Source organism: Bufo gargarizans, chromosome 1, assembly GCF_014858855.1.
Source record: "Bufo gargarizans isolate SCDJY-AF-19 chromosome 1, ASM1485885v1, whole genome shotgun sequence".
Classification (NCBI taxonomy): domain Eukaryota; kingdom Metazoa; phylum Chordata; class Amphibia; order Anura; family Bufonidae; genus Bufo; species Bufo gargarizans.
Genome location: NC_058080.1, coordinates 168,427,155 through 168,571,333, shown reverse-complemented (window position 1 = coordinate 168,571,333; position 144,179 = coordinate 168,427,155). Strand labels below are relative to the sequence as shown.

The following is a 144,179-nucleotide window of genomic DNA, read 5'->3' as shown; positions in this document are numbered from 1 at the left end:
ATGGGCTGACTGTGACCAAATATTTAAAGACACAGAAAGCTCCGAATATGTACAAACGTTATACAATTATTTCCTTAGGCAAAGGAAAACATATTAAATGGTTCATTTTAAGTTTAAAGAGGACCTGTCACCACCCCTGACATGTCTGTTTTGTAACTACTTGCATTCCCCATGTAGTAACAATTCTGGAGCATCTGTTCTTACTGCTCTAGGTTGTGTCATTCCTCCATTATTCCTGTAATAAGTTTACAGTCTGCAGTGAAGGTCCAACTGGAGGAAGCACCAAAGCTGTGTAGAGGAACAGGCCTTTACAAAAGTTTGGCGCTTCCCCTGGCAGACCGTGCAACATACTTAAATTTACACCACTTCCCTTGTTGGCGTAGATTTAAACAATTTTTGCTCCAAAAACTAGCGTAGATAATGGTAAATGAGCCGGGCCTGCTGGCACACCCTCGCTATGCCCCCTTTTCTCGCTACTTCGTTAAAGTGGCGTGAGCGGGGAAAAGTCACAAATTTTGCCACAAAATGAAGCACGACAAAATCTGCAACTTAATTAAACCGTTACTATGTTTATATCATATTTTATCAAGTGAATACAAAGAAATACAATACTTTCAATGGTAAAACATAATCAGCATCATAAACACAGGCACAAATACAAGTACATGTGCCTCTGAACATTATGAGGGACATGTATTAAAGAGGACCTTTCACCACTCCTGACAGGTCTGTTTTAATAGCTTCATGTATCCCAATGTAATAACAGTTCTGGAACATCTATTCTTATGGCTCTATGTTGTTCCATTCCTTTATTATTTCTACTAGAAGTTATGAATGCTAATTGCTATTAGCCTTCAGTAAGGGTACAGAGAGGAGGTAACCAGTTGTGGGGGGAGGGTGGGGGTACCTGCACAGTGTAAAAATGGCACACCTGATTGGATAGAGTCAGTCTGTGCAGGTACACCCCCCAAGTTGTTACCACCCCTCTGTACCTTTACTGAAGGCTAATAGCAATGTATTCATAACTTCTATTAGAAATAATAGAGGAATGGCACAACATAGAGCCATAGGGATAGATGTTCCAGAACGGTTATTACACGGGGATACATGAAGCAATTAAAACAGACCTGTCAGGAGTGGTGAAAGGTCCTCTTTAATACATGTCCCTCATAATGTTCAGAGGCACATGTACTTGTATTTGTGCCTGTGTTTATGACGCTGATTATGTTTTACCAATGAAAGTATTGTATTTCTTTGTATTCACTTGATAAAATATGATATAAACAAAAAATTGGCATACATTGACTAAGATTGGACATTCACCTTGGATTGTCACTGACAGGTAGTCTCCAATTCCTCTGAAGACAGTGTTGAGGAAAGAAGGATCAGATAAACTGAATTTCTATGCTGCAGTGTTCTGTTTGGCAGCAGCTTTCTACTCATGGTCTTCCAAACGGAGGTTCTGGAGATAATGGGAATCCCCTACTTATGACATATGTTGTGGATATGCAATAAATGTCAAAGGTAGGAATACTCATTTAAACCATGAATACACCAGACTGCCAAAGGTGCCTAAATGTAGAAACAGCAGCAGCCCAGGCCCTTTTCTAAAACCAGACCAATAGGAGGCCTGATACCAGCAGACTGAGCTTTGCTTTCTGCTTTGATGAGGCCATCATTATCAGCATGGTGACCTCCAGACTCCCTGTGAACTTAGCTTTGAGTTCCCATGCGTCCCTGTTTAGATTGAATCTGCTAAATCATCATATTAATTCAAGCACAAATCCATGACTTTCTCATGTCAACTGTACACAGGTCACATCGACAGTAAGGGCTCATAGATTATTTGTGAAATTACATTATGCAATGATTTATCCAAATCCCAAGTAATCTACAAATGGAGGTATTCTCTGCTGAACCTCATGTGCTCCGTCTTAGTAGACATCTTTTAATAAAGATGAATAAAATTCACCATAACACAGAACATTGAGACTACTGATCATATTGGACAGGTTTTTGAACATACACTCACCTAAAGAATTATTTGGAACACCATACTAATACGCTGTTGGACCCCCTTTTGCCTTCAGAACTGCCTTAATTCTATGTGGCATTGATTCAACAAGGTGCTGATAGCATTCTTTAGAAATGTTGGCCCATATTGATAGGATAGCATCTTGCAGTTGATGGAGATTTGAGGGATGCACATCCAGGGCACGGAGCTCCCGTTCCACCACATCCCAAAGATGCTCTATTGTGTTGAGAACTGGTGACTGTGGGGGCCATTTTAGTCCAGTGAACTCATTGTCATGTTCAAGAAACCAATTTGAAATGGTTTGAGCTTTGTGACATGGTGCATTATCCTGCTGGAAGTAGCCATCAGAGGATGGGTACATGGTGGTCATGAAGGGTTGGACATGGTCAGAAACAATGCTCAGGTAGCCCGTGGTATTTAAACGATGGCCAATTGGCACTAAGGGGCCTAAAGTGTGCCCAGAAAACATCCCCCACACCATTACATCACCACCACCAGCCTACACAGTGGTAACAAGGCATGATGGATACATGTTCTCATTCTGTTTACGCCAAATTCGGACTCTACCATTTGAATGTCTCAACAGAAATCGAGACTCATCAGACCAGGCAACATTTTTCCAGTCTTCAACAGTCCAATTTTGGTGAGTTTGTGCAAATTGTAGCCTCTTTTTCCTATTTGTAGTGGCGATGAGTGGTACCCGGTGGGGTCTTCTGCTGTTGTAGCCCATCCGCCTCAAGGTTGTGCGTGTTGTTGCTTCACAAATGCTTTGCTGCATACCTCGGTTGTAACGAGTGGTTATTTCAGTCAACGTTGCTCTTCTATCAGCTTGAATCAGTCGGCCCATTCTCCTCTGACCTCTAGCATCAACAAGGCATTTTCGCCCACAGGACTGCCGCATACTGGATGTTTTTCCCTTTTCACACCATTCTTTGTAAACCCTAGAAATGGTTGTGCATGGAAATCCCAGTAACTGAGCAGATTGTGAAATACTCAGACCGGCCCGTCTGGCACCAACAACCATGCCACGCTCAAAATTGCTTAACTCACCTTTCTTTCCCATTCTGACATTCATTTTGGAGTTCAGGAGATTGTCTTGACCAGGACCACAACCATACATGCATTGAAGCAACTGCCATGTGATTAGTTGACTAGATAATCGCATTAATAAGAAATAGAACAGGTGTTCCTAATAATTCTTTAGGTGAGTGTATATTGTTATTATGTCAGGAAATTCTGTAAAACCACAGTTCGGGGAAGCTACAGATGTATAGCATCAGCATATTAGCATTGAAAGCCACCCTTCTTTATGCCTCATGCACACAACCATATGTATTTTGCGGTCCGCAAAACATGGATCTGCAAAATACAGATGATGTCCGTGTGAAATCCATGTTGTATCAATTTTTTGAGGACCCAGTGACTTGTTCTATCTTTTTGCGGAACGGACATACAGATGCAGAAAGCACATGGATCATCTGCATGCTCTCCACATCAATATGTCCGTGTTTTGCAGACCTCAAAATACATACGGATTTAGCTGAAACTGGTTTAGAGGAAAATGTGATTGCTTACACGTATAGGGACTCTTGTCTACTATGTCTTTGGTGCTTGTTGTTATGGCTTCCCAGTCTAAGATTAGCTTCCCAGTAATAGATATAAACAACAGCACTCCGATTGTATGCAGAATTCAAGCTCTATTCATTCAGCTATTACCGCTATGTATTTATACATTTTCTGACACTTCTAGTTAATACGTTTTAAGGCATGAGTACAATGTCTATAAATTATTGTTCAGACCTGATAACCCCTATGATGCTTATTTTCTTTAAACATGTTCACACTTGATGTCATTCTAATATGACTGCCTTATATTGTTTGTATTATCTCACAGTGTTTGAAAAAGGTCATTTTTGACCGAAACGTCACTTGAATGTGAAGTTGCCTTACGAATAAAGATTGAATTCTGCATAGAATTGGAGTGCTGTTGTTTATATCTACTACTATTGCTTACACGTAGTAATGGTACATCTTCCAATTTGCACTCTTGCGGATTAACTTTCCATGTTTCTTATATGATGTACAGGACAGGGGCATATATAGAAATCACAGAGCCCCATAATAAAAGTAAGACCTCTGCCCAAAAAAAGTCAAGGTTTTCTTTAATTTTGGTTGCTCACATTTATCATGAAGACAAAGTTAGTACAAGGCACTTACTAATGTATTCTGATTGTCCATATTGCTTTCTTTGCTGGCTTGATTAATTTTTCCATCACATTATACACTGCTCGTTTTTACAGGTTATGACCACCCTGCAATCCATCAGTGGTGGCTGTGCTTGCAAACTATAAAAAAATAATGCACCAGCCTATTCACATTCCCGTGGTCCCAGCCACCAGAGAGGCCAGTATTTATTCTTATAGTGCGCAAGCACGGCCACCACTGCTGGACTGCAGGCTGGTCGTAACCCCTGGATATGAGCAGTGTATAATGAGATGAAAAAAAGTATCAATTTCTGTAAAGGAGGCAATCACAATATATTAGTAAGTGCCTTGTATTACATTTCTCTACATGATAAATGCCATTTGCTGAAGTGAGACAATCCCTTTAAGCTCCATTTGACTCACTTGCTGCTATAATGCCTACTGTGTAACCCAAGTTATGCTCTAATCCTGTGTTTGCTGTCTTACCACTACTGTCCCCAATTACTGTATCTGCTGTCCTGCCACTATTGTCCCCAAATATTGTATCGGCAGTCCTGCCACTACTGCCCCCAAATACTGTATCGGCTGTCCTGCCACTACTGCCCCCACATACTGCATCTGCTTTCCTGCCACTACTGCCCCCCAAATACTGTATCTGCTGTCCTGCCACTACTGCCCCCAAATACTGTATCGGCTATCCTGCCACTACTGCCCCCACATACTGTATCTGCTTTCCTGCCACTACTGCCCCCAAATACTGTATATGTTGTCCTGCCACTACTGCCGCCAAATACTATATCGGCTGTCCTGCCACTACTGCCCCCAAATACTGTATCTGCTGTCCTGACACTACTGCCCCCACATACTGTATCTGCTGTCCTGCCACTACTGCCCCCACATACTGTCACAACCAGACAGCTGAGAAGCTCTGACAGAGGCCTTTCAGAACCTCCTCCTTGAGTTTTCTTTGCTGTGGTATTCAGTTCCTCATCTCGTTAGCCTCTCTCAGCTGTCATGTAGTTGGACTGATTGCTTCCCATTAAATTCCTCCCCATAATGCTTTACTGGGCGGCTTATACTTCTTCCTGGAGTGTGTGTGCATGCTGATCCTGTTTCCCAGTCTGCTACAAAGTTAAGTGCTGTACATTTGTCTGTTATTTTCTGTTTGCTGGATCCCAGGTGACCCTGACTCCCTCCGTGTCTGGTGTAGGGAGCCGGTGGTCGTGTCCCCTCACTATTGTAGGGTGTTCAGGGGTTATATAGTCGAGGTACGTGGATATGCAAACATCCACCTTTGGGATCTTTGCATAGGCTGAGCAGCCAGGTAAAGTGCTAGGTCTTGTGCAGGGGTCTCCCTTTTGGTTCCTTAGCTTTGGATCCAGTGAGTCATATATGCATGTTGCTTTGTCTTGTTTCCTGTACACCGTCCATGACATTATAAGTCGCCAAAACCGTCTCAAGCATGGATCCGGTTTCACTTTTGGCTGAACGCCTTCAGGGTCTTTCATTGGAGGTAGCTGATCTCCGCAGGACTTTTTCTCAGCTTCAAGTGACTGGTTCAGCTGGCGTTCATGGAGTTTGTTCTGAGCCTAAGATCTCGCTCCTGGATACTTTTTCCGGGGGTAGTGAGAATTTTGTGCGTTTTAGAGAGGCTTGCAAATTCCATTTTCGCCTTCTTCCCCAATCCTCTGGTGATGAGGAACAGAGGGTGGGGATCATTATATCGCTGCTCAGGGGTAACGCTCAGTCCTAGGCCTTTTCGCTGCCAGAGGGGGCACGGCCCCTCCGTTCAGTGGATGAATTCTTTTTAGCCCTGGGTCAGATATATGATGATCCGGATCATATTGCTCTGGCTGAGTCTAGACTACGTCTATTATGCCAGAGATATACTACTCAGAATTTCGGAGATGGGCAGCTGATACTGGTTGGAATGATGCTGCACTCCGAAGTCAATTTTGCCATGGTCTTTCAGAGGGATTGAAAGATGCATTTGCCTTTCATGAAAGGCCTATTTCCTTGGACTCTGCTATGTCTCAGACCGTTCGTATTGACAGGCGTCTTAGAGAGAGAGGAGAGATCTCTCCTTTCTGTCATACTCAGTCCCAGGACAGTGCAGTGGTCCCATTCTGTGCGCAGGGGTCTCAGTCGCTGTTAGCCCCTTCTGAGCAGGAGCCCATGCAGCTGGGGTTGATTGCTTCTGACAATAGAAGAGGGTTTGTTTTTGTTGTGGAGGTATAAATCATTTGGCAAATGTTTGTCCCTCTAGGAGATTCAGGCAGTTCTCTGGGAGTAATAAAGAAACAAAGAGGAAAAAATATTTTAAAAATGTTCCGTCTGTTACTATTGGCAGGGTTGAGGCGGAAATTGAAGGTTTTCTGTTTGCTTGTAGTTCCCGCTTTGTCCTGCCTGCTAGGGTGGCGTTAGAGAGCAAGAGCATTTTTTGTAAAATTTTTGTGGATAGTGGAGCAGCGGTCAATCTCATTAATAGTCAATTTGTAATAACTGATGGTTTCCAGGTGTGCACTTTGGGAAAGGATATTCCTGTTTTTGCTATTGATTTCTCTCCACTTTCTCAGAAATCACTAAAGGGCATAGTTCACAATATCCATTTAATTGTGAGTGATGCTCATGTTGAGGATGTGTCATGTTTCGTCCTTAGCGGTTTGCCTACTCCTCTAGTGTTGGGGCTACCCTGGCTCACTAAACATAATCCCACCATTGTTTGGCAAGCAAGGCCAATAAATGGTTGGAGTGACTTTTGCAGAGAGAATTGCCTCACGACATCTGTTTCTGAGGTTGCTACTAAGACTGTACCATCTTTTCTCTCTGAATTTTCGGATGTCTTCTCTGAGAGTGGAGTTCAGGATTTGCCCCCGCACAGGGGGTACGATTGCCCTATTAATCTCATCCCAGGCGCCAAGCTGCCTAAATCTCGTTTATACAATCTTTCCCAAACTTAAAGGATCGCTATGCACGCTTATATCTCTGAGAGTCTGAGAAAAGGACACATACGACCCTCGAAGTCACCTGTTGCCGCTGGTTTTTTCTTTGTTAAGAAAAAAGATGGTTCTTTAAGACCTTGTCTGGATTTCAGGGAGCTGAACAGTATCACTATTCGTGACCCTTATCCGCTTCCTCTAATCCCGGACCTGTTTAAATAGGTTGTTGGGGCTAAAGTCTTTTCCAAATTAGATCTAAGAGGGGCATACAACCTGGTCAGGGTCAGAGAAGGAGACGAATGGAAGACGGCCTTCAATACCCCTGAGGGCCATTTTGAAAATTTGGTTATGCCTTTTGGTTTGACGAATGCCCCAGCCGTTTTTCAGCATTTCGTGAACAGCATTTTTTATCATTTGATGGGAAAATTTGTATTAGTGTATTTGGATGACATTTTGATTTTTTCTCCTGATTTCAAAACTCATAAGGAACATTTACGTCAGGTCTTGCTCATTCTGCGGGAGAATAAATTATATGTGAAACTGGAAAAATGTGTGTTTGCGGTTCCAGAAATTAAATTTCTGGGGTTTCTTCGCTCCGCTTCTGGTTTTCGCATGGACCCCGAATAGGTCCGCGCTGTGCTTGAGTGGGAGCTTCCTGAGAATCAGAAGGCGCTGATGCGTTTTTTGGGCTTTGCCAATTATTACAGGAAGTTTATTTTGAATTATTCCTCTATTGTTAAACCACTCACTGATATGACCAGAAAGGGGGTAGATTTTTCTTCTTGGTCGGTAGAGGCGCGTAAAGCTTTTTCTAATATCAAGGAGAGTTTTGCTTCCGCTCCCATCTTGGTGCAACCTGATATTTCTTTACCCTTCATAGTTGAGGTTGATGCTTCTGAGGTGGGTGTGGGTGCGGTCTTGTCTCAGGGTTCCTCTCCTGCCAAATGGCGACCGTGTGCCTTTTTCTCGAAAAAACTCTCCTCCGCAGAGAGAAATTACGATGTGGGAGATAGGGAATTGTTGGCCATCAAGTTGGCTTTTGAGGAATGGCGCCATTGGCTGGAGGGAGCCAGACACCCTATTACCATGTTTACTGACCATAAAAATCTAGCCTACTTGGAGTCAGCCAAGCGTCTGAACCCGAGAAAGGCCAGATGGTCTTTGTTCTTTTCAAGATTTAATTTTGTTGTCACGTTCCGCCCTGGAGTTAAGAATGTGAAGGCGGATGCCCTGTCACGTTGTTTTCCGGGAGGCGGGAATTTTGAAGACCCGGGTCCCATTTTGGCTGAAGGTGTGGTGGTCTCTGCTCTTTTTTCTGAATTGGAGGCAGAGGTGCAGGCAGCCCAGTCAGAGGCTCCTGATCTTTGTCCTCCTCGGAGGTTGTTTGTGCCTCTCGCTTTAAGACACAAGATTTTTAAGGAACACCACGATACGGTCCTTGCTAGGCACCGGGGGCAAGAGCCACACTGGATCTCATCACTCAGAGATTCTGGTGGCCTGCGCTTCGTAAGTAGGTTGAGGGTTTTGTGGCAGCCTGCGAGATGTGCGCTCGTGCCAAAGTCCCTCATTCACGGCCATCAGGTCCTCTCCTTCCCTTACCCTTTCCTTCCCGTCCTTGGACACATCTGTCCATGGACTTCATAACGGACCTGCCTCGTTTCTCGGGGAAGACTGTGATTCTGGTGGTGGTGGACCGTTTTAGCAAAATGGTGCATTTCATCCCTTTTCCTGGTTTGCCCAATGCTAAGACGCTGGCGCAGGCATTTATTGATCACATTGTCAAATTGCACGGTATTCCTTCAGACATAGTCTCTGATAGGGGCACGCAGTTTGTTTCCAGATTCTGGAAGGCTTTCTGTTCTCGCTTGGGGGTTCGGTTGTCATTCTCTTCTGCTTTCCACCCGCAGTCGAATGGCCAGACAGAGCGCGTCAATCAGAATCTGGAGACATATCTGCGCTGTTTTGTGGCGGAGAATCAAGAGGATTGGTGTTCTTTTTTGTCCCTTGCTGAGTTTGCTTGAAATAACCGACGTCAGGAGTCCTCTGATAAGTCACCATTTTTTGGTGCATATGGGTTTTATCCGCAGTTTGGGACTTTCTCGGGAGAGGGGTCTTCTGGTTTACCTGATGAGGACAGATTCTCCTCGTCTTTGTCATCTATTTGGCAAAAGATTCAGGATAATCTAAAGAGCATGAGTGAGAGATATAAGCGTGTGGCAGATAAGAGACGTGTGCTTGGTCCGGACCTGAATGTTGGTGATCTGGTGTGGTTGTCTACCAAGAATATCAAATTGAAGGTTCCATCCTGGAAGTTGGGTCCTAGGTTTATTGGGCCTTACAAAATCCTGTCTGTCATCAATCCTGTTGCGTACCGTCATGATCTTCCTCAGACTTGGAAGATCCATAATGTTTTTCATAAGTCCTTATTGAAACCTTATGTTCAACCCATTGTACCCTCGCCTTTGCCTCCTCCTCCGATTATGGTTGATGGGAATCTTGAATTTCAGGTCTCTAGGATTGTGGATTCTCGTCTTGTCCGCGGTTCTCTTCAGTACCTTGTTCATTGGGAGAGTTATGGTCCTGAGGAGAGGATGTGGGTCCCAGTGACGGACATTAAGGCCTCTCGTCTCATCAGGGCTTTCCATAGGTCCCATCCTGGGAAGGTGGGTTCTGAATGTCCGGAGTCCACTCGTAGAGGGAGGGGTACTGTCACAACCAGACAGCTGAGAAGCTCTGACAGAGGCCTTTCAGAACCTCCTCCTTGAGTTTTCTTTGTTGTGGTATTCAGTTCATCATCTCGTTGGTCTCTCTCAGCTGTCATGTAGTTGGACTGATTGCTTCCCTTTAAATTCCTCCCCATAATGCTTTACTGGGCGGCTTATACTTCTTCCTGGAGTGTGTGTGCATGCTGATCCTGTTTCCCAGTCTGCTACAAAGTTAAGTGCTGTACATTTATCTGTTATTTTCTGTTTGCTGGATCCCAGGTGACCCTGACTCCCTCCGTGTCTGGTGTAGGGAGCCAGTGGTCGTGTCCCCTCACTATTGTAGGGTGTTCAGGGGTTATATACAAACATCCACCTTTGGGATCTTTGCATAGGCTGAGCAGCCAGGGAAAGTGCTAGGTCTTGTGCAGGGGTCTCCCTTTTGGTTCCTTAGCTTTGGATCCAGTGAGTCATATATGCATGTTGCTTTGTCTTGTTTCCTGTACACCGTCTGTGACACATACTGTATCTGCTTTCCTGCCACTACTGCCCCCAAATACTGTATATGTTGTCCTGCCACTACTGCCTCTACATACTGTATCTGCTGTCCTGCCACTACTGCCCCCACATACTGTATCTGCTGTCCTGCCACTACTGCCGCCAAATACTGTATCGGCTGTCCTGCCACTACTGCCCCTACATACTGTATCTGCTGTCCTGCCACTACTGCCCCCACATACTGTATCTGCTGTCCTGCTACTACTGGCCCAAAATATTGTGCAAGCCCAGGTGTCCACAAGTGTTGTGCTTGATCCATCCCCTTATTATGTGCCTGTTGTGCCCTTGGCATTTTTCCCGTATCATTCTGTGCCCTTAAATATTGAGCCTAATGCCCCTTCCCATCTTTTGTTACTATTGCTCTCTTGAACTCTTCCTGCAGCACTCTTACACAGTGCCTGTTGTGCACCCATATATTGTTCCTGTTGTCTCCCGCTTTCTGTTCCAGCTTATTGTTATGTCTGCGATGCCCCAATATATTATGCCCTCTGTTCCCTTGTGCTATGCCTCCCATGGTACATCACTGCTAATGGATAGTGAAAAAATGTTAATAACTCATCATGTCTGCTATTCAAGGGCTTTCTTACGCAGCAGCCAGCTGAACAAAAAACCTGGCCCTGGAATATAGGAAGCTTTGCTTTGGTGGAGTGACTCATTAATGACAGCGAGCTTGAAATAAAAAGTTAATAGGTTTTGTATGCTGTGGTTCTACAAAGGAAATCATGGCTGTATGCCAGTTATGAGTGGATAGTCGGATTACACTGGGGGACTTTTATTCTTCATAGTAAGCAGATATCCTCTCACCACAGTAGAACAATATGTCAGCCTTAGTGGAAGAAAATTAACCCTTTCTCTATGAAGAAAGATTTGCAATAAAAGATTTTAGAGGTTAGAGATGGACAAAATGCAAATGATTAGCAATACTGAAGATAAAAATGGCCATGTAGTGGGTAAGGTCTGAAGAGAGTTAAAGGGAACCAGGCACCGAGCTTATTTCACTGGTGTGTCATTCATGAACTAAAAGTAAGTCGTTGCTGAGGGCCAGCATCATAATCATTGCAGTCTGGACCTGCAAAAGAGTCACAGCTGCCTGAGAAGAGTCATAGTTATTCATGAGTTCCTTTTCTGCCCGCTCATTCACTGATCATTTGCAATCTACTCCCTCCATCACAAGTAGGTAGATGGAGCAGGAGTTTATGAATAACAATGACTCTTCTCGGGCAGCCATGACTCTTTTCCAGGCCCAGGCTGCAATGATTATAAAGCTGGTCCTAAGCAACCTCCTAAGTTTAGCTCATGAATGACACACCGCCAAGATCTGCTTGTCTGTCACTACTTTATGCTGCCCACAGTGAGGATGGCATAGCCTTGATGATAGGTTCACTTTGAAACGTTTATAGCTTTCCAGGAATTGTGAAGTTTTTTTATACGGGTGGGCTCATGGTACCTTCCCTTCTCCTGGCAATTCATTTGCAAACATTGTCACAAAAAGTCTGAAAGGGAGTTTATCAGAGAAAATATTTTTCAATCCTTTACAGTCCAATCCCTATACGTTTTTTCTTGGAGAGAAGTGGTTAATTTACTACCTTCTTTGGGCTCATGCACACAAATGTTTCTTGCGTTCAGTATACTGGCCATTTTTTTTAGTTCAGTATGCGTTACTTATACTGAACCATTCATTTCAATGGTTCAGCAAAAAAAAACTGAAGTGTCTCATTCAGTTTCCGTATTTCCGTTTTTCCGTTCCGTTCAAAGATAGAACATGTCCTATTATTGCCTGCAAATCACGTTCCGTGGCTCTATTCAAGTCAATAGGTCTTTTGTAAATAGAATAGGAGTGGTGATTTGTAGTTAAAACTTAACTTTTAATAATTATATATAGAATAAGGTCCTTATGTATTTAGTTTAGATACAAAATAAGTGCTGATAACACAAGGGATACAAAAATAATAGATTGGTGCAAGGCCGCACCTTACATACAGAAAGGTTAGTGCACGGCGGCACCTTGAATAACCAGTGGTCCTACCGTTTTAGGCCAGGGTCCTCTGGTCACTGTCGATGTTCGGATAGCATTCGATTTGCTATGGAAAAGAGCAATTAGGGCTGAGCGGGGGTATTGGTGGGTTGAAGGTACCTAATCAGCCCTAGTATATGGGTACTATCTCAGCCCTGGCATCCTATTCACGGAGCACCCGTTCTAATAAGAACGACCCCGTCCGGAACCTTACCCTTTTGCTACTTGGCCCTATTGTGCCCTAGTGTAGCTAATCCCTACACGCATGTTTCGTATAACAAACTCATCAGGGGCATATAGGCACACATAAAGGGGCAATGCAATGTAATAACATATAGTGTTGGTCTTGGTTTAGTGGTCAACACACATAGTTATATGCAGTAATAATTAACAATAGTTGACACAGTTCATACCTGGAAGCGGTAGCCTTTAGTCCAGGCTCCGCTTATGTATCAGGGCGCCGTTCTTGCCTCATGATATGAAGGCAGCGTTGAGAGGGTAGCCTGGTTGTGGTCAAATCCTTCTCATGAAGCGCAGCGGTGTGTCCGGAGGCCGTGATGTATAGGTCTGCAAAAAAAAGTAACACATACGGAATGTACTCCGTATGTCTTAAAGGGGTTGTCCGGGTTCAGAGCTGAACCCGGACATACCCTTATTTTCACCCCGGCAGCCCCCCTGAGCCTAGCATCGGAGCATCTCATGCGATGCGCTCCTGTGCCCTGCGCTAGATTGCGCAGGGCACGGGCTCTTTTGTTTTTAATAACACACTGCCGGGCGGTAAATTCCGCCCAGCAGTGTGTTCGGTGACGTCACCGGCTCTGAGGGGCGGGCTTTAGCTCTGCCCTAGCCGTTTTACTGGCTAGGGCAGAGCCAAATCCCGCCCATCAGTGCCGGTGACGTCACCGGGGTTCCTGTCAGCCCCATGGAGAGCCCGGTACGTCACCGGAACTCTGAAAAATGCCTTTGCCCTGCGCGATTTAGCGCAGGGCAAAGGAGAGCATCGGAGCATGAACTGCTCCGATGCTCATGTCAGGGGGGCTGCTGGGGTGAAAATGGAGGGCTGTCCAGGTTCAGCTCTGAACCTGGACAACCCCTTTAACTCCGTATGTCTTACGTATCGGTTCTGTTTTTGCGGAACTATCTATTGGAAATTTTATGCCAGCCCAAATTTTTTTTATGTAATTACTGAATACTGTATATGCCATACCTAAAAACAGAACCGAAAAATAGAACAGAACCAGAAACACTACTGAAATAAGAAACAGAAAAACGGATCCGTTAAAAATAGCCTGCAAAACACTGAAAAAGCCACACGGTTGTGTGCATGAGCCCTTTAGCAGATGGTCCTGGTACTTTCTGTACTTTCTTGGGCACCCTGAAACCCATCTTCACAGCAAATTGAACCTCTCTCCTTGATGTTCTTGAAGATCCAATAAATAGTTGACTTAGGTGCTATCTTTCAAGACGCCATGAGCTTGCCTGTGATGCCCTATTAATGCAAAGCAATGTTGTCTGCATGTTTCCTTGGAGGTAACCATAGTTAACATAAAAGGACAATGACCCCTTTTAAAGCAGTCTTCTCTTCATCGCGGGTGACTCTAGGGAGGGTCATTCCCATCACGCCTATCATTGGCTGCCCCTGTTTTCATCTGCGCATGGGGAGAAGCAGCGCTGGCCATGCAGGGACCAGGAGCGGTGCAGTGTGTGGGGGAGCCAGGTAAGTAGAATCAGTGTGTGGGGCCCGGGCATATGAGGGGGCATTTCCAGCCTTGGATAATCCCTTTACGTTCATTTTCATGGCAAAGAATGATTTTGCAATTAATTGCAATTCATCTGATCACTCTCTGTAACAATCTAGAGCTAATGTAAATTGCGATCATAAAAACTGAACCCAAAAACTTTGTGAAAACCAACATTTTTGTCAGTGTCACAAATGTTGGCCATGCCTGTCGATTATATCTGATATCACATATTTCCAAACAGACTTGCACAATATGACCTGCGGCCTTATTATTATAGATGAGTAACATTTCCTTTAGAGTCATGAGTAAGCTGTATGAAGAACAATGTGTTCTTTAAGCATGCTATCTGTCTCTAATTACAGAGAAGGCCTTTTTCTCATGTGTATGCTCCTGAACTACTACTGGCATAAGCAAAAAATTATGTTAACTATTTTAGTTTGAAGAAGTTAATTTATTTAACTGAGATAACACTTAGAGATCATTAACAGGTCTTAATCTGGTAATGCTCTCAGTCCACAGCTTCCTCCCATCTCCCATAGTCTTACAATGTGTCCATGGGAATCTAAAGACCTGGGAAGCAATGGATTTCCTGTTTAGAGCAGCAATTCCCTCTGAAATTGCATTCTTCACATATATATTTGTTTCACATCGTTTCTTTCAGCTTTGGTTTATATTTCTCATTTCTGACTTGCCTTTGAGCCTTTGTGCTCGCTAGTGACTTAATTGCAATTTATGGGGGAATTTGGAACTCGGCACTGTTTTCCGCTATCAGAAAGGATTGTGGGATTCCAAAAGCAGACAGGCAATTTTAGTAGTGAAAGTTGCTCTTCAAAATATTCAGTGTTGATGAGGTTTTAGAATGATCTAAATGCTTTCATCACGTGTAAAAAATAGGAAAGAAATAATCCAGAACAGGAATCCAAAGTTCATTAAAATCACATCAGCTTTATTGCAACTTCACGATAGACGCAACGCTGGAAAAAAAGATTCCCACTGCTAATATTTTTCAGCCTTAAGAGGGGTTTTCTGGTTTGCATTGACATGCTTTAAAATATTTTTATTAGCACAGCCGTAATTTTGTAATGTGTTTCTTTTACCTTTATTGCTCCTATCTTCCGTTCTATGGTCACATGACCATGTCAATGCCGCTCTTTCTTATTTCCTGTGATGTCCATTGGCGTGTCAATGCAGCAACAGGGAAAAGGGATAGGGAAATGTCTATGTAACTACCTGGGTGGGAGGAGCTATAAACTAGCTGGGTGTTGTTAGGGGCAGTGATAGGGGAGTCTCCATGTAACTACCTGGGTGGGAGGGGCTATAAACTAGCTGGGTGTTGTTAGGGGCAGTGATAGGGGAGTCTCCATGTAACTAGCTGGGTGGGAAGAGCTATAAAGTACCTGGGTGTTGTTAGGGAGTGGAGCTGGAGCTGTGGTAGAGATAGGAGAAGTGCATCATGGGTTTGGTTTGATGCAGCAACAGGAAGTGCTACATACAGGATGTAGCAAACCAAGGACATTTGTTTGTATGGTGAAGATGGATCAGAAGAGTCCCAATTAAAAGAGAAAAAAGCATGGGGAAGATGTACATAAGGTTAGCAACTACAAGAGCGGGTTAAGGGATTGAAGTTGCAATACAGCTTTTGTGATTTAATTGAATTTGGGATTCAGATGCTTGAACTCTTCTAGAACTGATCTAATCCTCACTTCCAGTAATCTGTTCCATGATGTACTAGACACCTGTATTCCCCCAATAGTTACATCGGATCATGGTCCAGTCACCCTCCAGCTGGGTGGTTGCTCTGTACATGCTCACACAAAAATATGGACATTCCCTTCCTGTCTTTTTGACTTGCATGATTTTTGGTCCTATAAAAAAAGAAATTTGGTAAATTACATTGATGATAACATACCCCGCTGGGACGATATTGGTCTATTATGGGCCACTTCCAAGGTCGTGATGAGAGGCCATGTTATTAGTTACTTAGCATACAAAAGTAAAAAACACTGACAACAATTTCAGACACTACTGTACATAGGGAAGTCTTAAAAATACAAGCCGCCCATACCCAATTTCCCTCTCCCTCTACCAAAACGTAAAATTAAGAGGCCTAATCATTATTAAACATCTTTCTCTAGGGTATTGCCAGAGAACAAGTGAAAAACACACAAAACCGTTATTTCAGGTGGGGCAATTGGGTGGGTCCACTCCTGGCTAAGTTGACTCATCCTAAACATATAGATTCAAACACAGACACCTTAAGCGCTGCAGACCCCACAAACCGCCAAAGCTTGGTTGAGGTCTCACCGTCTTCTACCCACCCTGGACCTACGACAAGGCTCCAGGCTCCAGTGGGTGAACTTCTCCTAAATCCAGAGAGCAGGAAGAGCTCTTACAAGAGCTAATATTATAGCCAGGGGAGTATAGCAAATCTTCAGCATATAGCAATCCCCAGTGTCGATCAGTTACCCAAACACCAGCCTCAACATGATGAAGGGTAAAAAAGGAACTCTTTATTGAACACACAAGCATTGACTTATACACATTTTCCAACAAGGTTACCACCCACAGGGTTTTGTAAAAACAACCAATAAACACGTACAATACACTCAGACACTCCCATGCAAAATCCTCCCCTCTGCCTGTGATACAATTACCCCACACAATGGGTTGATGCAATTGTATCACAGGCAGGAGAATACACAATGACTTCTGTCCTGGAGACAACCAAGGCGTAATTCAATTATCTCTGAGGACAAAGGGAAATCGCAAATACACACGTGGAGACAATAGGACAGACATCACCACTCAAATATACAATGTCCCACCTTTTACAGTACACATAGACATTTAACATATCCCAAAATGGCACGAATTAGACCAGGGGTTCAAATGTTAGTAAAAGTCCTTTGTGAACAAAGGAAGCATGGCTGATGAGAGAGCCCATAATCCTGGGGCAAGAGGCTGGCAACCCAGTTTCACCACACCGACAAAATAGATCAAATACTTATGGACTTTTATGAAGATTTGTATAGGGTGGACCCAACTGATATACTCACCATCGATAGGTTTCTGAACTCACTAACTCTCCCTGGTGTTCCTGATGACCTTAATATCTTTCATACTTGGATATCACAGAGGAGAAAGTACAAGGCATTATTGCCTCACTGATTGCACAACGACAAAACCCTGGGCTCAGACGGATTCCCAGCTGTATATTATAAGCTACTGCTACCCGACATAGTTCCTCACCCGACACAACTATTTAATGCCGTATACAAGGAACATATTCCAGTTAATACCTTCATGGACTCCAGAATAGGGATGAGCGAACTCGAACTGTATAGTTCGGGTTCGTACCGAATTTTGGGGTGTCCGTGACACGGACCCGAACCCGGACATTTTCGTAAAAGTCCGGGTTCGGGTTCGGTGTTCGTCGCTTTCTTGGCGCTTTTGTGACGCTTTCTTGGCGCTTTTTGAAAGGCTGCAAAGCAGCCAATCAACAAGCGTCATACTACTTGCCCCAAGAGGCCGTCACAGCCATGCCTACTATTGGCATGGCTGTGATTGGCCAGAGCACCATGTGACCCAGCCTCTATTTAAGCTGGAGTCACATAGCGCCGCCCGTCACTCTGCTCTGATTAGCGTAGGGAGAGGTTGCGGATGCGACAGTAGGGCGAGATTAGGCAGATTAACTCCTCCAAAGGACTTCACTTGATTAATCGATCGATCTGCAGCTGTGCATCATTGAGCTGCTGAAATTCAAATGCTCACTCACTGTTTTTAGGCTGCCCAGACCGTTTGTCAGTCACTTTTTTCTGGGGTGATCGGCGGCCATTTTGTGTCTTGTGCGGTGCTGCGACCAAGTGCATCCAAGCTGCGACAAAGTGCATTTAACCCTCAATGGTGTGGTTGTTTTTTGGCTAAAGCCTACATCAGGGTGAAGCTGTCACACCAAGTGCATTTAACCAGCAATAGTCTGTTCATTTTTTTGGCCATATACTAAATCAGGGGCAAGCTGCGCCTGTCACCAAGTGCATTTAACTCTCAATGGTGTGGTTGTTTTTTGGCTAAAGCCTACATCAGGGTGAAGCTGTCACACCAAGTGCATTTAACCAGCAATAGTCTGTTCATTTTTTGGCCATATACTACATCAGGGGCAAGCTGCGCCCGTCACCAAGTGCATTTAACCCTCAGTAGTGTGGTGCGTCAAGCTGTGACACCAAGTGCATTTAACCAGCAATAGTCTGTTCATTTTTTGGCCATATACTAAATCAGGGGCAAGCTGCGCCCGTCACCAAGTGCATTTAACCAGCAATAGTGTGGTTATTTTTTGGCCATATCCCAGTCTAATTCTGTCACTAAATCCATACCGGTCACCCAGCGCCTAAATAGTAGGCCTCAAATTTATATCCCGCTAAATCTCTCGTTACCGCTGTCCTGTTGTGGCTGGGAAAGTTATTTAGTGTCCGTCAAAGCACATTTTTTGTTCTGGGTTGAAGTACAATTCCCAATTTAGCAATTTCATAATTTAGTGGTTCCTGCTATATCAGAGCTATTTGAAATCTATCCCTAAAAGGGTATATAATATTCAAGGTGCACATTGGGTCATTCAGAATAACTTCACACACACCCGCTACTGTGTATTTCCAAGTCTAATTCTGTCACTAAACCCATACCTGTCACCCAGCGCCTAAATACTAGGCCTCAAATTTATATCCTGCTAAATCTCTCGTTACCGCTGTCCTGTTGTGGCTGGGAAAGTTATTTAGTGTCCGTCAAAGCACATTTTTTGTTCTGGTTTGAAATACAATTCCCAATTTAGCAATTTCATAATTTAGTGGTTTCTGCTATATCAGAGCTATTTGAAATCTATCCCTAAAAGGGTATATAATATTCAAGGTGCACATTGGGTCATTCAGAATAACTTCACACACACCCGCTACTGTGTATTTCTAAGTCTAATTCTGTCACTAAACCCATACCTGTCACCCAGCGCCTAAATACTAGGCCTCAAATTTATATCCTGCTAAATCTCTCGTTAACGCTGTCCTGTTGTGGCTGGGAAAGTTATTTAGTGTCCGTCAAAGCACATTTTTTGTTCTGGGTTTAAATACAATTCCCAATTTAGCAATTTCATAATTTAGTGGTTTCTGCTATATCAGAGCTATTTGAAATCTATCCCTAAAAGGGTATATAATATTCAAGGTGCACATTGGGTCATTCAGAATAACTTCACACACACCCGCTACTGTGTATTTCCAAGTCTAATTCTGTCACTAAACCCATACCTGTCACCCAGCGCCTAAATACTAGGCCTCAAATTTATATCCTGCTAAATCTCTCGTTACCGCTGTCCTGTTGTGGCTGGGAAAGTTATTTAGTGTCCGTCAAAGCACATTTTTTGTTCTGGGTTGAAATACAATTCCCAATTTAGCAATTTCATAATTTAGTGGTTTCTGCTATATCAGAGCTATTTGAAATTTATCCCTAAAAGGGTATATAATATTCAAGGTGCACATTGGGTCATTCAGAATAACTTCACACACACCCGCTACTGTGTATTTCTAAGTCTAATTCTGTCACTAAACCCATACCTGTCACCCAGCGCCTAAATACTAGGCCTCAAATTTATATCCTGCTAAATCTCTCGTTAACGCTGTCCTGTTGTGGCTGGGAAAGTTATTTAGTGTCCGTCAAAGCACATTTTTTGTTCTGGGTTTAAATACAATTCCCAATTTAGCAATTTCATAATTTAGTGGTTTCTGCTATATCAGAGCTATTTGAAATCTATCCCTAAAAGGGTATATAATATTCAAGGTGCACATTGGGTCATTCAGAATAACTTCACACACACCCGCTACTGTGTATTTCCAAGTCTAATTCTGTCACTAAACCCATACCTGTCACCCAGCGCCTAAATACTAGGCCTCAAATTTATATCCTGCTAAATCTCTCGTTAACGCTGTCCTGTTGTGGCTGGGAAAGTTATTTAGTGTCCGTCAAAGCACATTTTTTGTTCTGGGTTTAAATACAATTCCCAATTTAGCAATTTCATAATTTAGTGGTTTCTGCTATATCAGAGCTATTTGAAATCTATCCCTAAAAGGGTATATAATATTCAAGGTGCACATTGGGTCATTCAGAATAACTTCACACACACCCGCTACTGTGTATTTCCAAGTCTAATTCTGTCACTAAACCCATACCTGTCACCCAGCGCCTAAATACTAGGCCTCAAATTTATATCCTGCTAAATCTCTCGTTAACGCTGTCCTGTTGTGGCTGGGAAAGTTATTTAGTGTCCGTCAAAGCACATTTTTTGTTCTGGGTTTAAATACAATTCCCAATTTAACAATTTCATAATTTAGTGGTTTCTCCTATATCAGAGCTATTTGAAATCTATCCCTAAAAGGGTATATAATATTCAAGGTGCACATTGGGTCATTCAGAATAACTTCACACACACCCGCTACTGTGTATTTCCAAGTCTAATTCTGTCACTAAACCCATACCTGTCACCCAGCGCCTAAATACTAGGCCTCAAATTTATATCCTGCTAAATCTCTCGTTAACGCTGTCCTGTTGTGGCTGGGAAAGTTATTTAGTGTCCGTCAAAGCACATTTTTTGTTCTGGGTTTAAATACAATTCCCAATTTAGCAATTTCATAATTTAGTGGTTTCTGCTATATCAGAGCTATTTGAAATCTATCCCTAAAAGGGTATATAATATTCAAGGTGCACATTGGGTCATTCAGAATAACTTCACACACACACGCTTCTGTGCATTTCCAAGTCTAATTCTGTCACTAAATCCATACCGGTCACCCAGCGCCTAAATACTAGGCCTCAAATTTATATCCCGCTGAATTTGAATACAATACATTGGGCCAAATAATATATTTGTTGTTGTGGTGAACCATAACAATGAGAAAAACATCTAGTAAGGGACGCGGACGTGGACATGGTCGTGGTGGTGTTAGTGGACCCTCTGGTGCTGGGAGAGGACGTGGCCGTTCTGCCACATCCACACGTCCTAGTGTACCAACTACCTCAGGTCCCAGTAGCCGCCAGAATTTACAGCGATATATGGTGGGGCCCAATGCCGTTCTAAGGATGGTAAGGCCTGAGCAGGTACAGGCATTAGTCAATTGGGTGGCCGACAGTGGATCCAGCACGTTCACATTATCTCCCACCCAGTCTTCTGCAGAAAGCGCACAGATGGCGCCTGAAAACCAACCCCATCAGTCTGTCACATCACCCCCATGCATACCAGGGAAACTGTCTCAGCCTCAAGTTATGCAGCAGTCTCTTATGCTGTTTGAAGACTCCGCTGGCAGGGTTTCCCAAGGGCATCCACCTAGCCCTTCCCCAGCGGTGAAAGACATAGAATGCACTGACGCACAACCACTTATGTTTCCTGATGATGAGGACATGGGAATACCACCTCAGCATGTCTCTGATGATGACGAAACACAGGTGCCAACTGCTGCGTCTTTCTGCAGTGTGCAGACTGAACAGGAGGTCAGGGATCAAGACTGGGTGGAAGACGATGCAGGGGACGATGAGGTCCTAGACCCCACATGGAATGAAGGTCGTGCCACTGACTTTCACAGTTCGGAGGAAGAGGCAGTGGTGAGACCGAGCCAACAGCGTAGCAAAAGAGGGAGCAGTGGGCAAAAGCAGAACACCCGCCGCCAAGAGACTCCGCCTGCTACTGACCGCCGCCATCTGGGACCGAGCACCCCAAAGGCAGCTTCAAGGAGTTCCCTGGCATGGCACTTCTTCAAACAATGTGCTGACGACAAGACCCGAGTGGTTTGCACGCTGTGCCATCAGAGCCTGAAGCGAGGCATTAACGTTCTGAACCTGAGCACAACCTGCATGACCAGGCACCTGCATGCAAAGCATGAACTGCAGTGGAGTAAACACCTTAAAACCAAGGAAGTCACTCAGGCTCCCCCTGCTACCTCTTCTGCTGCTGCCGCCTCGGCCTCTTCTGCTGCTGCCGCCTCGGCCTCTTCCTCCGCCTCTGGAGGAACGTTGGCACCTGCCGCCCAGCAAACAGGGGATGTACCACCAACACCACCACCACCACCTCCGTCACCAAGCGTCTCAACCATGTCACACGCCAGCGTTCAGCTCTCCATCTCACAAACATTTGATAGAAAGCGTAAATTCCCACCTAGCCACCCTCGATCCCTGGCCCTGAATGCCAGCATTTCTAAACTACTGGCCTATGAAATGCTGTCATTTAGGCTGGTGGACACAGACAGCTTCAAACAGCTCATGTCGCTTGCTGTCCCACAGTATGTTGTTCCCAGCCGGCACTACTTCTCCAAGAGAGCCGTCCCTTCCCTGCACAACCAAGTATCCGATAAAATCAAGTGTGCACTGCGCAACGCCATCTGTAGCAAGGTCCACCTAACCACAAATACGTGGACCAGTAAGCACGGCCAGGGACGCTATATCTCCCTAACTGCACACTGGGTAAATGTAGTGGCAGCTGGGCCCCAGGCGGAGAGCTGTTTGGCGCACGTCCTTCCGCCGCCAAGGATCGCAGGGCAACATTCTTTGCCTCCTGTTGCCACCTCCTCCTTCTCGGCTTCCTCCTCCTCTTCTTCCACCTGCTCATCCAGTCAGCCACACACCTTCACCACCAACTTCAGCACAGCCCGGGGTAAACGTCAGCAGGCCATTCTGAAACTCATATGTTTGGGGGACAGGCCCCACACCGCACAGGAGTTGTGGCGGGGTATTGAACAACAGACCGACGAGTGGTTGCTGCCGGTGAGCCTCAAGCCCGGCCTGGTGGTGTGTGATAATGGGCGAAATCTCGTTGCAGCTCTGGGACTAGCCAATTTGACGCACATCCCTTGCTTGGCGCATGTGCTGAATTTGGTGGTGCAGAAGTTCATTCACAACTACCCCGACATGTCAGAGCTGCTGCATAAAGTGCTGGCCGTCTGTTCGCGCTTCCGGCGTTCACATCCTGCTGCTGCTCGCCTGTCTGCGCTACAGCGTAACTTCGGCCTTCCCGCTCACCGCCTCATATGCGACTTGCCCACCAGGTGGAACTCCACCTTGCACATGCTGGACAGACTGTGCGAGCAGCAGCAGGCCATAGTGGAGTTTCAGCTGCAGCACGCACGGGTCAGTCGCACTACAGAACAGCACCACTTCACCACCAATGACTGGGCCTCCATGCGAGACCTGTGTGCCCTGTTGCGCTGTTTCGAGTACTCCACCAACATGGCCAGTGGCGATGACACCGTTATCAGCGTTACAATACCACTTCTATGTCTCCTTGAGAAAACACTTAGGGCGATGATGGAAGAGGAGGTGGCCCAGGAGGAGGAGGAGGAGGAGGAGGAAGAGGGGTCATTTTTAGCACTTTCAGGCCAGTCTCTTCGAAGTGACTCAGAGGGAGGTTTTTGGCAACAGCAGAGGCCAGGTACAAATGTGGCCAGCCAGGGCCCACTACTGGAGGACGAGGAGGACGAGGATGAGGAGGAGGTGGAGGAGGATGAGGATGAAGCATGGTCACAGCGGGGTGGCACCCAACGCAGCTCGGGTCCATCACTGGTGCGTGGCTGGGGGGAAAGGCAGGACGATGACGATACGCCTCCCACAGAGGACAGCTTGTCCTTACCCCTGGGCAGCCTGGCACACATGAGCGACTACATGCTGCAGTGCCTGCGCAACGACAGCAGAGTTGCCCACATTTTAACCTGTGCGGACTACTGGGTTGCCACCCTGCTGGATCCACGCTACAAAGACAATGTGCCCACCTTACTTCCTGCACTGGAGCGTGATAGGAAGATGCGCGAGTACAAGCGCACGTTGGTAGACGCGCTACTGAGAGCATTCCCAAATGTCACAGGGGAACAAGTGGAAGCCCAAGGCCAAGGCAGAGGAGGAGCAAGAGGTCGCCAAGGCAGCTGTGTCACGGCCAGCTCCTCTGAGGGCAGGGTTAGCATGGCAGAGATGTGGAAAACTTTTGTCAACACGCCACAGCTAACTGCACCACCACCTGATACGCAACGTGTTAGCAGGAGGCAACATTTCACTAACATGGTGGAACAGTACATGTGCACACCCCTCCACGTACTGACTGATGGTTCGGCCCCATTCAACTTCTGGGTCTCTAAATTGTCCACGTGGCCAGAGCTAGCCTTTTATGCCTTGGAGGTGCTGGCCTGCCCGGCAGCCAGCGTTTTGTCTGAACGTGTATTCAGCACGGCAGGGGGCGTCATTACAGACAAACGCAGCCCCCTGTCTACAGCCAATGTGGACAAGCTGACGTTCATAAAAATGAACCAGGCATGGATCCCACAGGACCTGTCCGTCCCTTGTCCAGATTAGACATTAACTACCTCCCCATAACCATATATTATTGGACTCCAGGGCACTTCCTCATTCAATCCTATTTTTATTTTCATTTTACCATTATATTGCGAGGCTACCCAAAGTTGAATGAACCTCTCCTCTGCCTGTGTGCTAGGCCTAAATATATGCCAATGGACTGTTGCAGTGGTGGCTGACATGAAGCCTGATTCTCTGCTATGACATGCAGACTAATTCTCTGCTGACATGAAGCCAGATTGTCTGTTACGGGACCTCTCTCCTCTGCCTGGGTGCCGGGGCCTAAATATCTGAGAATGGACTGTTCCAGTGGTGGGTGACGGGAAGCCAGATTCTCTGCTATGGAACCTCTCTCCAATTGATTTTGGTTAATTTTTATTTATTTAATTTTTATTTTAATTAATTTCCCTATCCACATTTGTTTGCAGGGGATTTACCTACATGTTGCTGCCTTTTGCAGCCCTCTAGCCCTTTCCTGGGCTGTTTTACAGCCGTTTTAGTGCCGAAAAGTTCGGGTCCCAATTGACTTCAATGGGGTTCGGGTTCGGGACGAAGTTCGGATCGGGTTCGGATCCCGAACCCGAACATTTCCGGGATGTTCGGCCGAACTTCTCGAACCCGAACATCCAGGTGTTCGCTCAACTCTACTCCAGAACCATTCTCCTCCCGAAACCCCAAAAAAACATGCACTTCCTCAATCGTATCAACCAATATCCCTCCTTAACGAGGATTTTAAACTGATTTTAGCCAAAAGATTGCAGTTAATACTTCAATACTTCATCCAGCAAAACATGGCTTTACTCTCAACAGATATTCCATCAAAAACATTAGAGAAGTTATTTTAGCCACAATAGCAGCAAGAGACACAAGTCACCAACCTTCCCTGCTGCTTGGCCTAGATGCAGAAAACACATTTGATAAGGTCTTGTGACCCTTTCTGATGAAGGCCCTATGCAAAAGGAGCTTTGGCTCCATTTTCTGCCTATACATCACCCATACCCAGACCTTATCTAACACTTCCCTCTTTATAATGGGTAAAAAATCAACACCTATAGCCCAATTGCGTTGTACCAGACAGGGTTGCCCACTATAGCCCTTACTTTTTAACCTCTTCCTTGCCCCACTTCTATTCCATCTACACACCTCTAATACCTTTCAGGAATACAGATAGGAAACAAAGAGATCCATGCGGTTGCCTTTGTAGACAACATCCTTCTGATGGTCTCTGACACAAAACAGCACTTGGCCCCTGTGATAGAGGGACTATTTACTTTAAGTACCTTGTCAGGATACACATTAAATCTAGATAAATGTGAAGCCATCCTATTAAAAGGCCTTAATCAACCCCTATGGACTGGAAGGTTTCCCCTATCAATGGCATTCAAAGGCCCTTACTTACCTTGGAGTAGAAATTACATGCTCCTCTTCCAGCCTTTATTGAATTAACCTTAATAAAATATATCTGGAAAAACATCAATCTATCATACATGGGTAGAGCTAACATCCTCAAAATGATCGAATTCCAGAGATTACTTTATTTACTACAATCTCCGTCCTCGTGACGAGAAATGAATCAATTATTTATACTGCTCGTACATTTGGAAGGGGGGGGGGAAGAGTGAGAATCCCATACCATATACTTCAACAACCAAAACTAAACGGAGGCCTTAATTTTCCTTACATGCGTTTATATAAGTTAGCAGCACTGGCTAGATACTTGGTGGACTGCATACAAAGATCCTCCCTTGAAACTGACACTGAATTGTATCAGAGTTTTATCCCTCAGACAACCTTGATGTAATTAATGCATTCACAATTTCATTCCATCCCAGAGCATGCACGAGGCAACACGCTTCTGATCGCCTGGCACAAAATGAGGCTTTTGAATGGACTCCATCCAAATTACTCCCCCCTCCTCTCTCTGATGAATAACCCACACTTCCAACAAGGGCAATCCTACAGAATTTACTATCAATGGCAGCAACAGGATATCTTAGGCATTAGCCACTTAACAAACTTTTCGCAAAAACAAATGTTTACCCTCTCCAAAATACAAAATAAATTCCCAAATACAATCTTTCCCTTTTTTCCCTTTTTACAAACGCAGAGCTATGTGAGAGAAGTGTCTCCGCAAGACTGGACATCGTTTAATACTCACTTCACTAGCACTGCCTCCCATAGGGCCCTCATCACTAGCAATGGACGAACATTGGCCGAGACGTTTCGCGAACGCGCATTTGTGATCAAATGTTCGCGAACCGCGCATTTGCGGCAGGCCCCATTCACTTTAATGGCTGGTGAACCTGAAAAACCTTCAGGTCATATTTGAAGCCAGCAAACACTTACTAGAAGTACACAAACAGTCCCACAACATGGACAGTGAGTTAATAAAAAAAATGCATACGTTAATGAATTTTTTTTTTCTACCATGGAACTGTATGGTGAACGGATGCCACTGTACGGCATCAGTCTGAGGCATCTGTTAACACATACATTTTTAGTATGCATTAAAAGGATGGCAAAAATAGGATGTGAACCCAGCCGTAGTGTCAGAATAAGCACCAGTACACAGCGGAGCAGCGTGGCGGAGAGGGGAGGCCGCCATGTACTGACAGAGCGCTACCTGGTCCTGGTGGTCAGGGATGAGGACTGTGTTTCCCAAGGATTATTTTCTACTGGGAAATACAGGGCACAGTATAATACACTAGAATCTATATAATATAAAAATATTAGCCCTACCCCCAAATAATAATACAATTAGGTGGTCATTTATTATATAGAAATAAGTCTATGTTAGGCGTATTTCTGACACAGATTGTGGCGCAAAGGTCCTTAGCACTGCAATCTGCATATTTTTGCCGCTCATGCCAGGTCTAAAAAAGTATGGCGTAGGCAGGGAAAGGGATACAGTTATGGCCATCCAGTTATTGGATACCACCGCCATACATTGACCGGATAACACCTCTATACAGTGACCGGATAACACCGCCATACCGTGACCGGATAAAAGGGCATAGGAAGGCACAGTACAGGAAATGACTAGGGGCACTGCACAGGGTGTGGTAAGAGGGCACAATGCAGGATATAAGGGGGCACAGTATGGGTGAGGGGCACCATACGGGGTGGGGGGCACAGTCACATGACCCTGTAACATTAGAAGGTCCTTATGGTGAATGCGGTTCATACACCACCATAATGATAGGCAGAGGAGTGAGACAGGGGTGTGATTATGTGGCTAGAGATAAAAAAAAATGTAACTGTCGGCCAGTACAGGCCCCAAAAATCAGGCAAGAGGAATTCACCTGACACCAAAGAACTTTGGATTCTGTGGCTTGAGGTATATTAGGCAGTCACAGAATAAATATGTAACTGTCGGCCAGTATAGGCCCCAAAAATTAGGCAAAAGGCATTCACCTGACAGCAAAGAACTTTGGATTCTGTGGCTTGAGGTATATTAGGCAGTCACAGAATAAATATGTAACTGTCGGCCAGTACAGACCCCAAAAATTAGCCAATAGGCATTCACCTGACAGCACGAAACTTTGGATTCTGTGGCTGGAGGTACATTAGGTGGTCACAGGATAAATATGTAACTGTCGGCCAGTACAGGCCCCAAAAATTAGGCATTTACCTGACATAAAAGGCATTTCATGCCGCTGTATATACATAAGGCAAGGACCATTCTTTGTTCTGGGTGGTGACGGATATGTGTGGGCTGGCATGAGGAAATTCAATTACACATGGTCATCACAGGTGTTGAATTCCTCTGAGATCCATGCCTCATTCATTTTTAAAAATGTGAGGTAGTCCACACTGTCGTGAGCTAGGCAAGAGCGCTGAACGTCCTTTCGGACAGGACACTCGACAAGGAGCAAGCCAAGAGTTCCATGGCAAATTGTGCCAGCTCTGGCCACAGGTCAAGCCTGCACACCCAGTAGTCAAGGGGTTCTTCGCTTCTCACAGCGTCCACATCGGCCGTTAACCTGATGTAGTCGGACACCTGTCGGTCTAGACGTTCCTTGAGGCTGGATCCGGAGGGCGGCTGTTGGTGTGTTGGATGCAAGAATGATCTCATATCCAAAGTGACCAACACATCTTTAAACCGCCCTCTTTGTGCAGGCGCAGTAGGATTGTGTCACCCCCAGGTCTGTGAGAAGGTCTGTTAGACGTTCTTCTCTACCTCTTGCATGACGTTCTTTGTTTTGGTTTCACTTGGTCATCTCCATTCCTTCTCCCAGCTGTCACCTATTTACACAAATTGACTCCTTTTATATTCCCTCCCATACTGCCTCACTTTGTGGTTTATACTTCTTCCTGGATGAGTTGTTCACTGCTGGAGCCTGCTTCTGCTGATTCCTCATGGCAGTCAGGGAGAGCTCTAGGGGTTTTATAGGGCTAACCCATATGCTCCTTAGTTATGGATCAAGCCAGTCGGATGTTTATTTATAAGTTCAAGCTTTCTGCAACACCATCCGTGACATTATAAACCACCATAACCGTCTTAAGCATGGATCCAGTTTCAGCCTTGATTGACCGCATGCAAGGTCTTTCGCTGGAGGTAGCAGATCTCCGTAAAACTGTGTCTCAGTTTCAGGTGACCGATTCTGCTCGCGTTCATGGAGTTTGTTCCGAGCCTAAGATCTCGCTTCCGGATACGTTCTCCGGGGGTAGTGAGAATTTTGTTTGCTTTAGAGAGGCTTGCAAACTCCATTTTCGCCTACTTCCCCATTCATCTGGTGATGAAGAGCAGAGGGTGGGGATCATCATCTCGCTGATCAGGGATAACGCTCAGTCTTGGGTCTTTTCGCTGCTGGTGAGGGCACGGCCCCTCCGATCAGTGGATGAATTTTTTGTAGCCCTGGGGCAGATATGTGATGACCCGGATCATATTGCTCTGGCTGAATCTAAACTGCGTTTTTTATATATTGTTCAGAATTTCGGAGATGGGCAGCTGATACTGGTTGGAATGATGCTGCACTCCAAAGTCAATTTTGCCATGGTCTTTTAGAAAGATTGAAAGATGCATTTGCTTTTTATGAGAGACCAGCGTCGTTAGAGTTTGCCATGTCTCTAGCTGGTCTTATTGACAGGTGTTTTAGAGAGAGAGAGGAGACAACTTCCTGTCATATTCAGTCCAAGGACAGTGTGGCTGTCTCATTCAGTGCGCAGGGGTCTCAGTCTCTCTCAATTCCATCTGAGGAGGAGGCCATGCAGCTGGGTTTGATTGCCTCTGATAGTAGAGGATTCAGCTCTCAGAGGAGGGTTTGTTTCTGTTGTGGGCGTATAAATCATTTGGCTAATGTTTGCCCCTCTAGGAGAGTCATGGAGATTTCTGAGGGTAATGAAAGAAAAACAAAAAGAAAAAACCCTTTAAAAACTTTCCATTTGCTACTATTGGCAAGGTTGATGCGGAAATTGAAGGTTTGCCATTTACTTGTAGTTCCCGTTTTCTCCTACCTGCCAGGGTGGCGCTAGACAGCAAGAACATTGTTTGAGATTTTTGTAGATAGTGGAGCAGCTGTCAATCTCATTGATAATCAATTTGTAATAACGCATGGTTTCCAGGTATAGACTTTGGAAAAGGATATACCTGTTTTTGCTATTGATTCCACTCCACTTTCTCAAAGATCGTTAAAAGGGCATAGTTCACAATATCCGTTTGACTGTGGGTGACACTCATGTTGAGGATATGTCATGTTTCGTCTTAAGCGGATTACCTACTCCTCTAGTGTTGGGGCTACCCTGGCTCACTAAAAATAACCCCACCATTGATTGGCAAGCAAGGCAAATAAATGGTTGGAGTGAGTTTTGCAGAGAGAATTGCCTCACGGCGTCTCTTTCAGAGGTTTCTACCAAGACTGTACCATCTTTTCTCTCTGAATTTTCGGATGTGTTTTCCGAGAGTGGTGTCCAGGAGCTGCCCCCTCACCGGGAGTATGACTGCCCTATTAATCTCATCCCAGGCGCCAAACTGCCAAAATCACATTTATACAATCTCTCCCAACCTGAAAGAGTCGCTATGCGTACCTATATCTCTGAGAGCCTGAGAAAGGGACACATCCGACCCTCGAAATCACCTGTTGCCTCTGTTTTTTTTTGTTAAGAAAAAAGATGGTTCTTTAAGACCTTGTCTGGATTTCAGGGAGCTGAACCGTATCACGATTCGTGACGCATATCCGCTTCCTCTGAACCCGGACCTGTTTAACCAGATTGTTGGTGCTAAGGTTTTTTCTAAGTTGGATTTAAGAGGGGCATACAACCTAGTCAGGGTCAGGGAAGGGGACGAATGGAAGACGGCCTGCAATACCCCTGAGGGTCATTTCGAGAATTTGGTTATGCCCTTTGGTTTGATGAATGCTCCGGCCGTCTTCCAACATTTTGTGAACAGCATTTTTCACCATTTAATGGGGAAATTTGTACTGGTGTATCTGGATGACATTTCGATTTTTTCTCCTGATTTCAAGACTCATCGAGACCACCTATGTCAGGTCTTGCTGATTCTGCGGGATAATAAATTGTACGCTAAACTGGAAAAATGTGTGTTTGCGGTTCCGGAGATTCAATTTCTTGGTTTTCTTCTCTCCGCTTCTGGTTTTCGGATGGACCCTGAGAAGGTCAGCGCTGTGCTTGATTGGGAGATTCCTGAGAATCAGAAGGCGCTGATGCGGTTTTTGGGTTTTGCCAATTATTACAGAAAGTTCATTTTGACTTATTCCTCTGTTAAGCCACTCACTGATATGACTAAAAAGGGGGTAGGTTTTTCTTCGTGGTCGGTAGATGCGCTTAAAGCCTTTTCTAGTATCAAAGAGAGTTTTGCTTCCGCTCCCATTTTGATACAACCTGATGTCTCTCTACCTTTTATTGTTAAGGTGGACGCTTCTGAGGTGGGTGTGGGTGCGGTCTTATCTCAGGGTCCTGCCAAATGGCGACCGTGTGCCTTTTTCTCAAGGAAACTCTCCTCTGCAGAGAGAAATTACGATGTGGGAGATAGGGAGTTGTTGGCCATCAAATTAGTTTTTGAGGAATGGCGCCATTGGTTAGAGGGAGCCAGACACCCTATTACCGTGTTTACAGACCATAGGAATCTGGCCTACTTGTAATCGGCCAAGCGTCTGAACCGGAGACAGGCCTTTGTTCTTTTCTAGGTTAAATTTTATTGTTACGTTCCGCCCAGGGGTTAAAAATGTGAAGACGGATGCCCTGTCACGTTGTTTTCCGGGAGGGGGGAACTTTGAAGACCCGGGTCCCTTTTTGGCTGAAGGGGTGGTGGTCTCTGCTCTTTATCCTGATTTGGAGGCAGAGGTTCAGGCAGCTCAGGCAGAGGCTCCTGATCTTTGTCCCCCTGGGAGGTTGTTTGTGCCTCTCGCTTTTATGACACAAGGTTTTTTTAAGGAGCACCACGATACTGTCCTTGCTGGGCACCCGGGGAGCAGAACCAAAGTGGATCTCATTGCTCAGAGATTCTGGTGGCCGGCTCTAAGTAAGACGGTTGAGGGTTTTGTGTCAGCCTGCAAGACCTGCGCTCGTGCCAAGGTCCCTCATTCACGGCCATCGGGTTCTCTCCTCCCGTTACCCATTCCTTCCCATCCTTGGACGCATCTGTCCGTGGACTTCATTACGGACCTGCCTCGTTCCTCGGGGAAGACTGTGATTCTGGTAGTAGTGAACCATTTTAGCAAAATGGCGCATTTCATTCCCTTTCCTGGGTTACCCAATGCTAAGACGCTTGCGCAAGCGTTTGATCACATTGTTTAATTGCATGGCTTTCCTTGAGACATCGTTTCTGATAGGGGCACGCAATTTGTTTCCAGATTCTGGAAGGCCTTCTATTCTCGCTTGGGGGTTTGGTTGTCGTTCTCTTCTGCTTTTCACCCGCAGTCGAATGGTCAGACCGAACGCGTCAATCAGAATCTGGAGACATATCTGGGCTGTTTTGTGGCAGAGAATCAGGAGGATTGGTGTTCTTTTTTGTCCCTTGCTGAGTTTGCTTTAAATAACCGTCGCCAGGAGTCCTCTGATAAGTCACCATTTTTTGGTGCATATGGGTTTCATCCGCAGTTTGGGACATTATCTGGAGAGGGGTCTTCTGGTTTACCTGATGAGGAGAGATTTTCCTCCTCTTTGTCATTTATTTGGAAAAAGATTCAGGGTAATCTGAAGAGGATGAGTGAGAGATATAAGCATGTGGCGGAAAAGAGACGTGTGCCTGGTCCGGACCTGAATGTGGGTGATATGGTGTGGTTGTCTACAAAGAATATCAAACTGAAGGTTACCTCCTGGAAGTTGGGTCCTAAGTTTATTGGGCCTTACAAGATCCTGTCCGTCATCAATCCCGTTGCCTTCCGTCTTGATCTTCCTCAGACTTGGAAGATCCATAATGTTTTTCACAGGTCCCTATTAAAACCTTATGTCCAACCCACTGTACCCTCCTCTTTGCCTCCTCCTCCGATTGTTGTTGATGGTAATCTTGAATTTCAGGTCTCTACGATTGTGGATTCTCGCTTTATCTCTCCAGTACCTCGTTATTGGGAGGGTTATGGTCCTGAGTAGAGGATGTGGGTCCCAGTGGCGGACATTAAGGCCACTCGTCTCATCAGGGCTTTTCATAGGTCTCATCCTGAGAAGGTGGGCTCTGAGTTTCCGGAGTCCACCCGTAGAGGGAGGGGTACTGTCACCGCTAGGTCTGTGAGAAGGTCTGTTAGACGTTCTTCTCTACCTCTTGTTCTTTGTTTTGGTTTCACTTTGTTATCTCCTTTCCTTCTCCCAGCTGTCACCTATTTACACTAATTGTCTCCCTTTATATTTCCTCCCATACTGCCTCACTTTGTGGTTTATACTTCTTCCTGGATGAGTTGTTCACTGCTGGAGCCTACTTCTGCTGATTCCTCAGATAAGTCTGTTTCCTTTATTTGTGTTTCCTTGCTGGCTTGATTCTAGGTGACCCTAACTCTGTCCGTATTAAGTGTCCCCTCACTATTATAGGGTTTTCAGGTGTCACATAGTATTAGGTACTTGGACATGCAATTGTCTACCATAAAGACCTTTGCATGGGCATAGCAGTCAGGGAGAGCTCTAGGTGTTTTATAGGGCTAACCCATATGCTCCTTAGTTTGGGATCAAGCCAGTCGGATGTTTATTTATAAGTTCCAGCTTTCTGCAACACCAACCGTGACAGATTGGTACCCGCACCTGTTTCGCTGTGGGTGGAAATTCCCCTGCCAGTGCCCGCATCAGCAGAATGCAACATCTCTCGCAGCAAGACAAGGAAATAATGCATTCCGACAGCCCTCTGTGATGCTGGTAACATGTCCGGCATTTTGTGTTTGTACCGGGGGTCTAAGTACGTTGCCACCCAGTACGAGTCCTTGACCTTTATGCTTTTTATACAGGGGTTCCTGTTCAAACACTGGATCACGAAGGCCCCCATTTGCACTAAATTGGAAGTGGTGGAGTGCCCTGGCTCCTGCTCATCGCCCAGGAGAATGTCGTCCTCGGTCTCCTCCCCCAGCCACAGACAACACCAGGGATCCCAGAAAAGTTTAAAACCTGCTCTTCTTGCTCCTCCTCCTCCCCCCAGCCACCATCCTCCTCTAACTCCTCTTCAGACTCCTGCTGACTAGCCCCCCTAGGAATTAATTCAGCATTGCGACTTCCTCATCTTCCTGATCCTGCTCCTCGACGGCTTGATCAATGACACGACGCAATACACGCTCCAGAAAGAAGGCGTAAGGTACGATGTCACTGATGGCGCCCTGGCTGCGACTGACCAGTTTGATGATCTCATCAAATGGCCACAGAAGTCTGCATGTGTCGCGCATGAGCAGCCACTGGCACGGTGAAAAAAAAACAAGCTCCCCAGAACCTGTCCTGCCGCAGAGTTCGTATAGGTCGTCGTTAACGGTATATCAAGCATATACAAGGTGGAGTTCCAGTGCGTCGGGCAGTCACAAATCAGACGTCTGACGGGCAAGTGGTGTCGCCGCTAAATGTCCATTCACGGCCATCGGGTTCTCTCCTCCCGTTACCCATTCCTTCCCATCCTTGGACGCATCTGTCCGTGGACTCCATTACGGACCTGCCTCGTTCCTCGGGGAAGACTGTGATTCTGGTAGTAGTGAACCATTTTAGCAAAATGGCGCATTTCATTCCCTTTCCTGGGTTACCCAATGCTAAGACGCTTGCGCAAGCGTTTGATCACATTGTTTAATTGCATGGCTTTCCTTGAGACATCGTTTCTGATAGGGGCACGCAATTTGTTTCCAGATTCTGGAAGGCCTTCTATTCTCGCTTGGGGGTTTGGTTGTCGTTCTCTTCTGCTTTTCACCCGCAGTCGAATGGTCAGACCGAACGCGTCAATCAGAATCTGGAGACATATCTGGGCTGTTTTGTGGCAGAGAATCAGGAGGATTGGTGTTCTTTTTTGTCCCTTGCTGAGTTTGCTTTAAATAACCGTCGCCAGGAGTCCTCTGATAAGTCACCATTTTTTGGTGCATATGGGTTTCATCCGCAGTTTGGGACATTATCTGGAGAGGGGTCTTCTGGTTTACCTGATGAGGAGAGATTTTCCTCCTCTTTGTCATTTATAGAGCGCCCTGGCTGCGACTGACCAGTTTGATGATCTCATCAAATGGCCACAGAAGTCTGCATGTGTCGCGCATGAGCAGCCACTGGCACGGTGAAAAAAAAACAAGCTCCCCAGAACCTGTCCTGCCGCAGAGTTCGTATAGGTCGTCGTTAATGGTATATCAAGCATATACAAGGTGGAGTTCCAGTGCGTCGGGCAGTCACAAATCAGACGTCTGACGGGCAAGTGGTGTCGCCGCTAAATGTCAGCAAGGCAAACCATGGCTATGTAAGATCTTCTAAAATGGCCTGAGATTTTCCTAGCCTGCCGCAAGACGTCCTGGACCCCGGGATATTTGGCAATGACTTGCTGGTGCTGCACGACTAAGTTCAGGACGTGTGCCATGCATGGCACGTGTGTCATTTTGCCCTGTTTCAGTGTTCTCAGCAGATTGGCACCGTTGTCGCACACCACTTTACTGTCAAATTAAGCAGGGTTAGCCACTGATCGACCTGTGAATGCAGAGCTGAAATGAGTGCAGGACCGGTGTGGCTCTTGGCTTCCAGGCACAACAGCCGCAGCACAGCTCGGCAATGTCTCACCTGGCACATCGAATAGGTTCTGGGGAGCTTCGGGGGTGCAGTGGAAGAGACGGTAGCAGTAGAAAAGGAGGAGTCAGCCGAGGAGATGATGGAGGATGGAGTAGGAGGAGGAGATGAAGAGGCAGGCCTTCATGCAATCCATGGCAGTAACACCAAATCCGCACGGATGCCACGGGTTACATGCTTGACGGCCGTCAGAAGGTTTAATCAGTGGGCAGTAAAAGTTATGTATCTTCCCTGCCCGTGTTTGCTAGACGACGTGTCTGTAGTCAGATGTATCTTGGCACCGACACTGTGTGCCAGAGATATATTAACTTGCTGCTGAACTTGGCCATATAGTTCAGGGATGCCCTTCTGGGAGAAATATTTCCTTCCGGGGACCTTCCATTGCGGTGTGCCAATGGCCACACATTTTCTAAAGGCCTCCGAGTCCACCAATTTATATGGATGTAGTTGGCAGGCTAGCAGTTCCGACAAGCCAGCGGTCAGCCATTGGACAAGAGGATTATCCAGCATCATCATTTTTTTACGCTTGAACCTTTGGGCCACGGAAGCCTGCCTTGTGCCAGATGAACGCAATGACGGCACGGTGAAAGGTGGAGTGGAGGACAAATGGGAGGAGAGAGGAGAAGGAGAAAAGGCAGGACGTGGAGCGCCAGGAGTGTGGCTTTGTGGGTTCTGAAAGCATTGCTCCCACTGGGCTCGGTAATGGGAAGCCAGGTGCCTTCTTAAGGCATTTGTCGCTAGGTGAGTGTTGGGCTTACCACGACTTATGACCGCGACTTATGCGTTGACAGCACAGGCTGCAGATGGCAACACTATTGTCAGCAGCTGACACGTTAAAAAAAGCTCACACTGTGGAACCATGTGCTGGCCTCCTGGGAGCGCAAGATGTGCCTGTGCATGGTGGATGGCTCGCTCCAGATACATTTGCAGTCTGCTTATTGCCTCCTGTGCACTGCGAGTTCTGCCTGATTCTCTTCCCTATCTGCTGCTCCGTCTCTCCCTCTGAACTCCCCTCCTCTTCCTCTCTTGTGGGCACCCATGTGACATCCATCGACACGTCATCATCGTCACCTTCACCACCACTGACATTAGAGATCTCGGAGTAGGCAGCAACAACGGGGACCACCCTCCTTGGGCTGATCTGGGTACTGTTGTCAGACCGCTGGGTGGTGGCCGTTGCTACCTCCTCTTCCGATGCCAAGAATGGCTGTGCATCGGTAAGGTCTGGGAATGGATGGGAAAATAATTCCTCTGACTTGAGTGAAGGGGCTATGGTGGTCGTGGTGGTGTCTTTAGGGGTGCACACAACAGAGAGTGAGGAGGGTGCAGATATAGAGGATTAGGAAGGTGCAGAAGCGGAAGGCTGAGTAAGCCACTCAACCAACTCTGGTGCGCCCTTTGAAGTTATCGCACATGCCTGCCCGACCCCTACCATCCCTGCGGAACAGTCTGCCTATTCCTCTGCCTGTCATTTTTTAAATGACCCTCTGCCTAAGTCTGTAGAGAAGAGCAGTATTTGTGGAAGAAGGTATATCGCAGCCCTCAATCAGTATTTGGTGGAAAAAGGTATATGGCAACCCTCAATCAGTATTTAGCGGAAACAGATATATAGCACCCCTCAATCAGTATTCGGCAGAAACAGGCGTATGGCACCCATCAATCAGTATATTTGTGGAAGCAGGTGTATCGCATCCCTCGATCAGTATTTGGTGGAAGAAGGTATATAGCAATAGCACCCCTCAATCAGTATTTAGTGGAAGAAGGTATATGACACCCCTAAATCAGTATTTGTCGAAAACAGGCATATAGCACTCCTCAATCAGTATTTGGCGGAAACAGGTATATAGCACCCCTCAATCAGTATTTAGTGTAAACAGGTATATGGCACCCCTCAATGAGTATTTTGTGGAAGCAAGTGTATTGCAGCCCTCAATCAGTATTTGGTGGAAGAAGGTATATAGCAATAGCACCCCTCAATCAGTATTTTGTGGAAGAAGATATATAGCACCCCTCAATCAGTATTTGGCAGAAACAGGTATATAGCACCCCTCAATCAGTATTTGGCGGAAACTGGTACATAGCACCCCCAATCAGTATTTGGCGGAAACAGGTATATATCACCACTCAATCAGGATTTTGTGGAAGAAGGTATATCGCAGCCGTCAAGCAGTTTTTTGGGGGGCAACAGGTATATCAGACCCGTTGCAATTAGTTGTTCCAAAAGCGTTTGTCCCTCTATCTAGCTGCGGTATCGCAGCAGAACCGCACACAACTGCTGCTCGATACAAATACACTATAATATAATTTCTATGTTAGAAAGTATATAAGTATATCACACCCCTCTATATCACACCTATCGATAGCACACCTATACTAGTCCTTAAAAGGACTTTTGTGGCCCAATTAGCTAGCGTTTGGTGTCCCTAACTGTCCCTGCTCCAAAATGCAACCTCTCCCTACACTGGCAAAACACATAATGTAAAATGGATGCCAGATCTGGTTCTGTTATAGGGTTGTAGGTGTGTCCATGTGCTGAAACGTCCTAATTGGCTGTCCTGTCCTACCTGATGGATGTGTCATGGGTCAAAGTTTGGGGTTATGCAAACAAATATGGCTCGTGCGAATATCGCCATAGGTTCGCATGTTAAGCGAATCGCGAACGAGCAAAGTTCGCTGCAAAACGACCGCCAGGCGAACCGCAAGGCCATCTCTACTGATCACACGACTCTACAACTACCTTCATACGCTCATAGACTACTCTACCTCTAACCTTGCCTTAGGCAAATGGCACCAGGACCAAGCTCTCACTCCCTCCATGATTTTACTGGCCATTGACCAGACACAGCGATTTCTTCCATCTTTCCGACATACTGAAATGTTGATAAAAACTATCCACAGAGCATACCTAACACCTCTAAGGGGATACAGGATGGGGTTATATAACACATCTCACTTCTTTAAATGTGGCACAGTGGAGGCATCTCTGTCTGGAAATGCTCCTAGATACAAGCAATTTGGACAAAAATACACGTCTTTACCAGGAAATACCTTGTACCGCAGGCCCGATTAGATTCCACTTGGGCCATCTTTAGTTTGGTAGATAAGCATAAACACAATACTCCAAGGGAATATTATAGAATCCTACACATGGTGGCAACGGCTGCCCGCAAAGCCATACTGCAAGTGTGGAGACAACCATTACCCCCTTCATCAATGTTATTAGTGGACAAACTCTCCTATATTATAAAGATAAACTGGATGGAAGCGGCACATCATAAGGAACGTAATGTTAAATATTTCTTTGAGGTGTGGGGGAAGTTCCTAATCCTTCTGCCCCTTGCCACTAGGTCAAAATTACACACCTGCCTCTCCATCACTAACTGGTACCAGGACAGAATTCTACATCCTATTTCCTCACTTGATGGGTGACCTGTTGGGAGACTATTTCTATAGAAATGAAAAGGGGCAATGGGAGACTGAGCACAGGCATTTACTAACACAGGGATGGACTGCTGCAGACTCGGACCTCAACACACAGGCGGAACGACTTAATGACTTGGGTGCTCTGGCAACTTCAAATGTAATTTTTTGTATATTGATAAACTGTACGGTGACAAAAATAAAAACTAATAAAAAGAATAAATAATCACCCTCTTTCCCAGTATTTCACATAAGGATAAATGAACAGTAACAAACTATTTATTATGAGTCAAAAAAATTAAAATAATGTGGTCTTTTTTACATTTTCTTAGCGCACAGCGGATGTAAATACAAAACTCAAAAAACCATAGAAGAACTGAATTGGTAAAATAAATAAACTGTGTTTCCCTTGTACAGGATAATGCCCCATAGCAACCCATCAGAGCTCAGCTTTCATTTTACCAGAGCAGTTTAGGAAATGAATGAGGCCCAAGAGTGGTACTCTTTGTAGGGGGCAGAAGTGTTGTGTGTGTGTGTGTGTGTGTTCAACATGGCTTATTTGATGCAGTTGTTATAGTAGAGGCCTATGTACGTACAGGCTGATTCAAAGAAACACAAGACTGCTTTGCTGGTAAGTTTCCAGACCTACCCATTTCAGCAAAAATCAGTATAAATGGTTTAGTGCTCAAGTGGTGTAATAGAGGATATGTGGTTGATAGGAAAAAAAATAGATAACCATGTGTTCGGCGACCCATTGCTGTTGTAGACATCCAGGAGAAGATTTTCAGAAGCCTGAGTAAATTAGCGCACATCAGCAGAACACCATAACATGCACTGAAATTGCTTCATTCTAGGCCATACAAAGTGGCAGTTGTGCAAGAATATAAGGGGTATTCCGGTAACTACAAGTTATCTTCTATGCACTTGATAGGGGATAACTATGGTAAATGTTTATTGGGTTTCTGTCTCGTGACAGCTATATATGTATACACACTTACATAGAGAATGTTATCAATCACTGATAACACCTTCCCCATGTACAGCTATCAGTGACTGACGGATATCTATGTATACACACTTACACAGAGAATTCTATCAATCACTGATAACAGTACCTCTGTATATAACTATCAGTGACTGACAGCTATATATGTATACACACTTACACCGAGCATGCTATCAATCACTGATTACACTTCCCCCATGTACAACTACCAGTGACTGACAGCTATCTGTATACACACTTAAACAAAGAATGCTATCAATCATTGATAACACCTCCCCCGTGTACAGTTGACAGTGACTGACAGCCATCTATGTATACACACTTACACCGAGCATGCTATCAATCACTAATTACACTTCCCCCATGTACAACTACCAGTGACTGACAGCTATCTGTATACACACTTAAACAAAGAATGCTATCAATCACTGATAACACCTCCCCCGTGTACAGCTGACAGTGACTGACAGCCATCTATGTATACACACTTACACAGAGAATGCTATCAATCACTGATAACACCTTCCCTGTGTACAGCTATCAGTGACTGACAGCTATCTCTATATACACACTTACACAGAGAATGGTATCAATCATTGATAACACCTCCCCCATGTACAGCTGACAGTGACTGACAGCCATCTATGTATACACACTTACACAGAGAATGCTATCAATCACTGATAATACCTCCTCCGTGTACAGCTATCAGTGACTGACAGCAATCTATGTATACACACTTACACAGAGAATGCTATCAATCACTGATAACACCTCCCCCATGTACAGCTATCAGTGACTGACAGCTATCTGTATACACACTTACACAGAGAATGCTATCAATCATTGATAACACCTCCCCCATGTACAGCTGACAGTGACTGACAGCCATCTATGTATACACACTTACACAGAGAATGCTATCAATCACTGATAACACCTCCCCCGTGTACAGCTATCAGTGACTGACAGCTATCTGTATACACACTTACACAGAGAATGCTATCAATCACTGATAACACCTCCCCCGTGTACAGCTATCAGTGACTGACAGCTATCTGTATACACACTTACACAGAGAATGCTATCAATCACTGATAACACCTCCCCCGTGTACAGCTATTGGTGAAATGTTTCAATTACAGGTTTTACTGAATCTTTTCTTACAAAACTATATATCAATCTGCTCAGCTCCTCCTGCTCTATAACATGCTGCCTGCAGATTGCACTGCATTTTATGGTTTCAGACCTTCTTTAAGGAGGACCTATCTCTTTTACTGACATTTCTGTTTGTCTAACCACTTGCATTCTCCATATGAAAACAGATATGGAGCATCTATTCATATGACTCCATTTTGTGCCATTCCTGTGTTATTTCTATAGTAGTTATGAATGAATTGTCAGCAATTTGCAGTAAAGGTACAGATGGGTGTTACCAGTCGGGGGATGGGGGGGGGGGGTCCCTGCACAGTCTGACACCAGCAGCACTGTCAGGCACACCATCTATTAGTAATGCCCAGAAGACTGCTGGCATTTGATTTGTAATAGTCTAGCAGGAATAATATAGGAATGGCATAGTCATAGATGCACTGGAATTGTTACCGCAAGGGGGAATGCAAGTAGTTACTAAGACAAACATATCAGGAGAGGTGACAGGTCCTTTTACATAAGCCAATTATCTGGAAAGAACATTCATAGGAGCATTCATTCAGTCAATCATCGACCCAGCTGAATACTCCTCCTATCAGACAACAAAGGAACAAATGATCTGTCAGCTGAACCGATCTTTTATTACAGCATAAAAATGTTCACTGGTCGGCTGACATGTCCCAGTGTGTCACCAAGTAAGTTGTACGGCTGCTGTCTAGACAAGCACTGATTGACTTGTTATATGGCTGATCAGCATTTATTATGTCCCCACATGGGGCCATGTAAAAGGACCTGTAGGCCAGCTGTACACATTGGATAGCTGTCAGGTGAATGATCATTCTGCCAACAGCTATCACTCCTGATCCCCTTATACACATGCCTAATCGGCTTGGCCAAGCAAACATGTTTGTTTTTTTAAGGAAAAGTGGGAGGACGCCTCTGCCTGACTTCTCTGGCAGTGGTTTATGTCCTGAAAAACAAAAGGCAGTGGGAATCCAACCGCCTGATCCTTATCTTCCCAACATCTGGAACTGCAGCCATTAGATAGTCGACCAATCCAGCAGAAACCTGCATGCTCGACCGACATATACCTACATCATCAGAGTCCAGATTGTTTAGATGAATTGCTTAGGCAAAAGTTTCTAGAATTGACACAAATGTATTTATTGCTACCCTAAAAGACGGGGCGGCACGGTGGCTCAGTGGTTAGCACTAGTTTGAATCCAACCAAGGACGACATCTGCATGGAATTTATATGTTCTCCCCATGTTTGTATGGGTTTCTTCCCACACTCCAAAAACAAGGACGACATCTGCATGGAATCTATATGTTCTCCCCGTGTTTGTATGGGTTTCTTCCCACACTCCAAAAACATACTGATAGGGAGCTTAGATAATGAGCCCCGTTGGGACAGCTTGTTGCAATATGCCTTTAAAGTGCTGCGGAATATAGGAACGCTATATAAGTGAGCATAATAATGGTCAATCACAAAAAATTAAAGGTGCATGCATGCGGATAAAGAGGCATAAACGCACATTTTCAGGATTCTTTAATGATAGTGTAAATTATATATACACTATATTGTAAGCATACAGGGAGACAGTTATAGTATATACAGGGAGTGCAGAATTATTAGGCAAGTTGTATTTTTGAGGATTAATTTTATTATTGAACAACAACCATGTTCTCAATGAACCCAAAAAACTCATTAATATCAAAGCTGAATATTTTTGGAAGTAGTTTTTAGTTTGTTTTTAGTTTTAGCTATTTTAGGGGGATATCTGTGTGTGCAGGTGACTATTACTGTACATAATTATTAGGCAACTTAACAAAAAACAAATATATACCCATTTCAATTATTTATTTTTACCAGTGAAACCAATATAACATCTCAACATTCACAAATATACATTTCTGACATTCAAAAACAAAACAAAAACAAATCAGTGACCAATATAGCCACCTTTCTTTGCAAGGACACTCAAAAGCCTGCCATCCATGGATTCTGTCAGTGTTTTGATCTGTTCACCATCAACATTGCGTGCAGCAGCAACCACAGCCTCCCAGACACTGTTCAGAGAGGTGTACTGTTTTCCCTCCTTGTAAATCTCACATTTGATGATGGACCACAGGTTCTCAATGGGGTTCAGATCAGGTGAAAAAGGAGGCCATGTCATTAGATTTTCTTCTTTTATACCCTTTCTTGCCAGCCACGTTGTGGAGTACTTGGACGCGTGTGATGGAGCATTGTCCTGCATGAAAATCATGTTTTTCTTACCTTGCAGACTTCTTCCTGTACCACTGCTTGAAGAAGGTGTCTTCCAGAAACTGGCAGTAGGACTGGGAGTTGAGCTTGACTCCATCCTCAACCCGAAAAGGCCCCACAAGCTCATCTTTGATGATACCAGCCCAAACCAGTACTCCACCTCCACCTTGCTGGCGTCTGAGTCGGACTGGAGCTCTCTGCCCTTTACCAATCCAGCCATCTGGCCCATCAAGACTCACTCTCATTTCATCAGTCCATAAAACCTTAGAAAAATCAGTCTTGAGATATTTCTTGGCCCAGTCTTGACGTTTCAGCTTGTGTGTCTTGTTCAGTGGTGGTCGTCTTTCAGCCTTTCTTACCTTGGCCATGTCTCTGAGTATTGCACACCTTGTGCTTTTGGGCACTCCAGTGATGTTGCAGCTCTGAAATATGGCCAAACTGGTGGCAAGTGGCATCTTGGCAGCTGCACGCTTGACTTTTCTCAGTTCATGGGCAGTTATTTTGCGCCTTGGTTTTTCCACACGCTTCTTGCGACCCTGTTGACTATTTTGAATGAAACGCTTGATTGTTCGATGATCACGCTTCAGAAGCTTTGCAATTTTAAGAGTGCTGCATCCCTCTGCAAGATATCTCACTATTTTTGACTTTTCTGAGCCTGTCAAGTCCTTCTTTTGACCCATTTTGCCAAAGGAAAGGAAGTTGCCTAATAATTATGCACACCTGATATAGGGTGTTGATGTCATTAGACCACACCCCTTCTCATTACAGAGATGCACATCACCTAATATGCTTAATTGGTAGTAGGCTTTCGAGCCTATACAGCTTGGAGTAAGACAACATGCATAAAGAGGATGATGTGGTCAAAATACTCATTTGCCTAATAATTCTGCACGTAGTGTAATAGTATATGGTTATAGTATATACAGTAACTGTCCCTATATATTGGTGAACAGCTTCCCGCATTGACAATGGCGAGCACTTACTGCTCGCTGTTATGTATCTCCAGGCGGCTGTAGGTTATTCAGTGTGCCAGGGATACAGCAGGATCGTTCACTGTCAGCCTGGCCACGCTGATCAATGTGAAATAGCAGGAATGTGAATACACATAGTAATATACTGTACAGTATATGAGGAAGCAATGAGGGCAGCAGCCATCCTCACAGTCAGTACTGCAGTGTACCAGGAATACAGATATGCCTTACAATGCTGATTTAGAGAGCACTGCTAAGGGACCTTACAGGGCAAGTTTTCTCATATAAATGTTCATCTTCACTAAATAAACTACAGTTGCAAGAAGAAGTATGTGAACCCTTTGGAATGATATGGATTTCTGCACAAATTGGTCATAAAATGTGATCTGATCTTCATCTAAGTCACAACAATAGACAATCACAGTCTGCTTAAACTAATAACACACAAAGAATTAAATGTTACCATGTTTTTATTGAACACACCATGTAAACATTCACAGTGCAGGTGAAAAAAGTATGTGAACCCTTGGATTTAATAACTGGTTGAACCTTCTTTGGCAGCAATAACTTCAACCAAACGTTTCCTGTAGTTGCAGATCAGACGTGCACAACGGTCAGGAGTAATTCTTGACCATTCCTCTTTACAGAACTGTTTCAGTTCAGCAATATTCTTGGGATGTCTGGTGTGAATTGCTTTCTTGAGGTCATGCCACAGCATTTCAATCGGGTTGAGGTCAGGACTCTGACTGGACCACTCCACGAGGCGTATTTTCTTCTGTTTAAGCCATTCTGTTGTTGATTTACTTTTATGCTTTGGGTCGTTGTCCTGTTGCAACACCCATCTTCTGTTGAGCTTCAGCTGGTGGACAGATGGCCTTAAGTTCTCCTGCAAAATGTCTTGATAAACTTGGGAATTCATTTTTCCTTCGATGATAGCAATCTGTCCAGGCCCTGACGCAGCAATGCAGCCCCAAACCATGATGCCCCCACCACCATACTTCACAGTTGGGATGAGGTTTTGATGTTGGTGTGCTGTGCCTCTTTTTCTCCATACATAGTGTTGTGTGTTTCTTCCAAACAACTCAACTTTGGTTTCATCTGTCCACAGAATATTTTGCCAGTACTGCTGTGGAACATCCAGGTGCTCTTGCGCAAGCTGTAAACGTGCACCAATGTTTTTTTTGGACAGCAGTGGCTTCCTTTGTGGTATCCTCCCATGAAATCCATTCTTGTTTAGTGTTTTACATATCGTAGATTTGCTAACAGGGATGTTAGCATATGCCAGAGACTTTTGTAAGTCTTTAGCTGACACTCTAGGATTCTTCTTCACCTCATTGAGCAGTCTGCGCTGTGCTCTTGCAGTCATCTTTACAGGACGGCCAATCCTAGGGAGAGCAGCAGCAGGGCTGAACTTTCTCCATTTATAGACAATTTGTCTTACCGTGGACTGATGAACAGCAAGGCTTTTGGAGATACTTTTATAACCCTTTCCAGCTTTATGCAAGTCAACTATTCTTAATCGTAGGTCTTCTGAGAGCTCTTTTGTGCGAGGCATCATTCACATCAGGCAATGCTTCTTGTGAAAAGCAAACCCAGAACTGGTGTGTGTTTTTTATAGGGCAGGACAGCTGTAACCAACACCTCCAATCTCATCTCATTGATTGGACTCCAGTTGGCTGACACCTCACTCCAATTAGCTCTTAGAGATGTCATTAGTCTAGGGGTTCACATACTTTTTCCACCTGCACTGTGAATGTTTACATGTTGTGTTCAATAAAAACATGGTAACATTTTATTCTTTGTGTGTCATTAGTTTAAGCAGACCGCGATTGTCTATTGTTGTGACTTAGATGAAGATCAGATCACATTTTATGACCAATTTGTGCAGAAATCCATATAATTCCAAAGGGTTCACATACTTTTTCTTGCAACTGTATATTATGTTTCCTACCACTGTCCCTACACATTAGGAGAAAAAAATAATAATTACAGTTACACTGTAAGTAGACCAAGATGACCAGCCATAGGCAGGTGAAGATTACTTTGTGTTGGCCCTTAAAAGGTCACAACCAGAATAAGTGGAAATAGGTGGAGATTTATCAAAATGAATGAAAAGGAAAAATGGCTCAGTTGCCCATAATAACCAATCAGATTACATCTTTCATTTTTCAAAGGATCTTTGAAAAATGAAAGGTGGAGTCTGGTTGCTATAGACAACTAAGCCAGATTTCCTTTACACCAGTTTTGATAAATCTCAGCTTAAATCTTTAGCTACAATACTTGGAAAGCAGCAAACATCCTTGTTCTGGGATTTTATATGTGATGGATAAGAGGGGGGGGGGGGGAGCATAAGGGACAGTAGGAAGTAAGAAAACATCTTGTTAATGTCATCTTTCCCCCTGTACGACCATACTGTGATTTCAGGGGTTTGATGTGAACTTTTTCCATGTCATCATCTCTCCAATATAAATCTATACTAGCTGGGCTTTGTGTACTTGACTGAAGAGATAACCTGTCTGTCTACATACATGACCACTGCAACCAATCACTGGCTTCAATGGTGTACAGATTTAAACCACTGAGGCCAGTGATTGGCTGCAGCAGTCAGTTTCATGTTTATCATATTAGTCTGTTTATTGTATTTGTATTTTTACATTATTTATGTGACCCCCCCCCCCCCCCCCCTTGATGCACAGCGCCATGGAATTAATGGCGCTTTCACATAAATAATAATGATAATGTTTGTAGTTGGGCACATTATCAAACAGTTTAACAGCGGTTCTGGAATGTGGGGGTGATTTAACAAGTGAGTATTGGGTTCTTTTATGCAATTTATAGAAATTGGCTACATTTTGTATCATCTCAGAAAAACCCTTTAAAGGGAACCTGTCACCGGGATTTTGTGTATAGAGCTGAGGACATGGGTTGCTATATGGCCGCTAGCACATCCGCAATCCCCAATCCCCATAGCTCTGTGTGCTTTTATTGTCTAAAAAAAACTATTTGATACATATGCAAATTAACCTGAGATGAGTCCTGTCCCTGAGTCCTGTCCTCTGCTCTATACACAAAATCCCGGTGACAGGTTCCCTTTAATTGCATAAAGGCACTTATAAGTGTTAAGTGGTATATGGCAGGGGACATTTTATGCTGCTTTAATGACTATTTTCTTAAAAGTATATGTATATGGTGGTATGATTTTTGCATTTTATAAGTCAGGCTTTGTGTGTACATGTTAAAAAGTGTTATAACGGCCCTAAATCCCTGACAGCGAAAGGGTAAAATCTGTTATAAATATGAGCAAATTTCTAGAAATTAATTTTGTGTGTGATTCGACAATTGTTTAAAAAAATTTGGTTTAGGTACCAATCAATTCTACCTGAATGAAAAGTAGTATTACAATTAGAGAGAGGGAGACAGAGACAGACCTGTGTAATACTCCAATGGAGAGACGTGTTATCCCTCCAAAAGTATAAGAGTACTAAATGTCCCCATATTACGCTTCTCTGAATGAGATGTGTAAGTCAAGTCTCTCTTTCTCATTCGCCTGAAATGACTGACAAGAAATTGGGGTTCGTTAGAATCAGAATTTTTGGGGTAATTCGGGACGAATTCCAAATCAGTAGAATCGATTTGCTCACCTCTATGGTGATATTAGAACTATACTGTAGTCAAATTTGATATAAAGTGTAACTGCATATTCTACAAGATTGTGGAATTTAACTCTATTAAATTGTAACCTTTTTGGTCCTTCATAGGGGCCTGTAAGTTAGATCATCTGACAAAAATGAGAAGGTAAAAACGTCCGTATTTCCATAATATCACTGCAGGATCTACAGCATGTGTGACCAAATTTATATAGACTCATTCACTAGATGTGCAAAAAATATGGTTAGAAAGAATGCAGATTTATTAATATTTAAACTAAAAAAAAAACCTGTAGGCTGATGCCTTTGATCTGTGAAATAATTCTTAGAATTACAATTTTTTGAACAATATGTTTATCTGATACAAAAATATGGTATAAAACCAATATATGCTGATCAAATCTTGGCTTCATGGATACTTTGACTTGGTCGCACCATCTATAGACATGACTATGTTGCCGAATGCACAATATGCTGTAAGATGAGGACACTCTTCTGGCATACTCTTAGGTGTATGGGGGCTGAAGGAGTCGATATGCCAACTGTGGGCAAAAAAATGTGAGGCAGATTTAGTGAACCTATAGATGGCGTCAACTTTGGCAGGCTGTCTAGACCTGCACCATATTTATCACAGTGTCTCAGGCTGGATGATATATTTGGTGGATGGCTGGAACTTTTGTCTAGCTTTATACTATTGATTGGCTTATAATTGACGCCAGAATTGTGGTGAAATTGTAAAATGTTGCACACTTGACCTAACGCAACTTTTCCAGGATGGCACACCTGTTTGGTGTTAAGCCATGTCAGTAACTTTAAACCTAATTATGCCACATTCTGGCACAATTTACCTAAGAATCTAGGTGCACTCACATTAGTAAACGTGGACCAGTGTGTATTTAAGAACTGCCCCATCTGCAGGTACTTCCTGAGTTTCCATTGGAAGACATCTGCCATCATGGTAGACAAGCCTTGGTCTGTTTGAAATTCACAACAGCATTAAATACTTTACTGAAAAGACAATCTTGTTTTATTTTTTATGTATTCACCTTATCAAATAAAACACTTACCAACATGGTAAAAAAGTGACTTTACAAGATTTCACATTGACATTAGTGTTTCATAATGAAATCTAGTATCATTCTTTTGCAGGTAAGGTTTATACACATCACCATTGCTGTTCACAAATCATACACTGCTAATTCCTTCAAATAAGACAAAATTCAAGTGCTGAAAAAATTTACTTTTGCATAAAAAATCCTATTCTTAAATATATTTTGTACAATGTCTTTTTCCTTGAATTATACTGTAAACATATCAAATGTTTAGTTTAAAACATAAATCATATATGATGACCTAAAGTGTATATGCAACACTGTGTTAGTAGAGCAAGTATAGAGTATGCTTCTGCAATATATGCTTTTATTACAGAAGAGGGAAATATAATTAGTCAGGGCCTAAGGAAGTAGAAGCGGATGTGGTGAATAAGGAAGGAGGGATACTGTCACACAAATTACACAGTGATACTCAATGTATTCTTACGTACTGAAATTACTATGCCACAGTATAGGGGAGAATATGGCACTTTACGGAGGCTCAACATGGCGGTACACAGACTGTCTACAGTTTTGGTATCCTCACCCATATCAGCACATAAGGTCTTCTTCACATGACCACATGTATTTTGTATGATTATGGATGATATCCGTGTGATTCATCCATTTATTTATTTTTTGCGGACCCATGACTTCAATGGGTTCATGTACCGGATTTTGTGGCCAAGAATAGGATATGTTCTATCTTTTGTGGAATGGACATATGGATGCAGAAAGCACACCTATCATTTGTGTGATTTCCATATCCATATGCCCGTTCCGCAAAGAGCTAGAACATGTCTTTTACTTGAAGTCATTGAGGTCAATGAGTCCACCAAAAAAAAAAATGGATGCAACACAGAGGTCACATGGATGTCATCCATATTTTGTGGATCCATGTTTTGCGGACCACAAAATACACACAGTCATGTGCACGAAGCCTAAGTGTAACGCTGTGTGCGTCTAGTTGCCATCTTACATTTGATGCTAAACCATCTGATGGAATCAATGTTTTTAGGGAAGATAACCACCATAATGTGATGCCCTATACAGCTCCACTTAAGGTTTTATTCTTACAAATACATAAGGAATGTGAGAAATAAATATGGCATATAACATTGCAACATTGCATTATGGAGGTACGGTCCTCTAAAATACAATAGTTCCTTTTAGGGAACATAAAGGGGGTCATTTATGAAGAGATATACGCCATTTTTGTGGCGTATATCTGACACCGATTCTGTCGCATGCCATGTTGCGGCAGAATCTGCAACTTTTCCCCCGCTCACCCAGATCTAAAAAAGGTGGTGTAGCATGGGCGGAGAAAAGGACGGCCCAGCAGGCCCCTCTTATTCATATTTTTCTACGACTGGTTTAGGCATAGAAAATGGGTACGTTGAAGTTATGTAGAGGCCGGCGCTTCTACATATCACCAGCTTAGGGGCTTATTAAGACCGGCTTCTAAAATGCAGGTCTTAATAAATGTGTCCCAAATTGTCTTAAGGACTTTAGATTGTGCAATACATTTTCATTCACTAACTCCATCTGCCTTCCAATTCCTGCTTTCTGATGGTGAAATATACATGAAGAAAGGAGAACCAATAGCAAAGAGTAGCATAGCAAGACTCTACACAAGTTCTTTGAGTAAACTGAAGCCTCTGGGTGTCCTACAATGCTACTGGGCGGTGGACCCAGAGCTGAGTCATTCCCCTCCCAACAGTTTCTGAGGGTTCAAATGTGTGACCTACATTATGACAAGAAATTGCTCAAAAAAACTTAAATGTAGCCAAAATATAATAATTACATTAGAATAAGGTTAGAAATAATAAAAGACTGAAGACATGTATACAATAATACACCAAAAAACAAGCTTTGGTCCTATTTAGAAAAAGAAGTTTCTCATGGCTCCCTTTGCACCATGTTTTGATATAATTGTAAACCGCTGTGAGAAACTATTACATAAAAAGTGTAACGTTCTACATCAACCACTCATGAAAATGAGTTCCTTGTGCCTTTTCATTGCATTAGGAATTAGGATTTATTCACATGCTGATGATTTGTTGCAGAAATGTACCAGAAAATGACTTGGTAAACACATGGATTTCTGCAAGCTCCGTTCAAATCAATGGGACAGTTAAAGGAAAAAGTAAGAGATCAGATCCTGTCCTAGAAAATTAGGAAAGCCTGATATATTGGCAATCGTCAAGTTCTCATGGAAAGCCTGCCATAAGCAGATGGCTTGTTTCAATGTTGCACATGTGGTCTGCTCAATAGGTAAAATAATCCTAGAATGGTTTAGCAATTTTGCCTTCCCTTCCCTTAACTGATCATTTCGTTTTATCATCTATGACCTGAAGTTTTCTTTGCAATATTTTTTAATAAAGTCAATCCATAATATTCCTAAATTCAGATACATTACCACTTAGCACTGGCTTTCCCAGACTACTTCTCATATTTCTGTTCCCGTTATTTTCACTTAAAGGGAATGTACACCAATTTGCAAGCATTTTTTATACTGCTCCAATGTATCAAAAATAAAAAACTTGGCTACAATAGCCTTGATTAAAACATACTCATTTTGTGTACAGACCATTTTGTGTACAGACCTTTGGGTCTACATTGTTACAGACTACAAATAGCTACAAATAATTACTGTAAAAGAGTAACATGCTTAAAGTCAGAATACATCCAGGGTTCGTTTATAGTTTTTAACCATTGAGACAGATGAGTCCAGAAAGGAGCTGTACACATAAACCTGTAAAATACCTTTATCAAATAATTTTAGTAATTTTTTTTATTTAAAATTTTAGATATAATCTATATATATAAAGGAGGACGTATATATATGTGTGTGTGTGTGTGTGTGTGTGTGTGTTCCACGATCACAAAAAAACACAACTATTGATTTCAAGGAAACTTGGTATACGCATCCCTTGCTACCTGGAAAGAAATCTTGTGGGGTCACAGTTCTCTAGCATGTACCATTCCTGAGATATGTTTTAAAAAAATGCAAAAATGGCACATCACATGACCTACATTAGCCAACAGAAGCCTGCAGGTCTTTCTCTTCATATCCCAACTGCCATACACATGGTCACATGTCGCTTATCATCCAATAGAAGCTCGCATTGCCTCACCACAATCAGGTTATGCCACGCCCCCAGGTTATGCCAGGTTATGCCACGCCCCCCCACGCCCCACTCCGCAGCCGACAGGGATTGAAAAAAATGAGGGTAAAAATCTACTTCTGTCTGAGAGTGAGCTGTTAAAAAGGACATCTCTGCGTGAGATATTCCCCAAAAATGTATGAGCCACTAGAAGCCTAGTCACATGACCCTTATCAGCTAATAGACTTTTAAAGGGGCGAGCTGCTATACAGGCTCGCAGGGCCATGCCATCAATCTGGTTAGGCCAAGCCCCCTCTCACTCCGCAGCCAACAGGGATTGAAAAGATTTGGGTAAAAATCAACTTCTGTCAGCTGCATGGGTGGGAGGAAGGGTGACATTCTCCCTGCAGCTCACGCTCAGACAGCACAGTGCTGCTGTCTAAGAGTGAGCTGTTCACTGCGTCACTGCGTGAGATATTCCCAAAAAATGTATTAGCCAATAGAAGCCTGATCACATGACCCATATCAGCCAATAGACTGTTAAAGGGGCAGGTTGCTGTGGAAGTCACTGATAAGGGGGCGGATGCTGTTTAGGCCACTGTTAAAGGGATGGGCACTAAGGGGACAGGGAACTGTGGAGGTCATAGTTAAGGGGAGGGTCTGCTATGGAGGTCAGTGTTAAGGGGCAGGGTGCTGTAGAGGTCACTGTTAAGGGGGCGGGGTGTTGTGGAGGTCACATTTTAAGGGAACAGAGCTCTGTAGAGGTCACTGTTAAGGGGGTGGGTTATTGTGGAAATCACTGTTAACAAGACAGAGTACTGTGGAGGTCACTAATAAAGGGGCAGCTGCTGTGGAGGTCACTGTTAAAGGGGAGGGGACTGTGGATGTTATTGTTAAGGGACAGAATGCTGTGGAGGTCACTGTTAAAGGGGCAGGGTACTGTAGAGGTCACTGTTATAATGGATACTGTAGATATCTTTTAATGACATACACAAACATTAAATGAAATAGATGAAATATACACATGCGAAGCCGGGTCCTTCTGCTAGTGGAGTAATAAAAAAACGTTATAAACAAGTGATTTCTTTGCATGACATAATTACTATAGTAATTCATTAAAAGGATTATCCAACCAACAAAATGCCCCTCATACTGGTTATACTTACCTGCTCCCCGACACCCGCATCGCTCCAAATCCCCGCATGGCCGCCGCTGCATCTCCCGGTTGCGCAGATAAAAACATCCAGAGACAGAGGGTGGAAGGGTCAGCCAATAGCAAGCCGTGACAGAAATGATCCTCCCTAGCATTGGGGTTGATGCTAGGGAGGCTCGTTCCCATCACGGCCTGCTATTGGCTACCCTTCCAAGTCACCGGATGTTTTGATCTGCGTGACTGGGAGATGCAGCAGCGGCAGTGTGGTCATCAGAAGCAACGTGGGTGCTAGGGAGTGGGGTAAGTATAATCTGAATAAGGTGCCCAGTCATTTTGGGGGGGGCATTTTATTGGTTCGATAACCCCTTTAAATTAATTTCTATCTTTGAATCTTATTCCCATTTAATACTTTCTCTTGGTAAAACTTTCATGGCAGAACATGGAACTTCACTATGTATAGCTTTTATCCCAGATTTATTGCACTTGTAGAGATAAGAGTGGTTGTCCAAGTGTTTCATAGGTCATCAGTATCTGACAGGAACGGGTGTGATGCCTGGCACCCCCTGCTGACCACCTGTTTGAAGAGACTGCAGCAGTCTAGTGAGCACTGCAGCCTTTTCCTAGGCCCGTGATATCACATTCATCGGACACGTGTTCTAGGGCTAGGCGCAGCTCAGTCCTATTCAAGTGAATTGAACTGAGCTGCAATACCATGCACAGCCGCTATCCAATGGACACTGCTCTGCTTGGTAAGCTACAAGGAGGTGAGCACCACAGTCTCTTCACACAGCTGATCAGCGGGAGTGCCAGGAGTCAGACCCCCACTGATCAGATATTGATGACCTATCCTGAGGATAGCTCATCAGTGTAAAACACTTAGAAACACGTTAAATACGTGTCAGATGCTTGCGTAGTCATTTGGTTAATTTAATCATTCATTGGTATGACTTTTATTCCATGGGCATTGATGTAAGTCAGCAGGATTTTGGACCTTCTCTCTATCACGTCAATGAGTTTTTCAATCCCTTGACGCCCTCTTTGACTTTCCCAAAATACTTTGTCCAGGAAGAATGACTGGAGGAGTTTTTCTCGGAGTCTGTGACTTTTTAGCACCGAAACAGCTGATTCAGGAAACCTGGAAAACAGAAATGACTAAGATCACGACTAGAAATATGTAAACGTCCTGCATGCTGGACAAACCTATTGGTATTTCATTAAAAGAGGAAACATGATGCTAAGTAAACATTTTTATATCTTAGTTTATCAATAATATTATGTCACACCTACAAAGCATAATATTATAGATTTAAAGGGGATTTTTAGGATTACAAAAAAGGCATACTTTGTTTCTAGAAACAGCACTGATCTTGTCCATGGGCTGTGTCTAGTATTGCTGCCAGTGTCGGACTGGGGTACCTAGGGCCCACCAGTAAAATTTATTTTGGGGGCCCACCGTACGGATACATTCAAATATAATAAATAATCTAACACGTTTTTTATATGAACATAGGCGGGTTGAGGTGCTGTACATTGAATAAATGTATGTAGTGTACAAAATCTAATGTGTTATGTGCCACTTGTGCAGGGGGTGGGAGACTAGGGGCCCACTTTGCCCAGGGGCCCACCGGGGAATTCCCCTGTACCCCTGTGGGCCAGTCCGAGCCTGATTGCTGCTAAGTCCCATTGACCCAAATGGGGACAAGTTGCAATGATAGCAGCCAACCCCAGGCATTCAATTGTAATTCTCTTTTAATGCATGTTTATCCTATGAGATAAAGCTGGGCTAAAGTACTAAATTCTGTTAAAGATTGTCCCTGTAAACAACAGAGCCCTTTTGTTAGACCATGCCAGAAGTGACTTTCCTTGCCAGGGAAACGAACAGAAACAAACATAAACAGCGTAACAGTGATGAGCGGCTCAGAACTGGGGTCCCCAGTAATATTATACTCACTCTTTGATTCCTTCTAACAATTTAAAATCCAAATTATCTTCACTCCTATCAAAATATCCTTTGTTATTAATAAAAACCAAGTGGCGAGGATCATGCTTCCTTTGTACAATGTGTGTCAGGTCAATGTTGCTGAGGTTGTCACATTTTAAATGTAGCCCTTGTTGTACACATTCATCTTCTTTCCGAGGTCTGAAGCCACAACAGTGTTTATCAAGACGATTGTAAACCTGCAGGAACATAGCAAGAATAAAAGTACAATATAAGTATCTTCTTTACAGAGTAAACTCACAATGTTCCTGTCATGGTGTCCTCATGCCTAGATAGACAACATGAGTCCATATGTGGAATGTACCAGAATCCAGAGCTGTTCTAGAGTATCAAAGGTGCGTCATTGTGAATTAATATATGTCCAAAATAGTCAAAGGCTAACGTTTGCATTTACTCTGGGCACTCAAGCCTAAGGCTACGTATAGTCAAAATCAATATGCTGTATATATTGTATATATGGGTATGTCTCTATCTATCGATCTAGCTATCCATCCAACATGTTTCTAGGTCTCTTAACTATCTTAGGCATGAATTAGGATCTAAATCCAGTACATTTTGTCAGAAACAATCAGAAGCGGAATAGTAGCAAAGAGTGACATACAAGTGCTAAGACAAAGTGGGGAAATCTGTATTTTGGATGTAATAACTTTCTAATTGCTCTCTAATACCCTCCAACATCCGGAAATAAAAATGGTATACCCATCATCTTTCATCTCAAGCAGGTAGACATGGAGACAGATCTTGCAGGGACAGCTGGTATGCCGAGACTGTTAGGGTATATGCACATGGCACAAGTTTGCTTCAAAGATATCTGGGATTTTCCCATTCATGTCAATTGAACTGGCAGAAACAGCCCCCATTCACACATATAAAACTGAATATACTGTTGCCACGGAATAGAAAGGCAGTGTTGATGACAGTCTGAAACGTCATTATGAACTTAGCATATGTCAAAATATACCACTGGGTCACTGGGGTTGACAGTGGTTTGACAAAAGGAGTCTCTTCTTTTGGCTTATATGTCTGTATAGATTACATATTCAAAGATACTATAATAATAATAATTTATATTTTATGCAAATACAGTGCACCGTGGGTGGGAAGACTCTGTTTGGTGCACCATCGCTCCGCTGTACTGCTGCCTAGTGCCTCTCCCTCTAGATTTCAGAGCTGGTAGAGACGATACAGGGGAGGCTACATGCCCCGAAAAGAGCAGTCCCACCCACATTGGGGCTGATATGTCAGCCTCAGTCACAACAGAAACTAGCAATAAAAAGAAACCTTATGTCATATCCATGCATAACTTAGCGTGCAGCTATGTCTCAGGCAGATATGTAAATGATTACAGGTGTGGTCTGTTTGGACACTGGGTCTTGCAACAAGAGGGTGTAAATGTGCTTCTCCTGATGCCCTATGAAATAGCTCTCAGAGGCTACTTCTGAGTAGTGTACTTTTTGGTGAGAGATTTTGACTGCTACAGTTATGCCTCTATGATGCACTCAAAGACAGTTATCTCAGTTGACAGACTTTGAGAGGGGGAGCATCATTAGACTGAGAGAAGCAGGATGGTCATTTTGATTAATTGCCCGCCCTCTAGGCCTTTATAACCTAGGTGTTGGAAGCAGTGGCTATATAGGGGCACACATGGTGGTGAATAGCCTCCAGACAGTCCACCAGTAGAGAGAGTCATTTGATCTGCCGACAAGCATGAGCAGCTTCCATGGTTTCGTTGGCCACTATCCAGACACAGGTGATACCTTCTTTACACACCCCTATCTCTGCCCGGACCATTTCCATCTGCTTAGCAGAAGGAAATTTAGTTTTATGGCACCCATTACATGTTCTGCCATTGACAGCCAGCCACCATCATCTTAGTTTGCAGTGGTGCTGCGAACAAGAAACCTGAACTACTATGGACTGGAACCGTATCGTCTTTTGCGACGAATCCAGGTTCTATTTGAGATCCCATAAAGCTCTGGTTCAAGTATGGAGGTCTCGTGGTGAGCGTTTCCGTCCTGTCTTTGCTGTGGAGTGACACACTGCCCCAACTGCTGGCGTGAAAATCTGGGGAGCCATGACATATGACAGTCGGTCACCCCTAGTAGTGATACGAGGAACACTAACAGCTCAGCTATATGTGCAGGACATTTTGCATCCATGTGTTGCCTCTCTTGATATTCACTCATATAAAGTTTCATTCCAACAACTCCTTCTTGGTGCATTATGTTTTTTTGTCAATGAGTGGATTTTTCTGACCTTACCAGAGGCACAAAGTGTGAAAAAAAAAAAAAGACTAAATAAAAACTAAAGGAATAAAAAATAATCACAAGCTGCACTGCATCTTCTAGCCCTGCCCCCAACAATCATAAACTATATATCCCCCTATATCAAAATAATGGAAAATGCACTATTTTCCTTTTTTTTTTACATTTTCCCTGGTATAAATATAAAAAATTTAATAAAATGGCAATTATTTACATAACCAAAAAAAAAAAAAAGGTATGGCTTTCAAAGACACATGTACTGTACTGAAGGAATGGAAAATGCACCTGGTCAGGAAGGGAGGTCTTCAACTGGTTAAACGACTTGTTCAGGTTATTTGTTATAGTGAAATAATGGAGGACTATAATCCTTCGTCTTATCTTAAAAATGAACAAATCAGATCCTATTTAGGACATTCCTCACCTACACACTATTGCAGGAAATTGTCTAAGTTTCCTGCTTATCCAGACACCACCCTGGCATAGCTATGTTTAGCTTGGAGAACATTGAAGTATGATGCCACTGCTAAATATAGGTTTTTAAGCCAGACAGAACAAGGTCTTTTCCGTGATGATGAGGCAGACTGCCACAACCACAAACATTCCCTCATCCACTGTCTGAAGTTAGTCTGCTTTATAAAAGCGACCAGGTTTATTCCAAAGTACTATTATACCCATACCAACACTTATATGATGTTACTATGTTCATTTCAAAGATGCCACACTTGGAATTAATGACCATGCATGGTAATAGGAAGAGAAGCAAGCCTTCCTGCTACCCATTCCAGAGGTACCACCCATGCTTTATTCTGCTACAGATATAGTCCATCGTTGGGTCAGCCTTTTAAACATCCTCTCACCAAGTAGTAGCCTATTTGGTCATGTGTAAAGTTGACATTAGAGTGTGTTCAGGGGTGGATTAAGGGTAACCTGGGCCCCGGGCTCTATGTGAGGTGTGGGCCCCCTTCATCTCAGTACAAACACCACAAACATGGATGCTCCCATAAACATGTTCATCACATACATGGATGCTCCTATATACACATTCACATGTAACACCACAGATAACACAGTGATAACTCTCTGAGTACAGATAATGTAACAAATGTTACCTGCAGTCCTATGTAACACAGCAGATAGCACAGTTATAACTCTCTGAGCGCAGATAATGTAGTAGATGTCACCTGCAGCCCTGTGTAACACCAAAGATAACACAGTGATTACTCTCTGAGTACAGATAATGTAGTAGATGTCACCTTCAGTCCTATCTAATGCCACATACAATGATAATTCTCTGACTACAGATAATGTAGTAGATGTCACCTGCAGTCCTATGTAACACCACAGATACCACAGTGATAACTCTCTGAGTACAGATAATGTAATAAATGTTACCTGCAGTCCTATGTAACACAGCAGATAGCACAGTTATAAATCTCTGAGTACAGATAAAGTAGTAGATGTTACCTGCAGTCCTATGTAACACCACAGATACCACAGTGATAACTCTGAGTACAGATAATGTAATAAATGTTACCTGCAGTCCTATGTAACACTGCAGATAACAGTGATAACTCTCTGAGTACAGATAATGTAGTAGATTCCACCTGCAGTCCTATGTAACGCTTATGATCCATACATCTATAACCATAAAATAACTCTTTAACTGAAATTTATAGTTTTTAATTATCAATTGTATTTATGGCAAAAAAGTTATATACAGTGGAATGCGAAAGTTTGGGCAACCTTGTTAATCGTCATGATTTTCCTGTATAAATCGTTGGTTGTTACGATAAAAAATGTCAGTTAAATATATCATGTAGGAGACACACACAGTGATATTTGAGAAGTGAAATGAAGTTTATTGGATTTACAGAAAGTGTGCTATAATTGTTTAAACAAAATTAGGCAGGTGCATAAATTTGGGCACTGTTGTAATTTTATTGATTCCAAAACCTTTAGAACTAATTATTGGAACTCAAATTGGCCTGGTAAGCTCAGTGACCCCTGACCTACATACACAGGTGAATCCAATTATGAGAAAGAGTATTTAAGGGGGTCAATTGAGAGTTTCCCTCCTCTTTAAATTTTCTCTGAAGAATAGCAACATGGGGGTATCAAAACAACTCTCAAATGACCTGAAGACAAAGATTGTTCACCATCATGGTTTAGGGGAAGGATACAGAAAGCTGTCTCAGAGATTTCGGCTGTCTGTTTCCACAGTTAGGAACATATTGAGGAAATGGAAGACCACAGGCTCAGTTCAAGTTAAGGCTCGAAGTGGCAGACCAAGAAAAATCTCAGATAGACAGAAGCGACGAATGGTGAGAACAGTCAGAGTCAACCCACAGACCAGCACCAAAGACCTACAACATCATCTTGCTGCAGATGGAGTCACTGTGCATTGTTCAACCATTCGGCGCACTTTACACAAGAAGATGCTGTATGCGAAAGTGATGCAGAGGAAGCCTTTTCTCCACCCACAGCACAAAAAGTGCCGCTTGAGGTGGGCTAAAGTACATTTGGACAAGCCAGCTTCATTTTGGAATAAGGTGCTGTGTACTGATGAAACTAAAATTGAGTTATTTGGCCATAACAAGGGGCGTTATGCATGGAGGAAAAAGAACACAGCATTCCAAGAAAAACACCTGCTACCTACAGTAAAATATGGTGGTGGTTCTATCATGCTGTGGGGCTGTGTGGCCAGTGCAGGGACTGAGAATCTTGTCAAAGTTGAGGGACGCATGGATTCCACTCAGTATCAGCAGATTCTGGAGACCAATGTCCAGGAATCAGTGACAAAGCTGAAGCTGCGCTGGGGCTGGATCTTTCAACAAGACAACGACCCTAAACACTGCTCAAAATCCACTAAGGCATTTATGCAGAGGAACAAGTACAACGTTCTGGAATGGCCATCTCAGTCCCCAGACCTGAATATAATTGAAAATCTGTGGTGTGACTTAAAGATAGCTGTTCCTGCTCAGAAGCCATCAAACCTGAATGAACTAAAGATGTTTTGTAAAGAGGAATGGTCCAAAATACCTTCAACCAGAATCCAGACTCTCATTGGAACCTACAGAAAGCGTTCAGAGTCTGTAATTTCTGTGAAAGGAGGATCTATTAAATATTGATTTCATTTCTTTTTTGTGGTGCCCAAATTTATACACCTGCCTAATTTTGTTTAAACAATTATATCACACTTTCTGTAAATCCAATAAACTTCATTTCACTTCTCAAATATAACTGTGTGTGTCTCCTATAAGATATATTTAACTGAAATTTTTATCGAAACAACCAACGATTTATACAGGAAAATCATGACGATTAACAAGGTTGCCCAAACTTTCGCATCCCACTGTATACGCAATTTTACTTAACCGCCTCCGGACCGCCTAACGCAGATGTGCGGTCCGGAGGCGGCAGCCCTGCGCAGAGTGACGCATATACGCGTCATCTCGCGAGAGCCGATATTTCCTGTGAACGCGTGCACACACACTGAAGGTAAGCGAGTGGATCTCCAGCCTGCCAGCGGCGATCGTTCGCTGGCATGCTGGAGATGTGATTTTTTTAACCCCTAACAGGTATATTAGAAGCTGTTTTGATAACAGCGTCTAATATACCTGCTACCTGGTCCTCTGGTGGTCCCTTTTGTTTGGATCGACCACCAGAGGACACAGGTAGCTGTGTAAAGTACCACAAAACACTACACTACACCCCCCCCTGTCACTTATTAACCCCTTATGAACCCCTGTTCACCCATGATCACCCCATATAGACTCCCTGATCACCCCCCTGTCATTGATCACCCCCCTGTCAGGCTCCGTTCAGACGTCCGTATGATTTTTACAGATCCACGGATATATGGATCGGATCCGCAAAACACATACGGACATCTGAATGGAGCCTTTCAGGGGGATGATCAATGACAGGCGGGTGATCACCCATATAGATTCCCTGATCACCCCCTGTCATTGATCACCCCCCTGTCATTGATCACCCCCCTGTAAGGCTCCATTCAGACGTCCGTATGATTTTTACGGATCCACAGATACATGGATCGGATCCGCAAAACACATACGGACGTCTGAATGGAGCCTTACAGGGGGTGATCAATGACAGGCGGGTGATCACCCATATAGATTCCCTGATCACCCCCTGTCATTGATCACCCTCCTGTAAGGCTCCATTCAGACGTCCGTATGCGTTTTGCGGATCCGATCCATGTATCCGTGGATCCGTAAAAATCATACGGACGTCTGAATGGAGCCTTACAGGGGGGTGATCAATGACAGGGGGGTGATCACCCCATATAGACTCCCTGATCACCCCCCTGTCATTGATCACCCCCTGTAAGGCTTCATTCAGACATTTTTTTTGGTCCAAGTTAGCGGAAATAGTTTTTTGGGGTTTTTGTTTTTTCTTACTAAGTCTCATATTCCACTAACTTGTGTCAAAAAATAAAATCTCACATGAACTCACCATACCCCTCACGGAATCCAAATGCGTAAAATTTTTTAGACCTTTATATTCCAGACTTCTTCTCACGCTTTAGGGCCCCTAAAATGCCAGGGCAGTATAAATACCCCACATGTGACCCCATTTCGGAAAGAAGACACCCCAAGGTATTCCATGAGGGGCATATTGAGTCCATGAAAGATTGAAATTTTTGTCCCAAGTTAGCGGAAAGGGAGACTTTGTGAGAAAATACAAAACAAAAATCAATTTCCGCTAACTTGAGCCAAAAAAAAAAATTCTATGAACTCGCCATGCCCCTCATTGAATACCTTGGGGTGTCTTCTTTCAAAATGGGGTCACATGTGGGGTATTTATACTGCCCTGGCTTTTTAGGGGCCCGAAAGCGTGAGAAGAAGTCTGGGATCCAAATGTCTAAAAATGCCCTCCTAAAAGGAATTTGGGCCGCTTTGCGCATCTAGGCTGCAAAAAAGTGTCACACATCTGGTATCGCCGTACTCAAATTTTACACATTTTGATTTCAAACTACTTAGCACACATTAGGGCCCCCCTGTCACAAGTTAGCGGAAAATGATGATTTTATTTTTCATTTTATTTTTCTTACAAAGTCTCATATTCCGCTAACTTGTGACAAAAAATAAAAAATTCTAGGAACTCGCCATGCTCCTCACGGAATACCTTGGGGTGTCTTCTTTCCAAAATGGGGTCACTTGTGGCGTAGTTATACTGCCCTGGCAATTTAGGGGCCCAAATGTGTGAGAAGTACTTTGCAATCAAAATGTGTAAAAAATGGCCTGCGAAATCCGAAAGGTGCTCTTTGGAATGTGTGCCCCTTTGCCCACCTTGGCTGCAAAAAAGTGTCACACATGTGGTATCGCCGTACTCAGGAGAAGTTGGGCAATGTGTTTTGGGGTGTCATTTTACATATACCCATGCTGGGTGAGATAAATATCTTGGTCAAATGCCAACTTTGTATAACAAAATTGGAAAAGTTGTCTTTTGCCAAGATATTTATCTCACCCAGCATGGGTATATGTAAAATGATACCCCAAAACACATTCCCCAACTTCTCCTGAGTACGGCGATACCAGATGTGTGACACTTTTTTGCAGCTTAGGTGGGCAAAGGGACCCACATTCCAAAGTGCACCTTTCGGATTTCACCGGTCATTTTTTACAGATTTTGATTGCAAACTACTTCTCACACATCTGGGCCCCTAAATTGCCAGGGCAGTATAACTACCCCACAAGTGACCCCATTTTGGAAAGAAGACACCTCAGGGTATTCCGTGAGGGGCATGGCGAGTTCCTAGAATTTTTTGTCGCAAGTTAGTGGAATATGAGACTTTGTAAGAAAAAAAAAAAAATCATCATTTTCCGCTAACTTGTGACAAAAAATAAAAAGTTCTATGAACTCACTATGCCCATCAGCGAATACCTTAGGGTGTCTACTTTCCGAAATGGGGTCATTTGTGGGGGTTTTCTACTGTCTGGGCATTGTAGAACCTCAGGAAACATGACAGGTGCTCAGAAAGTCAGAGCTGCTTCAAAAAGCGGAAATTCACATTTTTGTACCATAGTTTGTAAACGCTATAACTTTTACCCAACCCATTTTTTTTTTTTTGCCCAAACATTTTTTTTTATCAAAGACATGTAGAACAATAAATTTAGTGAAAAATGTATATATGGATGTCGTTTTTTTGCAAAATTTTACAGCTGAAAGTGAAAAATGTAATTTTTTTGCAAAAAAATCTTTAAATTTCGATTAATAACAAAAAAAGTAAAAATGTCAGCAGCAATGAAATACCACTAAATGAAAGCTCTATTAGTGAGAAGAAAAGGAGGTAAAATTAATTTGGGTGGTAAGTTGCATGACCGAGCAATAAACGGTGAAAGTAGTGTAGTGCAAAAGTGTAAAAAGTGGCCTGGTCATTAAGGGGGTTTCAGCTAGCGGGGTTGAAGTGGTTAAGGGCTATACACAGATCAGAAAGAAATCCATTGCCAAAGCTAAAAGGGAGTCCTCAATACATGCCACACATTACACCTCTCCATCTCAGGAAAGAAAGCCCCCACCATCAGCATCACCACTATATTACTTTATCCCGGCAGACAAGGCCGGCAGGAGGAGATCAAGGCTGGCCTGGCCCTGTCAATAAAGAGTAGAAGGGAGTGGAAAGAGGTGGGCGAACAGAGCCTCTATGAGCAGTTGTAACCCCCCCTCCTGCTCCTAGAGGCTAATTAGCATATTATAAAAGTTATAATTGCACAAAAACGGGGCACACTGAAAAAAATAGAATAGCAGAGGTAAATTCAGGTGACATTTGCACATGTATAATGTCAGCTTGTTTAATAGTGAAAAGTGTGGTGACAGAAACCCTTTAACCACCTCCCGACCGCCTAACGCACCGATGCGTCCGGGAGGTGGTTGATTTGTTCCTCCTGGACGCATCGGCGCGTCATCTCGCGAGACGCGAGATTACGTCACAGCCGGCCCGCGCATGCGCATCGCGGGCCGGCATTTCGCAGCAGAGTATTTCGTCAGCAACCTGCCGGCCACGATCATTGGCTGGCAGGTTGCTGATTTTTTAAAAATCCAATCAGCAGCCATTTAACCCATCATATTAGTAAATATGATGGGGTTATATGGCTGCTGTGCTCCTCTGCTCCTTCTTTTGGTCGGTTGGTTCCAGCAGAGGAGCAGAGGAGCACACATCACTGTGAGTACCCACTACACCACACTTAGCCCCCAGATCACCCCTATTAACCCTTTGATCACCCCTTCTTGCCCCTGTCAATCACTAGTGAAAGGAAAAAAGTGATCAGTGCAAACTGTCACTTTTTTTTTCCACTGGTATTGACCGTTAGGTTTTAGGTATAGTTTAGGCCCCTTGGTTAGGTAGTTTAGGGATCGGTTAGCGCCCAGCCCACCGCACCGCAGTCCGTTATTCGCTGATTAGCGTATCGCTAATCAACATTTGTACTTTTATAGTATCTGGAAGTGATCAAAACTGATCACGGTCAGATCTATAATTGTATTAGTGTCACTTTAGTTCTCCCACCACCCAAAACGCAGTGTTTGCCCGATCAGGCCTGATCGGTCACCCACACGTGCGTTCGCCCACGCCCGCCCCACCGCAGTGACAAAAAAAAATTTTTTTTTGATCGCTGCACATTCACTTTACACGCACTGCGGCGATAAAAAAATCAGTTTTGATATTTTTTATCAACCGCAGCAGACTCCGGTACTTCGCTAGCCTCCCATTTGTAAGACAGGCTTGCTTTTTTTTTCTTGGGTAGTCTCAGGGAATACCCCTAAATTTAGTTGCCCACATGTCAAACAGGGGGTATTCCTCTGAAGAGGCCTACAGGCTTCTGACCCAGTCGGATGAGGAGTGGGAACCCTCATCTGATGAATCCAGCGGGTCAGAATACGAACCTGTAGAAAGCAGTGGCTCTCTGAACCAAAGTTCGGACGAGGAGGCTGAGGTCCCTGATAGCAGCAGGCGTACCCGGCCCCGTGTCGCTAGACCGCAGGTTGCGCAGGATCCGCTTCAAGAGCAGCAGAGTGGGGCTGGTGCTGTCGGATTACGTGGTGAGGCATACACCAGCAGCCCAGCCCTTCCTGGACCTAGTACCAGCACTGCCGTAGAACATGGTGAAGTAGCGAGCACCAGAAGGGCAGTTGAAGCTGGTACGGTGGCACGTGCAGTAGTGACCCCGTCGCAGCCACCGCAAAGACGTGCCCGTAGAGCCCCTAGAATCCCAGAGGTGCTGGCAAACCCTGATTGGCAGTCCCCAACTTCAGCCGCACCTGTAGTTCCCCCTTTCACCGCCCAGTCTGGAGTTCGGGTTGAGACAGCTCAGATCGGTTCGGCCCTGGGATTTTTTGAGCTGTTCTTGACTGCGGAGCTCTTAGACTTAGTTGTGGCAGAGACAAACCGGTATGCCACACAATTTATAACCGCTAACCAGGGAAGCTTTTATGCCCAGCCTTTCCGGTGGAAACCAGTCCAAGTTTCCGAAATTAAAACTTTTTTGAGCCTCCTCCTCAACATGGGTCTAACTAAAAAGCATGAATTGCGGTCATATTGGTCCACGAACCCGATTCATCACATGCCCATGTTCTCTGCTGCTATGTCCAGGACACGATTTGAGACCATCCTGCGTTTTATGCACTTTAGTGATAACAGCACCTCCCGTCCCAGAGGCCACCCTGCTTTTGACCGGCTCCACAAAATTCGGCCCCTTATAGACCATTTCAACCTGAAATTTGCAGATATGTATACCCCAGAGCAAAACATCTGCGTAGACGAGTCCCTTATACATTTTACCGGGCGCCTTGGCTTCAAACAATACATCCCAAGCAAGCGCGCCCGGTATGGGGTCAAATTGTATAAGCTCTGTGAAAGGGCCACAGGCTATACACACAAATTTCGTGTCTATGAGGGAAAAGATCAGACCCTGGAGCCGGTCGGTTGCCCTGACTACCTGGGGAGCAGTGGGAAGACAGTCTGGGACTTGGTGTCACCCTTATTCGGCAAGGGGTACCATCTTTATGTGGACAATTTTTACACAAGTGTGGCCCTCTTTAGGCATTTGTTTCTAGAACGGATTGGCGCCTGTGGTACCGCGCGAACTAGTCGCGCGGGCTTCCCCCAACGGCTCGTTAGCACCCGTCTTGCAAGGGGGCAGAGGGCCGCACTGTGTAACGAAGAACTGCTCGCGGTGAAATGGAGAGACAAGCGTGACGTTTACATGCTCTCCTCCATTCACGCAGACACGACAATACAAATTGAGCGAGCAACCCGTGTCATTGAAAAGCCCCTCTCAGTCCACGACTATAACCTTCACATGGGAGGGGTGGACTTCAATGACCAGATGTTGTCTCCCTATTTAGTTTCCCGCAGAACCAGACGCTGGTATAAGAAGGTGTCTGTATATTTTATTCAATTGGCTCTGTACAATAGTTTTGTTCTCTACAGTAAGGCTGGGAGAACTGGATCCTTCCTCAAATTTCAGGAAGAGATCATCGAGAACCTCCTGTATCCAGGAGGTTCCGTGGCCCCATCCACCAGTGTAGTTAGCCGTCTACACGAGCGACATTTCCCCAATGTCGTTGCTGGTACCTCAACCCACCCGTCACCCCGAAAAAGATGTCGTGTCTGTAGCAGGAGTGGAATAAGGCGTGACACCCGCTATTTCTGTCCTGACTGTCCTGACCACCCTGCCCTATGCTTAGGGGAGTGTTTCTGGAAGTACCACACACAGGTACACCTAGCATAGAGATCATCTCACCAGGACAGGCACACAGGGCTATTAGGGCCCATTCACTCACAGCTGCTGCAAACGTCTCCTTTCACATGGGACAAAGTGCATAACGCACTTCGCCACATCTTTGGGCGATTTGCGCTTTGCACATTGACCCATGGGGAAGGAGAGGTTTGTTCTATAAAGGTAAAAAAAAACAAAAAAAAAAAAAACACCAGTAAGCAAACACGTTAATGTTTAGTTCAAAAAGTTAAAGTTTATATGTTCTGTTCCAAAGTTAATAAAATTATTGCGTTGTGGCCTGGTTTTTTCTTTTTCTTTTTTTACCTTCCAGGTGGACCAACCGATCTACTAGCTGCAGCACCGATGTGCATTCTGACAGAAGCATTGCGCTGCTGTCAGATTACACGCAAGTCGGTGTATGCGGCGCTGCAAGACGAGATTTTCTCCTCTGCAGTGACAGATACGTTTGCCAAGGCATACGAGCTGAGGAGGAGGCGGCGTTCCTATGCTTTGGCAAACACTTTGTATGTAAAAAAAAATAAAATAAAAAATCCTGGCAATGATTTATTCATCCACATCGATTGATGCGAATGGAGAAATTTGGTTTCCCAGGCCATACGAGCTAAGTGGGTATGGATGTTGGGCGGAGCTCCTATGTCCTGGCAGACGTCTTTCCCCTCCTTTTTTTTTTTTGGGCAGAGATTTTTTCATCCACATTGATCGATGTGAATGAAGAAATCTGTGCCGTTCATTTTTTTCTTTCAGCCCAGAGGCTGAACGGAAAAAAAAATCTCATTACCTGTATGCTCAATATAAGGAGAATAGCAGAAACTCCTAATGCTGGCCATACATGTAATGATTGCGGAGACCCTCAAATGCCAGGGCAGTACAAACACCCCACAACTGACCCCATTTTGGAAAGAAGACACCCCAAGGTATTTGCTGAGGGGCATATTGAGTCCATGAAAGATTTCAATTTTTGTCCTAAGTTAGCGGAAAGTGAGACTTTGTGAGAAAAAACAAAAAAGAAATCAATTTCCGCTAACTTATGCAAAAAAAAAAAAATTCTATGAACTTGCCAGGCCCCTCATTGGATACCTCGGGGTGTCTTCTTTCCAAAGTGGGGTCACATGTGGGGTATTTATACTGCCCTGGCTTTTTAGGGGCCCTAAAGCGTGAGAAGAAGTCTGGGATCCAAATGTCTAAAAATGCCCTCCTAAAATGAATTTGGGCACCTTTGCGCATCTAGGCTGCAAAAAAGTGTCACACATCTGGTATCGCCGTACTCAGGAGAAGTTGGGGAATGTGTTTTGGGGTGTCATTTTACATATACCCATGCTGGGTGAGAGAAATATCTTGGTCAAATGCCAACTTTGTATAAAAAAATGGGAAAAGTTGTCTTTTGCCAAGATATTTCTCTCACCCAGCATGGGTATATGTAAAATGACACCCCAAAACACATTCCCCAACTTCTCCTGAGTACGGCGATACCAGATGTGTGACACTTTTTTGATGCCAAGGTGGGCAAAGGGGCACATATTCCAAAGTGCACCTTTCGGATTTCACCGGTCATTTTTTACAGATTTTGATTGCAAAGTACTTCTCACACATATGGGCCCCTAAATTGCCAGGGCAGTATAACTACGCCACAAGTGACCCCATTTTGGAAAGAAGACACCCCAAGGTATTCCGTGAGGAGCATGGCGAGTTCCTAGAATTTTTTATTTTTTGTCGCAAGTTAGTGGAATATGAGACTTTGTAAGGAAAAAAGAGAAAAAAAAAATCATCATTTTCCGCTAACTTGTGACAAAAAAAAAAATTCTAGGAACTCGCAGTGCCCCTCACGGAATACCTTGGGGTGTCTTCTTTCCAAAATGGGGTCACTTGTGGCGTAGTTATACTGCCCTGGCAATTTAGGGGCCCAAATGTGTGAGAAGTAATTGCAATCAAAATGTGTAAAAAATGACCGGCGAAACCCGAAAGGTGCACTTTGGAATATGTGCCCTTTTGCCCACCTTGGCATCAAAAAAGTGTCACACATCTGGTATCGCCGTACTCAGGAGAAGTTGGGGAATGTGTTTTGCGGTGTCATTTTACATATACCCATGCTGGGTGAGAAAAATATCTTGGTCAAATGCCAACTTTGTATAAAAAAATTGGAAAAGTTGTCTTTTGCCAAGATATTTCTCTCACCCAGCATGGGTATATGTAAAATGACACCCCAAAACACATTCCCCAACTTCTCCTGAGTACGGCGATACCAGATGTGTGACACTTTTTTGATGCCAAGGTGGGCAAAGGGGCACATATTCCAAAGTGCACCTTTCGGATTTCACCGGTCATTTTTTACAGATTTTGATTGCAAAGTACTTCTCACACATTTGGGCCCCTAAATTGCCAGGGCAGTATAACTACCCCACAAGTGACCCCATTTTGGAAAGAAGACACCCCAAGGTATTCTGTGAGGGGCATGGTGAGTTCCTAGAATTTTTAATTTTTTGTCGCAAGTTAGTGGAATATGAGACTTTGTAAGAAAAAAAATAAAATAAAAAATCATCATCATTTTCCGCTAACTTGTGACAAAAAATAAAAAGTTCTATGAACTCACTATGCCCATCAGCGAATACCTTAGGGTGTCTACTTTCCGAAATGTGGTCATTTGTGGGGGTTTTCTACTGTTTGGGCATTGTAGAACCTCAGGAATCATGACAGGTGCTCAGAAAATCAGAGCTGTTTCAAAAAGCGGAAATTCACATTTTTGTACCATAGTTTGTAAACGCTATAACTTTTACCCAAACCATTTTTTTTTTGCCCAAACATTTTTTTTTATCAAAGACATGTAGAACAATAAATTTGGCGAAAAATGTATATATGGATGTCGTTTTTTTTGCAAAATTTTACAGCTGAAAGTGAAAAATGTCATTTTTTTGCAAAAAATCGTTACATTTTGATTAATAACAAAAAAAGTAAAAATGTCAGCAGCAATAAAATACCACCAAATGAAAGCTCTATTAGTGATAAGAAAAGGAGGTAAAATTCATTTGGGTGGTAAGTTGCATGACCGAGCGATAAACGGTGAAAGGAGTGTAGTGCCGAAGTGTAAAAAGTGCTCTGGTCAAGAAGGGGGTTTCAGCTAGCGGGGCTGAAGTGGTTAAAGGAGAGAAGATATGATATTAAATGCCACCCAAAGTACACTCATTAAGAAACATGAAAAGGGGCCGGACGGCAGCACACAGTAACACTAGTGTTGCGCGCGAATATTCGAATAGCGGATATTAATCGCGAATATCGCAACTTTGCTAATTCACGAATATTACAAATATAGTGTTATATATTCGTTATATCGAATATTCGTCATTTTTTTACATTTGAAAACGTGATTCCTTCTTGCTTCTTTCTTGTGGGTCAATGAGTCATTGGCCCACAAGCAACTTAAGCAGGAAGGAATCATGGGAAAAAAATGACGAATATTCTAAAAAACAAATATATAGCAATATAGGGAATATATTCGTTATTTAGAAAATTCGTCTTTTTTTTTCCAATCTGTACGGTCATTCGCATACTCCTCCCCGACAAGCGTCCCCGTCATATTCGTCATATTCTAAAACACGAAGTTATAGCAATATAGTGAATATTCGTGAAATACACATATTGACTGCTAATATAGTGCTATAGTATTTTTTTTTTATAGTGCACATTTTTTCCCAAATCTGAACCTCAGAAGAGACAAAAAACATTAGACTATAAAAATAAGATTATAGCACTATATTAGCTAAATTGCAGTCTATATGTGTATTTTACGAATATTCGCTATATTGCTATAACTTCGTTTTTTAGAATATTCGTGATATTCTAAAACAAGAATATATAGCAATATAGCGAATATTCGTAAAATACACATATTAGCCGTAGCCATAGCCACCAATAGTAAAGTTGCCTTATACAGTTAAAAGAAAATTGCAATACGTGAATAATTAAATCGCATATTATTCGCGATAAATAGAATAATAACGAATATTCGATTTAGACGAATATAAGACGAATATTCAATCGAATATTTGCGAAATATTGCAAAATCGAATATGGCACCTCCCGCTCATCACTAAGTAACACCCAGTATTCACAGATCCAGCAGGCTGTTCCCGGTCATCAGTGGGAGCAGTGCTGCCATCCCTAGGCGTGGCCACCCCACAGTGTGTAGTTCCGGTGCCAGGAGTTGAACTCCTGCCGATCTGATACTGATAACCTATCCTAAGGACAGGTCATTAATAAGTCCTGGAAAAGCCATTTAAGCTCAACCTCCACATGATCTGTTAAAGTGTAACCTCTAGTAGAGAACACTTCAACATACATTGCACATAGGAATTTAGCACCAAACGTTTTCAGTGTATTGACATTTCCCAGACTATTATTAGGTGGCAATAACTCATTAGTTAATAAATCACTTCTGTTTGGTTTCCATGTTTCTGTAACTTATTAACGGGGCAATAACATTGGCCTCTGACTCTGAACCATACAGAAAAGGGCCTAGATTGTAATGATTTCCTAGTTTGCTAACATGTACTCTGTAGACCTGGGGAATGTGACTGGAGGGTGAGGAATGCTGTGACTATTGACTAGTGTTACACATGACACACATTGAGGCCTCACAACTATAGAACTTCTTCCTTGAGTGCAAAGTGCACAATTTTTTAGAGCCGTAAAACTAACATATGAATAGTATAGAGATGTATGTCATCACAAGCATGCAGTGAGGTGTCAAGATTTGTTACATGTAAAAAATGTATGCTCATACAGTATGTTGAACTTTAAAAAAGTTTGAAATAATGAGTGCTGAGACCCCCACTGATCCGTAGAATAAAGTGAGAGAAGCGCTCATACATCATGCTCTCTCTCCTTGCTGCAGGAGATTGGTCAATAGAAGTCTATGGGCTCTTGTCAATTCCATCTCCTGCAGTGAGGAGAGAGTGCATGATATGCAGGTGTTTCTCTCATTTCATTCTACCTGCCAATCAAATTTCTGCTACGTCTGTACGGCATATCAAAAGTTTTTTAGAAACTCAGTGATGCTTTAAGAATTTTTGGCTGTGTTTGCAAGTGCTGTACCATTAAAACTTAAAGGGGAATTCCAGTTGTTTGAAGCTATCCCCTATCCACAGGATAGGGGATAAGTATTAGATCGGTGGGGGTCCTATGGCTGGGACACCCACTGATCACCATAACAGGGCCATGTACCCCCTGCAGCCTCCTTGAAATGAACGGAGCAGCTAGTCAGGCATGCGTGTGGCCGCTCCATTAATTTCTATGGGAATTCTGGAGATAGCCGAGCGCTGCTCCATTAATTTCTATAGGAATTCTGGAGAAAGCCGAGCTCTGTACTTGGCTACTATCTCCTGAACTCCCATAAAAATTAATGGAGTGGCCATGTGCATATGCGACCAGCCGCTTCATTCAATTTCAGGGGGGCTGCAGGGAGAAGGCTGTCCCCATTCTCGTGATCGGTGGAGGTCCCAGAGGTGGAACCCCCACCTAGTAGTTATCGTTAACGTCAAAGAACCAGAATAATAACACGGATATAAAACTGCTATGTAGATACATAATCCACTGTCAGTTTACTACTGCTGTGCAGAGAATATGGTATCTGCTAGTATAATAGTAGGTAGTAGAATTTGGATAACAGTATGCAAGTTCAATTATTCTCTTGATAGATCTAGGTAAAGAAACGGGACGTCGGCGGCGCTGAGGAGAGCGAGTGACAGCGGCCTTCTCAGTGAGCAGGTCAAAGAAATAAGAAATTAATTGGCACTGTATAGATATATTTAATTGAATAACTTGGTAGCTATACAAAATTTTTATTTAAATGCAATTACAAAAGTATTCAGATCCAGGTGCTGGTTTGAAAACTGTAGAATATTTTTCGTGGTACAACCACTTTAAATGTTGGACAATAACGCGAACAGCGCCTTATGATGGTTAATTTTGCTCCTGTAGCATTGCTAATAAATTGTAGTTCATGTTGAGAGCAGATAACTTGGCTGTCTACAGGATCCACACAATCAGCAATGTATCTACCCCATGCCTTTTTCATTATGGGTGCGGGGTGTCACACCAAGGTCGGGGATGGCAAAATGCTTTATTTGGATTAACACCACTTTCATTTAGCCCTTATTCGTAGAAAGGTTTGGACTTATGCCATAAATCTACAAAACGTAGGGAGTAACTGTACGGGTGAATGGACATTACAAACTCTTTAATTCTGTACATTCACAAAGCTCTTTGTTTTATATGTATATTTTCCTGGAAAAAGCTTCCTGACCTGGGATTACAAGAGTAACACCATCACATTTTCCCACCCATCTGACTAAGCTGTTGATAGGACCTATAAGATGAAAAGCAGACACCTATTAATAAGCTGCCATGTATTCTGAAGTGTGACACACTCCAAACTATTTCTAAAGGACTAGTACTATGTTTGGGGCCAATATAATCCTCACATGATTTTTATATTACATTCCAGGCATAGCATAGTCACAAAAGGGCAGTTATGTATGTAACGACACAAAGGAGACATTACTGTAGGGAGCCGTCCTATTTTTGTCTTCTAAATTCTTTCTGCACAAATGTATTATATATAATTAGGATATAGCGACACTGCTACACAGATCACTGGTACAGTAAAAATGTTTCCCAAGGATTGTTTAGGGGTTCACTTCATACAGAAGAGTAGGTAGGGAGATATATGTAACTCAATATCTGCCTGTTCTCTAGTACTGTGAAGAGCCAGATCTTCTCCAAGGGCAGCCCCACAGCTTCCATTCCGAAAATGGCTGCAGATGGAAGGGCACATGACTTGACTCCATCCATCAGCATCTGCTGTCGTAATGTACTATGCTTGTGCTAGTTTCCTGGTAAAAGTATTATAAAGAGCATAATAAAATATTACAAAGACCTGGATGACAAGCGAGTAGAGTTTCACAGAGCTAGAGAAGTATTTATAGGCAGTAATAAATAAGGTAGGGGCTTTCACACCTGTGGTCCGGCATACAGGTCCAGCAGACAATGCCAGGAATTGACAGGACAAGTACCGTTGCGTTCTTTGTCTGTCCGATTTTCTGCATATTCACCAGGTAGCAGCCGAATCTCTTCCAGACGCCATTATAGTAAATGTAGTCCAACGGAAAGGTGGTAATATTTGGATCCAGAGAAATCCGACAGGCTGTTCTCTACCGAAGCAGTCTGCCACAGATCTCTGCTCCAAATGTGAAACTAGCCTTACATATAGTATATTTTCCTTACATACTCTTTTGAACACATTATATATAAAGTGTTGCATTAAAAAAACTGATACACTAAAGTCTATGTGCACAAAACATCATCAAACAGTTCTGTATATTTTATATACAATTTCTACTTAAAAAGTTATAATCTGTTCCCTTACTTGAAGAAGAAAGTCAAAAAGTGCCATCTTGGACCACTCATGATGATGGACTTCTGGACAGCCCAAATCTGCTTTGGGGATTTTTCCATTCAACCAACACTTATGTGGAAGGATCTTTTGGTAACTTCCCCATTTGAGTTTTATGGAAGACTGTGTGACGTTGTCTGTTGGAGATAGAAAGGAGTCCCACAAAATAACAGGGCAGGGGAGGACATCTGCAAAGTAAAGAATATGTTGCATTTTAATTTATCGGTGCATGTTGGCATATGTCGATGTTCATACCTATACAAGGGCATTCTCTCATGCTTCCCTCACTTTTGACGGCAAAGATAGTACACCATGAAGACCCCATTATAAGTCAGTGGGATCTAATTGTTCAACATGACAGCATCTTGTCTTTCAATATAAACAGAAAAGCCATGACACCACTCAGAACAAAACTTATTTTTTTCCAGGAAAAATACAATTTCAGACTATATGCTATTTTTGCAGTTAAAAGGAAATGGAAATGTAATGGAATAGAAACTAATGACATGGGAACTATTTCACTCTTAGAGTTCTACATCTACTATATTACAAGTTTATTTTGGCTACTAAATCAACCGTTTCATTTTCAGCCACTTCAGGCATTTAATCTCTGCTTCAACATCTGTTAAATGTTGCTTTAAAATATGCCCTCATCACCCTTATACTGAACTTTAAATTCTTTCAGAAAATATGTAATCACATAACTTTGTTGAGTGACATGTGCAATACATCTCTTGTGCAGGCACATACCATGCTGGGTAACCTGGGCTTGACATTTCTATCCTAAAGTAACAGCGAGACATGAGTAGGCAAAATTTACGACATAAGTTGGATTTTGTGCAGTCATGAAAGATGCAATGTTCACTGACATATGAGCTGAACTGAATACTTTAAAAGGTACTATACATTAAAAACCCTTTAATCTAGCATCTGATAACATAACATATTTCCCAGCCCAAAATGCCATGTATTGTATAACTGAGTAAGGTTACTTTCACGCTTACGTTGTTTATTCCAGTTTTGACATCCGGCAGAGGATCTCAAAACTGGAATTAAACGTATTTGTTTTGATTTTGCACATCAGGATGCATCCGTTCAGTTAGGACGCAGTTCTGTGAAATCAAAGCAGAACAAACTGGATCCATCACTAAATACATTGAAAGTCAATCGTGACAGATCCGTTTTTTTGGGCTCCTAACAAACCAGATCCGTCACCACTGGCGAACATTGTTTTTAGTGACGGATCTGGTTTGTTCCGTTTCAATGACCGAACACCAAACCGCAGCTTGCAGCGGTTTTGAGTCCGGTCACAAAACAGAATGCTGATGGAACAGAAGACATCCTGATGCACCCTGAACGGATCTCTTTCCATTCAGAATGCATGAGGACTAAATGGATTTTTTTTTTTTACCAGTTTTGAGATCCTCTGGAAAACAACAGGAAAGAGGCCTAAAAACAAGCATACAGTATAGTAATATATTCATTAGCAAATGTATCTGATTAAAATGCAGTCATAGTAGCAGAATTTTTTAGACGCTCCTACTAAAGGTAATCTAATAGAAAATTTTGTCAAGATATAGTAAGGGCAGATACACCATATATAAACAAATTACAGCTTTAGCGTCCTTTAATTATGGTGAGTTGTTATATAGCTGTGGGATGAATTTGGTTTCCTGTCTTTACTCAAAAGAAACCCTAAATTTATACTTGTATTTTTATGGTCGTCTTGATTGTTCGTTATCTTAAAGAAGTTTTTCCAGAATAAGAAAAACATGGCAGCTTTCTTCCAGAACCAGCACACACCTGTCCACAGGATGTATTAGTCGTGCTGCTGTTTTTTTTTAAAGGAAAGCTGTTTTTAATCCTGTACTACCTCTGAAATTTTACTACTATGGACCCAAAGGGAGGCAAAGGCGTTAGGTAGGTGTATAACTTCGAAAACTATTTTTTTATACTAGTTAAACCCAACTCTTCAACACACCCAACCCAGATCACAGCGTAGGTAACATTTAATTGTGATGGTGAAATGCAATGATAACTTAGGGACACCACAAACCTTAGAAAACATGAAATATATAGAAGAGTATAGCATATTATTTTGCTATAAGGTACTAATTGGTTGTTTCTTTGCTTGTCATATCACAACTTCCAACAGCACAATTTAGAAGGGTCACAAAAACCACACGTAGCCAGTGGCTCTGCCAAATGTCATTGTCACTATTAGAGATGAGCGAATCGAAGTTGACAAAGTGGAATTCGATCCGAGTTTCAGGAAATTCCTATCACACTGAATCCGAATTTCCTCACGCTTCTTGGTAACGAATTGCATTTTTTCATAAAAAGACTGCTGCACGTGTGAGGACATAGAGCAAGGAACTCTGGGAACGAGGGATCACCCATAATGCCATGCATGCAGCCAATCAGCAGCCAGCCCTGTGATGTTAAAACCCTATAAATAGCCTCATCCATCTTGCATTCTGCCATTTTCCAGTGTAGTTAGTGCAGGGAGAGACGTCAGCAGGTGCTAGGGACAGTGCTAGGAAAGACTTCATTGTGCTAAAAAAAACGATTTACAAGTTCAGGGAAAGATTATTCAAGGTGTAGGGAAAGGATAGGGTGGAATCATTCCACAACATTTATGTTGAAAGGGGTTCAAAAAGGAAGGTTAAAGCCTGGGTAAAAGGAACAATCCTATTACACCTTGCTGCACTGACTGGGGATCCAAATTGCAATTATACAGCTCTGTAATTCCAGCAAACCGTTCTTGTTATTGGGGTGCAAGTGCTGTTTGATACAGTCATTAACAGGGTTTATTACAAGGAAATATTTATATTTCTGTCTTATTTGCCCTTGTGCGGTGCAGTTATATGTTCTAAAGCATTTTTTGGCTTGTATTAGTGGGAAAAAAAGGGCTTATTAGCTGTTATGTGGTGAAGTGCAAAAATTTGTGGCACAAACAAAATATATTTGCCATTTAGCAGTGCAATTATATGTTCTAAAGCCCTTTTTGTCATGTATTAGTGGCAAAAGAAAACTATATTTGCCGTTCAGTGGTGCAGTTATATGTTCTAAAGCCTTTTGTGTTGTGTATAAGTGGAAAAAGTAAGGGCCTATTTGCCGTTCAGCGGTGCAGATATACAGTACAGACCAAAAGTTTGGACACACCTTCTCATTCAAAGAGTTTTCTTTATTTTCATGACTATGAAAATTGTAGATTCACACTGAAGGCATCAAAACTATGAATTAACACATGTGGAATGATATACATAACAAAAAAGTGTGAAACAACTGAAAATATGTAATATTCTAGGTTCTTCAAAGTAGCCACCTTTTGCTTTGATTACTGCTTTGCACACTCTTGGCATTCCCTTCATGAGATTCAAGAGGTAGTCACCTGAAATGGTCTTCCAGCAGTCTTGAAGGAGTTCCCAGAGATGCTTAGCACTTGTTGGCCCTTTTGCCTTCACTCTGCGGTCCAGCTCACCCCAAACCATCTCGATTGGGTTCAGGTCTGGTGACTGTGGAGGCCAGGTCATCTGGCGCAGCACCCCATCACTCTCCTTCATGGTCAAATAGCCCTTACACAGCCTGGAGGTGTGTTTGGGGTCATTGTCCTGTTGAAAAATAAATGATGGTCCAACTAAACGCAAACTGGATGGAATAGCATGCCGCTGCAAGATGCTGTGGTAGCCATGCTAGGTTCAGTATGCCTTCAATTTTGAATAAATCCCCAACAGTGTCACCAGCAAAGCACCCCCACACCATCACACCTCCTCCTCCATGCTTCACGGTGGGAACCAGGCATGTAGAGTCCATCCGTTCACCTTTTCTGCATCGCACAAAGACATGGTGGTTGGAACCAAAGATCTCACATTTGGACTCATCAGACCAAAGCAAAGATTTCCACTGGTCTAATGTCCATTCCTTGTGTTCTTTAGCCCAAACAAGTCTCTTCTGCTTGTTGCCTGTCCTTAGCAGTGGTTTCCTAGCAGATATTCTACCATGAAGGCCTGATTCACACAGTCTACTCTTAACAGTTGTTCTAGAGATGTGTCTGCTGCTAGAACTCTGTGTGGCATTGACCTGGTCTCTAATCTGAGTTGCTGTTAACCTGCGATTTCTGAGGCTGGTGACTCGGATGAATTTATCCTCCACAGCAGAGGTGACTCTTGGTCTTCCTTTCCTGGGGCGGTCTGCATGTGAGCCAGTTTCTTTGTAGCGCTTGATGGTTTTTGTGACTGCACTTGGGGACATTTTCAAAGTTTTCAAAAATTTTCGGACCGACTGACCTTCATTTCTTAAAGTAATGATGGCCACTCGTTTTTCTTTACTTAGTTGTTTTTTTCTTGCCATAATACAAATTCTAACAGTCTATTCAGTAGGACTATCAGCTGTGTATCCACCTGACTTCTCCACAACGCAACTGATGGTCCCAACCCCATTTATAAGGGAAGAAATCCCACTTATTAAACCTGACAGGGCACACCTATGAAGTGAAAAACATTTCAGGTGACTACCTCTTGAAGCTCATCAAGAGAATGCCAAGAGTGTGCAAAGCAGTAATCAAAGCAAAAGGTGGCTACTTTGAAGAACCTAGAATATTACATATTTTCAGTTGTTTCACACTTTTTTGTTATGTATATAATTCCACATGTGTTAATTCATAGTTTTGATGCATTCAGTGTGAATCTACAATTTTCATATTCATGAAAATAAAGAAAACTCTTTGAATTAGAAGGTGTGTCCAAACTTTTGGACTGTACTGTATGTTCTAAAGCCCTTTTTGTCATGTATTAGTGCAAAAGAAAAATATATTTGCCGTTCAGCGGTGCAGTTATATGTTCCAAAGCCTTATGTGGAGTGTATAAGTGGAAAATATAAGGGCCTATTTGCCGTTCAGCGGTGCAGTTATATGTTCTAAAGCCTTTTTTGTCGTGTATTAGAGGCAAAATAAATATATATTTGCCGGTCAACGGTGCATTTATATGTTCTAAAGCCTTTTGTGTCGTATATAAGTGGAAAAAAATAAGAAGCAGGGCCTATGTGCCGTTCAGCGGTGAAGTTATATGTTCCAAAGCCTTTTGTGGAGTGTATAAGTGGAAAAAAGAAAAATATATTTGCCGTTCAGCGGTGCAGTTATATGTTGCAAAGCCTTTTGTGGAGTGTATAAGTGGAAAAAAATAAGGGCCTATTTGCCAGTCAACGGTGAAGTTATATGTTCTAAAGCCTTTTGTGTCGTATATAAGTGGAAAAAAATAAGGGGCAGGACCTATTTGCCGTTCAGCGGTGAAGTTATATGTTCCAAAGCCTTTTGTGGAGTGTATAAGTGGAAAAATATATTTGCCATTCAAAGGTTCAGTTATATGTTCTAAAGTCCTTTTTTGCTTGTATTAGTGGCACAAAAAAAGGATTTGCCGTTGTGTGGTGTAGTGAGAAAGTTACAGCCTTTTTTGGCGTCTATTAGTGGAAAATAAAAAAGGGCTTATTAGCCGTTGTGTGGTGAACATACAGTATATGTCCTGCCTGGCCAGTTATGTGGGATCAGAGTGGATGTTTAGTGCGGCGAGGGCCATAGTTACCTCAAGAAGAACTCGCCTGTCCACCCAAAATGTGTAGAGACTAGCCTTTTGTCAAAAGGAATCAGGCGTGGATCAGCCAGGATTTCCACCTACCAATGCCTGATGCATCAAACTAGATAATCCATGGTGCCACACCAACACTTTGACCAAATAGACCGGTTTCTTCTGGCTACCTGCCTCAGCTACTATTCTGATGCTGCCACCCGCATGATGCCACACATCTGATTCCAAGTGCTGCTTCTTTCACCCACCATCTTCAGCTGGTACTCATATTGCCACCCACCTCTCCACCGGGTCACTCTGTGGTCTCCTGATGCTGCTGCCACCTCTCCACTATGTCACCGGGTCACTCTGTGGTCTCCTGATGCTGCTGTTACCTCCACACTATTTCACCTTGCCACTCTGTAGTCTCCTGATGCTGCTGTCACCTCCACACTATGTCACCTTGCTACTCTGTGGTCTCCTGATGTTGCTGCCACCTCCCCACTCTTTCACCGGGTCGCTCTGTGGTCTCCTGATGCTGCTACTGCAACCTCCACACTATGTCACCTTGCCACTCTGTGGTCTCCTGATGCTGCTGTCACCTCCACACTATGTCACCTTGCCACTCTGTGGTCTCCTGATGCTGCTGCCACCTTGACACTGTCATTTTGCCACTCAGTGGCCTCCTCCTGATGGTGCTGCTGCCGCCACCACCACACTCTGTCATTGTGCCACTCTTTGGCCTCATGATGCTGCTGCAACCTCCACATTGTCATTGTGCCACTCTGTTGCCTCTTCCTGATGCTGCCGCCACCTCCAGACTCTGTCATTGGGTCACTCTGTGGTCTCCTCATGCTGCTTCCACCTCACCACTATGTTATAGGGTAACTCTGTGGACTTCTCATGCTGTTCTCACCATCCCCACCTCATAACGGGGCCACTATTTTGCCTTTAGGCCTGACTGACATCATCATTTATTTGACCCTTCTTCTGATCTGTCAGAAGGAAGGAAAAATGAGACGCACAACGGATCCTGTCTGTGTAGCAGCTGTAAGGCCTGTATGGTCCCATCAGAATTGGCTTGTGATTTGGTAGCCAAAAGCAGGAGTGGGTACAAAACACAAAAGACATGCAAATATTCCATTCACGTCTCATCTCTGTTTTGGATCCACTCCAGTTTTTTATAATGTATTACTGACCAAATGCTGACCGAATGAAGGCGGATGCTCAACAGACAGGATCCTTTTTTTTAGGGGTTATTGTTCTGATCAGTGGAAGGGCAAAATAATCAGTGATGTCAACACAAATTTACTGCTGACACCCTCTCCAGTCTGTCGGGGGGCTCTACTTGTATAAGCGTTTAATAGAACAGGTTCTGTAGACATCTATGTGGAATCAGCTGATGACGGTGTAAAAGGAGTGCGCTTCTTCTTGGTGCTAACATCAACCTGTAAGGTTTAGTTCATACTTGAGTAATTTGGTCAGTTTTGGACCCATGACTGCCCAAATAAGTGAAATGTGCAGTGATTCTAAGAGCGACGCCTGTCATCGGCATGTTATACTGACTCACAGTATTATTTTACTACCAAAGCAGACTCCCTGTGCGTGTTACTGCAAGGCACAGTGTTCCACACCACTATAAAGGCTTTCTGCAGCCAGGAAATACGTGATTCGCCACAAATAAATTCGGATCAAACCAAATTTGTTAGAAAAATTCGTCGAATCGGCCAAATAAATTTTTTTAAAACTTCACTCATCTCGAGTTACTGTACATTTCTGATTGTCATTGCACATCTCTATCTGCAGCAGATGAAATTGGATACAACAGATCAGAAAAGCAGTGGGACCCTTGCCAAAATGCTTATTACAGGGAATGGAGAGGGAGCTGCTCATTTTGTAGCCTGAAAAAGAAAACCCAAGTGATTTTTTTTTTTTTTTGCATAATGGACTGATTCTTTAATGTGCTTATCTGACTCATGACACAGTTTTGTACTTTTACACAACAGGACAGCAATTCATAATAGCACAATATAAAGCACAGATCCTTTGATAAGTCATCCAGTGGTACAATCTGGCCAATACCATTATTTGAGCAATTTCTTAAAGGGGTTCTCCGGGAATGAAGAAATGAAAATACTTATATACTACTTTATTATAAATATATTCCCAAATTCCTTTTATTAGTTATAATGGTTCATTTTGTCTGGGGAGCAATCGTTAGAAGAAAAAAAATGGCTGCCGTCCGATTAGTACACACATAACCTGTCCTAATCACACAGCAGGACAAGGTACTTCACAAAAATGAGCTAAAGAGCTGCCTCATTCTCCTCTCTGCAGATTCCACCTTTCATTTTTGACAGCTCCTTTGAAAAATAAAAAGTGGAATCTGATTGGTTGCTTTGGGCAACTAAGCCAGTTCTACTTTACATCAGTACTACCAGTTCTGTTAATGCTATAACATCCTCTATGCCGCTAGTGCGCTATAGTATCTACAGTTACCAGATCTAGGGAGTCCCTCTGGAGCCACTAATCACAATAGACTGTATTAAAGTACTATTCATATATAGTTTACCTTTTCAGCCCTGGGGTTTTTCATTTTTTCATTTTTGTTTTTCACTTTCTGCCTTTCCGGAGCCATATTTTTTTTATTTTCCCATTTACATAGCCTTATGAGGTCTTGTTTGTTGTGGGACAAGTTGCACTTTCTAATGCCACCATTTAATATTGCATACAATGTAGTTGGGAGGTGGGGGGAAAAAATCCAAATAAGATGAAATTTGGAAAAAAACTCATTTCTGCAACAGTTCGTTTTTATGGTGTTCCTATGCGGTCAAAAATGACTTGTCACTTTCATTCTCCAGGTCTAATTATGGTGATACCACATTTGTATAGTTTTTCTTGCATTTTAATGCTGGAAAAAAAACTTGAAAAAAATGTTTTCTTTCTTTTTGTTGACATATTGTGACCCTTATAACTTTTTTGTAGTTATGTGTATGGAGATGTGTGAGGGCTTATTTTTTCCAGGGTCAATCATTTTGGAGTGTGCATGACTTTTTAATCACTTTTTATTCAAATTATTGTGGGAGGTGAAGCGACCAAAAAAATAGCAAATTGGCCCTTTTGACTTTTTTCCGTTTTGCCAGATGGGAAATTTTAATAGTATGGGCGTTTCCGTATGCGGCGATGACCACGATTCTTATTTTTTTTATTGTTTATGTGTTTTTATTTTTATTTCTTTTTTATATTTTTAAAGAATATTTTACACTTTCTTATTCTTCCCATAGGGAACTATAACAAATAATTGTCAGATTGCTATTCTTACAGATTCCAATGCATTAGCATTTTACTATGCTCCTATGGAGCCCTGCCACACAAAGAGGGGCTCCATAGGAACTAATGTGTGGCAGCCTCGTATTACTCAGGAATACAGAGGCTGCCACATACACACACTCCAGCTCCGCCGATCCTCGCTAGGGGGAGCCAGTACAAACCTGGAAGCACGTGCTTCCGTTTTTTCGCGCTCCCATATGCCATGGTCATGTTTGACCATAGCATCTGAAGGGTTAAAAGTATGCAATCAACGTTATCACTTACCTTATACTGTATATTAGTATAGGTGTCTGCGCCATCTTTAAAGGGGTTAAGTTACATGCCTATTCTAACATAGTGAGTATAGACCCACTGTGCCACTGAATGGCTACTCCTAATTGCCCTCTTTTGTTTTGCACCTTTTCACACATATACAGAGATCTGATGTTCACTGCAGGGAAACCACCAGGTTGCTACCTCTTGGAATAATCTCCATTCAGTGACAGCTGACTCAGGTAGAGCAACAGTCATCAGTGCATGGCACCAGGGTATAAACAGAATCGTATTCAGAGGACAGGCCAAGTTCAAGGCAGGCTTCCCGGTGGGAAGGAGCAGGGAGATGATGTCCATCATGGACAGCTATAGCAACCAAGCCGCAGAACAAGTGAGCATTCCTGTGGCTGTGCTTGCCAAAAGTAGGGTAATACCGGCGGGCATGGACCTCCTGTGCTACACCTAGAAGTATGTAACATGTCTGGTGATAAAACCAGGTGTGTAGAAAGCTTGTATTCTCAGTCTTCCCAGTGAGCCAATGAGTGTTTTATATGAAAAAGTATGTCAATTTTTTGCATAATGACAATGAATTTAATTTGATCTGTCTTACCCCAAAACACAATTGTGGTATTTTTTTTCCCGGTTCTGTTTAATATTGATATGGTGTAATCAAAGGAGATTTGAGAGGAGCTCAGAAAAAGAGCTTTAGTGCTTATAGGCACTTTTATATAAATACACCTCAATTCTAGATGACTTTCATCGGTCTATATTTGGTCAATTTTTCCCATGTAGTATAAAATCTTTCATATACTCTATTAAGCTTCCAGCGGATAGGTCATCAAAAAATCTTGAAAAACCCCTTAAAAGCAGTGAAGTATTTTTTTAACCAAACAAAGGCATGATGCTTGTTATGAGTGAACATTTGAACAGTTGGAGCCGGTCAGCTTGTTTTGAGGCTGGAAGGTGCTGCATATAAAGAAGCAATTCCCTGACTAAGGCATACAGCCAATAATCTTATACTACTGTATGTATTTGCTAATATCCTGCATTTATGAGATCAAAGTATTAAAATAAAATTTTTGACTTTAGACTAAAATAATCTTTATTCTGCTGAGAGTCTTTCCAGGAAATCCCATGCTGACAATAATAGCAAATTTCATTTAATCTATCTGCACCAGCACTATATTAATGAAAGGATTTAAGGGTTTCTAAAACATAGAAAAGTAAGCTAGAAATAAGATTGTAGGTGTAAAAATGGGAATAAACACTGACAATAAATCATTTGAATTAGACATTGTTATACAAAAAGGAATATAGGGGATCATTTATTAAAGAGACATACGCCTATTTCTGAAGGAGATTATGGCACAAAGGTCCTTTGCACCACAATCTGTGACTTCTTCCCGCTCACGCCAGGTCTAAAAAGTGGGCGTGGTGTGGGCGGGGAAGGGGACAGGCCAGCAGACCCAATGAAACACCTTGACAGCTTCCTGGGACACGCATTAGTCAAAACAAGATTAAAGGGATTGTCCGGCCAGATACAAATTTGTGTCAACGTATTTGAAATTCATTAAACTTACAGCAGTACAATAGGTAATCTGATGTCCTGCTAACAGTGTTGGTCCCATTGCACTTCCAGGTTGGATCCAGCACAGAACTAGAGTTTCCCCCTCTCTGTGTTGGCCCATTGTGGCGCTTATTTACTAATAGAAATACATCTACATTCGGCATATTTCTGGCACAGATTACAGCTCAAAGGTTCTTTGCACCGCAATCTGTGACTTTTCCCCGCGCACGCTAGATCTAAAAAAGTGGGCGTGGCTCAGGCAGGGGAAAGGGGACGGGCTTGCAGGCCCATCATTCATCATTTTTGACACCTGTTTTAGGCATAGAAAATGGTCTAAATCTACGCTAGCAAGGAAGCTGCAGTAGACTTATAAGCTGCAGTGGATCGGCTGAAGTTATGTAGATGCCGGTGCCTATTTTGGCGGAACCATCGTCTGAAACGCTGGTCTTAATAAATAATCCCCTATGTATTTAAACAGGGCTGGCTGCAAAATAGCAATCCCACCCCATTCTGTCTCCCCATAAGCCGCAATTGTACTAAGCCACACAACCAACCCCCTTCAAGTATGTCAGTAGTCATATGCCTACACAGAGGGGGAAGCTCCCTTTCTGTGTCAGAACCATCCAGCAGCACGACTGGCACTATTAGCGGCTTCACCTCATGTTGTGACAACTATGTGGTCTATAAAAATGATCATGTTGGCTTTTATGCATACAGTAGGTGAGACTACTCGAAAAATCTACCTGCACCAAGCAGCTGGAATTTCTAGTTCTACAGAACTTTTAGGGTACGACCAGACAGTCGGATTTCTGCTTGCCGTTTTGGAAGCCAAAATCAGGAGTGGATCATAAAAAGAGAAAAAGGAAGGGTAGATACAACTTCTCTTTTTTTAATTCACTTCTGTATTTGGCTTCCGAAACTGCATGCAGAAACCTGACAGTGTGGCTATACCCTTATTCATATGTGACATTCTCCCAATCAAGTGCAATTCCTGATCTCAGACCACAATCCACAGTCTAGATCACTAAAATGTCTTTTACTCTTACTAATAGAGGTGGCATCACCAAAAACAATTTCAATGTAGTCTTATTTGTGGTAAGAATTAGGCTAATAGACTCCATGACACTCTGCCAGCTTCGTCACACTCTCTGCGACTCAGGGTGCATGATATTTTTATCCCATCAAATCTTATAGAATTTGCAATGGTGGCTCTAAATGGAGCCTCTGACACATATGAGAAAAAGCCTTATCAAGTATAGCACATATGATACATGCAATTGTTCATGCTTTCAATATAAAGAAAAAAGGTCTCTGATACGTTGCCTGGACTCTTCGCACTGCAGATCCTAGTGTAGTGATGTGGGTCAAGTTCACTTTAAATCAAAATCGTACGAAAATAGGATTGCATTGCAGATATTCCTGAGGTTCTCTTTCACACCATCAGATCCAAGACGGGACGAAATGTAAGTACTCATAAAATTCCTCCCCTCATCCAAACCTATAAAAACCAAAGTTACACTTGTAATCAGCATATCAGAATTTTATATCTCCACGCTACCCGACCCGGGTTTCACTGCTTTGACGCCCCTGACGAAGCTCAAGCAGCGAAGATGCCCCTGACGAAGCTCAAGCAGCAAAGACGCCCCTGACGAAGCTCAAGCAGTGAAACCCGGGTCGGGCAGAGTGGAGATTTTAAATTCTGATATGCTGATTACAAGGGTAACTTTGTGAGTACAATAAACCTTTTTACGGGACATATATGTGAATCTGCTTCACTATTCTGCGACCCCTTGGTTTTTTATAGGTTTGGATAGGGGGAGGAATTTTATGAGTACCTACATTTTGTCCCGTGCTTGGATCTGATGGTGTAAAACCGCATGGTGTGAAAGAGGACCTCAGGAATATCTGCAGTATGATCCTATTTTCATACAATATGCTTTCAATGTAGTATAGGAAAAAATCTGAAAGCCTTGTAAAACGTGAAGCTTTGTTCTATATGTGCGTGTACGTGTAACTATTACACCTGATGAAAGATATTATATCCGGAAGCTTGTCCTCGTATTCATGCCACAAATAGTGGTGTCATTGGAATTTGAATAAAGGATGGTTTCACACCGTTCCTGTGGATTTGATCACTGATTATATATTGGTGAGACTGAAACGCGCTGTAATGTATCTGGTATAGTGTTATGGGTGGTAAATTAAGCAGTTTATACAGTAGTGCTAATTACAAATAGATTTGTATAATATAGATTTGTTTTTAAATAATACCAAAGGATAATGTAAGTAATCCCAAAACATCTCCCATGCAAAGGAAAGGAAAAGGAAAGTGTTCTACTGCATACTCACATGACGAGTGCAATAAAATGTAATTACTATGTCTGAAAAGTCCCTTGTCCGTAAATTGGCACAAGTGTGCTCTAAATTTGCCATGTTTATGAAGATAATGACACATTTACATTATACATCATGTCACAGCTCCAAATACATAATGAAAGCGAGTAACAATACATCTGAGCAGTCTTCTCCTGCTAAAAAACACGATTACCTAAGAATGCATCTTGTGACATTCATGCGAAGAAGAATATAATAATCTGGTTGTTTCCATTGTATATTTTAAATTCACAGAGAAGACAAGGAATAGTGGGGTGTAGGTCTGGCTTTGAGGTGGCTAATGGCCTGAGTACCCTCTTGGTGCCCCCCATATGATATATTGTCAATACAGGGTACGAATTGCTATACCATTTGGTGTCAAATTTATCAGCATCATTTAGGATGTCAATTTAAAAATAATTCATATATTGGCTACTAAAAACATAGTATACTGTACAGTGCCTAAGCAGCAATGTAAATACCACCACATGGTGCTCAAATAATACCTACATACAGTGACCAAATAGTAGCTCCAAAACTAATGGCAGTGCTATATATGCATAACAGGATATAGTCAGCACAGTTAATGTTATTAATATAAAACTTTACTGTGTTCACGTCACATATTTCACGTTTGGCATATACTGTATTTTGTGACTATTTTACAATATGCCCTTAGATTTTAATAGCCAAATGTATGTATGTGTACACTCATTGACAATACAAAATGCACCAAAAATGAGTTGTTGGAATTGAATGAAACTTTCTATGTGTGAATGTAATGATGATATATGTAAGTGATTACAATATTAGAGAGAAAGGATAAGTTTATTGGGTAAAACTGTACAATTGAAAGGAGGCTCTAGTACCCTGTTGGGCTGCCTCTAGACTGAATACAAGATGGGATACGGTTAGACATGGAGGCATACAGGTTTGTATGGTATCCTGCAGCACATTTGCCCACAGATGTTGCAGCTGGGCCGGAAGATCCTGCACGCTCATACGTAGCCGAAGCTGGAGTCCCAGCTGGTCCCATAAATACTCAATTAGTGATAGATCTGGTGACCAGCCAGGCCATAGAGGTGTTGTAATCTGGTGGAAACATTCCTGAGAAACCCTTGCTGTGTGTGGGCGACCATTATCCTACTGAAAAATGCCAGTTGGAAGTCCTGTCATGAGAGGCAACATATGTTTGTCACAGGATCTCCTGCACATATCTCTGAGCTGTTAGTGTGCCTCCTATCACTGCAAGGTGTGACCGACTGTTGTATTTGATGGCTCCCCAGATAATCACACCAGCAGTTGGGGCAGTGTGTCGCTCCACCAAAGGTAGAATTGAAGAGCTCACCATGAGGCCACCATGCTCGAATCTGACCATCGCGAGATCTCAAACAGAACCAGGATTAATTGCTTAAAATGATGCAGTTCTAATCCATAGTGGTCCAGGTTTCTTATTTAGGACACCGCCACAAATAAAGGCAATGATGACTGGCAGTGAAATGCAGAACACGCAATAGGTGCCATGGTACCAAATTTACTTTTGCTAAATGACAGGGGTATGTAATAAAAGTGCAACCTCTGTCTGGATGGTGGACAACAAAACTGTGGGAGCTGCCTGTGCTTGTCAGCAGATCAAACAATCCTCTCTACTGGTGGCCTGGGCTGTTCAGAACCTGTTCACCATGTGCACGCCTTTTTGTAACCACTGCTTCCAACACCTCCTAACAGCTGTGTCAGCGCGGCCTATATGGTGGGCAATTCATTGAAATGCCCATCCTGCTTCTCTCAATGATGCACCCCTTCTGAAATGTCTTCTAGTGCATTGTAGAGGCATGTCTAGCAGTCAATGATCTTGCACCAAGAGGTAAATAGCCTCTGGGAGCTTTTTTCTTTTATATGGGAGCGGAGGAAGAACTTTTACACCCTCCTGTGGCAAGACCCAGTGTCTGTCAGACACCACCTGCAATCAGTTTTGCAGCAATCCAACATTTCTATCTGGGTGAGCTATATATATTTTTTGTTAGAGTGTATTCCTCTATATGTCAATTAAACTTTTTTTTTTTTTTTAACTGTATTTAAAATCATAGTGAATTATGCTTTTCAAGTAAGGGAACCCTCATAAAAAATACTCATTTTTACAGAGCGAGTGAACGGCAGATGCAAAAGTAGGGCAAAATGTAAATGTGCATAGCAAGTGTTGCATGACTACTGATGACGGCAGCTCTTGATTTTATCTACATATGCACAATCCACTAAGTGAAAATAATGCACACAAGAAAGCCTCCTTCTAATTATCCGCTGCCAGACATTTCACGCCAGATCCTCACAGTCTTCTGCGAGCCTCAGAGCAAATAGTTACACAAGTCACCCACATATAACCTCACATGTGCCTTTGCAGAGTTTATTTTTCTGGAACAAACTGCAATATGTTTATCTTATTACTGTACATATTTTTGCTGCCCAGAAAGTACCGGTAGTTTATTCATAGCTGCCAAGACCATAATGGAACAAATTACCTTTCTTGGGGGCAAATCTGTCAACTACATTAGCTCAATAAAACAATCGTATCAGCAGGTAACAGACACATTTCTAGCATGAGTCACCTTCCTGAGGAAACTGCTTAGAGATAAGAGAATGCAAGAGCTTTAGATACTTAACAGGCAATATCAACTCCATCACTTCTTGTCCTATGCTGGCCAGAGCCTCGCACATCATCTTTTTTTTTTTAGCTGAATTACAATAACCAAATAAGAATAAAACAAAAACATGATATATATACAAGGTCTGACAAAAAGTTTGCAAACTCATCACGGTAAAAGTACTACATACCTCATTGCTGAATTTCACTTTGGTTATCTTCAAAGTAGTCCCCTTGGGAAACTATGTGCAGCGAGCCCTGGAGAAGCCAGTGCAGAGGATGGGAGTAGCACTGGTCTGGGTGAAGTGCTGTATTACGGTGCACTCCCTCAGGCCGTTGCTCACTAGGGATCAGTGCAGCGAAATGCCGTATTGAAGAATGAGGCCAGAATTAAATGTATAAAAGTCTCTTTTTTTAAGTGTAATGTAGAACTTTAAATCCAGGTCCTTCTAAAAAAAATTAGCATATTGTGATAAAGTTCATTATTTTCTGTAATGTACTTATAAACATTAGACTTTCATATATTTTAGATTCATTACACACCAACTGAAGTAGTTCAAGTCTTTTATTGTTTTAATATTGATGATTTTGGCATACAGCTCATGAAAACCCAAAATTCCTATCTAAAAAAATTAGCATATCATGAAAAGGTTCTCTAAACGAGCTATTGACCTAATCATCTGAATCAACTAATTAACTCTAAACACCTGCAAAAGATTCCTGAGGCTTTTAAAAACTCCCAGCCTGGTTCATTACTCAAAACCGCAATCATGGGTAAGACTGCCGACCTGACTGCTGTCCAGAAGGCCATCATTGACACCCTCAAGCAAGAGGGTAAGACACAGAAAGAAATTTCTGAACGAATAGGCTGTTCCCAGATTGCTGTATCAAGGCACCTCAGTGGGAAGTCTGTGGGAAGGAAAAAGTGTGGCAGAAAACGCTACACATCGAGAAGAAGTGACCCTGAGGAAGATTGTGGAGAAGGACCAATTCCAGACCTTGGGGGACCTGCGGAAGCAGTGGACTGAGTCTGGAGTAGAAACATCCAGAGCCACCGTGTACAGGCGTGTGCAGGAAATGGGCTACAGGTGCCGCATTCCCCAGAAACAGCGGCAGAAGCGCCTGACCTGGGCTACAGAGAAGCAGCACTGGACTGTTGCATGTCATTCGGAAATTAAGGTGCCAGAGTCTGGAGGAAGACTGGGGAGAGGGAAATGCCAAAATGCCTGAAGTCCAGTGTCAAGTACCCACAGTCAGTGATGGTCTGGGGTGCCATGTCAGCTGCTAGTGTTGGTCCACTGTGTTTTATCAAGGGCAGGGTCAATGCAGCTAGCTATCAGGAGATTTTGGAGCACTTCATGCTTCCATCTGCTGAAAAGCTTTATGGAGATGAAGATTTCATTTTTCAGCACGACCTGGCACCTGCCCACAGTGCCAAAACCACTGGTAAATGGTTTACTGACCATGGTATTACTGTGCTCAATTGGCCTGCCAACTCTCCTGACCTGAACCCCATAGAGAATCTGTGGGATATTGGGAAGAGAAAGTTGAGAGATGCAAGACCCAACACTCTGGATGAGCTTAAGGCCGCTATCGAAGCATCCTGGGCCTCCATAACACCTCAGCAGTGCCACAGGCTGATTGCCTCCATGCCACGCCGCATTGAAGCAGTCATTTCTGCAAAAGGATTCCCGACCAAGTATGTGCATAACTGAACATAATTATTTGAAGGTTGACTTTTTTTGTATTAAAAACACTTTTCTTTTATTGGTCGGATGAAATATGCTAATTTTTTTAGATAGGAAATTTGGGTTTTCATGAGCTGTATGCCAAAATCATCAATATTAAAACAATAAAAGGCTTGAACTACTTCAGTTGGTGTGTAATGAATCTAAAATATATGAAAGTCTAATGTTTATCAGTACATTACAGAAAATAATGAACTTTATCACAATATGCTAATTTTTTTAGAAGGACCTGTATAGTCAATGGCAGCTGATTTTAAGTGCAATATTTTGGCACCTGTAAGGAATATGGAGGCATATTGGATGGCTGCAGTATAGCACTTGTATTCTACTGGCCCACTAGTAGTCTGGGTGATGGGTGTCTTACAATAGTGTATTTAATGCAGATTGTAGCTGCTCACTCTGCTGTCTGTCTTCTCAAGAATTTACTTGAGGCTGTATATTTTTGATACCTCTGGAGAACCTCTGTTAGGAGCAGGAGCTCTGCAGTGTCTTCACAGGAACTCCCTCTCCTGGTAGACAGTAGGACCAGGCCACCCCTAACAAGAGGGGAGGAACAGCCTAGTTAGTCCTGTTCCTTGCCAACCATTTGCCATCCATTTCCTACTGATAGTGATGGCCATATACCACATAAAATACATAACAGTACATAACAATATAAAACATAACTATATATATTTTTAATACCCCCAGGTGTGGGGTACTGCATATGCACTGGTGCCAGTTCCTTGTCCACGCGTCAAAGCACTGGTTTTGTGGAATGGTTGTTTTCTTTTTACTTTTTCATGGAACCTTTTTTAGCACTTTCAAATAGTAAATTTGGTTGACTGCTTGTCCAGCTGGTAAAAATTCATAGTGAATAATCCCTCTAAGAGTACTTTCACACTAGCGTTTTTCTTTTCCAGCACTGAGTTCCGTCACAGGGGCTCTATACCGGAAAATAACTGATCAGGTATATCCCCATACATTCTGAATGGAGAGTAATCTGTTCTGGATGCATCAGGAGGTCTTCAGTTCAGTCTTTTTCACTGTTCAGAACGAGATAATACCACAGCATGCTGCGGTTTTGTCTCCGGTCAAAAATCCGGAACACTTGCCGGAATGCAGGATCCGTCATTTTTTTCATAGGGATGTATTAGTGCCGGATGTCAAAAAGATAAATGACACCGGAAAGACGGATCTGTCATTTCAATGCAATTGTAAGACAGATCAGGATCCTGATCAGTCTTACAAATGCCATCAGTTGGCATACGTTTTGACATTTTGACGAAACTGCTTGGCGGATTCCTCTGCCGCAAGTGTGAAAGTACCATTATGTGAGAAAGTTACCAACATTTTTTTTATTTTAGATTTGAACTAGTGGAACTTTTGTGGTCAGGGAGAATTAGCAGTCTTCCATTGGGCACTTTGCCATGTTGTTTTAGGGTCGTATTGATAGATCCATGTTTCATCACCTGTGATGACACAGACCAAAACGTCATCTTGCCTCTTCAAAAAAGGTCTTGGGAAATTTCAACTCTTTGCTTGTGTTCATTGCTGAGCATCTTGAGAACTATTTTTGCAAGTTTTCCTCATGCCAAGATTTTCAGTTAAGATTTTCCTTACTGTTTCTCTCCTGATGCTCACTTTGGTCTAACAGTCAGCCAAAGATTTTCACGCACAATTTGACTAGCTTTTGCTATATTTTCATCAGTTCTTGTAAGAGAGGATTAGAGCATTTACAGCCCTCTTACAGATAAATTATGAAATTATGGTTTCCACAAAAACACTTTCTTCATCCTTTTGCCGCACCTCCTATAGTGAAAACGCCTACCAGTAGAATATGTTGGAGTCAGCCACCAAGATCAGAGCTCAGGCATCAAAGATGTGTATATTACAAACATACTATGAGAACTTTACTTTTACAATCCTGATCATTGCAGCACACAAAGGCATGACAGTCCAGAGCCCAATGCAAAATTTGTAACAGGGCTACCTAAGTACCATGTGCTATTTGTAACACAGTGTTTATTTTTATGTGGCAAGGGGGGGGGGGGGCAGTTGATCCCCCTCAAGCACCAAGGCCAAGACTACCACCTATCCAATCTCCTATGGTTAAAACCCCGGCAACATTTTAATCCCTAATTTCTGCAGCAAAGTTTTTGACTTTAGCTAATTTAGCTGATCAGAGTATATGGTGTAGAAATTCTGGTTAGGAAAAAAACTTGTATTTCCAAGAAATTCTGCATTCCTCTGTAATCCCTGAGAACACAATGCATACATAGAGTATGTTCACAGTCCAGGGTGGAGACATGTGAAGTTGTCTTTACTTTTATTTTATGGATTCTTCCAGGTGTATTTATTCAGTATATCTATAAGTGCTGTCATAAAAACTCTGATCTACGTATATTACGGAAATTCCATTTTTTTTAACAAACACTGATCTAAAGTGTGTATATATATACAGTACAGACCAAAAGTTTGGACACACCTTCTCATTCAAAGAGTTTTCTTTATTTTCATGACTATGAAAATTGTAGATTCACACTAAAGGCATCAAAACTATGAATTAACACATGTGGAATTATATACATAACAAAAAAGTGTGAAACAACTGAAAATATGTCATATTCTAGGTTCTTCAAAGTTGCCACCTTTTGCTTTGATTACTGCTTTGCACACTCTTGGCATTCTCTTGATGAGCTTCAAGAGGTAGTCACCTGAAATAGTCTTCCAACAGTCTTGAAGGAGTTCCCAGAGATGCTTAGCACTTGTTGGCCCTTTTGCCTTCACTCTGCGGTCCAGGTCATCTGGCGCAGCACCCCATCACTCTCTGTTACAAAACTGTTAGTTACACTGTTACTGTTAGTTACACTGTGTGCAATTAAGAGCTATTTTGCCTCCCAGCTCTGTCTTCAGCCATTCGCACAGTCCGGCACGAGTCCTTTGTGTTGGGCATGGGTAGCCGCCATTTCGGGACCTTGCACGTGGTCGCGGCCGTCTTACGCCCGAACAGCGGTGGTTGCCAGCAGTCGCCTGGATCTAAGGGCGGATGCGCAGACAGACGAGCACCGCTGAGTCCTCCAGGACAGCGTAGATTCGTGCTGGGGCTGCCGACCGACCAGCCATTCGGTGGACGGACTAAGCCTTGCAGCCCCCCCAGTGTTCCAGAGGACACTGAGGTGGCTGTGGGGGGGGCAGGGGTTTCGTGGGGTTTTGGCGCACGAGCGGAGACCGGCCGCAGGACCAAAGCTTGGGGAACCATTTTCGGCTGAAAAGTCTGTGCGGTCGGTCAGGACTTCAGGGACCCGTAACTCCCGAACCCTTGGACCGACGGAGCCGGATTTTGGATATGTTGTTCCCCTACACCAGGACTGTCTGAGGATACCGAATGTAAAGATGTACCCCCTGGTTTTGGGGTACATCCAGAACTTGGGTAACATTGTGTGTGGGTTAATTATGTTAAAAGCTTATCTGAGGGGAGGAGACGTGGGGGTTGTACCAGACATGTGATTGTGTATTGTCGTAATCATGTAAATGTAGCCCTTTCCAGGGCAGGATTGCATAAAAGGAGACCCCGGTCAATAAATATCTGTCTTGCTTAACCTTCAAATCGCAGCCTCGACTTGTTTGTGGAGGGGGGAAGGATAATCCTAGCTGTAAGATCGTTACCGGGATTGTTCTACATTTACAGGATCCTTCTGGATATCGCGACGAAGCGGCTCTTCTCTCTCTCCCTAAACCGAGATCCAGACTATCTAAGCGGTCCAGCTTCCAGCTAGCCGGGGAGTAACCATAACATTTGGATGGCAGCGGTGGGATTGTCCTGGATTTCCTAGGAGAGGTACTGAACGGATGGAGAGAGCTTACGAAAAATTGAAACGTGCAACCCTGAAGGATTTACTCGAAAGCAGAGGGGGGAACGCCAGCAACCGTCCGCGAAGGGAACTGATCGCAGAACTAACCGAACTGGATCAGGGCAGAAACCCCGACCATGAGTAGTGACGAAAAGACCAGGATTGTTCGGGAGAGGCTCTCGCTATACGGGCCGAACCCACCTATGGAACTGGTACAGCAGTTGATGGCAGAAGCGGACGAGGATATACGGAAGGCTCGAGCCCACGAACTCAGCCTAGTGACCGCACACCGCAATGCCGAAGCACCGCAGGTAATCGTTCCTGTCGGAAACGCCGGGAGGCCAAAGATACCCTATGCGGCTTTTAGACCCTTCCTAGAGAGCGAGACAGGAATCAATGAATATTTAGCGGACTTCGAGAGGCAATGCGCCCTGCACCAGATTCCCAACAGAGAGTGGCCCACGATATTGTCTGGGAAACTATCCGGGTGAGCTCTGGAAGCATTTCGGACTCTGGGCGCTGAGGAAGTGACACAGTATGCGCTGGTCAAAGAGACACTGTTGCGGCGGTACGCAGTAACTCCTGACACGTATCGCCGACAATTTCGTAGCACGAGAAAGAAGTCTAACGACACACATATGGAATGGGCGCACCGAATGCGGAGAGCGGCATATCACTGGATGAGCGGAAGTAAAGCTGTGACTGGTGAGGAAATTTTACAATTATTTCTCTTAAAACATTTTTATAACGGCATGGAGCAGCAGGGGAAGGAATGGCTGCGAGACAGACCACCCTCTACCTTAGAAGAAGCAGCCAAATTGGCCGATGAACATTACGACTCCCGTCTACATGAACCCACAAACTACCGAGCCCCAGCACAGGTCGAACACAAAGATGTTTACCGCACGCCACCACGTACCGAATTCCGAGCCCCGGTGCCCGCGGGGCCCGTACGGTACTCAGGACCACCGAGTAACAACTCTGATCGTCCCAGACCGACCTGCTACCGATGCAAGCAACCAGGGCACCTCATGGCTAGCTGCCCCCTTAATGCACACCAGACCCCCCGGAATTATAATGACCCCCCTGGGTCATCTCGTCCTGCCCGGGCGCTCTGTGTTAACCAAGAAGCCCCTATGGAGGAATATTTGGGACCACTTCACGAAGCAGATCCGGTATTTGCTGCTTCGGATAACCGCCAGCACCATCGGCAGAAGGTATGGCTCGAGGGGCGATCTACTGAGGGGTTAAGAGACACGGGGGCTACCATTACACTGGTCCAGAGCTATTTGGTGCCGGAGCACAAGCGATCAGGGCAGACTGTGGCCGTTAGAGTGGCGGGAGGGGATGTGTACAAAATTCCGACCGCTAAAGTACATCTTGATTGGGGAGCGGGAAAGGTGGCCGTGAACGTGGGCATAATGAATAATTTACCTGCCAAAGTACTACTGGGCAACGATTTGGGCCCCATGACTTCTGCCTATGCTCCAGTGGACAACAACGAGGCGAACCCAGTGACTACCCGAGCCCAAGCCCGAACGGAGCAAGAACTCTCACCGGTGCCGGAGACACAGGTAAGACCTACCCCGACCTCGACTTACCCGTTAGGTCCCATACCCTGGGACATCCCAGATGCTTTCGAGGCAGAGTCTAAGACTGACCCGACATTACAAAAGTATCGGGAACGAGCAGAGACCGGAGGGAGCGGGTCAGATAACAAAACTTTTTTATGGGAAAAGGGAAAGCTATATCGCTTGACGGGGAAAAGGGGGCAGCAGAGGCGACAGCTGGTAGCGCCCCACAAATACCGTCGAGAAATACTCAAGATAGGACACGACATTCCCTTGGCAGGCCACCTAGCTATAACCCGCACACTACACCGCATTACTCACACATTCTTTTGGCCAGGGGTACACGCTGATGTTAGGACTTATTGTAAGACCTGCGATGTGTGCCAACGAGTAGGGAGGAGAGGTGATCACCCTAAAGCTCATTTAGTAAATATGCCCATTGTGGAGGAACCCTTCAGCAGGGTTGCTATTGACCTAGTGGGACCGCTGGCTACCCCTAGTCCCTCCGGTAAGCACTACATTCTTACCATAGTGGACTACGCTACCAGGTACCCGAAAGCTGTCGCCCTATCCAACATTTCCGAAAGAAATCCTGTCCGACCGAGGCACCCAATTTATGGCCGAATTGACTCAGCAACTCTGGCAGGTTTGCAAAATTAAGTCCCTCCTGAGCTCTCCATACCACCCCCAGACAAGTACGGGGACCCCTAAACCTGATCCGAGAGCACTGTGAGGGAGAGATGGAGACTGACGGTGTCCCCATTGTGCCGTACGTGCTGGAACTCAGGGACCGAATGGAGCAATTAGCCAAATCAGTGCAGGCTAACCTCCAATCGGCCCAGAGAAGACAGAAGGTGTGGTACTATCGGGGGGCCCGAAAGAGAATCTTTACCCTAGGGCAAAAGGTGTTAGTGCTTAAGCCAGTTAAGACAGACAAATTACAGGCGTCCTGGCAGGGCCCCTATCAGATAGTGGAGAAAAGGGGAGACACCACCTACGTAATAGCTAGCTGCCATGACAGCAATCTTAGAAAGACATTCCATGTGAACATGCTCAAGGAATATCTTGAGCGGCCGGAGAACGTGACGGCCGTATGATGTCCCCCTCAGGAAGACCCCGACAGTCTACCCATTCCAGATCTGTTAGAAAAAAGTCCCCACGCAGATATAGTAGCTCAGGTCAAGATAGGGGACCGACTTAGCCCCACTGAAAGGGAGAAGCTTAACCAACTCCTGCAGTCCAAAAGCCCCACTTTCTCCCAGAAGCCAGGGTACACTACCTTAACCACCCACCAGGTAGATACCCCGGGACAAGCTCCTTTATTTCAGGCTTTTTACCGAATCCCAGAGGCAGTTAGGGCAGAGATGAAGAAGGAGATCGGTGAGATGCTCAAACTCAAGGTAATTGAGCCCTCCGATAGTCCCTGGTGCCCAAGAAAGATGGTACAACCCGGTTTTGCGTAGACTATCGGAGGCTCAATGAAAAGACAGTGACGGACACTTACCCTATGCCCAGGGTAGACGAGCTGCTCGATCGTATAGCCAGGGGAAATTATCTGACCACCATCGACCTCTGCAAGGGTTACTGGCAGATTCCCCTGGCCCAGGAGGCTGTCCCCAAGTCGGCATTCGTCACCCCGTTCGGCTTATATCATTTTAAGGTAATGCCGTTTGGGATGAAGAATGCCCCAGCTACATTCCAGCGCTTGGTCGATAGGCTCCTGGATGGCTTCCAGAGTTTTGCTTGCGCATACCTGGACGACATAGCGATCCACAGTGACTCCTGGGGGGACCACTTAGCTCATGTAGGAATGGTTCTGGATCAGATCCAGGCTGCGGGCCTGACTCTGAAGCCAGAAAAATGCCACTTTGGGATGGCCGAGGTACAGTACCTGGGTCACCGGGTGGGGTGTGGGAAACAGCGACCAGAGCCGGCCAAGATAGAAGCTGTTGTCAATTGGCCCACCCCCACCACTAAAACTCAGTCCCTAGCATTCCTGGGCACAGCAGGGTACTACAGACGGTTTGTACCAGACTACAGCACACTTGCCAAACCCCTGACTGACCTGACCAAGAAAAACTTACCTCGACAGGTCCTGTGGTCTCCCCACTGTGAAACGGCTTTCCAAGCTCTCAAACTTGCTCTTGTCAACGCTCCCATCTTGGCGGCTCCAGCCCTTAACAAACGTTTTATCGTCCATACAGACGCTTCCATGTTTGGGCTGGGAGCTGTCCTCAGCCAAGTAGGCGAAGACGGAGGGGAGCACCCAGTTGTCTACATCAGCCGTAAGCTCCTGCCACGCGAAGTCAGCTATGCAGCGGTAGAAAAAGAGTGTTTGGCTTTGGTGTGTGCACTAAAGAAATTTACTCCCTATTTGTATGGACAAGAGTTCACTCTGGTTACCGACCATAACCCGTTGGTGTGGCTAAACCGGGTCTCGGGGGATAACGGCAGACTTTTACGTTGGAGTCTATCCTTACAACCCTTCAACTTCACCATTACCTACCGACCTGGGAAACAGATTGGCAACGCCGACGGGTTGTCCAGACAAACAGACCTCAGCCCAGCATAACCAGTGGTCTGGACAGCCTTAGTCTGCCCCGAAAAGGGGTCAGACAGTGTCTGCCAGAGTGTTCCACAAAAAGGGAGCACTGTTACAAAACTGTTAGTTACACTGTTACTGTTAGTTACACTGTGTGCAATTAAGTGCTATTTTGCCTCCCAGCTCTGTCTTTCACACGTGCCGGCACGAGTCCTTTGTGTTGGGCATGGGTAGCCGCCATTTCGGGACCTTGCACGTGGTCGCGGCCGTCTTATGCCCGAACAGCGGTGGTTGCCAGCAGTCGCCTGGATCTAAGGGCGGATGCGCAGACAGGCGAGCACCGCTGAGTCCTCCAGGACAGCATAGATTCGTGCTGGGGCTGCCGACCGACCGGCCATTCGGTGGAAGGACTAAACCTTGCAGGTAAACATCTGTCTTGCTTAACCTTCAAATCGCAGCCTCGACTCGTTTGTGGAGGGGGGAAGGATTATCCTAGCTGTAAGATCGTTACCGGGATTGTTCTACATTTACAGGATCCTTCTGGATATCGCGACGAAGCGGCTCCTCTCTCTCTCCCTAAACCGAGATCCAGACTATCTAAGCGGTCCAGCTTCCAGCTAGCCGGGGAGTAACCGTAACACTCTCCTTCATGGTCAAATAGCCCTTACACAACCAGGAGGTGTGTTTGGGGTCATTGTCCTGTTGAAAAATAAATGATGGTCCAACTAAACGCAAACCGGATGGCATTGACCTGGTCTATAATCTGATCTGCTGTTAACCTGCGATTTCTGAGGCTGGTGACTCGGATGAACTTATCCTCCGCAGCAGAGGTGACTCTTGGTCTTCCTTTCCTGGGGCGGTCCGCATGTGAGCCAGTTTCTTTGTAGCGCTTGATGGTTTTTGTGACTGCACTTGGGGACACTTTCAAAGTTTTCCCAATTTTTGGGACTGACTGACCTTAATTTCTTAAAGTAATGATGGCCACTCATTTTTCTTTACTTTGCTTTTTTCTTGCCATAATACAAATTCTAACAGTCTATTCAGTAGGACTATCAGCTGTATATCCACATGACTTCTCCACAACGCAACTGATGGTCCCAACCCCATTTATAAGGCGAGAAATCCCACTTATTAAACCTGACAGGGCACACCTGTGAAGTGAAAACCATTTCAGGTGACTACCTCTTGAAGCTCATCAAGAGAATGCCAAGAGTGTGCAAAGCAGTAATCAAAGCAAAAGGTGGCTCCTTTGAAGAACCTAGAATATGACATATTTTCAGCTTTTTCACACTTTTTTGTTATGTATATAATTCCACATGTGTTAATTCATAGTTTTGATATCTTCAGTGTGAATCTACAATTTTCATAGTCAAACTCTTTGAATGAGAAGGTGTGTCCAAACTTTTGGTCTGTACTGTATATATATATATATATATATATATATATACATATAGTCACAAGTTAAAGGGCTTATCCGAGAGTATAAAAATGTCCCCCAATATGCCAGGCCCCCCACATTGAATATACTTCCTGGCTCACTGCACCGCCCCTGGTCCTCACTCCTGCTTCTCCCCGTGCGCGGATGAAAACATCTGGTATCGGGGGGGGGGGGGGGGGCAGCAAGTGGCAGGCAGGGACTGGAAGGAGCTTCCCTAGCATTGCAGGTGACACTAGGGAGGCTTGTCCCTGTCCCTGCCTGCCATTGGCTGCTCCCTCCGACACCGGATGTTTTCATCCTTGCACGGGGAGAAGCGGCAGTGCGGGGACCAGGAGCGGCACAGGAAGCGGGGAGCAAGTAAAGTTTAAATACAGTGGGTTCATAGGAGATCTCTAACATTGTTCTGAATCTGTTGCTAATTCTCTACTTGTGTTCATCCAAGGCTGGTTTCAAACTGCTGGCAACCTGCTCCGGCATAGAACGCTAGGAATCGACCAGACAAAAATAGTTGCATGCAGCAGTATTTGTCCGTCCCATTCTCTGCAAATTTGCGTAATCGCGTCCGGACCACCTTCGGACCCCATTATAGTTAACTAGACATTAAGCCTGTTACAATAATGGGCACTAGAACAGTAGTGCATAAACATTAGTAGGAACAGTCTATATTAAATGGCAAGGGAACTTGACCACATTGTATGGCTGAGACTGCTGGCACTTTGACTGGCTGCACTGACTGGTGGCTGAAACGGCTGGCACTGACTGCTGGCTGAGACTGCTGGCACTGAATGGTGGCTGTGGCTGAGACTGCTGACACTGACTGGTGCCTGTGGCTGAGACTGCTGGCTGTGGCTTGGGGCTGAGACTGCTGGAACTGAGTGCTGGCTGTGGCTGAGACTGCTGACTGCAGCTGAGACTGCTGACACTGACTGGTGGCTAAAACTGTTGGCACTGAGTGATGGCTGAGACAGCTGGCACTGACTGGTGGCTGAGACTGCTGGCACTGTGATTGGAGGCTGTGGCTGTTGGCACAGACCTGCGACGTGTGGAGTGTTGATTGTTCGACGCGCCGTGCATGCCCAGTTCAATTACCGGCATACATGCATGGACACGCAGCCCTGAGCACGCACACAGGGCTTTTATTATTATGGATGGGGCCAGACAGCATTCTGGTAGCGTCCAGCAATGCCGGAACAGCCTGCCGGATTGGCAAACGCAAATGTGAAACAAGCCTTAGAAGCAGGACTGCACATGACAGAAGTATTGGTCAACAGTTTAGCAGTGAAGGTACTGTAAACCTAGGTGAAGTCTTGGGCATGCTCTGGAGACTACTGAACGACAATTTGTATGTATAATTTCAGTACTGGCAGCTCTCCTGAAGTGTCTGAACTCTGCCATTGTGCTGTCCTTCTGTTATTCCTCCTGTAAATGTATAAACAAACTAGCATGGGCATTACCTCTCTCCTTGTCAATAGACTGTGTCAGTACTGACTGAACAGTGTTAAAATGTATAGACACCCAATCAACAAGGATAATGGTTACACATATTCATACATTTCCAGGAGGGAGAAAAAAGAAATGGTACAACGCAGCATTCAAAAAAAAAAACATACTACAGAATTGTTATTTTAATATATATTTTTTTTAAAGAATGCAAAAATTGTACTACAGTAAATACGGTAGATATGTCAGGAGAACTGACAGGTCCACTTGACCTATGGCGAGGCTGGTCATAAGATTCCAGGCCATGTCCACTCGTGGCAGATAATGACCGCACTGTTTGGTGATAGCCTCTGGCAGGTCATCACTATCACATCAGGGTTGGGAACCAACTCCTGGCACCTTCACTGATCATCTGCTGCATCCCACTAAGTATAGGGCACCAATATTACAGTCTCAGACAATTCCTTTAAGTTTTAAAATATGTTTTAATTGAGGCTCCAGCTTTTAAAATAACAAACTAGGAAAACCCTAGTATATGATGACATGTACATAAGAAATGTGATTTGTTGGTTTAAAAAGTATAGAGGCCATTAAAGCATTCCTACTACTATCATTCCTCAATCATTGCCGTCACTAAAATCATATTTTACAACAAAGATCAACAAGGATGATGCTGAGAGTTATGCTTCTTTTCAGCGCTGGTCTCCTGGGACAAAGAAGCCATGGATATGAAAACATTCAGCTGTTACCATAGAGAGAAATCCTACATACAATGGTACAGAATAAACGTATGGTACAAAGTCATTGTGCCCTGCGTCCTGTAATGGCATCAAGGACTGGAGGGTCTGTACACGTATAGCAATGACCAGTGCGGCTATGATGTTATGTGGTGGCAAAGAAAACATTAAACTGCACGCTGCTTTACACTTTGTAATGCCATCAGCCGTCTAGTATAGCATTTTTCCTTTTTATTATATTATCAATACTAAAATGCAGCAGTCAGATTCATGATTTGAATTGTTAGATCTCCTAAGAAAAAAATGAAGGAGGATATTCTCAACATAGCAGCGGTCAGGGGTGCTGCTGTTTAAAAAAAAAAAAAAAAAAGCTTGCCCCTTTACTGAAGTCATCAATGGAGATCTCCATTAATTGTCAGTTCCAATGTAGTTTAAAGCAGAACTCATTTTCAATACTATGTGTACCAACAACTGGCTTTAACAATCCTCAATCACCACTAATATGTAATAATACCACCTTCCTTATCTGCAACTTACACAGGTAGCTGACAATAAAGCTCTGACAATCCTAGAGGCCTCTGTTAGTCCTCTGACTACCTTGTACACTCTTGGTACCTAGCCACCCAGACCTCTCTAACCATTTAGATGCTGTGGTCAACATTGCCTACAGCATCTAAGGGGTTAAACTACAGAGATTGGAGTTATCTCCTATCCTGGTCATTACAGTGGAGTGTCAGCTGTATAACACAGACAGTAATTACAAGGGATGGAAAAGGGTAAAATAATATCCATGTGTTAGGATTGTTAACATGAAAGTCAACATTTGGACAACATTTAAAGTAATGACTTTACTCTACTTCATGTGCTGCATGTCAATCTACTCTCTATTTTTCAACAGGGAAACTGTCAGCAATGCTGACAGTTTCCTGTTGGTCGGCACAGAGAAATGGCTGGTTTAGTTAGTAAAATAAGCCAGTCAGACAGACCCCTTCAGACACAGCCCAGGTCGCATGCCAGGACTGGAACAGCCATCATCAGATATGGGCACCTTGAATAACAGAAGTATATTAGTAAGTGATGTAATTTTCTAATGTAGAGCACTAATATTTTTTTAATGTGCAGTTGAATGGACAATTGACTCTAAGAGATAGAAAACATAAAATATATTTAAAAGGAATGTTACGTCAGAATCAGAAAATTACCTATTATTAAAATTAAGTTTTTATTTTCTGGATATGTTTTAAAAACAATTGTGGTTTTTCTTCTAATTTTCCATGTCACTATTTATATTATAAAAATTGTGAAGGCTTACAGTTTTCACTCTGGCTGCTGAGACTTATAACCTAATGCTTAATGCTGAGTTCAGATCTCTGTCACCGCCAGCTCTGTGAGAAGGTCTGTTAGACGTTCTACGCTACCTCTTGCATGACGTTCTTTGTTTTGGTTTTACTTTGTCATCTCCTTTCCTTCTCCCAGCTGTCACCTATTTGCACTGATTGTCTCCCTTTATATTCCCTCCCATGCTGCCTCACTTTGCGGTTTATACTTCTTCCTGGATGAGTTGTTCACTGCTGGATACTGCTTCTCCTGATTCCTCAGATAAGTCTGTTTCCTTTATTTGTGTTTCCTTGCTGGCTTGATTGTAGGTGACCCTGACTCTGTCCGTATTAAGTGCAGGGAGCCGGTGGTCGTGTTCCCTCACTATTATAGGGTTTTCAGGTGTCACTTAGTATAAGGTACGTGGGCATGCAATAGTCTACCATAAATACCTTTGCATGGGCATAGCAGTCAGGGAGAGCTCTAGGGGTTTTATAGGGCTCACCCATATGCTCCTTAGTTTGGGATCTAGCCAGTCGGATGTTTATAAGTTCCAGCTTTCTGCAACACCATCCGTGACAATCTCAGGAGTCATCTCATTATCATCACAGGCAAGATTACAATTATGAGTTACATCTACATCTTATAGAATCAAACCATTGACAATAGGTGATTGTGACAACTCACCTCTGCTAAGCTGATGGTACTGGGAAAAAGTTGGGGAGAGCAGTAAAAACATTCCTTTTTTGGAGATTGTCTCATCAGGAGAAGGGTGAATATGAAACCGCTAGGGCAGAGTTTCAATGTGAAGTGCTCTCTACATTTCATATTTACACTACTCCTGATAATAAAAGTTATCAGAAAAGGCATGTTTATATGTTTGTCCTGCTCTCCCAGCCTCTACCTTGTGCTATCAACAATTTAGCATGGTCAAAACTGCTCACTGACTCCCTTTAACAAAGCTAAGTAGCAGCTCAGGCAAGATGGCTGCCCCCACAACCATGTACAAATGTAACACAAAATACAATTAGAAACTGAAAATTATTAGAATTCAAGAATATGTTTCAGTATCTGGTTTTAATTAGTAGAAAAACAATGTTTACTTTGATTTTCATTATCAGCATTCTTAATAAAGTATATACAGTAGAATGTGAAATACTGATGTTGTTACTGTTGATACTGTTGATCCATTTGTTCAAAGATGAATAAAACAGATGAAATTTTGTAATATATCTTTATCAGAGAAAGATATTTAGTATTCTTCTCATGCTTCCTCTTCCGCCTCACTATCTCTCAAGTCCTGTGTTACAGACAATGGTTGTGGAACCACTGTGCCAACCAACAGATTTGGCTATGGGCTACATCTATCCTGGTAGCTTCCTGGTATTCACCCTTTAAACCCTATATAATTTGGTTTTGGCGGCAGGGAACACACCAGGCCGCTACACTCTTGGAGTAGTCTCCGTGTGGTTGGCTGATGACTCACAGGGCCAGAAACAGTGTTGCTTGGCACCGAGGGAACAGTCAAACTCATAGTCAAAAACAGGCCACGGTCAGGGTGGCCACAGTCTGCGTGAATCCATGAAGCAGTCCAAAGGTCAGGACAAGCAGCAAAGGGTCAGAATCCAGGAATTATAGCACCTTTGCAGGATCTAGCAAGCTAGAAATTCCTAGTGCTCAGGCACCTTTTCCATAAATACCTAATGCTCAGGCACTTTTTTTCTGAAATATCCATAGAAGTCCAGCCATAGGCTGGTGCAGATTGTATACAGTTGTGCTGGCCTTTTAAGAGCTGGGAAGCATGTGCGCACCATATGGAACACAGGAAGAGGCCTAGCAGCTAGGCTGTGCCATGCAGTGTGGGACACAGGAGTCCAGTGTCTGGCCCTGCTGCTGGAGGGCAAAGGAATACCAGCTGGACCCGGCCACTGGACAGAAGCTAGAATGCCCACCCCAGATATCGGTATGGCAGTGGGCATGGAGTGCCGCCATTACATCTTGTCTTAAATGAAGATGGCTGCCTGCTCACTGAAAATGATCAGATGACATCGATGTCTAGGGGAGGAGAAGAGAGTCGCTGATGGAGACAGGCAGAGGCAGAGAGACTGACTCAGAGAGACTTTTGCTGATTTGTAAGTGATTTACTGTCTAACTTAATTGCTGGATTTACATCTAAATGCTCAGCACTGTTGTATAATGTCCCCCATTACTGCTGCTGCTTCTGAGGAGATACTACAAAGAGTTAAGAAGCAGATAATGCTGCTCATCCATGTTCTATGTATGGGCAGACATGATACCAACTACTCTCCACCCACTAGCTCTGAAAAACCTGAGAATTATAGACTGCTAAAAATACAGGATACAATCTCATAATGGTCACAAATAGTGTTACTTTTCATGTGCACCCACAAGGCAGCTTTTTCTAAAAAAAAAAAAAGACCTGAAACGACAGTTGCATTTTAAGCAGATCATATGAAGAGTGAGTGGATGTTCTAAAAAATGTATATTTATACTAGATTAGTTGGGTATATTTGGCAGCTTCTAGTAAGATGTCTCTCACAATAGAAGTAGGAGGAGGACTGGATTAAAATCATCAGCCTTTAATGTTGCATTCCAATGCCTTGATACAACCGCTACGCCAGCTCACTGGGATAAAGGCATTGATGTGGATTGACAGATACATCTTACACAGCTATGTATTTCTAAAATATACAAGTGTTATATATTTTACTTTACTTGCAGCCTTTATGCATCTAGTACTGTTGCACTCCTATTATCCATTTGACCTAAAAGGCCATATGGCAGGTAATTGTCCTGCTGGAACAACTGACCTTTAGGGCACATTCACACGACCATAGCAATTGGAGACAAGAAAAGAACATGCTCTATCTTTTTTGCGGGGCTGCGGAACGGAACTATGGATGCAGACAGCACACAAAGATGCAGTCTTTTGCGGCCCCATTGAAATGAATGGGTCCACACCCGTTCCGACAAATGTATCTACAAAAATTTTGCTCCACTCCTGGCATAAATATCCTAAATCTTTATTTATGCATTTAGTGCTGATATGTTGGTCTTAGGTTGAAAACTGTGAAATAACGTTTTGTGAATTTTTTGCGGATAAGATCTTTTAATCATGACAGACTTTATTTAAAGGGGTTGTCTAAGATAATTAAAGTCTTGAATAAGGCTTAAAAGGGCTTTAAAATAAAAAACATGCTATGGTCAACCCTTTCTATACCGTCACTCTCTGCAACCAGATCAGACACTTAAATAAGCTATTAAAGGTGTTGTCGAGGATTATAAAAAATCTCAGACAAGCCCTAAAAGGGTTTAAAATAAAATGAACATACATATTTCTCTAGCTCTTTTCCTTGTGTCACTGGTGCAGTGACCTAGTCAATCACTGCTAAAAGGGTTAACATTGTGGATCACTGCTTAAAGGGTTAAAGGGGTTGTCAGTTTTTTTTATATTGATGACCTATCCTCAGGAAAGGTCATCAATATCAGAACAGCAAGGGGCCAACTCCTGGCACCCCTGTCGATCACCTATTTGAAGAGAAAGCAGCGCTGCCTTCTCTTCATTGTTTACCTGCTCGCCATGGCAACTGCAGCAGTTAGCAGGTGTAATTACAACTAAACTGTCCTATTCATTTCAATGGGACGGCTACTTCATATTCAAGTCATAAGAGCGATGCTTTATCTTCAAACAGCTGGCCATCTGATCTGCAGTATGAAACCTAAAAGGTAATGTATGGGTGGGAATATGTTAATATAGCAGTCTTTAGTTCCCAGGAGACAAGCTGGCTTTTCATAAACACCCCTCCCCTGCTTGTGACAGGGCTCCATAGGAATGTATGGAATCTCCCATAAACTGCATTGATAATTCATTGCAGTCCATGGGAGAAGAGATCTAAATATTGCATGAAGGGGGACTTAAAAAAAGTTAAAAAAAAGTTTTTTCAAAGATAAAAAAATATAAAGATTGAAATCAACCCCCTTTCTCCGCAATAAAAATAATTCAAAACACCTGAACTATTAAAATATAAACGTATTTAAAGGGGTTTTCTGGGAATTAAGAAAATGAAAATACTTAATTATTACTTCATTAAAACTATATTTCCAAATACCTTACATTAGTTATAATGGCTCGTTTTATCTGGGGAGCAATCATTATGAGAAACAAAATGGCCGCTGTCCTATTAGTGCGCACAAAACCTGTTCTAATCACACAACAAGATAAGTTACTTCACAACACTAAGATAAAGAGCTGCCTCATCCTCCTCTCTGCTCTACCTGTTGGGGATTATGATCCTGAATACAGATGATAAGATCTTTAGCTGAATCTCTGTTGGAATTGAGTTCATAAGCAGATGTGGCTAATCAGCAGCAGCACTTGTATGCAGTCTACATTACCACAGCCCCACATTACCCCAGTTATTACCACAGTCTGTCCTGTCCATCTTTTCTGTACTTCATTTCTCCTCATGAACTCTATTCCCACAAAGATTCAGCTAAATATCATATTAAACTGTATTCAGGATCATAATCCCTGACAAGTAGAGCAGAGAGGAGGATGAGGCAGCTCTTTACCTCAGTGTTGTAAAGTAACCTGTCTTGCTGTGTGATTAGGACAGGTTTTATTTGTACTAATAGGACAGCGGCCATTTTATTTCTCCTAATGATTGCTCCATTAGCAGGGTTTTCCAGCTTTATTTCACTTTTTATTTACCCCCCTCTCAAAATAAAAAAATATATAATCCTTTAGAAACATCTATTTGACTTTCTTTTTTGTTTGTTAATGGATTCAAAGGATTTCAGTGGAGCTGACAAATTGATAATGTCTAATTTTTTCGATGCTTTTCAACTAAAATATCCTGATGGATCAACTTTCTTGTACAATGAATGTATATGGCAACAGGATGCTACAGAATACACATCCTGTTGCATCATCCTGTTTGACAGGAAAAAAAGGACATTTTAACAGGAGGAAATTGTCTTAAAAAACCTAGCCTAAATCCAGGTGTGGATATTGACTGTAGCATTTAGGAGGTTAATATGGCGGGAGCAAAATGTTCTTTTTATTCTCGGCCACTATAGCGGGAACCAGGCTGTCATTCACTCTCGGGCTTCTGATATTGATCACACAGGAACAGCATACCAACATACCAGTGACATACATGTACGTCATGATGTGTTCAAGGACATCAACTAATAGATCCATGTTAAAGCCTTGTTAGAAAAGTGAAAAAAATCTGTGTCATTCATTGTAGTTTAAAGTTACAAATCACTTAAGAAGAGCTTTGATTTCTGCATAACAGCCTTTTCTTTTATATTTGTGAAGCATATAGAAGACTCTTTAATATTAACATTAGTGGCATTGCGATTATACTGGTTCAAAGTCCAGAAGAATAGTGCCAACATTATTGTGAAATGCCCTTAAAGGGAACCTGTCATGTTGAAAGTGTAGCTCAAACTGTGGGCAGAATGTTATAGAGCAGGAGAAGCTGAGCAGATTGATATACCGTTTTGAGGGAAAAGATTCAGTACAACTTGTAATTTATTAATTTGAATTCCTGCTTATTCTGAGCCTAGGAGTCCAGTGGGCGGGCCCAAACAATGATTATTGTATATGTGTGTACAGAGATAGCTAGCACCACCAATGACATTTTAAGAGTGTTTATAAATGGCAGCTCCAGTTTACTTGACATAAGATGATTTTCAGAATACAATGTAATATGATATTTAGGGTTCCATCACTTAAAGGGGTTATCCCATGATTAATGTAAAAATTTAAAATCATACATAGTCTAGTACATGACGATCTCTTTCTAATAAAGCTAGAACCGGCCCTGTACCTCACATGGATCCACAGATCTCCCTATTCATTGCTTCTATTGTTCTGCTAGATTTATTTTAAGCTGACAGCTCATGGAGCGTGTACTTTCTCAGGGGGCAGTTGAAGGATAGAATTGAGCATGTGCTTCCATCTCAGTGAGAAGGACAGAGAATTTAGAAAAACAACAAACCGTAGGTGGCGCTATACAGATAGATTTCATTGAATAATTGAGTAGCTACAATATATTTTCAGTTACATGCAAATACAAAAGTATTCAGATCCAGGTGCTGGTTTGAAAACTGTAGAATTTTATTTGCAGGACAACCCCTTTAATGTTATTTTACTTGGTCATCTGTAGTAGATTTTCAGTAAAGGTCAGTTGCTGTACTTGTGGTAAAGGCCACCACCGACATTTTTGAACAATATAACCTCACATACTACTACATTCAAATGTACAGTGCCTTGCAAAAGTATTCACTCCCCTTGACTTTTTTCGTATTTTGGTGCCTCACAACCTGGAATTAACATGGATTGTTTGAGGATTTGCATAATTTAATTTACAGAACATGCCCACAACTTTGAAGATGTTAGTTTTTTTGTTGTGAAGCAAACAACAAATAGGACAAAATAACAGAAAAAGTCAATGTGCATAACTATTCACCCCCCCCTCCTAATGTCAATACTTTGTAGAGCCACCTTTTGCGGCAATCAAAGCTCCAAGTCGCTTTGGATAAGTCTCTATGAGCTTGCCACATCTTACCACTGGGATTTTTGCCCATTCATCCTTGCAAAACTTCTCCAGCTCATTCAAGTTGGATGGTTTGCACTTGTGAACAGCAATCTTTAAGTCTGACCACAGATTTTCTATTGGATTGAGATCTGGACTTTGACTAGGCCATTCCAACACATTTACATGTTTCCCCTTTAAACCACTCAAGTGTTGCTTTAGCAGAGTGTTTGGGGTCATTGTCCTGCTGGAAGATGAACCTCCATCCTAGCCTCAAATCATGCACAGAGTGGTACAGGTTTTGCTCAAGAATATCCCTGTATTTAGCACCATCCATCTTTCCCTAAACTCTGACCAGTTTTCCAGTCCCGGCTGCTGAAAAACATCCCCACAGCATGATGCTGCCACCACCATGTTTTACTGTGGGGATGGTGTTCTTTGGGTGATGTTATGGATTTGCGCCAGACATAGCGTTTTCTTTGATGGCCGAAAAGTTCAATTTTAGTATCATCAGACTAGAGCACCTTCCTCCATACATTTTGAGAGTCTCACACATGCCTTTTCCCAAACTCACAACGTGCCTTTTTGTTTTTAGCTGAAAGTAATGGCTTTCTTCTGGCCACTCTGCCATAAAGCCCAACTCTATGGAGCGCACGGCTTATTGTCATCCTATGTACAGATACTCCAGTCTCTGCTGCGGAACTCTGCAGCTCCTACAGGGTTACCTTAGGTCTATGTGCTGCCTCTCTGATTAATGCCCTCCTTGCATGGTTCGTGAGTTTTGGTGGGTGGCCGTCTCTTGGCAGGTTTGCTGTTGTGCCATGTTCTTTCCATTTGGTTATGATAGATTTGATGGTGCTCCTGGGGTTCATCAAAGATTTGGATATTTTTTTTATAACTTAACACTGACTTGTACTTCTCAACAACATTGTCCCTTACTTGTTTGGAGAGTTCCTTGGTCTTCATGGCAGTGTTTGGTTAGTGTTGCCTCTTGCTTAGTTGTTGCAGCCTCTGGGGCCTTTCAAAAAAGGTGTGTATATGTAATGACAGATCATGTGACACTTAGATTGCACACAGGTGGACATCATTTCACTAATTATGTGACTTCTGAAGGTAATTGCTTGCACCAAAGCTTTTTATGGGCTTCCTAAGAAAGGTGGTGAATACATACGCACATGCCAATTTTCTGCTTTCTATTTCTAACAAAAAGTTTCATTTATATATTTTTCTAATTTCACTTCACCAATTTAGACTATTGTGTTCTGATCCATAACATAAAATTTAGAATAACAAAACATTGAGCTTAAGGCTGTAATGTAACAAAATACTAAAAAAAAGTCAAGTGGGGTGAATACTTTTGCAAGGCACTGTACATTGACAAACACAAGGAAGATACAGACAACAAAACCATTCTTACTTGCAACTGCAATAAAGAATGTAATGCTGGAGCTTTGGTTCAAATTAAAGAGGTTTTCCAGTAATTATACTCTTTTTACTTATTCCCGTAGCCTGCATCACCCATAGAAAAACTAATACTTACCCGCTTCCTGACACTCTGATCCTGTGCGCTGGCTCAAGCTTATCCAGACCGTGGCTTGTTTTCTTCTGGATGACTATGGACATGGCCCCAAGCTCCGCTGCCGTCAATGACTGGCTTCAACGGTGACATGTTTTCACTGACTGGCTGCAGCAACGCAGGTGACCATGTCTATACTCGGCTGTAAGAAAACAAGTTGGGGACCAAAAGATGAACTAGCAGGAATGAGCAGACAGGACCAGGGTGGCACAGAGCAGGTAAGTATAAATTTATCTGTAGGTGATGCAGGCTACAGGTATAAGTGAAAAGAGTATAATTCCCGTTAAACCCTTAGTCCAGTCGCATATGTCTGGATAAAATCTTCCAAAAATAATTAAATGTGCATAGGATAGAAAGCCAATTGACTTGGCATAAGTTAACATGCAGTCCAACATTCTTAGAAATCAAGTGTATTCAGCTTATCTAGTAGCATACACTGAAGTGTTGAAGACAAGAGAAGTGCAGTAGAGGAGCATCCATTTAAATAATACCACACTTAGCTATCAGGGTTAAATACAACCGAAAACACATAAGCATGGTTTTCTTGTATGTGGTCATTGGATTTTTATCAGAATTATCAATAAATTTGATTTTTGTAATAGATGCTGGATCCTCCTGCTTTTCTACTATACAGTCTGACATAGTATTTTAAACTATTATTTTTTCCCTTAAAATAAAAGGATGGTCCTCTTCAACTATTCCCTGGTGCCTACATTTGCAGTTACCCAACTTATCTAGAAGCAGATGTAAACAGTAAACAGAATAGATTTTTAACCACTTCGCAGAGGAGGACAACATCATACTGACTGACATTTGTTAATGAATATAGTATTTCAAAAACTGCATCAAAAAGCTTGAAGGTGAAACCCCTGGGTAAATGTAGATTTGACAGGTGGCTGTAATAAATCTAATTCAGGAAACCAGATCAACATTACAATAGAGCAAACACATCCTCTTACCTTGAGGGAACTCAAACTTTCTGCTCACAGATGGCAAAGTTCGATTAAGCCCCAGTATCCGATCCAAGTGGAAAGCAAACACTTCACTCATGTCCAAGGGTCTTCTAACAAGACCACAAATTCCCTGGCATGCTGAGGATGGGACAGATGGAGCAATCTTTTTCTTGGACGGGGTTTCATAGATGAGATAAGCCTGGTTAGAAGGCAACTGTGTTATTTTCTTTATTCTTGATTCAGCTAGGAACCTCATTGTCCGGATATCTTCAGCACTAAACCAAGGAGGGGCACGATCACTGTAAATCCTAATGTTACTCTGGTGACTATCTCCCCTTGCATCCCTCAATATAATTGTTGCTGTGTCCCTAGACTTGAGATGAGTGGGGGTTCCTTTCTGTATATACCTGTCCATAAGCTTGTCCTCCAGTCTACCAGTGTCCTGCATGCTATATCCAAACTCATGTTGTCCAACAATTCCAAACTTCCTCCTCTTCTTTGGTCTCACTGTCCCCCTAATGTTGGATGGTTTGCTCCTCTTGGACCGTAGGGTGATATATACAACATTTGGCTGGAGTGTTGTAGAACTGTTTAGAGCAGTTCCAAGTGGCTGGGAATTTTCAACATAAAAAGTATTTTGTTCCACAAAGTTCCTCTGCTGTTCAGAAGCTCCATCACCATCAATCTGATTAGTCTTCCTAGAATCCTTATGCTGTGGGAAAAAACTACCTGCCTGGGTCACTACAAAAATCCCATAGAGCAAACAAGCAGTGCAGACCAGCAGCAGATTCCTCCTGCTCTTGGGACGCCTCCCACCCCAAATCCTGAAGATCCAGGAGAAGAATAATAGTATGAATGAGCTCCTAAGTGTTCCTGGGCGAGTAGAGGTCATCTCTCTAGGCATCCTACATAGTGACAGCTGCTAAAAAGCTGGGATCTCCTGCTGGGATCTTGCATTCTGCTTAGAAATACTATATGAAGCAGAGGAAGGAGTCTGTGTTGAGCCTGAGATCAGGAATGTGACTGTGACCCTCCACCGCACAGAGCCTTCTATCAACCACCACTAGGGAAGTGAATGAATGGAGTCAACTGTATAAACACAGAGAGGAGGAGATCTCCAGTGCAAATGTCAGGGGCTGACTGCCTAGCAATTGTTACTGGGAGCTCATATCTGTCCTGCCAGCAAATGTCTCTGTGCATTAAGAGTTAATTCCTCAGCTTATGAAGACTATCTTCATATAAAAGTATGCTGCTATGAGCTGACAGTAACTCTATTATATAACAGCATAGGAATTCCAGCGAGAATTAGAAACATGCTTGTGTACTCCACTTAAATGGAAACAATGTCTCAAGACTTCAACTCCCTTTTTCCCAGTAATCGCCTTATAATGACAGGTCACCATGATCAATTCATTTTTGGTCCATGAAGTTCTTTAGCCCTATGTCTTTCTTTGGAATTTGGTGTTAGTTCTGTCTGGACTGCTGGATCTTGTTAGTTGTGGCTGGACTTTGCAGGATTTTCTAAGAGCTGTAATAATAATGTGATGTGGAAATGTTCTATGCAGACCCTAGGCAGCAGCCTAGCAATCTTCTGTCCTCTTCCTCTGTCTCCAGGTGTTTTCTTCTACTTGTAGATGTGGGTAGCTTACAGTGAGGAAATGGGGCTGCTCCATGTCTCTTGTACTGTGACTGAGTGATATGTAGTTACTGCATTTTATCTGCTTATATCTGTCCAAACACAGAGGGAGGGTGGGGAGCTGTGCTTTTTTTCTCCTAGAAATAGCTACACTCAGTGTTGCAACTAGCAATATGTGTTGAACAGCAGAAAAAAAACTGTGAATGTTTCAATATGATAAATATATTAAGTAAATATACAATATATAATGTAGTTACATAAACACTCTGTATATAGTCCACATGTCTATTTTTCAACATTGTCACCTAAGGCAGGGTTCCTCAACTCCAGTCCTTAGGGCCCACCTGCCAGTCATGTTCTCAGGATTTCCTTAGTATTGAGAAGGTGATATAATTAGTGTCAGTACATCAGGACTTACCACAGGTATTCATTCTTTGGGATATTCTCAAATCATGAGCAGTAGGTAGGCCCTGAGGACTGGAGTTGAGGAACACTGACCTAAGACACCTAACATGGCCACAGACTAACAAATCCAATACCTGCTGCTCTGTTCCAACTCTGTTTTAGGACTCCCGCACAAGACCGTGGGGCCACATTGACCTTGCTGTGGACCACAAACCACTGCCATTTCAATGGGTCCGCGATCCGCAAGATGCAGTGAAAGATAGGACATATCCTATTTTTTGCAGTGCGGAGACACTGTGAGTTTAACTGGCCTTGGAGGGGGTGTCTGTAGCGCTTACCTAGAAGTGACAGGAGGCTTGACCAGGGGAACACCTGACTGATATCAGGAATAAAAAAAGATACCCCACTCGCAACTTATGTAAATACCCAACATGGAGGGAAGAGCACATGCATGAAATTTTGTTGGCATTGAGCTGATCCTGTCACTCACCAGAAGGGGGGACTGGGACAAGAAAATCTTCCAACGAGAAACTTGGATTTTCCATCTAAAAACCCATATGCTATCTATGTTCTACTGGGTCCTCCTTGCGTGACAAATGCAAAAGCTAAAAGGTACTGTACATTTAAAAGGGGGTATACATACATAATTTAAAACAAAACAAAAACAAGTACAATAAATACTAACTTTTTAACAGACTGGTACAGAGGAGGAAAGGATCCTGCCACAGAGGGATTACAATCCAGAAAGGAAGGGAGAAGGAGACAGCAGCTGAGGGTACAAGCTGCTCATCTGGCTGTGTAGTGGTAGCATGCTTATTGTGGGTGGTAGGATTTCCTGAAGGGGTGAGGTTTTAGGATGTTTTTGAAGGTTTGGATGTTGGGGAGAATCTGATGTACTGGAGTAGTGATTTCCAGAGTATGGGAGATACACATGAGAAATCCTCTACATAATTGTGCGAGGAACAGGCAAGAGGCGAACTAAGGAGGCCATGTAAGGATTGGATATTATATGTGGAGATGAGATATGTAGCGTGGTAGACAGATTGTGGACAACCTTATATGTAGTTGTTAGTACCGGTATTTTGAATTGATTTTGTTAGGTAATGTGGAGCCAGTGAATGGATTGGTACAAGGGAGAGGCAGAGGAGAAACGAAGGGAGAGGTGGGTTAACAAGGCAGCAGAGTTGAGAATAGATTGAAGGGATGCAAGAGTGTCAAATGGGAGGCCAGAAAGGGGGATGTTTCAATAGTCCAAGCGGAGATGACAAGGGCAAGCACTAGCATTTCAGTTGACTGAGGGTTGGGAAGAAGCGAATATGAGAGATGTTCTTGAGTTGAAAGCAGCAGGTGGTGGTAAGGGTCTGGATTTGTGGCTTGAAGGACAGGGCAGAATCAAATACTTGGTTAAGAGAGGACAGGTCAAGAAGGAGAAGTACTAAGTTATGAAATTTAGCTTTGGCAGTGAGCAGGTCATTGGTGACTTTTGTTAGGGCTGTTTCAGTGAAGTGATTGGGTTGTAAGCTGGATTGTAGCTGATCAAAAAGTGAATGGAATGAGAGGTGGAAGGACAGTTCTAGATGAACATATTCTTCTAGAAGATTTGATGCTGAATGGGAGTAGCAATATGGGGCAATAACTTGATGGGTCCAGAGAAGGTTTCTTTTAAGTATGGGTGTGATGGCGGCATGTTTAAAAGAAGATATGAAGACACCAGTGGTTAGTGATAGGTTGAAGAGATGGTTTAGGGCTGGGATAAGTATAGTGGTAAGTTTAGGGACAAGGTGGTATGGGATTGGTCAAGCTCACAGGAAGTGAGGTGAAATTTAAAGAATTAGGTGCAGAGATTTTCCTCAGTAATAGTGCTAAAATAGGTTATAGCAGGCGAACCTGAAAAACCTTCAGCTCATATTTTCAGCCACCAAATACTTAGTAGAAGTGCACAAATAGTCCCACAACATGGCCTTCTTAATGAGATTATCTAATCTCTGTCTCTCAGCCACAGATAAGCTGCTCCCCCAACAAACACACCATAGAATATGGCTGATGCCACCACTGAGTCAAAGAAGGTCTTTAGGAGCGTCCCCTGCACGCCAAAGTACCTCAGTCTCCTCAACAGATAGAGTCTGCTCTGACCCTTTTTGAAAAGAGCATCAGTGTTATAGCTCCAGTCCAGTTTGTTGTTCAGGTGAACACCCAGGTACTTATAAAAGTCCACCACCACCACCTCAATGTCCGTTCCCTGTATGTTCACCGGAACCAAAGCAGGGGGCCTGTGTCTGCGGAAATCTACCACCAGCTCCTTGGTTTTGCCCACGTTGATCTGGAGCTGGTTCCACTGACACCAGTCCACAAAATCCTGTGTCCCCTGTCTGTACTCTGAGTCGTCCTCACCTGTGATAAGGCCGACTATGGCAGAGTTATCAGAGAACTTCTGTAGGTGGCAGCCTTGGGGGTTGATGGAGAAGTCTGCAGTGTAGAAGTTGAAGAGGAACGGTGCCAGCACCGTTCCCTGTGGTGCAAGCGTACTGCAGATCAGCTTGTCAGAGACACAACCCTGAGATTTAACAAACTGTGGGGTTCTGTGAGGTAGTCAAGTATCCAGTGTGACATGTGGTGGTCCACTCCTGCCATCTCCAGCTTGCCCCTCAGAAGTCCAGGTTGTATGGTGTTAAAAGCACTGGAGAAATAAAAAAAAACATGATCCTCACATTGTTTCCAGGTGAGTTAGAGCTTGGTGTAGGAGGTAGATGATGGCATCATCCACCCCGATGCCAGGCTGTGAGGCAAACTGCAGTGGATCCAATGAAGACCTCACCAGGGAGCGAAGATGGTTGAGAACCAGCCTCTGGAGGGTCTTTATCAAGTGTCAGGTCAGTGCTACCGGCCTGTAGCTGCTGAGGTCTTTTGGGTGTGAGATCTTTGGCACTGGTACCACACAGGAGGTCTTCCACAGCTGTGGAACCTTCCCCAGCCTCAGGCTCATGTTGAACATGTGACCCATAATGCCACACAGTTGGTCTGAGCAGCACTTCAGGAGCCTGGAGCTGATGCCGTCTGGTCCTGCAGCTTTACACACCTTGATTTTCTGTAGTTCCTTCCTCACCTGGAGTGTGCAGAAGGACAAGGTGGGCATGTGGGGAGGGGGGTAAACGATGGAGTCCTCTGGTGTAGAGGGGGAGAGTGGTGGTAGGTTGCTAAGAGGTAAACAGGCAATGATGGTAGTGGTGGGGGAAGAAGATGGGGGGGTGTCACGGCCATGGCCATGACCGTGACTCCTGAACCGCATACGGTTGTCAGCGGTTTGGTTTGGTTGTCAATCACAGGTGAGGGCTGTGGTATTTTCCTCACCTGTGGTTGCCGCTGGCAACAGTATTTATGTGGCAGCATGGCAGCCTGAGCTGTGTCGTGGCAGCTTGCTGTGTTGTGCGTGTGGTTGCATTTGGCAACTTGTGTGATTGGTGTGCACTTCCCATGTTTGGTGTGCACGGGGTTGTTTGTGTGTTCACTTCCCCTTTAAGTTGCTGTCTTCCCTTGTCTGGTGTGTGAATGGTTAATTCCCTTCCTAGGCTGTGAGCACTGGGTGTGTCCGCGTGGGTGTGGCCACTTTGGGCTATAAAGCCTTGTTGGAGATCAGAAGCTGAGGGGTGCTTCAGCCATGCTTTGCTGGAGACACTCTCCTGGTATTTACATCGGCCAGTGGGGGCCACCCTTGTGGTCATAAACAAACTGTGACTCTTAGGTTTATGTTGATGTCCACTTGATGTTTTCCTTTGCAATATTATGCACCTATGGATCTGGGTTCCTGTGTGTTTGTGTGTGTGCTGTGTCCATTGGTGTTTGGGTGTGGACACTTGCTGTCTTGCACGGGATCCAGTCTGTGTGTCTGTGGCAGGTAGGTGTGGAAGTGCGTTTCAGCCTCCTGCCATATCCATAGGCTGTTTATGTTCTTTTCCCTTTGCAGCTTGGCTAGTGAGACTCCTGTTCCTCCGTGCCTAGGAGGAACAGGTCGTCTTACCCTGCTCATTGTTCCAGGGCAATCCTGAGGGCTAGCAGGGACCCCAAGGCATCCGGTGTATGAGCCCTCCCACCTTCAGCGTCGGCTCATATGGTTAGGAGTCAGGGTCAGGTTTGGGATGCGATAGGAGGTGACCTGCTCCCTAATTCTGTCGTCCTGGCCAAGCAGCGGTTAATATCTTCTGGCATCGCACGGCTGAGGGTTTTCCCCATCCTCAGCCGTGACAGTATGACCACAAAGGCTCCTCACATGGTATCCCTTGAAAGAGGGTGAAGCATGTACCGCCATCTGCGGATGGGGTGCATGCGCGTTCTCCGGAGGAAGAGCGTTGTGGGGGTTTCGCCGCTGACGGCGCGGTGACCTGGCTTTTCCCCGCCATTCCTTCACCGTGTTCGCTTTTGGCAGCCCCTGATTTTATATTGCATGTGTGTTTTTTGGTGTGCGGTAGCACACCTTCGAAAGAGGGTGCAGCATGCAGTGCCATCCTCTTTTGGCCTGCATGCGCGTTCTACGGAGGGAGAGCGTTCCGGGGATCACAGTTTACGGCGCGGTTGGTGGCTCATTCCCCGCCACCTTACCTTCCGTGTCCGTGTTGGTGATCCCTCGTCCCTCTCCATGTTCCTATCTCTGGTCGTCTGCTGGCAGCATTCCGTTAGTGGTCCGGCTGCGTGCTGGTTAGGGGTGTCTGCTGGCAGCGACTGGAGTGGGGACGTGTGTGGAGATGGGACGCAGGGTCAGTGCGCCTCCCCCGGGCTGTTTCTTTGCTGGTCTCCGGTTCCTGTGTGTTGTTCCGGAGCCTGGCAGTCGGCTCCTGGTTCCTGTGTGTTGTTCCAGGGGCCGGCAGCAGTCCTGGGGAGACGCGCATTATATGACTCTGATTCCCCTTCTCCTATCCCCTTTTATGAGTCTCTCACCAGTTTCCTTTTTTTTTGGTGGGGGGGCTTTGTGGGGTGGGAGTGTCACGGCCATGGCCATGACCATGACTCCTGAACCGCATGCGGTTGTCAGCGGTTTGGTTTGGTTGTCAATCACAGGTGAGGGCTGTGGTATTTGCCTCACCTGTGGTTGCCGCTGGCAACAGTATTTATGTGGCAGCATGGCAACCTGAGCTGTGTCGTGGCAGCTTGCTGTGTTGTGCGTGCGTTGCACTTGGCAACTTGTGTGATTGGTGTGCACTTCCCATGTTTGGTGTGCACGGGGTTGTTTGTGTGTTCACTTCCCCTTTAAGTTGCTGTCTTCCCTTGTCTGGTGTGTGAAGGGTTAATTCCCTTCCTAGGCTGTGAGCACTGGGTGTGTCCACGTGGGTGTGGCCACTTTGGGCTATAAAGCCTTGTTGGAGATCAGAAGCTGAGGGGTGCTTCAGCCATGCTTTGCTGGAGACACTCTCCTGGTATTTACATCTGCCAGTGGGGGCCACCCTTGTGGTCATAAACAAACTGTGACTCTTAGGTTTATGTTGATGTCCACTTGATGTTTTCCTTTGTAATGTTATGCAGCTATGGATCTGGGTTCCTGTGTGTTTGTGTGTGTGCTGTGTCCATTGGTGTTTGGGTGTGGACACTTTCTGTCATGCACGGGATCCAGTCTGTGTGTCTGTGGCAGGTAGGTGTGGAAGTGCTTTTCAGCCTCCTGCCATATCCATAGGCTGTTTATGTTCTTTTCCCTTTGCAGCTTGGCTAGTGAGACTCCTGTTCCTCCGTGCCTAGGAGGAACAGGTCGTCTTACCCTGCTCCTTGTTCCAGGGCAATCCTGAGGGCTAGCAGGGACCCAAGGCATCCGGTGTATGAGCCCTCCCACCTTCAGCGTTGGCTCATATGGTTAGGAGTCAGGGTCAGGTTAGGGATGCGATAGGAGGTGACCTGCTCACTAATTCTGTCGTCCTGGCCAAGCAGCGCTTAACATCTTCTGGCATCGCACGGCTGAGGGTTTTCCCCATCCTCAGCCGTGACAGGCAGGGTTTTTTTTGTAGCAGCATGGGGGATTGGGTCAGTGGAGGGGTGGGTATCTGGTCAAACCTATTGAAGAACTTGTTCAACTCATTAACCCACCCCAAGTCACCTGCAGTCTGGATTTGACCCGGTCTTTTACCTGAGATGGTTTTCATGCTTTTCCAGACCCCATGTGTGTTATTCTGCTGCAGCTGGTCCTCCATCTTCTTCCTGTAGATGGTTTTCCCCATTCTGGTCTTCTCAGCTCCTTCTGCACAGTTTTAAGCTTCTTCTAGTTTCCATTGTTTCCAGATTTAAAGGCTCTTTTCTTTTCCTTAAGGCGAGCCTTTATTTCTGGGTTAATCCAAGGCTTATTATTAGAAAAACACAGTACCTTCATGACTGGCACGGTGTTCTCCACACAGAAGTTGATGTAGTCTGTGATGCAGTCAGTAATGTTGTCGATGTCCTCCCCATGAGGAGCACAGAGCTCATCCCACACAGTGCAGCTGAAACAGTCCCTCATAGCTTCTTCAGTCTCCTCAGACCATCCTCTCACTGTGCACCTCACAACTGGTATTAGTGATGTCGTGAACATAAAATTTTCCGTTCGCGAACGGCGAACGCAAATTTCCACAAATGTTCGCGAACGGGCGAACCACCATAGACTTCAATAGGCAGGCAAATTTTAAAACCCACAGGGACTCTTTCTGGCCACAATAGTGATGGAAAAGTTGTTTCAAGGGGACTAACACCTGGACTGTGGCATGCCGGAGGGGGATCCATGGCAAAACTCCCATGGAAAATTACGTAGTTGACGCAGAGTGTGGTAAGTTGAATTCGCAAAGTGATTAATATAACCTGCACTAATCGCATTACGATTACAACTTAGATCTGAGTTCCTAATTGTTGTATTGCTAAAATTGACGAATATAACGGATATAGCACTACATTCTCAATCTTCGTTATATTCTAGCAATACGACCATTAGTTGAATTCGCAATGCGATTAATATAACCTGTATTAATCGCATTGCGATTACAACTTAGGTCTGAGTTCATAATGGTTGTATTGGTCGCACCGTCACGTGGTAAAGGGGGACGGGGGTGTGACTCACTGCAGCCTGGTGAGCGGTGGGGCGCCGCGGCAGCTGCCCTGCAGGAGTCTCTGGTGTTGGGAGGAGGAGGTAGGTAGAGCAGCTCTGACTTTATAGACCAAATTATTTTAATAATACCCCAATAATAATAAGTTAATAACCTAACCCCATTCATAAATTACTGTGGATTATTATAGAGACGGCCCCAGGCCAGGAGACATAAGGGGTTGGGTTGAACTGTGGGCTGGGGTCGCCCGGCCACATTTAATATTCTTTGCTCAGGGGGGCCCTCATAAATATAGACCCACATGGTGGGGACTGGTCATTTTTACTAAGGAATATAGTTTAAACGTTTATGTGCAAAAGAGAAAATAAGAAGTCAGCTCCAATCAGATATCTGCACATAGACCAAGACTCTGGGTCTATGCAGATATCTGATTGGAGCTGACTTAGTGACTTCTTTTTTTTTCTCTTTATCTCTTTATTATGGCTTCGGGGGGGGGGGGGGGAGCAGGGGTGACACCATTTTCTACCGCACCGGGTGACACCAGCCATAGCAACGCCACTGTAACCATTAGGAACCCAGCTCTAAGTTGAATTCGCAATGCGATTAATATAACCCGTATTAATCGCATTGCGATTACAACTTAGTCAAATTTGTGACACTGCAGCTTCAGAATGAATCTAAGATGGATGCTGTCCCTAAGATGGATGCTGTCCTTCCTATTTGATAGGAAGTGGGAGGGTCTGGGAGGGAGGGTATGCTGATTGGCTGGAATGTGCCTGCTGACTGTGAGGTACAGGGTCAAAGTTTTCTCAATGATGACGTATAGGGGCGGACCGAACATCGCATATGTTCGCCCGCCGCGGTGAACGCGAACAACCTATGTTCGCCGGGAACTATTCGCCGGCGAATAGTTCGGGACATCTCTACTGGTTATCTGCATACAAGGGGTCTGTACACAGGCTGAAGATAAACCATATTGTGGTCTGAGCTCTCCAGGGGAGGGAGAGGTAAGGAACTGTATGTCTGATTAGTATTAGCATACAGTAGGTCCAGCGTTCTATTGTCTCTGATGTGGCAGTTAACATACTGAGTGAAGGTGGAAAGAGTGGAAGACAGGGACACGTGATTAGAGTCTCAAGAGATCAAAAAGAGAGCCTGGGGGTGTTTTGTCTGGAGTCCGCTGGTCACAGTGTGAATAATGTCACAGGCAGCTAAAGCATTGGCAGAGGGGGCACCACGTAGACTGTTAACACAATATCCTGTGTAAACTCACGTGGCAGATAGTGAGGTATCATGCTAACAGCTAGCAGCTCAATGTCTTCACAGCAAAGCGTCTCTTTAATAGTTGGATGCCCAGAGTTACACCATCAATCATTCACAAACACAGCCAGACCTCCTCCTCTCTTCTTACTGCTCTCTTTGCTTCTGTCAGCCCGGAGCAGATGAAACACTTCCATGTATATATGCATGTCCGGCGTTAATCCTGTCAGCCATGTCTCAGTCAGAATGAGTAAACTACTCTCTCTATAGACGCGCTGATGCTTTGTTAGCACAGCAAGTTCATCCGCTTTGTTTTGGAGCGATCTCACATTTTCCATGGTGATAGAAGGGATGGCGGGTCTGTTCCTTTTCCTCTGGTTCCAACGTCCTCTTCCAGCACAGGTCCTGCGTCTCTCCTTAATTTGCGAGGAATATCGTCATGCTGTGTGGTAAATGACCCAGTGGAGCTACGGAGCGCTAACAGCTGATCCCTGCTGAAAACTATAGCAGCTTAATCACTCACTCTCTCGACAGACGCAAAAACCCCCATAAATAAAATAAAAACCGGGTTCACCAAAATGTAGTCCACTCCATCTTGTCACTAAGCAAAAACTAATTAACAAGTAAGTAAACAAATACACAACAGGTCTAAAAAAGAATTAAAAAAGGAAAAACTCAAGAATGAATGGAGAGCTGCTGAAATAGGCTGCCTGCAGGAGCGGCGTCTCTAGATAAATGTTTGTGGCGGGGGATCAAGGACAAAAATTCCAACAAAAAATATATATCTTAAACAGGGGACATGTTTATGCATCTTAAGGGAAATTCTCCGAAATGTGCTCTGTCCGAGCATAGAAAATTTTCATTTTAGGCCACAGGAGTACGGGCCTTAAAAATTAGGCATTCACCTGACATAAAAGAAATTCTGATTATGTGGCTCAAGGTACATTATGCGGTCAATGGATAAAATTTTAATGTAGGTCACTGGACTACAGGCCTCAAACATTAGGCATTCATAGGAGAGAAAAGATCAAGTGATTATGTGGCCGGAGGTATATTACACGGTCAATGGATATCAATTTTACGGCAGGCCAGTACAAATACAGGTCAAATACATATGTTTAAAAGAAATAAAAATATAAAATTGGATTAAAAACATGGCTAACGAAATCTCTCCTCTTGAAAAAAACCCTAATGATAATAGTTGAAATTCGATAACGCATGGTGTTCACAGGTGTTGAATTCCTCCAAGGCCCCAAAAATTATTTATTCACCGTACAGAAAAGAACAAGTAAGTATTTGGCTGGAGGTAGATTACATGGTCATTGGATATCAATTTTACAGCAGGCCAGTGGACTACAGGCCTCAAAAATGATGCATTCACCGTACAGAAAAGAACAAGTAAGTATGTGGCTGGAGGTAGATTACACGGTCATTGGATATCAATTTTGCAGCAGGCCAGTGGACTACAGGCCCCAAAAATTATGCATTCAACGGACAGAAAAGAACAAGTAAGTATGTGGCTGGAGGTAGATTACACGGTCATTGGATATCAATTTTACAGCAGGTCAGTGGACTACAGGACCCAAAAATTATGCATTCAGCGGACAGAAAAAAACAAGTAAGTATTTGGCTGGAGGTAGATTACACGGTCATTGGATATCAGTTTTGCAGCAGGCCAGTGGACTACGGGCCCCAAAAATTATGCATTCACCGTACAGAAAAGAACAAGTAAGTATGTGGCTGGAGGTAGATTACACGGTCATTTGATATCAATTTTGCAGCAGGCCAGTGTACTACAGGCCCCAAAAATTATGCATTCAATGGACAGAAAAGAACAAGTAAGTATGTGGCTGCAGGTAGATTACACGGTCATTGGATATCAATTTTTTAGCAGACCAGTGGACTACAGACCCCAAAAATTATGCATTCAGCGGACAGAAAAGAACAGGTATGTGGCTGGATGTAGATTACACGGTCATTGGATATCAATTTTGCAGCAGGCCAGTGGACTACAGACCCCAAAAATTATGCATTCAGCGGACAGAAAAGAACAGGTATGTGGCTGGATGTAGATTACACGGTCATTGGATATCAATTTTGCAGCAGGCCAGTGGACTATAGGCGCCAAAAATTATGCATTCACTGTACAGAAAAGATCAAGTGATTATGTGGCCGGAGGTCTATTAGACGGTCAATAGATATAAATTTTCCTGAAGGCCAGTACAAATACAGGTGAAATACATATTTTTAAAAGAACTAAAAATATAAAATTTGGATTAAAAACATGGATAACGAAATCCCCCCTCTTGAAAAAAACCCTGATGATAATAGTTGAAAAATGTGGTCATCACAGGTGTTGAATTCCTCAGAGGCCCAAAACATTAGGCATTCACCGGACAGAAAAGGCCTTTTATGCCACTGTATTTACCTAAGACAGGGACCATTATTTGTTCTGGGTGGTGGCGTATATTTGTGGGCTGTCATGAGAAAATTCAATTAAACGTGGTTGTCCCATGTGTTGAATTCCTCCGAGATCCATGCCTCATTCATTTTTAGAAATTGGACGAGGGGCAAACCAAGAGTTCCATGGCAAATTGTGCCAGCTCTGGCCACAGGTCAAACCTGCACATCCAGTAGTCCAGGAGTTCCTCGCTTTTCAGAGCATCCACATCGATCGTTAACCCAATGTAGTCGGACACATGTCGGTCTAGGAGTTCCCTGCGGCTGGATCCGGATTGCGGCTGTCGATGAGTTGGCTGCAAGAATGATCTCATATCCGAAGTGACCAACACATCTTCAAACCGCCCTCTTCTAGCATGAGCTGTTGGATTGGTACCCGCAACTGTTTCTCTGTGAGTGGAAATTCCTCTGCCAGCACCCGTAAAAGCAGAATGCAGCATTTCTCGAAGCAAGGACTGGAAGTGTTGCATTCTGACAGCCCTCTGTGATGCTGGTAACATGTCCACCATTTTGTGTTTGTACCGGGGGTTTAAGTACGTTCCCACCCAGTACTGGTCCTTGCCCTTTATGCTTTTTATACGGGGGTCCCTCTTCAAACACTGGAGCATGAAGGCCCCCATTTGCACTTAACTGAAAGTGGTGGAGTGGCCTGTCTCCTGCTCAATGTCCAGGATAATGTCGTCCTCGGTCTCCTCCCCCCAGCAACGGACAACACCAGGGATCCCAGAAAAGTTTAAAGCATGCTCTTCTTGCTCCTCCTCTGCCCAGGCACCATCGTCCTCTGACTCCTCTTCAGACTCCTGTTGACTTGTCTCAGATGGAGTAGCCCCCCCTGGGAATTCATTCAGCATTGCGACTTCCTCATCTTCCTGCTCCTCGACGGCTTGATCAATGACACGACGCAATGCACGCTCCAGAAAGAAGGCGTTAGGTACGATGTCACTGATGGTGCCCTGGCTGCGACTGACCAGTTTGGTGATCTCATCAAATGGCCGCAGAAGTCTGCATGTGTCGCACATGAGCAGCCACTGGAGCGGTGAAAAAAAAACTATCTCCCAGAACCTGTCCTGCCGCAGAGTTCATACAGGTAGTTGTTAACTGCATGTTTCTGCTGGAGCAGCCTATCAAAATGGCCAGAGATTTTCCTGGCCTGCCGCAAGACGTCCTGGACCCAGGGGTATTTGGCAACGAATCGCTGCACGACTAAGTTCAGGATGTGTGCAATGCACGGCATGTGTGTCATTTTGCCCTGTTTCAGCACACTCAGCAGATTGGCACCGTTGTCACACACCACGTTACCAACTGTCAAATTGAGCAGGGTAAGCCACTGATCTGCCTGTGACCGCAAAGCTGAAAGGAGTGCAGGACCAGTGTGGCTCTTGGCTTCCAGGCACAACAGCCGCAGCATGGCAACGTCACATCTGGCATGTCGAATAGGTTCTGGGGAGCTTGGGGGCGCAGAGGAAGAGGCGGTAACAGTGGAAAAAGAGTCAGCCGAGGAGGAGACGGAGGATGGAGTAGGAGGAGGAGTAGAAGAGGCAGGCCTGCATGCAATCCGTGGCGGTAATACCAAATCCACATGGGTGCCATGGGTTGCATGCTTGATGGCTGTCACCCACTGGGCAGTAAAAGCTATGTACCTTCCCTGCCCGTGTTTGCAAGACCACGTGTCTGTGGTCAGATGTATCTTGGCACCGACACTGCTTGCCAGAAATACATTGCCGCTGAACGTGGCCATAAGGCTTCTGGATGCCCTTCTGGGTGAAATATTTCCTTCCGGGGACCTTCTATTGCTTGTGCCAATGGCAACAAATTTTCTAAAGGTCTTCGAGTATACCAGTTTATATGGCTGTAGTTGGCAGTTCCGACAAGACAGTGGTCAGCCGTTGGGCAAGAGGGTTATCCGGCGTCATCATCTTTTTACACTCGAACATTTGGGCCACGGAAGCCTGCAACTGGTATATCACACCAGTAGAAATTTTTTGTTCCAATAGCGTTTGTCACTCTGTGTAGCTGCGGTAACGCAGCAAAACCGCATACAAATGCTGCACTACCTAAATGTGCTATATAGAAAGTATATTATTGGTATATCACACCCCTGCTTCAATAATTTTTTTTGGGGGGCAACTGGTATATCACACCAGTTGAAATTATTTGTTCAAATAGCGTTTGTCACTCTGTGTAGCTGCTGTAACGCAGCAAAACCGCAAACAAATACTGCACTATCCAAATGCATTATATAGAAAGTACAGGGTGGGCCAGTATCCATAGTTTCAGGTGCTACACATCTCGTATCTTCACAGCATATAGCAGTATTATGCTGTGAAGATATGAGATGTGCAGCACCTGAAACTACGGATACTGGAAGCCTGTGCTAGCATTTCTCCTGCGGTGTTGCTATCAGTGTGTGAAGAGTGGGAGAAGAGGGTTGCATTGACAATCCAGCACAATGGGCAGCATATTGAGCACATTTTATAAGTGGTCAGAAACTTGTAGATAACTCATGAAAGAATAAAGTTACGTTAAAACCAAGCACACCATTGTTTTTCTTGTGAAATTCCCAATAAGATTAATGTGTCATATGACCCTCTTCCTATTGAAAAAACAAAAGTTGGTATCACGATCGGTGTAACTGTCACATACGTGACACGGAGGGAGGAAAAGAGGGAGGCCCTGCCCTAGTGAGAGGGAAGGTGGTGACCCCTGACTCACCTTGCGACTGGCGCCTGGCTGCCCTGTCGTCCCTAGACGGGTTCCTCACCCGTACGCCGATCACGTGCCTAAAACCCTGGCTTTCCCTAGGATGAGCCCTAGATAGTGAACAGGGAGGTGGGAACACTAGTCCGCACCACTAGCTCTAAAGGAAAACACCAAGGGGAGGACAGACAATACAAACTAAACATATAATCCCAGGAGGGCAACAACAGGAGACAACAAAAGCCCAACAGGGATCCGGAGGGTAGCACTCTGGAACAACAACCAGATTCTCAGCTCCAGTGGGTCAGCATAGATGTCCAGGCAGGAAGCTCTATAACTGGCAACAAGAGAAGTGTGAGAGGAGAATATAAGGAGTTTGGGAGTGGCAGACAAGAAACAGCTGAGGAGGAGAAGCTACGGATCCCTGAGTGAGACAAAAAGGATAGCAAGGCAAACACAGAAAACAAACACTAAGAAACACCGTGATCTTTAGACATAGAGCGCGCAGCCACCCGCTGCGACTTCCTGACCCCGGGTATAACGGAGTCAGACGTGGCTCTTGACACCCTCGTGACAGTACCCCCCCTTTCACGAGGGGCCTCCGGACACTCAGGACCAGGTCTCTCCGGATGAGAGACATGGAAAGCCTGAATCAACCTGTTGGCGTTTACCTCTGACGCTGGAACCCACATTCTTTCCTCGGGACCGTAACCCCTCCAATGCACCAGATACTGAAGAGAGCGGCGGACCCGACGAGAATCAACAATTCTGGATATTTGAAACTCCAGATTACCATCCACAACAACAGGAGGAGGTGGCAGCGGTGATGGTTCTAGAGGTGGAACATACTTCTTGAGCAGCGACTTATGGAAGACGTTATGGATCTTAAAAGTCTGAGGTAGCTCCAGGCGAAAAGCCACAGGGTTAATGACGGCTACAATTTTATAAGGACCAATGAACCTAGGACCCAGTTTCCAAGAGGGAACCTTCAACTTAATATTCCTAGTAGACAACCACACATAGTCATTCACTCCTAGGTCCGGACCTGGCGACCGGTTCTTATCGGCCATGCATTTGTATTTACCACTCATATTTTTCAAGTTAGCTTGCACCTTCTGCCATACCGATGAAAGAGATGAAGAAAACCGTTCCTCTTCGGGAACCCCAGAAGACCCCCCCTCTTTGAAAGTACAAAATTGGGGATGAAAACCGTATGCACCAAGAAATGGTGACTTGCCAGTGGATTCCTGACGGCGATTATTTATGGCAAACTCGGCTAACGGTAAATATGATGACCACACCTCTTGGTTTTCAGACGCAAAACACCTTAAATATGTTTCTAGGTTTTGGTTGGTACGCTCAGTCTGTCCATTCGACTGAGGATGGAAAGCTGAGGAAAAGGATAAGTGTACCCCTAAACGGGTACAAAAAGCTTTCCAAAACTTAGAAATAAACTGGGTTCCCCGATCCGAAACCACATCGGAAGGGACCCCGTGAAGCTTCACGATTTCACTGATAAACACCTGAGCAAGAGTCTTAGCATTAGGAAGTGCGGGTAGCGCAATAAAGTGTACCATTTTGCTAAACCTGTCTACTACTACCAAGATAACTGTTTTACCCGCAGACAAAGGTAAGTCAGTGATGAAATCCATTGATAGATGTGTCCATGGTCTATTGGGGATGAAAAGTGGCAATAAAGACCCTGCTGGACGTGTATGAGAGACTTTCGCGCGTGCACAAGTAGAACAAGTAGACACGAAATCTATTACATCCTGACGCAACCTTGGCCACCAAAAACGACGAGACAATAGCTCCAAGGTTGCTTTACTACCCGGGTGCCCAGCAAGTGCCGAATTATGATGTTCCTTCAATAACTCAAGACGCAGGTTTAACGGTACAAACAATTTCTCTGAGGGGCAAGAGGCCGGGGCGTCCCCCTGGGCCTCTAACACCTTTCCCTCTAGAACAGAGTGTACAGCCGAGACAACCACTCCTCTTTGTAAAATAGGTACCGGATCACTAACATTACCCCCTCCAGGGAAACTACAAGACAATGCGTCTGCCTTGGTATTTTTTGCCCCAGGACGATAGGTGATTACAAAGTTAAATCTGGTAAAGAATAGCGACCACCTAGCTTGTCTAGGGGTGAGACGCTTAGCCGATTCTAGGTACAGAAGGTTTTTGTGATCCGTAATTACCGTGACGGGGTGGATTGCTCCCTCTAAGAAGTGACGCCACTCTTCAAACGCCAGTTTAATCGCCAACAGTTCCCTATTTCCAATATCATAGTTCTTTTCTGCTGCAGATAATTTTTTGGAAAAGAAAGCGCAAGGACGCCATTTGCCAGGAGACGGACCCTGAGACAATACAGCCCCCACTCCCACCTCCGACGCATCAACTTCAACAATAAAAGGCTGGGAGACATCAGGTTGAATTAGGACAGGTGCCGAGGTAAATCTCTCTTTTAGAGAGGAAAATGCAATTTTAGCAGAGTCAGACCATTTAGAAAAATCAGTCCCCTTCCTAGTCATGTCAGTAAGGGGTTTAACGATCACTGAATAATTTTTAATAAACTTTCTGTAGAAATTTGCGAAACCCAAAAACCGTTGTAGAGCTTTAAGGTTCTCAGGAAGATCCCAATCTAAAATTGCCTGGACCTTCCCAGGATCCATACGGAAACCTGAAGCAGATAATAGATATCCCAGGAATTGTATTTCCTGAACGGCGAAGACACATTTTTCAATTTTCGCATATAATTTATTCGTCCGTAGGACCTGCAGTACTTGCCTGACATGTACTTCATGTGTTTTCAGATCAGCCGAATAAATTAAGATATCATCTAGGTATATGACTACAAACCTGCCGATGAGATGACTAAAAATATCATTAACGAAATGTTGGAAGACAGCAGGGGCATTGGTCAGACCGAAAGGCATGACTAAATTTTCGTAATGCCCCTCAGGGGTGTTAAAAGCTGTCTTCCACTCATCCCCTTCCTTGATACGAATCAGATTGTAGGCCCCCCTAAGATCAAGTTTGGAGAACCACCTAGCACCCGCAATCTGATTAAAAAGGTCAGGAATGAGAGGAAGAGGGTATGGGTCTCGGACGGTTATCCGGTTTAGCTCACGGAAATCTAGGCAAGGACGCAGGCCCCCATCTTTCTTTTTAACAAAGAAAAACCCTGCAGCCACGGGTGAAGAAGAGGGTCTGATGTGTCCCTTGGCCAGACTCTCGGAGATATAATCTTTCATGGCTTGTCTCTCGGGACCCGAAAGATTATACAACCTGGACTTGGGTAATTTTGCACCGGGAATCAGGTTAACCGGGCAATCATAAGGACGATGAGGTGGTAGCTTCTGACAACCCTTTTCAGAAAAAACGTCCTCAAAGTCCGAAATAAATGTAGGTAGGGAAGCTATGGAGGCGATTAAGCAATTGTTATTTAAGCAATTCTCTCTGCAATGCTCACTCCACTCCAATATCTCCCTGGCCTGCCAATCCACCACTGGATTGTGCGCTACCAACCAGGGAAGACCCAATACCACAGGAGAGGGAAGGCCCTCCAGAACGTAACATGAAAGACGCTCCTTATGGTGGTCCCCTACCCGAAGATGTAAGTTATGGACAACGTGAGTGAGGTTTCTCTGAGACAGAGGAGCAGAGTCAATAGCGAATATGGGAATGGGTCTCTGCAGCGTACAGAGAGACAAACCCATAGTGCGGGCAAAATGGGCATCTATCAAATTTACCCCTGCACCACTGTCTAGAAAAAAAGAAATAGACTCCGTCTTAACACCAAAAACAATAACCGCTGGCAACACAAATTGAGATGTTCGTATGGAGGAAACGTATACCCCCCGGCTGACATCCTCCGCACAGCCTGGGGTTAGTAGTTTTCCGACGGTCTTTTGTTTTTGGGAAAAGGAGGGACAGACATTAATAAAATGACCCTTCCCCCCACAGAAAAAACAAGCCCCCCACCTACGGCGAACCTCAGGAGGACGGACCTGACGAGAAGTTCCTCCTAGCTGCATAGGCTCATCCAAGTCAGTACAGACTAACTGCTTCTTGGGAGAGGTTACCGATTGCTCAGGAATTTTCGATCTCTCCCTAAGACGTCTATCTATCCTGATAGAGAGGGACATAACAGCATCAAGGGAAAGGGGGGTCTCATACAGCGCCAGCGCATCCTTAACCCTTTCAGATAACCCAGAGCAGAACTGACTCCTGAGAGCCAGGTCGTTCCACTGAGTATCTGTAGCCCACCTGCGGAACTCTGAGCAATATTCCTCTGCTGGCCGATCTCCCTGTAGGAGTCTCCATAACTTCGACTCAGCCAGGGCGACACGGTCAGGGTCATCATATATGAGACCCAAAGCCCCAAAAAATCCCTCCACTGACCGGAGAGCCTGGGAACCAGGGGGTAACGAGAACGCCCAGGATTGCGGGTCCCCCTGAAGCAGGGAAATAACAATCCCCACCCGCTGTTCTTCATTACCTGAGGAGTAAGGGCGCAGCTTAAAATATAATTTGCAGGCCTCACGGAACAACACAAATTTGTCCCTTCCCCCAGAGAATCTGTCAGGAAGAACAACCTTGGGTTCTGTAACAACCTGGTTACCCATAGCAACCGCTGGGCTTACGGTCTGCTGCATTTGCTGCTGCTGTTGGAGGACAGACGCCTTCAATCCTGCCACCTCCAAAGACAGGCCTTGAAGCTGTTTTGCCAAAGCAGCAATAGGATCCATATTGGATTCTAAGTAGAGAAAAAAAAAAATTATATATTTTATTTTTATTTTTATTTTTTTCTCAAAAAAAAAATAAGGGCCAGTTATAATATCACGATCGGCGTAACTGTCACATACGTGACACGGAGGGAGGAAAAGAGGGAGGCCCTGCCCTAGTGAGAGGGAAGGTGGTGACCCCTGACTCACCTTGCGACTGGCGCCTGGCTGCCCTGTCGTCCCTAGACGGGTTCCTCACCCGTACGCCGATCGTGCCTAAAAACCTGGCTTTCCCTAGGATGAGCCCTAGATAGTGAACAGGGCGGTGGGAACACTAGTCCGCACCACTAGCTCTAAAGGAAAACACCAAGGGGAGGACAGACAATACAAACTAAACATATAATCCCAGGTGGGCAACAACAGGAGACAACAAAAGCCCAACAGGGATCCGGAGGGTAGCACTCTGGAACAACAACCAGATTCTCAGCTCCAGTGGGTCAGCATAGATGTCCAGGCAGGAAGCTCTATAACTGGCAACAAGAGAAGTGTGAGAGGAGAATATAAGGAGTTTGGGAGTGGCAGACAAGAAACAGCTGAGGAGGAGAAGCTACGGATCCCTGAGTGAGACAAAAAGGATAGCAAGGCAAACACAGAAAACAAACACTAAGAAACACCGTGATCTTTAGATATAGAGCGCGCAGCCACCCGCTGCGACTTCCTGACCCCGGGTATAACGGAGTCAGACGTGGCTCTTGACACCCTCGTGACAGTTGGATTCAAAATGGCCGACTTCAAAATGGCCACCATGGTCACCACCCATCTTGAAAATTTCCCCCCCCCTCACATATACTAATGTGCCACAAACAGGAAGTTAATATCACCAGCCATTCCCATTTTATTAAGGTGTATCCATATAAATGGCCCCCCTGTATATTATTGGTATATAACACCCCTGCTTCAATCACTTTTTTGGGGGGGCAACTGGTATATCACACCAGTTTAAATTTTTTGTTCCAAGAGCGTTTGCCCATCTGTGTAGCTGCGGTAACGCAGCAAAACCGCAAACAAATGCTGCACTACCCAAATGCATTATATAGAAAGTATATTATTGGTATATAACACCCCTACTTCAACCAGTTGAATTTTTTTGTTCCAAGAGCGTTTGCCCCTCTGTATAGCTGCAGTATTGCAGCAGAACCGCACACAACTGCTGCACAATACAAATGCGCCAAAATATACTTTCTATGTTAGAAAGTATATTATAGGTATATCACACCCATCTGTAAGTCACACCTATCGATAGCACACCTATACCAGTCCTTAAAAGAACTTTTGTGGCCCTATTAGCTAGCGTTTGGTGTCCTTAACAGCCTGTCCCTGCTCCCCACAGCAACCTCTCCCTACACTAGCAAAATACTGAATGTAAAATGGCGGCCAGATAAGGTAGGGGGAATGTCCATGTGCTGAAACGTCTAGCCTGTACCACCTGATGGATGTGTCATGGGTCAAAGTTCTTCACAATGTAAAAGAATATGGCGACGGCGGACATCACCACATGTACGCCCGTTTGGCGAACTAGCAAAGTTCCCAGTGAAACGACCGCTGGGCGAACCGCAAGGCCATCTCTTATCCGGAGTGCCCTAGACGTTGGTGGTTGCATGGGCACCTGGCAGGAGGTGTAGTGATGCAATGGCCAGTGTATGGTGTGGGAGGAATGAGGAAACCAGGCCATAAGTAGAAGAATAAATGTCTCTTTTTACATAAGTGCAAAAAGGGGGTTGTAGTACATTCAACAACAATCAATGCACAGTGCAAATCCTTTTCCCAGATAGTGAGGTATGGAGGCTGGCAAAGTGACAAGTAATGGCACTCTTAGTATGCGCTCATGTTAAGGTCTTTCATTAGTATCTCTGGAAGGCAACTGTAATCTTGCAATTGTGGCTGTATTGTCCACCCCAGGATACCGGTTTTAGTGGCTTGTCTGGCCAGGATGTGGTTAAATGTGATGGGTGCCTTAACTGTAGTCCATCATAAGCAGTAAAGTCTGTTGTGGCTGAAGACACACGTTACCTTGCTGACTCCTATGCTTTAGCCATGCAGATTCCAAGTTCTTGTCTTTCTTTCTCTCTCTCTTGCTCTTTCTGTAGCAGAAGTAGTAAATCTCAATGTCTGCTAATCTCTGGATCCTGAGGCCTGAGGAGTAGAAGCACAAACACTTGCTTTCTCACCCACTAGACTAGAACTCCTAGACAAGAAAACAGCCCACTGCTGGCAGGGATGGAAACACAGACAAGTGGCTGTTCTCATATCTCTTATAGACTGTAAAGAAACTGACCACACATGCAAATCGACCATAGTGTACACAGTGTAAAGGGCCTTAAAGAGAACCTGTTAGTGGGAAAAACCACCCCAAACTGCAAGCAGTACCTTCAAGTAGCCACCATTGTGCTTCTAATGATTTTCTTCCTGCAGTCAGGTGCGGTAAAAGCATGAAAAACTGTTCCCTTTTGCTTTAAAATTGTATTTTTTGCAAATGATAAATATTGCAAAAATAAGTGTGCAAAATATATAGCATATTTTACACAAAAAAGGTATAATGCCGATGTCACTATACATTACTAGAAAAAAAATAATGATAAGAGGCCTGCATCTATTCTATGCACCTGCTTTTTCAATATTATGTTAAGGCCTCATGCACACGACCGTTTTGAGGTCCGCAAATCACGGATCCGCAAAACACGGATGGCATCTGTGAGCGTTCCGCAATTTGCGGAACGGCATGGACAGCCTTTAATATAACTGCCTATTCTTGTCCGCAAAATGGACAAGAATAGGCACTAGAATGATGTGCTTTACCAAAAATCTCTATCTTGGTCTCATCTGTCCACAAGACGTTTTTCCCAGAAGGATTTTGGCTTAAGTTCATTTTTGCAAAATGTAGTCTTGCTTTTTAATGTCTCTGTGTCAGCAGTGGGGTCCTCCTGGGTCTCCTGCCATAGCGTTTCATTTAATTTAAATGTCGACGGATAGTTCGCGCTGACACTGATGCTCCCTGAGCCTGCTGGACAGCTTGAATATCTTTGGAACTTGTTTGGGGCTGCTTATCTATCATCTGGACTATCCTGCTTTGACACCTTTCATAAATTTTTCTCTTCTGTCCACGCCCAGGGAGATTAGCTACAGTGCCATGGGTGCAAACCTCTTGATAATGTTGCTCACTGTGGACAAAGGCAAATCTAGATCTCTAGAGATCCTTGAGATTGTTGATATTTTTCCACAATTTTGGTTCTCAAGTCCTCAGACGCATCACTTGTGCGTTGTGTGAAAATCGCAGCATGCTCTATATTCTTTTTTCACGTAACGCAGGCCCCATAGAAATTAATGGGGTTGCGTGAAAATCGCAAGCATCTGCAAGCAAGTGCTGATGCGGTGCGATTTTCACGCACGGTTGCTAGGAGACGATCGGGATGGAGACCCGATCATTATTATTTTCCCTTATAACGTGGTTATAAGGGAAAATAATAGCATTCTGAATACAGAATGCATAGTAAAATAGCACTGGAGGGGTTAAAAATAAATAAATATGTAACTCACCTTAATCCACTTGATCGCGCAGCCTGCATCTCCTTCTGTCTTCATCTTAGCTGTGTGCAGTAACAGGACCTGTGGTGACGTCACTCCGGTCATCACATGGTCCATCACCATGGTAAAAGATCATGCGATGACCGAAGTGACGTCACCACAGGTCCTGTTACTGCACACAGCTAAGATGAAGACAGAAGGAGATGCCGGCTGCGCGATTAAGTGGATTAAGGTGAGTTAAATTATTATTTTTTAACCCCTCCAGCGCTATTTTACTATGCATTCTGTATTCAGAATGCTATTATTTTCCCTTATAACCACCTTATAACCAGGCTTTTATCGACAATTTACGCGTCCGTGATCCGTGGTTCCAGTCCGTCAAAAAAATATAACCTGTCCTATTATTTTCGCGGAACCCGATTTGCAGCCCCATTCAAGTCTGCGGAGGCACACAAGATTTTCATCCGCGTCCGTGCGTCCACGTCCGTTTTTTTCCTATCATTTGCATGGCAAACCTGACTTAGACTTTTTTTTAACTTTCCTTTATGTCAGGTAGTCCTCCAAAAAATAAAGGAAGACACACGGAAACAAAAACAGAAACGGATCACGGAACAACGGAACCCCATTTTACGGAACGGAACACAACAACGGTCGTGTGCATGAGGCCCAACACTAAAGAACTGTTTTTTTCTCTCTCCTCTGCTGGCAAAGAAAATGAAAAAAATTTACAAAACTGTTTTCTGGATTTGGGGAATTGTGTTGAGACAGATAACGAAAGGCACTTAACCTGCTGAATACCAAACAAAATAAATCAATCCACGCCTATAATGCTGAGCAATTCAACAATATCCAGAGATGACTCGGCAGCCCTATAACCTAAAGTTGGTACGGTTACAGGATACTAAATAGATTAACCCAGAAACAGCAGGGCACAATTATTATGGAGCTACCCATTGCAAAAGTCTAACTTTCCTAGTAGGTTTTCAGTAGGCCAACATGGGAAAAAATGTGGCCATCTAAAAGTATTTTCTGTGGTAGTAAATCAGTAGCTTTAAGCAAATCAAACTTCGGATTCAAGATCCAAAGTCGATTCGATCAAAACGTCTTTTGCTGTACAGAGATTCGTCTCCGTACATCATTCAAATGTATGGGCTCCGGCGAGGGAAATTCGTTGTGAATAACTTCGATTTTAGAACTTGAAAACCATTTTAAAACTTGGATCAGAAGTCTGCTTCAGTATTAAAATGGTTTTCAAGTTTAAAAATCGAAAGTCGAAGTTATTCACCAAGACGGGTCTCCGTACAACATTAAAACACAGTTCTGAGCGAATCGACTCCGGATCTTGGATCCGAGGCTCAATTTGCTCAACACTAAAAGTCCCAATGCTGTACATGTACGACAGAAGGAGGGGTTCTAAATATGGCGCGAGCTCGCGAGTGCAGTGGATGCCTCAGCCAATGGGTCTCTGCTGTTTCAAATAGCAGAGGCCTGGGGATCATGTCTGCGATCGGCAATAATGCAGTTGCAGGCGTTTAACCGCCAGACTACGGCATCTAAATAATGAGAAAACTGGAAGTGCGCGCTTTCGGGTAAGGACCGGCTCCCCTATGGGAAGAACTGTGGGGCCGTTCTTTGTCTCTGATGTGCTGCATCTTTCTGAAGAGACCTAGGCCTCTGTAGGATAACTGCAAACTGAGCTTAGACTGTAGTTCTGTAAGCTAAAAGAAATCCAAGTATTGTATATTATAGCCAATTAACAGTATTGCATTTACATATTATTTTTGACAAAGTAAGGCCCCATGCACACGGCCGTGTTTCACAGCCGTGTGCGGGCCGTGGAACCGCGGCCTGGATCCCTCCTGAGAGCAGGAGCGCACGGCGTCACTGGTTGCTATGACGCCGTGCGCTCCCTGCTGCCGCCGCAATACAGTAATACACTGGTATGATCTATACCAGTGTATTACTGTACTGTGCCGGCAGCAGGGAGCGCACGGCGTCATAGCAACAAGTGACGCCGTGCGCTCCTGCTCTCAGGAGGGATCCAGGCCGCGGTTCCACGGCCCGCACACGGCCGTGAACAACGGCCGTGTGCATGGGGCCTAATGCAGATGCATCCGTTCTGAACGGATACCAGCGTTATAGGTGTGGACCCTTCTGTGCAGATACCAGACGGACCCGCACCTAAACCCAGGTGTGAAAGTAGCCTAAAACGATTTATCACAGTGGCTGATGCTTAATGATAAGTCTGGCACACCACCCATAGACTGCCTAGTCAAACATTATACCACCTATTTGTGTACACCAACATTTTTGCTAACTTTTTTCTGACGCCTTTTAAGCCATGTCGTGCTAGGCATGAAAAGTGTCCAAAAGACAATAAATGTGGTGCAAGGCTTTTTGGCCCAAACCGCACCAGAATTCTGGCACATTTTCAATAGTAAATCTGTCCCATTGTTCTTATAACATATGAACCAATGTAGATTAGTGGAAAAATAAGGCTTGTTGGTATCGCTTACCTTTATTTTACGCACTGATATAGCGCTGACATATTCCGCAGCTCTTTACAGACATTAGCATCAAGCTGTCCCCAATGGAGCTCACAATCTAAGTTCCCCCCCCCCCCCCACTAATGCCAATTTTTTAACCTAACCACTTTGCCACAATGAAAGCACTCATTGCCCATGGTCCTTTCGCTGCCCTCCTCTTGCCCCTACCTGGTGCTGCCTCACATGTGTGGGAGGAAACCAGAGTACCCGGAGGAAACCCACAGAAACACGGGGAGAACATACAAACTCCATGCAGATGTTGTCCTTGTTCGGATTGCGAACCTAGGACCCCAGCGCTGCAAGGCACCAGTGCTAACCACCGAGCCACCATGGATGTGTGACAAGTCTTCATGTGATCTGAAGCCCTTTCCTTACATTTACATTTTGCTGAACTAATAAGTACTAGACCACAAGGAACTGAAGTGTAAACTAATACTGCAGGGCTTCCTTTTTTTCAGCTGTTTTAACCATGAGATTACCCCAGTGACAGTTCATGTGTTAATTATAAGTTCGTCCTTAGAGAACGTGGTTAATAATCAGACTTGTGATCATCTGGGGCACATGGTTGTACATTGCACTACCATGAAGAATGCAGTCAGATGTGATTGTGGAACTGCAATGGCGACCTCTACTGGTTAACACGTGGCACAACACACACGTTTTATTACAAGTTAATAAAACTATACAAGAAGCCACAAAGGACACTGATATTATTACAGCATTTCATTGTAATAGACATTGAACATGGAATACAGTAGCACATTTACATATTAGCCCCATAGATAGAAATTAGAGGTTTTTACACGTTCTTTATTATCAGATTTATTGTCAGACTTCACTATATTTTTTTTCTATATCAATACTATACCTCAATAACCTTCTCCAAACCAGGGAGTATACCTGTCATATATAGAGATGTTTCCAATTTACTTTGGCTCTAATTTCTTATTAAACCAATTCAATACAATACTGTGACATGTTAGCAATACCCTTGACAGACTGCAATTCACAGCACAGCCACTGGGTGGCCACACATAGTCTTCTATGTCTATAGGATAGAAATCCTGTGACACGATATCATGAAATCATGTTACAGTTAGGGTTGCACCGGGTATCGATACCCAATCGATACTTTTAGACCCGAATTGATATGATACCGGGATTAGCTATTTTCCGATACTAGGCTGCACCGTTAGCGTACATGGCACTCTCAGCGCGCACCATGTTCTCCTCAGCAGCACAGTGGAGAAGGAGAGAGTCCCTCCCTCCCCACTGTGCTGCCGCTGCAACCAATGAGAGCAAAGTACTGAGGAGGAGGGGAGGGGCTGTGCTCACTGCGCCACCAATGAATATAATTAACCCATTAATTCAAGTGTAGGCAGCGGATGCCGGTGGCGGTATCACATACCGGGCCTCAATAACAGGGCAGGGCGATCTGCCGAACCGCGGCAATTTACACCCTCAGGTGCCGCACCTGAGGGGTTAATTGACGGGGATCGCAGCGGCGTGTCATAGAGGCCAAGTGCTGGGTATGTGATACTGCCTCCAGCACCCGCAGCCTACATTTGAATTGAAGGGTTCATTATATTAATTGGTGGCACAGCGCCCCCTCCCCAGCTCAGTATTATCTTCATTGGTGGCGCAGCAGACATAGGGTGCCCCCCCCTCCTCAGTACCTTCATTGGTGGCCCAGTGGCCACAGGGTTCCCTCCCCCCTCTTCATTGGTGACAGTGACAGCTTCTGATCGGAGCCCCAGTAGTGAAAGCGCAGGGCTCCTATCAGTTACCACGGCAGCCAGGATGCTACTGAAGCCTTGGCTGCCATGGTAAGCTCCCTGCTGCGGTGTGCACAAAGCACAGGGCAGCAAGGACAGTGTAAAGTCCTATTGACCCTAATAGAGATCTATTAGGGTGAATAGGACAAGGGTTCTACCCCCTAAGGGGGCTAATAGTTAGCAAATAAAAAGTAAAAAAAGTTTTTTTTTAAAAACACCAAATAACTAAAAGTTGAAATCACCCCCTTTCCCAATTTTACATATAAAATATATAAACAATAAAAAAATAAACATATCACATACTGCCACGTCCGAAAAAGTCCAACCTATAAAAATATTTAAAAAATATCTCCTATGCAGTGAACGCCATAACAGAAAAAAAAAAAAGCGCGATTCGCCATTTTTTAGTCACCTTGTCCCCCCAAAAAATAAGATAAGACTATTCTATTATGGGCCGGATGTTCCATAAGATGCGGAATCTACGCTTTTTTGCAGTTTTATTTTTTTTGAGTGGTATTCAGTATCGCAATAATTTTTTATGGGTTCGAAATAGAATCAACATTTTGGTATTGTGACAACCCTAGTTACAATAATCACAAAATATTTTTTGCTGTTGCGATTGTTCGCCTCTAGAGCATTTATACCGCTAACTGGCAGGTTTTGGGTTTAGATGTGGAGGGAGTGGAGGGGATAAGGCAATGACTAATGATTTTTTCGGATTCATGGATAAGTGAACAAGTTATCGCTAGTCGTTCAGTCACTGCACGCTATTACATACAGCGATAATTTCTCAAATTCAAGTGATTATATGAGAATTCAAACTCCAATCACTCCATCAAACCTTGTGAACCTCATTGGGGGGCGTTGGGCCAGGTTTCCCAGCATTTTTGATAGAAAAGTGCAGTTGGCGACTGTATCCATCACAGCAAAACCATGACACCAGCGCCTCGTACAATATACCAGAGCAGGTAAAATCAGCTTCACTCTCACGGGATTGTCTCCTAGGAAAAAGTTAGTTTGCAAAATGTAAAAACTGGGTTTGTTTGGGAATGCTAAATGCTGCAAATAATAAAGCTATCACCTATCCACAGAATAGGGCATAACTATTAGTTTGATGGGAGACCCTCTTTGATCATAAGAATGTGGGCCTTGTACATGGACATGGATCCCCCCCCCCCCCCCCCGAGACGAACGGAGCAGCCGCTCCATTCATTTCTATAGGAGTTCTGGGGACAGCACAGTACAGTGCTCGGCTATCTCCGGAACTCCCACAGAAATGAATGGAGCGGCTGTGCGCATGTGCAACCGGCTGCTCTGTTCGTCTCGAGGGGCTCTACACGGTATGGGGCCCATATGATCGTGGGGGTCCCAGCGGATAGGATCCCCACCAATCTGGTTTCCTCTGTGATGGCTTACCCACGGCACTTCAGCTGTGGTAAAACTACGACTCGCAAGATGCCCCCTCGCTTCGCTGTTCTCAGAACGTCATAGAAATGAATGGAGCATGCTGGGAGTCGTAGTTTCACCACAACTTGAGCGCTGGAGGTTAGCCATCACTGGGTAGGGTATAACGTTATATAACCGGAAAACCCTTTTA

General features: G+C 43.9%; 1 protein-coding gene across 1 annotated transcript; it reads right to left on the bottom strand.

Annotated features, from left to right (window-relative positions):
- Positions 1–53,782: 53,782 nt before the first annotated feature.
- On the bottom strand, positions 53,783–116,104 carry GASK1B (golgi associated kinase 1B). Its single transcript, XM_044300069.1, has 4 exons — positions 114,455–116,104; positions 74,980–75,194; positions 55,490–55,716; positions 53,783–54,673 (listed from the first exon to the last, which is right to left on the bottom strand). Exons 1-4 carry the CDS (start codon positions 115,350–115,352, stop codon positions 54,466–54,468), a joined length of 1,548 nt encoding a protein of 515 aa, XP_044156004.1. The 5' UTR covers positions 115,353–116,104; the 3' UTR covers positions 53,783–54,465.
- Positions 116,105–144,179: the final 28,075 nt, after the last annotated feature.

Excerpts from the sequence above, each read along its gene's own strand:
- GASK1B (XM_044300069.1), bottom strand. The coding sequence starts at position 115,352 with ATGCCTAGAGAGATGACCTCTACTCGCCCAGGAACACTTAGGAGCTCA. Across the intron at positions 75,195-114,454 it reads AAAGTTTGAGTTCCCTCAAG|ATGTCCTCCCCTGCCCTGTT; the intron begins GTAAGAGGATGT and ends TTTACTTTGCAG. Across the intron at positions 54,674-55,489 it reads TTGTTAGAAGGAATCAAAGA|GTTTCCTGAATCAGCTGTTT; the intron begins GTGAGTATAATA and ends TCTGTTTTCCAG.